Below are 117,836 nucleotides of genomic sequence, written 5' to 3' on the forward strand. Positions count from 1 at the left end.
CAAGGCAGTGGGCGCGATCTGCAGGAGAACAATTATGGTGCAGGATGCATCCCCAGGGCTGGCTGGGCTCTCATTCTGAGTTTGGTGCCATTTGTGAGCTTTGTGCTGGAGCCAGGATGATGTTGGTGATGGAGCAGGGTGATGGAGCGGGGCTGGCAGCACCCTCGGCACATCGTTCCCTGCCCTGTCCTGGGGTCAGGTTGAACGTGAGAGCAGTGAATGGGAAGCAAATCTGCTTGGGGACAAGTTTGGGGGACACCCCGTCCCTCACTGTTACACTCTGCCCGAGGATGAGTGACGAACAGAGCCACAGGGTCACTTGTCTGCAGCAGTGGTTTTGATGGGCTCTCCAAGCTTCAGAAACAACAGAACCCCACAAGCCAAGCAGTCCCAGTTTGTTTAAAACAGCCACATCACCCTTTCTCAGCTGCCAATCTCCAACAAAGCTGTTTTTAATAACCTGATGATATTTAATTAATAAGGATGCTTATTCAATTTAAATCCCCCATGCGTTTGGAGCAGAGCTCTGGAGGAACAGGTGCCCTCCCTGCACACGTGGGTCTGCCTCGTCCCCCGGGCCCTGGCACGGGGTTGGCACGGCAGGCGCTGGCCTCGTGTGCAATAAACACAAAACAACACAACAAAAAAGGTGTTTTTTGGTTTTTACAGCATAACCTGAGCAGGGAAGAGCAGAGAACACGCTGCCAAGGGATCTAGGCGAAGGTTTGGTACGAGCCTCAAGCCATCTTCCAGCTCAGGAAAGAGACAGAGAATAATGCTAACTTAACCCTAATTTAACCCTAATTTAACCCTAATTTAACCCTAATTTAACCCTAATTTAACCCTAATTTAACCCTAATTTAACCAGGCTGCTCAAGGTTGTGCTTGGCGGGCTCTTGGTACCACCAAGCATCGCTCCCCAGCCACCAGACCAGCAGCATCCTCAGCTCCCAGTGCTACCAAGAGCATCTGTCCCTGCAAATATTCACCGTGTAACAGTGCCCAGCCCTTCTCTTCACTCATTTCACTGGTCATGTTCTGCTGAGCGAGACCTGTAGCAGCACCAGGAAATTCTCTGGATTTGTGCAACGTCAGTGACTGGAACCCCATCAACTTTCTATTGCCATGCAAGGAGGAATAAACACCAGCACCTCCTTAGCAATGCTCTTGTTTTCATTCCCTAGCGAGGATGCTGCTGATTACGAGGAGATATTTTTGCAGAACAAAAACCACTCTGACGAGTCACCCTATATTTTTCTAACAAGTCATTTCCAGTTTCGCTCGATGGAAAAACATTTAGCAGGAACCGCTCCAGGCAGCGGCTTCACGATTTCCATTTCCTCTCGCAGGAGCCCTGGCCTTCCAAAAAGCAGCAGAAACAGAGATATCTGCACATCCCACGGGCAGCTTTGCCGCACGCTGGGTCTAAGTTTTCATGGGATTTTAAACACATCCCATTTGATGTTTTCCACCGAGCGGGTGTTACAAAAGCAGAGGAGGATGCGCAGAGGAAATCAGTGGCTGATTTTGGGAAAGTGACAGCCGCGATTTTTACGCTTCTGTGTTATTTTATAGGAGTAGCGAGGGGCGAGAGAGAAATAAATAATGATAGGAATGATAATAAGATAATAATGAAGATAAATAAGTAATGCAAAAAGCACCCAAACAACACCGCGCCTGCCTGCTCTTCACCTGAGGGGCCCTGGGGAGCCCATTGGGAGTTCAGTAGCCAGCAGAGAGAATCCCATGGCATCCAGGTAATGGCCGAGAGCATCCCACCACATCCCAGTAACGGCCGACAGCATCCCACCGCATCCCAGTAACGGCCGAGAGCATCCCACCGCATCCCAGTAACGGCCGAGAGCATCCCACCGCATCCCATCTGAGAGCATCTCTGCTAGCAGAGGCAGGAGCAGGAGCCAGCCCTCCAAATCCACCCCCAAGGCAAGCGTGACCCCCAAGAGCCTTCGTTTAGGGTGAACACTAATTAAAGGGAAGCCCCAAACACCCACAGCACAAAGTGCCACCCCAGCTTGGGTTTGTTTCTCTTACAAGCCGGCCAGGCTTCTAGCTCAGATCACAGACTCATCACTAATGAGTTTTTTAGGCTTATGTTCCAAGAAACAGGGAATATAGAACTTTTTTGAAGCAACCACGTACATTTCCAGGAGCAGCCCCAAGAGGAATCCATCAGCTCCCACAACACAAACTGCAGCAGGTACCAGACAAGACCACGTCAGTGTAAGTGGCACGAAAGGAAATCACGAGAAATTGAGTGGGAAAAGCACCTAAAACCCCCAGTAATCACTCAGCCTTGGGAGCAAAGAGCATGTGGGTGTGTGCAAAACTGCCTCTCAAAGTGCGTGGCAGCAATTAACCCATAAAGTGTTAATCAGTCACCCCGTGCTCTCCTATGGGCTCCATCTCCGGTTTCAGAATGGCAGCAGATAGCTCAGGAATGGGCTGGGGGCACAAAACAGCTTTTAAAACAATAACTTACCCACCCTTGCTCCCTCAGCAAGGGGGTTTGCAGCCCCACGGTCCTGCCTGTCCCCCCATTTTTCTGTCAATAGCCTCTCGCCTCTGGCATCCTCATTTCCATTTCCCCACCTATTCTCTCTCCCTCTCTCGCTTTCTATTTGTGGTTCTTTTCCCACCAGCCATTTCCTTCAGTGCCTCTGTGATCCCTTTCCCCTTTCTGTTCCTGCTCCTTTCGACCTCCCTTCCTCCTCACAGGGACCCAAATCTCACCGTTCTGAAGCCATTCCCTCCATCCCCCTCCTCCTGCTCCTCGCTCCCCCAGCGCTGGCTGCACCTCTTCTCTTTCACCCACCAAGATTTCCCCATCCCAGTGATGCCGAGAGACTTTCCTCTGCAAGGAATCACAGACGGCACCTTCCCCTCCAGCACCCAATGAGCCCTGGGCTGTTTCCAGTCCAGACCCATGTTCTCTCCCTCCTAACCCCTTCCTTCATCTGGGATCAGGGCGCAGGTACAGAAGAGACCCCAGATTTAAGGAAGGGCATGTCTGTACCTCAGACATTAGCTGAGCCAACCTTGCTACTCCACATCTGCTTGGGCAGGGGAAAACAGAATTATATATGTGTATATATATAACTATTCCATTCCCATGCCCAGGCAGCAGCAGAGGAACCCAGCAGAGGGTCCCTCCAGAAGCCATCACGGCACGGAGATACGAAGATAGCACCACGGCCCTGGGACACTGCGCCGCGGATAACAGAAGCGAAAACGGGAGGAACTTCCCCACCGTGGGCTGGGGTGGACAAAAAGAGAAGTTCACGCTCCCAGCTGCTCCGTGACCTGGTGACACCGCAGGCCAACGGGTCCATGCCATCCCCGTGCACCTCAGCAGGTCACCTCCACCAACCTGAACCCGTGCCCTGCCACCAGCCCACCTGCGGCAGGTCCAGGCACCCGGCGTGACAATGATTTCCTCTTCAGAACGCAGCTTGGAGAGGGATTGCAGATTCCTTCTGGATGAGGTTGGGCAAAGGCTCTTGTGCTGGTTGGAGGTACGAGGATTGCACAAGGTCCAACAGACAAAACAAAACCCCAGCGTGTATCGATGCAGGAGAATGTGTTCCTTGTGGACGGAAAAAGCAAAAACGCAGAAGATGATTTATAATAGTCTAATTGCTCTTGAAACAACTTGTACCTTGCCAGTTGGAGAAAAGGAGCCCGAAGGAAATGCAGGAAAGAACAATCCTTAGGTCAACCTGACATTTGTTGCCCAGTCTATGGGAAAATATTCTCATAAAAACAGACCTTGTAGCCATAAGAGAAAAAACAACAAGCGAGAGGATGTTTCTGGTTGCTGTGATGTTAGCGTGGCGATGACAGCGGGGGCTGCCGGCGATGGAGAAACCCCAGCGGCACCAGGGGTGCTCCAACTTCTGTAACCCAGTTCCTGGTTCTCACTGCTGGGCAAGAACCTTCAATTTCCACATAAATAAAACAATCCCAACCCCCAAGTTGTGTGTGCTACGAGGGGTTTGGATCTCAGGAAGCAAAAAGCCTCCCGGTGCGCGATGCTGTGTCAAAGCTGTGACTCAGAGCTGGTTCGCAGTCGCCCATCGCGTGAGGTCGGGGCTGAATTCCCCTCCGGCTGAAGGAAACCCTGGGCCAGACCGTGACCACCTGCCGTGACACCACCGGCAAAACATCCTCCTGGCCCCGTCTGGCTCTGCCTTTCCCGACAAAGTTGAGAGGAAAGAGGTTTTTCCAGGGCTAAGAAAAGAACGGCCTTAGCGAGCCACCAGAGAGCTGCAGAAGTCCTGCGGCAGCCCCTGAAGAACCATCCAGCATTGGTTCTTGCAGCCAAGAAGGGTCTGAGTGCTTCGCTTGGTGGTCTTACCCATCACCAAGACCACATCTAACCCCCACTCCAGTTCTGGGTCTTGTATAAACAGAGTGCAACGAATGGACACCAGAAGCCAGGGCACATAATCCTGGATCTAAGGGGATTTTTTGACCACACGAGGACATCGTGGGTGGTGGAGCAGGTTGCCCAGGAAGCCGAGCAGCCTCCACCCTTGTGGGTTTGCAAGAGCAAGTTCAACAAAGCCCTGAACCACCTGGTCTGACCTTGGAGCTGACCCTGCTTGGAGCAGGAGGTTGGTCTACACACCACGTGAAGGACACGTCCTGAGGAACCTTCCCACCACCACCACGGTCCTTCAAACCACTTCCCCAAACCAAACCCGTCCCGCCGAGCTGCCCAAGGGCTGCCGAGGCCAGAGGGCTGCAGAGCCGCCCCATAAGGGAGCACCTCCTGCGCCAACATTATCGTTCTTCGAGGAAATCTAGAAGCTCGACAGCCCCGAGCATCCCTTGTAAGAGATCCAGGCCAAAGCGTTCCATGGCAAAACCCTCAGCACCGCATGCCATGCTCAGCACCACTGGGGACAGGGAGGGTGTCACCCCGGCCCTCACTGTCACCCCAGCCTGCCCCGAACCGCTGCCTCCAGGAGCGAGGCCCCAGCAGGGTCCCCACATACACCTATTAATTAGTCAGTAATTAAGTCTTACAGCTGTTTTCCCACGGGTCTGGATACGGCAGCCCAGAAGGTCCCTCTTGTCACATGCGATTGTCACCGCCACCCCCTCTGCACTCATCGGCTTCCCATCCCGAGGCGGCTGTGCCCAAAGAACGTGTCATCGCCTGCCATTGCGGTAACGACACAGCCAGATCTTTATCGCAAATACTTGTTTTTCATCTTGTTTCATCCTACAACTCTTGACAAGCGACACCACCAAACCCCACTATTTATTCACACTACGGCGCAGCCTGGCACTGTGTCCCCAACCAGCACAAATCCTGCCCCAAAAACCTCCTGGTAACACAGGCAAAAGCCAAGTTCAACAACAACCAGCACGGGGGAGGTGGGAGGGGTGCGAAATTTGGCGGGAGGTGTTTAAACAGCCCAGCTGTGATGGAGAGCAAGGGTTTCATTTCACTTGTATTTACGTATAATTTAATATACACAAACTGCAGCCGCCCCAGCACACGGGATCGCTCCCATAGCGAGGCCGCATCGCTCTCTGCTCTCGGGCAGCTCAGAGCCGGGCTCAATCACAGCCTGTTCTCAGAGTTCTCTGCCGAGACGCCCCGTGAGCAACCGGTGCTGCGATGATGCACGTGGGCGGCAATTAACAGCCAGCCAGTGACCGGGGCACGCGCTGTTCCTGCCGGGCTCTGCGCAACACCCACCTGGCCCCATCGCTCCTGCTGGAAGCCACGAGTGATGCGCCACCAGCCCCAGGAGGACACCGGGGGGTTATTGGTGGTCGCCTTAGAATCATGAAACAGTTCGGGTGCGAAAGGAGCTTCCCAGCCCCCCCAGTGCTACCCCTGCCATGACAGGGACATCTTCACCAGCTCAGGTTGCTCAGAGCCCCGTCCAGCCTGGCCTGGGATGTCTCCAGGGATGGTTCATCCGCCACCTCTCCGGCCAACCTGGGCCAGGCTCTCACCACCCTCAGGCCAACAATTTCACAGCGCGACCTCTGCTGCCGTGGACCAGCCGTACTGAATTTTGGGCAGCGCATCCCTGTGACCGGCTCCCAACACGGGCTACAGGGCCAGACCCACACGGGCACCAGCGGGGAAACTGGGTCCTGCTTCCCCGCACAGCCCCACATGGCTCCACACACTGAGGAGCTGCTGGTTCGATAAGCCTTTGTGCAATGGTTTATACATCGGGAAGAGGTTGGCATAGAAACAACATAAATATTTTCAGTACGTTGTGCTGCAGGAGCGGGTTCTCACCCATCCCCGTGCTGCTCCAGCGCATTGGAGAGGAACGGCTGGAAAGGGGAAGGTCAGGAAAACCATCCCAGGAGCACCGGTGTGCGTGGGGCTGTGGGAGAACCCATCGGCTGGAGCAGAAACCAGCTGTGTGGAGAAGGCCCCAGAAGAACAAATCCGCATTTCAACATCTGCGGGAAATATACACCCAATATACACCGGCTGGAGAAGGGTGTGAAGGCTCCATCCCACGACAGCCGCGTTTCCCCACGCACAGCCCCACCTCCCGCACGGATCCTGCTCACCCAGGTCTCACACCGCCCAGAAGCCTTTGATGGGAAAACTACTGACCGTGAAAGCCACACCACCAGCCCTTATTTCAAATCTCTGTCTCTTAGGTACATCTTAAATCTCAGTTCTGAGGAGCACACGGGCACTCGCAGCAGCAGGGCCACCGAGCTGCCGCGTTACCTATCGCAGGGGAGCCCGACTGGCATCGCAAAGAAGGGAAGACAAGCCCAAAGCTTTAGCAGCTTTTCAAAGGAGACAACTTCAGCTTTACTTCATCACCAACCACAACTGTTCATCCACAAACCACCTTACCTTTCCGAAGTCATCTTCTGGGGATACAATCTGCAGCCAGGACCAGCTCCTCGGTGTCACACGTCCCCATTAGCAGCTCCCACCACACCAACATCTCCCCCTCCAAGAGGAACCCCATCAAATTTGAGCTCTCCCCTGCACTGCCGAGGGCCTGGGGGAAGACTGGGATTAAGTGGAACCAGCTGCTTCCACCTTCCCCTCCTCTCACCTGCCTGCTCGTTTGACCCACTGCAGGTGACCAGGAGTAATCCAGTGGGGCAGAAACAAGCCATTCTCTCCCATGGCAAAACACACGTTTATCGGGCCGCAGAGGGACCGTGGATACAGAGCAGGTTATGCCAGGAGCGCCGCTCTGGGCTCAGCTGAAGGTTTTGCTGCGGAGCAGACACAACGAGCCTGAAGGTCCCAGCCCAGGGACCCCAGGGCCAGGCTCTCGCCACCCTCAGGGCAACAATTTCTTCCTCATGTCCAGCTTGAATCTCCCTCCTTTAGTTCAAACCATCACTGCTTGTCCTGTTGTAATGTGCTCCTCTAAGAAGTCTGTCCCCATCTTCTTTACCGGCCCCTTTTAGGTACAGAAAGCTGCAATAAGATCTCCCCGGAGCTTCTGGTGTCTTCGGTGGGATGAGCAGCTGAGCCCGGTGGCTGCTGAGTGTGTGGTGGGGGCTCTGCCGGGACTCGGCGCTTCAGAGGACTCGGGGGGCACGGGCTGAGCCGAGAACACCAGCTGCTGGCATCGAGCTCGTTGTGGTTTCCTTAACCCCCCCTGAATTCGCACTCGTGGCTCTGAAACTGTTGCTGATCCCACTTCAGAGAAAACCCCTGGTGCGACAATTCCAGCTGTTCCATGAGATGCTGCGGTGCAGCGGGTGGAACCATCCAGACCTCCAGCAGTGCCAGCTCTGGGTGTGCCGTACACCCGTGACGTCACCACTGGGGTTGTGACGTCACTGCTGGGCTCGTGACATCACTGCTAGGGTCATGGCATCACCCCAACAGGAGTGTCGGCTCCACAGTTCTGCCCCACGCGCTGTCCCTCATCCCCGCTCTGAGATACAAGTCTGGAAAATACAAACATACCCCAATTAAATGGGGATGATGTGCTGACAATTATTTTAACGGATCAACCATTTAAAAATTCATTTAGTATTTAGTTCAGCCTCATTAAGTGCCAGCAACATGAATTTTCATCCTGGACCAAACCGAAAACCTCATCACAACGAGGCTTTGGTTGGGGTTTCTTTCCTGAGAAATCCGTTCCCCAGAGTGACCCCCTTCACCGGGGGTGTCCCACAGTGACAGGGACGGTGACACAGACCTGATGGCTCCGGGAAGGTGGCAAAAGGGACCAACTGCTTGCCCCGTCACTGCGGGGGGGCCACCCGGCCTCAGACCGCCCCGGACCGTGTCCCGTCCCAACCTCGTCCTGGTTTACTTAAGGCTGGTTTTAGTACATGTATTTATTTGTGTTGGCCTGTTTGATCATCCAAAGTATGAGCATGATGTCAATTTTAATTTCTTTCTGAAATACAGTAATTAAAAATAGCGCTGGGGAGAATCTCTTATTTGATACATTTGGGGTGAAAACTGTCTGGTTCTGCTTATCTAGAAGTGCCCATCCACGAGCTTCGGAGATCAGGGCGTAGGCGCCGTTGGAGCCACTCAACACGCACAGGGCACAACTGAAATTAGACTCACACACCTTACTTTTAACCATGAATATTTACTAACATAAATAAACAGTGTTTTATAACAAAAGGCACAGATTTGCAACTATAAACAATGGAAAAGTATTTACAATTTGCACATACATAATCAAACAGCAAGTGCACAATTGGTCACTTCAGATCTTCTAGATTTTGAGATTTGCCTCCTTCTGAGCAAGAAATTTAATCAGTTCTGCAATGTCTTTTTCCACAAAAACCGCTACCCATGCCAGAGCAGAGAGTTCATTCAGATGAACAATTCAGCAGCGCAAGTGCTCAAATGGAGACGGTGTTGCTAACTTCTTCGTACTGGATAATAAAATAAGGGTAGCTCTGATCGTCATTAAAAATGACAAAAATCTGCGGCTCAAAGTAATTGTCCACGCAGGAGTCGTAGAGGTCGCTGGTGATGCTGCCGGGGTTGACGGGCGGGGGTCTCCTCATGGTGTGGTTGCCCACGGTGTAGCGGCCCGTGAGCACCTTGGCCAGGAACATGTAATGAACGCCCTTGGGCGACCGCTTGGAGAAGTTATGGGAGTAACTCGCTTTCCGGGCGAAATAGCTGCCCTGCCCGAACATGGTGGCGTGCTTCCCGCACACGCGCGGGTCGAAGTTGTGCTTGCAGATCCCGTCCACCACGTCCTGGGAGGTGCCGTGGAACAAATGCCGCTCGTTCATGATCCTGTCGAGCCCCGACATTTTTTTGGACATGTATTCCTTTTTCCTGGAAGAGAAAACGGAAGGTGGAGATGAGCGGTCGCTGCATGGGAAAAGCCGCTGTCACTACGGCTCCTAAAGCGTGGGTAGCGCCCTGGGGAACAGCAGAGCTGCGAGAGATCGGCAAACATTCCTGTGCAGAGAGCAGAGAGGGTCTGCCGCTTCCACATGAAGCTTTTGTGTGAAATAAGCGTGTTTTAAAGCACCCCAGCTGATAGTGCCCGCTTATCTCTGCCTTTCACCTGCATGCTCCAGGAAATCTCCCTCAGGGCGCAAACAAGGGCTGTGCGGAAATTCCATCCAGCAGGAACGTCCACCCCTCCACTTGCCCTGAGATTCAGCTTTTCCCGAGAAGGGGGAACCCCCAAATCTCATTTTACACCAGCGACCAAGCGGTGAGGGGATGGGAACTGTCAGACATGGTGTCTTTGGTTACACTGGACCGGCTGACACAGATTTTGTGTCTGCGAGGGCGCTCGGCTCCTGGGTCAGCGCGGTCAGGGAACCACGGCACTCGGTGGTGGTTGTCTTCAATATTGAGATTATTTGATGAAAACAACCCCCACTAATTGGGCTTGCAAGTGAACAGAAAGATTTTCCAACTAGATACCCTCGAAGCTTCTGTGAAGATACATTTCACAGAAGTTATCAGCAGAGAGTACATTAAACCTCGTACACACGCAATTTCAGGGCAAGATATTTTTCAGATAAAGTTGCTCAACCGAAGAAGCTCCTTTTCTTCAGAAAATCCAGAGTTTTATGTATTCTACTTAATGACCAAGTTATATTCGGCAGCACAAATTATATACTCTAAGGTATTTTTCCACTGCTGTAAAATAATGGTGTTTGCATTATCTTACCTTTTATATTTCTCCCAAAGAAACTGATTCTGCACTCGCAGAATCTTCAGAATTTTGTATTTGGTCTCGGGCACAGTCTTGTGAAACAGGTTATAAATGGTTCTATAGCTTTTATCCTCCTTCAGAACAGGCACTTGGATGAAGTCCTGAGCCGGATCCATCCCGATCCAGGTTTCGGGGTAGAAGTTGGGTGAAGTGACGGCTGTTGGGGACAAGACGTGCGAGGACGCGGCTCCGGCCGGCGGGGAGGACACGGGGGGATTCCCACCTAAGGTCCTGCGGGCAGGAGAAGAAGGCTGGGCTTAAAATTCACCAACACGAGAGCTTCGAATCACGCTTATTTCATCACTGGTTCTTAAGCAATCGCTGCTCCTCAGTGCTGGAACAATTCACGTCGCCGGTGCGTGTTTGAAACAACCACGCCAGCTATTTCTGCTGCTTTAATAACTCCTGTGTCCACCCAAACGAGGAACAAGAGCTTGGCTTTCAGGGATGCTGTTCCACGGATGGAAATCTGGGGGTTAAAAGCCTACTGTCCTCATTCTGCACACACTGGGGAGATAAACTCCAGACAGGCAGAACGCCACCAAACACAACTATTCTGTGCATTAGCTATAAATCATTAGTGATTTTAACATACAGAATAAGATAACGCGGCAACATTCACCTTAATCCCTTTAAACAAATAGAAAGCTGTACTGTCTTGTACAGGATGAATAATGATGACCCCAACTAACAGCATTTTATAGGCAAACCCTGCGTGCTGGGCTGTGAGCGCTGCCCAGTGTGGTGCTGGGGGGGCCTCTCCGGGTTTCAGCTGCAGGGCCCACATGGAAATTTGCATTTGCTGCTGATTTGCGTGCTGCGGGATGGACCTGCGCCCCACAGCACCAAAACCAGGCACCGGTACGACCCAGCTGAGCGCTGGTACGATGGAGATGATGTTGGTGCTGCAGAGAAAAGCGGCTGAGGAGCAGGGACAGTCACCTGCTGTTCAAAGCTAGAGGGAGACCTCACTTTATTTGCATGGATTTGACTCAACCCATAATTCTTCCCACTGTTTAGTAGTTTAACAGAAGCCCAGAAGATGGATTTTCTAAGTATTACTATTAAAACATCAGTGTCCATCATTACAGTGTGCATTTAATTAAAGTCAACGGGTAAAACAATATTCCTGTAGAACTTAATTCACTCGCGCTTGGGCTGAAGAGCAAGCCCAGATCAGCAATAAGTTATGGATTAATGAGGAAGACACCAAGCACAATAAACCCTGCAATGCCCTGGTGTACTTTGCTCGCTGCTTCTGGCTGGTGTAAATTATTTGTAAGCCATTAAAGTGTCTACACTTTTCAACCCCTACCACCCACTTCCCACGGTTTCTATTCGAGAATTCTTTGCAATGTTATAACTGAGTTAAGCAGGTGGGAAATAAATCTCAGGTAGTGTTGTGTGATAAGTGGAAGGGAATACTGACTTCTTAAGGATAGCTCCTGTAGGTATTTAAAATATTATTCACTCTCTGCTAAGAACTGGTGGATTTTTAAGTGAGTATTACAAGGTCTTTAGGTAAAGAAAGTACAAGTGAGTTTTAGTGCAGAACAGTAGCAGTGTCTGAGTTCAGTTTCTAGACGTGGCAGCTGGCACGAGGAGTTATGGTCTCGCTAAAATTAGCGGAAATTGCATCACGTTAGTGTATCTCAAAATTATAGACTTATACTACTGTAGAAAAACAGTCACTGGTAGCAAAACACCCGGAGAATATCTCAAATATCTCTATTTTTCATTAAGGCGAGGATCAGAATGACCACAACCAGAAGGTGCGTGCTTGGTCTTTGCCCTCGCGCCCTCCCAGCGTCTCCCTAATGAAGTTTGGGTTTTCTTCCTGTCAAACCCTATCTAAAAACGTTTCTAACAACCACGTCCTGTGAGGCTCTCCCCATGTCCCTGGTCACCTCGCAATCAGCTGCGGTAATGACCCCGCAAGCTAACGAGGTTCCAGGCCGCCGCGCTGCCGGGCAGACCAACAGCTTTGCTAACGGGACAAGATGTTCCTAACGACCCAGCTCCGACAAAAACGTTCCCAGCTGTGCTGGTGAGATGACAAAACCGGTGTTTTTATGAGCTGTAATCAAAACCGACAGCGATGCAACACCTTCTGCGCTCTGCCTTGGACGGACGAGCCTGCTCACCCCCGGATGAGGCGACAAGAGCAGCGCAAGTGGTGCTTTAGCTGTGCTTGGAAATGAGAAAATGGTTCTGAATGCTCATTTTGATGGGACCGAGAGCTGGTGGCCTGGCGATCGCTCCAGCCCGTGGGACACCCAACGCTGGGCAACACTTGGGCAAACTCTGAAGAACATCCGCGCTTCTGATGGTCTGCAACGCACGAGGCACATCACAACCTTGAAGTAACACACGGAACCTCGCAGGAAGTTCCTCAGATAATATTTACCTTGAAAAACGACGAAGCTGCCAATATGGCCAAGATATGTTCTTATTTCTTTTGATTTTTCTACCCAGTGATGCCTATTTCCTTGCCACACCTTCAGGAATACGACTCTCCTGGACGTAACACCACCACGAACAAAGGCGAATGCCCATTTTGGTGGGATACGTACTGTAAAAACGGCATCAGCACCACGCAGGAGCGCAGCAGGGGCCTCCTCTTGATCTCTCGTCTGAAACACGCGTTTTGCTGAAAGCCATCTTTGATGTTCAGGATATACTGGTTGTGCCAGGTAACAAACCGCACCTCCTTCAGCCCCCGGCAGCTGGCTTCTTCTATCAATCTCACAACAGGCTGGTGCGAGGAAATTAAAACATACACGTGAGAAATTACATGCTTACAAATGAATACTTTTTGCCAGAGACCTCAATTAATCCCTCTCTCTACTCCCCTCAATTAATCCCTCTCTCTACTCCCTTCCCCTCCTATCTGCCTCCTGCTCTGAGACACAAGTGCATTTAGACCACTGGAAAACATTCCCTTACCTGTTTGAAATCCAACCAGGCGGATTTCACAACTTTCCTACGTAATTAGTGCTGGTGTCAATGCATTTTTACACATCGGGCGTTATTCCTGATATCTAACCTAAAACTCCCTTGGCACAAATCACGTCTTGTCTCTGCTGAATGTGAAAAGCAGCAGTTTGCTGTAGCGCAATCTTTCACGTACTAATATATTCTCAATATTTATATTAATTTCGACACTAGAGAACTCAGTTCTTTTAAGTTCTCCTCGTAGGTCAAATATCCTAAACTTCTTGCTCTTTGTGGTGCTTTCTTGCAGACTCTCATCAGTTCTTTTCATTTGCAAAGCCCCAAACTGTGTGCAGTGCTGCCCTGAGCCCCCTACCACGCTTATAAAGGCAGCGTGATACATGAAAGAGATGAATGTGATCTCATTTGCACCGGTGGGGGCATTTCTGGTACTGCCAAAATTGTAAGACATGGACGAGGCTTTATTCAAGATATATTCCTTGGTCAGCCTCTGCGTCTCCAACGTTTTTGGGCATAATTCAAGGCGCAGTCCAGCAGAGCAGAGTTCTCCTTCATTATGGTCCTCAACAGCAGCTCTAAGTAACCTTCCTGAATGTTTGCAACAGTCTAAAGGCGTGTATATAGTTCATGGTATATACTGTACAGGGAGCTGGGAGGTAAACGTACCTCGGAATATTCTCGCCAGCCAAAGTGGTCCCTGCAGAAGTATTTCCAGACCGTGTAGTGGCTGGAGCTGGAGCTGGGGCAGGATGGCGTGGACAGGCGCCGCATTTGGTCAAACTCAACGGTCTCGTATAACTTCATGGCATTCAGATCCACCCAGAACTCATGTCCCCTGCAACCAAGAAGAGAAACACGGAATTATCATATTTTGTAATCAGTTCTAGAAAGATGACTCGGAGAAAACAAGAGCTGGTGTGGACCTCCTCGGAGACACCCTCGGTATGGCCGTGCTCGTGTCACACAACACGGGCACCATGGGGACGTCCCATGAGCTTCAAGTGGGGCCAGCACAGAGAGGAGTGCGTTGAGCAGGACACTGAAGAGCTGCGAGGGCAAAACATCTCTTTATTAAAAGTTTCTGTGGAACGGTGGATGTTTTCCACCATTCTGCAGACAGTGGTGGGAAAGCAGAGTCTTCAGCACAGAAAGCACAAAACTCAAACCCATCTGACTTCCCGGTCCGGTGGTATTTATTCAGTATGCATGAGTGGTACCAAGATCAATATCCATATCCTTGACATTTCCAGCATGCTAAGTAAATCCAGCACACAACCGCATTTGGTGAAGCAGCCACGTCCTATTCCAAAGGTTGTTCTTGAGGAAGTTGGTGCTTCAGGGAAGAGGAGAAGACGTAAATGGCTCCAGATGAGGAGCAGCTGCTGCCAGCGCACCGGGGAGCTGGAGCATCCTTCATCAGGTGCCGCAGACAGAACGAGGACGATGTGAAAGCAAACGCGACCCCGCGGTTCGGAGGAATATTGGCTCTTACGGAGTAGCTCTATTGGTGCTCCACAAATCAGCGCTAATACACAGCTTCGCACAAACTTACCGGAGGTTTCAAATTGGCCCAGCAACAAGAGGGGGCTACAAATTAAGAACTGAAGTGTGCGCCTTAGCTAAAGGAGAAAATAAAAGTGCGTTTCCCCTACGTTTTACAAAGTGCCCGCGGAACAGCTCGGCAAACAGTTTCTAACGCTGCTTCATTAGTCAGTGTTAGGAGAGACACCAAATTAAAGAACATTCCCAAGGAAAGCAGAGAGTTCTAAAGCGCTGCTGATCGTTAGACTGGTTCATTAGCAATCAAGAGCTTAAGAAATGCACAGAAACTGAAAGCAATGCCAGTCATATTCATTCCCCACAAAAGGCATTTTTTAGAACTGGGATTAACATATTTCCAAAATAATGCTGTTTACATAATTAGCTTGCTACTTTTATAATCTCTTTGCAAGTTGTCAGCTTACTGCTCATTAGCAGCCACCGAGCTCTGGCAACTGGAAACGCCGCTTTGAGACCATATCAAATATTTCCTTTGAATTCCTAACAGCAAACATAAATCAAGCTGATATTTGCAATCTACGGTTGATTTGTAAAACTTTGGCACATTATACCACGGGCATCAAAGTTCTTTGTGTTTATCCTCATCAATTAATTGCGTTTTGGTCTGCGCAGCGTTAAGCACAGGTTGACGTTTTAATCGCTTTTCTGATAGAGACAAAAGGATGGGTACATTTAATTGTTTTCAATAAGCTTTCATACGGACTTAAAGATACAGAATAATCCCAAAGGAAAAGCAGCACCGACCAAGATAAACGCTCGGTACCCAGGGACTGAAATGAATTGTAGGGCTTAAAAAAAATACAGGCAGTTTCTGGAGTGAAAAAACGAAGAGCAGATCACCCCACCTTCCTGGTATGTACTCACTTTGTTCCATAACAACGAGCTACAGCCTGCTCCATTGGAAAACAATGTGTGAAACCATGAGGAAATCATCCCTCTGAAATGCCAAGCTGCGCTATTATTTATGGTATTTGCAGGCAGCACCGCAAGCATGAGGTTTGGAGGAAATTCCTTCAGGAATAGATTTTAATGCTGCTCTAGGGACGTTTGCTTTTTCTTATGAAAACGCTGTCATTGGTGAGAAAAGTGACTTTAGCAATTGGTGGTGTTGATATTATCGTTCATATTTGGAGTGAGGAGCTGGACTCGCTGTTTGGGGTTACGCTGCACCTACAAATCCAAGCCCAAAATCAAGACCCCCAGATATTGGTGCTGCACATTATATGAAACAAATACACCAAACCCAAGGTCTTTTCCAATACAAAACCTCACAATTCGAGCATTCACTCTCACGTTGATCTCTCTTCAAGTCAAACCCATGACACAGTTCTCCCTGCTCCCAAGATCAGACACCAAGAAAGTGCAAAGAAATGGAAAGCCTGTTCTTTAGAAGGAATTTATTGTCTTTTAAAGGTGGTAAAAATGCTGAGGATTATTTCATTTCATTAGAACTCTGTATGTTGCATGTGCTATCGTGAAAACCGGTAATGAAAACAATATTTGCAGCAGTTCTGTGCCAACGCAGCGCAAAGCAAAGAGAATTGAAAACGATGCACCAGCAAGCTGAACTCTTTGAGAAAAAGCAACCACATATTGGTTAATACCCTAAAAAGTTAAAGGTGTGTAGGATGAACTCCTAAAAGCCCAGGTTGATGGTGTGTATGCAGAAAAGGGTATTTGTGTGCAGACGGGCTCCATCTCCCCGTCTCCTAAGCCTCCGCTGAAGATTCGTAAGGCTAACGACAACTTCCACTGAAAACAGCTTCTCCGAAAGCTCAACATTTTTCTGCGAAACCTGCACGGAACGTGCCAAATTCTTCCTCAGTGCTGAAAAACACCCTGCTGTTTGGAATTTGTTCCATTTTTCAGCTGTTTCTGCCTCTTCTTTATCAGATTCCCCCCCCTGGAAGCGGGGACGGGATGGTCATTGCTCTTCGCTGACACCAACAGTTCCCCATGGCAAGAACCCGGGCAGCGAGCCCCGAACAGCTGATTCCAGCCCTTCCAACCTTCCTCTGGAAGCCTCTGTCCAAGACACGAATGCTCTTGTGTCCCATTCCCGAACAGAACCGCTCGCTCCCAGCGCAAAGGTCCCGGCGGCCCTGGGTGACCCCCCCCAAACTCCAATCCTGCTACACCAGGGGTGCTTTTCAAACGGTGTTTCCATTTCTCCCCTTGGTAAAGTGGTCAGGATGCTACTTCCCATTAATTTTAATGGAAAAAATAAGTGACAAAATATATAAACACCCTGAAATCCACAAGTTTTATTTTTCCCGAATACTTTAGCTAAAAACTTCTAAACTCCACACATCCTTTTTACCTAAGGATAAATGATGCAGAATAACACTGCATTATTGTGTACAGCTGAAAAGTGTAGAGAAACACATCGAAAAAGCCACACTATGTCCCCAAAAGCCTACCTGATTATAGCATTGGGAATAAAGAAAGATACTCTTTTACCAAAAAACCTTGATTCATATAAAATCTATATTACTCCCATGCTCCTTTACCCTCTTTAACAGTGCATTTCTCTATTCTGAAACATTAACTTTTGCAAATTGCATTTACAGGCTTTTAAGCTCTGAAATACTAAAATATATTCAGTAAAGTTGTTTAATAACAGCTTTTCGGTTCAAGCACTTCCTCTGTATATTAAAAAGTCTGTTACCAGCTTAAATAATGCAAAGCCATGACACAAAATGACTTATGATTCCAGGCAGTGATGCAGTGATCGCATTCCTGGCTGTGGCTCTGAAGAGCAGGGATGAAAGCAAATGGGACACCTGCACCTCCCAGCTGCCCCAGGCCTAAATATAGGTGAAAACACCCAAATTTAGGGTTCAAGAGCAGGAAGAATGCAAGATGCTGAAGGTTATGCATGGCAGGTCCTTTGGCGTAACACCGCTTTATCTTGTGATCGTGGGATAGCGCTTTTCCACCTCTGAGGTACAGCGTACACCAGCTAAAGGAAAGGGCATCCTCCATCATGTAGAGATGATGGATAACGTATAGAACCAGCAAGACAACCGTCCCACCACCCCCTCGGCACCGTCCCCAAGCGACAACGGGGCCCGTTGCTCTTCGTACCCCCCTTGGGCGGTTTGTGTTACGGAAAAGGAGAGTTCTGCAGCCAACGTGATTAAAAAGCAAACAAATCCCGTGGTGTCGCTCATTGAAGCGTCTATCTGCAGCCACCCATCTGGAGAAGAGTGGGAAGGAGCTGGCGAAGGCTCCGGTTTGTCAGATGTTTGGGAAAGCAGGGAATAGATAAACGACCTTGGTGCGGGAAGCACTGCCCCCAGTGCCTGTGCATGGCGCACGGCCCCCAGCGCCCCCTGAACAGCAACCGTGTCCCCGTTCGCTACGGAAACATCGATCAAACCCTCTGCAAACACCACAAAACTTCGCCTCGTCTGGTTTCTGAGGCACAGAATTATTATCGCCGTTTTTCCCCAGAAAAACCGGACGATAAAGCAGAGTCCAAAGTCCCACGGATGAGCTGCGACAGAGGTGGGAACAGAGATTTCTCGAGAACTTCTGGTCACTGACTAACCAAATAAAGCTCTCTGTTTATAAAATAAAGCGGTTCAGCGGAATTATTCGCACTGAAAGAATAAACATCTTGAACTCTCTTAAGAATCCGGCACACAACCCCAAATTTGGTGCTGTGCAGTTCAAAATACATTTCCACAAGCGCCCGCAATAGCACAACCGGGTTCCCCAAATAAGTTACATTTTCTTTGCACCCTAAGTATAAAAAATAACACAAAGATATAATCTCTCAGTACACTGAACTAGATGGGTACCCCTAGTAGCAAGTTACAATATTGAAGTGGTTTTTTAGATGAATGCAGCCTGCTAAAATCAGGATATTTGGGCTCGCTCTTCCTTGCATTCTCCCAAAGAACTTCAGTCCACAGTGTGAATTTCCTGTGCTGTCCATCCAGTAAGACAAATGTTCTCTAGGTGTTATGTACAAATAGATGACGAGGAGAAATGTTTTGCAAGTGCTGTGAAAACACACGTGGTTTCGAAGCCCAAGTTCAGCTCTGTGTCATGAGTCTTACCGCAAACAGGGCTCCGAAAAGAAAGAAACGCGGCAATCAGCAGAGGTGTGGGCAGGAAATGGAACCCGGTTCCCATCAGAACAGCTGTGCTGCAGAGCACGACTGAGAATTCAACGCCACTTAGGTGATGAAACTGTTGATTCTCTCGCTCTGACTAAACCAGTTCCTCCCTGCAACAGCAACAACCTGAAAGCCACCCAGGGGAACTTAAAAGGTCCAAACAGGCATGAAAAGCTTTTGTACTCGGGGCTGAAAGATCAGTCCAATTGAGCTCGGCAACTGCAGATGTCACTCAGGCTTTGGCGCTTCCTGCTGACCCAAAATCAACAACATTTCATCCCTTGCAGGGATCAAGTGTTTAAACTCCACCATACGAAACTGAACTTCAAGTCCATCCCCTTGGTAGGATCTGTGTTTTTAAGCAGAGGTACTGGCAGTTTGCCATCGGAACATCAGAGCTTAGACAACAGCAGCCAAAATTTGCTCCCACTAAAACCAGTATGGATTCCACGGGAAGTACCGGTAAGCAAGGGCCCAGGTGATGCTTGTGAAGGGACATTCTCCACAATACAGCAATAAAAATGCAGCCGAATCCTCGTTATCGCCCTAAGGACCGGGAAAGGAAAACAGGAACCTTGCAGCGAAGCAACACTTTGCATCAGGGCACGAACAAAACGAGCTGGCAAATCAACCCCACAGCCTCGATCTTATCGGGACCTCATGGTTCTCACGCTGGCGAGAGGGGCAGCAGGTGACAGGGCAGGAAATCAGTTTCATACTTTGCTTAATCTGCTCCCTCGTCGTGTCACGCTGCTTCTCTGCTGTGACCGCAAGCCATGCAGGAGGTGTACGGTGAGAAACGAGAACGATACTACACAAAGAGCTGCCGCTACACTTGGAAGGCTCCACCGCCACAGAGAAAGAAAAAATAATAAGAATAAAAATCAATATAGTAGTTGCCTTCCTGCTTTTCCTATATTTATTTTTTCTTCAGTTGGAAAGGCAGCTTTTCCTGCCTTTACAATTGGTGACTGGAGGTGCTCGAAAAGCAATTTTCTGTGATTTTCACAGCGAAAGGGGCCAGCCTGACTCCATGTTTGTCCATCCGTACAACTGCTGGGATGCTGGTCCAGAGATACACACGAACGTCTGGCCCCAGACCTTTTCTGGGAGGAAAAGAAAACCATTTAAAAAGTCCTGCAATCGCTGTCCCCACCGCGCTCCCAGCTGCGGGTCGGGGCGTTGGGGCAGGGCTGTGTTTGTCCTGCTCTTCCCTAAAACCCCGTTGGCCACTTGGGACAGGAGGTACCGGCTTCAAATGGTCCTTTGGTGCGAATTCCTGCTAAGTTCTAAACACCCACATCAACGAGGATGACAGATGCACCCAAACCTTCCAAGGATGCTGCGTGCAGCAGAGGATGAAGACGGACGTCCTTGGCTGAGGCAGATCGCTGCTTTCAAAGGTCTCCACGCCACACGTGGACACGTTTTGCGGAGAGTTTTGTTTCTTAGTTTTGATCATCATATCGGTAGGTGATCCAGAGACAGCATAAGCACAGCCCTGAGTTGCAACAGAGTTGACACAGGATGGGGTTTTCACGTTTGCTTTCACAAAGCTGCAATAAGAACATTTCTAAAGCACTGAGATGGAGCCTGAAGTTTCTTTAAAAATGTCCTGCAGACACACCTGCTCCTTTTTTTAGAATTCTATCCAATCTCAGGACTACAAATACCTCTGAGACCAACGATAATGAAGCTGCACCAATCCCATCCGTGCTCTCCAGCAGGCACAAGGCTCACACTCACTAGTGACCACCACTCCTGGACCTTCCAGCTGCCAAACGTTCCATCCAACGCTTCACGTCGCACCCTCCACGTGCAGCTCCCCAGCAAATGACTCCTTTGTACATCCGACTACAAGCACCAGATTTTGCACTGATTACTCAGCTCAAATCCCCACTGATCTCAACAAATACGTGCGCCAGCTAGGAAGGAACCTCACGACCGCTGCTCTTGCTAAGCAAACAGTTGTAGCGGACTCTTTGTGTTCCCCATCCCTCCCGAGCGGGCAGGCAGGCAATGTCCCGCCGCCGTGCCTGCGGATTACCTGGGAGCAGCTCTTCCGAGCAATCTGCTTCCCCGGTTACCAACCTTTGTTTCAGAAAGGACTGTTTTATTACCCGAAGCACACCGGGAACAGACTGACCTCGACCTGAAGCCAGGTGACAGCTGTTTCCAAAACTGTCATCTGTTTATTGACGCGAAACAAGAAAAGGGATAGAGGAGTGATTGCCGATTCCTGCGGCAGCTCAGCGGGACACTCGTAACTTCCCTACATTTGTATAGCTAGGAGCCAATTAGTTTTATTTCATATGTAAATGATACTATAAAGTGGAGCAAATAGGAATTCATTGAGGCGCGCTGTTATAAAGCACAAGGCAAACACTTCTAAAATCACTTCACATGCTTTTTATTTAGAGTCTCCGTCTTGCATTCCTTCCAGCAAGGAATTAAAAGAAGTTCAAAACCATTCAGCTGTGTATAGTCAAGAAACGCCACCCACAAAACCGCCAGGCACAGTGAATTTGGGCTGTTTTCTCATCTCCGGTGTTATCAATAACACGCGAGTGATCTCGCAGGCTGCGGCAGCTGTGCAGATCTGAAAGATAACTCCCCAAATTTAACTATTGAGTTGGTCAGACGACCTGCGCAAGTCCCTGAACGACTGAAATGCTTCCACTGTGCTCTAGACGGTTTTAAAAACACATGAGCATAATCCAACAGCATCAGAGAAATGAGTTATTCCATGAACACAAGGGCAAAGGAAAACTAGTTTCCTGTGCATTTATTTTTGTCCTTACTGTTCCTTCCCAGTTGTCTCCATGTGCCCATTGATGACCCATTGGGGAACACACAATATTTACTCTGAATTGATCCAAGAAGCCCGCATGGGCACTGAGTAATCAGCCCGGTGCTCCCAGGCAGAACACGTACCAGAGATCCACCTGCTCCTCCCTGACCGCAGCCATCGCTTCTGCCCTTTCTCTTCCAGCCACAAGGAGCCATTTCAGAACACTCAGAGAACTTAGAGAAGAAAAATTACATCAAAGGAGCCATGAGAACCTGTTGTTTCATGTGAGTTGTGATACGCCGGGGTGCGCGCGGTTGAACGGAGGCACAACACACAGCGATGTCTCTTTGCCAAGAGGAAGGGTGGAATTTTCAGCCAAAAGAGCGGGGGGAAACCGATGGGTCAGGAACTTCAGAGCTGCTTTAAACGAATCCTCCTGTCATCACGAATGACGTTGCTCGTTTTGAAAAGCGTGATGGGACAGGTGTATGCGCGGGGAAAAGCTGCTTGGTTGTGCAGCCAAGTATTTCCCCTTACTGAGGAGCAGCTGAAAATATCCCGGCGGGTGCTGCGGAGCGGGAGAGCGGCTCCGGGACGTGTTCGCTCCCATCCTCGGCCGCACGCTGGAACTTCTCCAGGGCCTCTCCTCACATGGAACACAGCGCTTCCAAGTATTTAACCTGCTCAAGCCCAGATTCCCTCATCTGCTTAGAACGCTTGGTATTTGGCTTTAAATGCTCGACAGATTTAAGAAAGCAAAAATATAAACCTTTTATGATAAAGTTTTATATTCAGTCTGAGGCCAAACTGCCACAAGTACCTGAGGTAGTCGGATTACAAAGTAACTAAACAAAGTTTACCTCCTGCTTTAAAATCATATTCCTTTAGGTGAAAGGCAACGACTTAATGTATATTTTACATTACTCATCTAAATAACATTAAGATCGATTTATATAAATAGCTACTTGAAGAACGTAATATTTTAATTTAGAGCTTAATCTCTAATAATAGTCCAACACCTTCTTGAACAGCCCAACTTTCTTGGAGCAGCAACGATGGCAATATTATGCATGCAGACGGTAATCGCTACTTAATATGCCATATAAACCGCGTTTAAAACAAAGGAGAGTAAACAACTACCACCCACTGGTTGTCAGGCCGGCTTCTGCGTGGCCTTTCTTGGCCGTGCAAAGTGCTGAGCAGACATTTCCTTGGTGTGTGCAATCTGTATAGATAGGCCTGTAAAGCCAGTCTGACCACAAGAGATTAATAGCTTTAGCCAAATAATGCGGTAACCATGTGAACCAGGAGCTGTTCCAGCATGTTTGCGAGCCTCTCGGCAAGGTTGGACACGCCGCTATCTGCATCTTGTTGCCAGGAGACACAACATCGCCCAGGAACAGAAGGGAAGGCAGGTTGCAGTGACCACCAGCCAACCCCACAGAGTCCCAGCGAGTCCCCAGGGAAAGGCTCAGCAGGTCCTTCTCACACCACAGGTTGTGTTAAGAAGAAACTGCTGGCAACACATAGTAAAACATCTACCCTCCACTTCAAAAATCTAACTTAAACCCACGGAAAGGCTAAGTTTAAAGGCGTATGAGATTCAGAGTTTGGAACCAGAAGCTCTAGTCTTCAAAAAAGTTTCTCTCCCAGGTTCTCCCTGATACTCTTCCACAAACATGGTGCTCCGGATGGGGCTCTGAGCAACCTGGTCTGGGTGAAGATGTCCCTGCCCATGGCAGGGCTGGATGGGATGACCTTTGAAAGCACCTTCAACCCAAACTATTCCATGATTCCAAGGGGTGAAATACACACAAGAGTTACAGAATTTGCCAGTTTGTCAATCCACAGGAAGGGTATATCATAAATTTACAACAGCCATCCAGCCTTGCGTTGGGGTACGACCTTGTAGCGCTGACTGAACCAAAGACCTTCCTAATGCCTTGTACGAGACGGAAGAGTACAGGCCATAAAACTAGGAGCTCAAAACAGAATTCAGTTAGAAAATACTGCTGTGTAGAGTAATTTTAGTCTTGGTAGGCTACTTTTAGCTGAAGAAAACTCGCAGACACACATCGTGCAGCCAGTTCAATGGGATAAAGCGCCCTTTGCATCCAAAGGACCTGCCTGTGCTTGGACAGCGGTTTCACACCAATGGCAGCACCGGGAGCTCCCGGCTCTGCCTTCACCCCCCATAACACGGCGTCACGGCCCCAGCAACACCCCCAGCAGCTCCTGCAGCTCCTTCCCGCCGACACAAACCACACAGAGCAGAAAACCCACCAGACTGGAAAGCTGCACACTCAGGGCCGCGGCGGACACGCTATTCACCATCTGACGGGCTGGAGTTGACTAAGCAGTTACAGAGCATTGTTGCTTTTAAAATTAATCATTCTTAGCTCCACGGTTTAGATCATGTGTGTCGCGATGGGCTCTGTGACTCAGGCTTCAAAAGGAAGACTCTTCACTTGTTTGCACAGCACTCAAAAAGTACTTGCATGGGCTTCTCGTCTACATTTGCTGCTTTGTTTTCAGAAATCATTTAGAATACTTGGAAAAAAATTGAAGTTTCTCTGCTGTAAAACACCGCAAATTTTATCTGCTATACAGTTAAAAATTTTTTTTAAATAAACAAACTGGTATATTACATTTTTTCAAGACAATTCTAAAAAAAAATATGATTATTCCCTCTTACATATAATTCTCATTTCCTACTTCACTTTCATTTTCAGCGTGGGTTATCTATATTTCAGTATTGTACTCAGTAAAAAGGCCGAATGTGTAAGGCTGATGGAGCCTGAGTTTTAGTGCCTAATCCAACATCCAGCGAGGTAAAGCCTCACCTTGACTTTAACCACTACACTGGGTCTCTGCTGCCTCATAAGAAATCTCAGCACAGTAAGTGGAAATTAAAAGATGAAGGAAGGAGGGATATATATCCTTTCTTCAGGAGGTGGAAGGAAGAAGAGGCAGTGAGAACAAATCCCAAGGACTCAGATGGCAAAGGCGGTTGGAGGTTTTTACTGCGCAAGTGTCACTTTGAACTGACTGGGACTGGAATGAGTGGGACCAGGCCCACAGACTATGGCCGGGGAGATAAGATATGAGACATCCGCATCGTATGCTTCCTCCAGAAAGGAAAGAAGAAAAAGAGCAGTCTACACCCTGTGCTCGTAAGAACACGGACTGTATAGACCTGGTGAACCTGTCAACAGCAGCACTCCCACCCCTGCTCAAAATGGAACCTGCATTATAGAAGTTGAGGGTTTGTTTTAGCTCTGGGGGTGCAGGATCAGGGCTAAACTGGTAACATAACCAGGGAAACCTGAAAGCTGGTTTTTAATTTCAGAAAACAAGTAAACACTGCTATGTATAGAGGAAACAATAACTTCTAATAAATGGTTTAACATTCTCAGATGACAACTTAAACAGATGATCGGCATTTCTGAACATATTGATCAGGTTGTTCATGGTGCATCAGCTGAATCATCACCATGTATTATAAACTATATGAGATTTCCAGTCAAAGGACTTAAGAGAGCACCTGTTAGAGTTCAGTTGCTTAGAATGTAATGATGAAAACCGTGTGTGGAGAGGCTCCAATCAATCTGTCTGCACAGCAACAGAGCAACTGCTCTATCATTCCTGTTTCAGTCGCTGCAAAGGCTCATTCACGCTGCCACTTTTTCAAATCCAGAGAAAGGACTAATTAGGAACAAGTACACGTTACACAACAGCCTCTGTCAACTCTCGGCTTCTACAGAACTGAAGTTGTCTTATTTCACGTGCTCCAAGTCCTTCAGCTTCAATGAATACTTTGCAGGTGCTAAACAGCAGTTGAAATAGGCATGGAAGAACTTTCTGTTGTGGCAAACTTGTTAGGTGTTATTCTGGTAACATCATCAGAGAGGTTTATAAAACACTTGTATACAAAACATGGGGAAAAACAAACACACATTCTGCTCCAGTTCTGCACCGCTGCTTGGTTAAGCACCCTTGCTAGTAAAGGAAGAAAACTCAGATACCTACCGATACTTCACTTTGATCCTGTCGTTGTCAGGGTTGCAGTAGAGTCTCTCCAGATGCTCCTGGGCATCATTGGTGACACTTTGCCAACTCTGGGTTGCTGTCCTCCTCACCTGCCAATGGTACGGCAGGACGGTGTGATGTTTGGGACAATCGCTGCCATAAACACAAGTGCCCTGGAGAAAATCCACACAGATCTCGATCCCGTCTTCCTGATGGGTGTGATATTGCAGCTGGTTCAAGAGTTCAAATACCAGATCCAGAGAAGCTTCTTCACTTTTATCCTGGAATATTCCAGCACTGAACTTATTGCTTGGGTTCAAATTGTATTGCATTGGACAGCTATTCTCTTGGAATAAGCCAGATGTGTAACTTTCCAGAATCTTGTCTGGGAACAAAGGACAGGCCGCACCATCGCCAGCAGCGGGGTGCAAAGGGTGATCCTGGAATGATTCATTCCCGTGCTCAGCAGCGGGTCCAGGTGCAGCTTCTGGTGGGAAGCCCTGCTCTCCGGACTGGCCATCCTGCTCCGGGTGCCCAGAAGGAGGATGAGCTGCTGGCAACTGACTCTGCACATCTGGAGCTGCTGGCATCAGCACAGTCACGTTATTTTCTGGTTGGGGGCAAGAAGTACCAAGGTCCAGCGTCTTTTTCACAGCAGGTTCACATAAATCACTATGACCAGCACCTTGGCCTCGGGGCACAAAGACCCGATCCAAGGTCCCAGCTCCCAGCAAACTGGTAAAGATTGGTTGCAAAGCCCGCAGAGTTTGCGTGTCCAGTCTCTTCTGCACTTGCTGCTTCTTCTTGAAGCAAGGCTTCACTGGTGGGATCTTTTCCGACACTCTTATCTGAGGAGGAAAGTCCTCTGGAGGAGGGCGCTTCACCGCCGGGCAGCGAGCCTGCTGCACCACGCACGCTGGCTTCAGCTCCGTGTCCATCGCACACAGACTTTGCTCTCTCCAAATCACTTTCAAATGTCCCAGAGCCTCACAAGAACCAATCTAGGGCAGAAAGGAAAACAAGACAGTTAATCTCTCTAATTGCTCATGGTTGACACGAACAAGATCACCCCTGGAGAGGATTTTGAGCCAGCGACAGCAAACTCCTCCCCTCTCTGTGACTGTGGGTAGCTCCTAGGCACGTAAAGCATGAAACCAGCTAAACTCAGGCTAATTAATCCCAAACACGCACTCATCGTCTTCTCACACATGAAATCTCAGACACTCAGGCACGCACACACGGTCCCCAGAGGGGGGGCAGGAAAGGGGGATGGTCTGACGCGCTCCTCCTTGTCATGATGTTTAATAATAAACAGCGCTCGAGTTCATTATAGCCCACAAAAGTGAACATTGCATTGTTCATTTTTACGCCTCCCTCACACACGAACCTGAGAACAGAAGCATTAGCAGATGTACAGCCCTGAACCTTCCCACCACGCTTTAAACATTTATGCCTCGTTTCTTCTTCCACCAGATAAATGGGCAGATATGCACATTCCCATCCTATTCCCATATATACCTCAGACATACACATTCCCATTCCACTCGTATGTATCTCAGATGTACATATTCCCATCCTATTCATATGTATCTCGGATGAACACATTCCCATCCTACTCCCATATATCTCAGATGTACACATTCCCCTATATCTCAGACCCACACATTCCCGTCCTATTCCCCTATATCTCAGACCCACACATTCCCGTCCTATTCCCCTATATCTCAGACCCACACATTCCCGTCCTATTCCCCTACATCTCAGACCCACACATTTCCATCCTATTCCCCTACATCTCAGACCCACACATTCCCCTATATCTCAGATGTACACATTGCCATCCTATTCCCATATACCTCAGACGTACACATTCCCATCCTATTCCCATATATCTCAGACTCACACATTCCCCTATATCTCAGATGTACACATTCCCATCTTATTCCCATATATCTCAGAGGTACAAATTCCCATATACCTCAGACGTCCACATTCCCATCCTATTCCCGTGTATCTCAGACGCACACATCCCCATCCTATTCCCCTATATCTTCCCTCATACACCCTCCCACCCAGCAGCATGGTCGGGGAACTGCTGCCTTCACCTATAGGAATGGCAAACTCCCCCCTGACTCGCACGGGGCCAGGATTTAACCCCGGGTGCTCCAGGCGCGGGAGCGCGGCGCTGCCAGCCCATGGGGCCGGTGCGCTCCGTGCCCGACACTCCCCGGGCGCAGGGCCCGTCTCCGTGCCCACGCCGTGACTCACAGCGCTCCCCGGCACACACCGAGCTCAGCTGCCTCCTGCCAGCCTCGCCAACAACTCCAACCGGGCAGCCGAGGAAACAAAGGGGTGGTTACTCAGGAACAGGTGAAAATAAATAACATGTCTCATATGGGACCAGGAAGCAAGCTCTACACCTTTTAATCAGCAATCTTGTAATGTTTGATTACGTTTAATTAAACCCTCTTCCATCTCCTCGCACGTAGCCTCAAAGCTCAGAGTGGAGCACTTTAAGGATTATTTCCTGGACAAATGCATTCCAAGCAAGGTAACTTCTCACTGCAAAACCAAATCCCAGAAAACATCACATTCAGCAGTAATTTCTTACCACCGATGTTTTTCTCCGGAAAATTTCTCACCTACTCTTCCTTATTGTGGAACATTCACTTATAAAGCTATTGAATTACCCTGGGAAACAGCACGTCAGTATTGCCAGGAAACAGAAAAAAGTTGTACTTCTCCAGTTTCCCACTTTTTGATTAAATTTAAAGCAACCAGTATATTTGTTTGCCAGTTAAACTCCAAAATTGCTGGTATCTCTCTTATTCTCCCACAGACTCATCAGGTAATTCTCCTTCTAAACCATCAAGGGTACTTTAAACCTTCAAGTAACTTCGAAGGTTTAAGAACCCTCAACTCCCAAAGGAACCAGACGCTTCACTTCACGGTGCCCAGGTTTATATTCAAGAGGATCTCAAGGGGCTCAAGGGGCCCCGCTGTGCCAAGGTGCTAAATAAGTGACTTCTGGTCGTTTTTCAGCCATATCTCTAATGCTATTTTGATTTTGCTATTGCTCCCTTGATTAAGTTTTGCTGCTCTTTTTAAAGAACTGTTATCGTATGGAGTTGAATCCCCCGCCAACTCTCAACATAGAAAGCAGTGGGAATGAGGAAAATCATAATTTGTTGACATTTCTATTTCAGCATTTTACCGTCCCAAAACAGTCGCTATTATTCAGAAAGAACATGAACAATCAGCAAGAGCAATGCTATCTTTGCACAATCTGTTTAAACAGAGGAAGATCTCCGGGTGGGAGACTGAGTACACACCAACCGCACCTCCTTTTCCTATGCTGAAGAAAGAAAATCTAGTGGTCCTAAAATACTAATAACACATAAAAACTACAACTAAATACCAAATCTAACAGCAAGAGCGAGCAGACCCTGCCGGACACACCGCCTCCAACTTTCGGCAGCTTCTCCGCGCTGAAACCTACCGGCTGTGCTCCTTGGAGTGAAATTCCAGCTTTTGACCCAATTCCAGGGCACCTCCAAAACACGATCGGTTTGGTGGCGGGGTGGGGAGGTAATAAATAAGCTGACCGCTGCAGCCGAGCGCTCGCACGCCGGTATTTCCACCTTAAAAATGCCGAACCGCCCGTGGCGCTGGAGTTGGCTCCGGCTTCCCAGGAGCCGGCGGGGGGACACGGTGCCCGGAGCGGCAGCCGCTCTCACCGCCCCGCGGTGGCTGCCACGCCGCCCCGCAGCTCCTCACATCTTCTCCTCCTCCTCCTCCTCGCTGTTTTAAATATCGCTTCCCCGGAGCGCTGGGCCGGCGGCTGCGAGGCCCGGGGAGGAGCTGCGGAGCTGCGGGGCGGCTGCTCCCGCCCCCGGGCCCGGAACCCGGCCCGGCCGCTCCGCCCCTTCACCCCCCCGCCCCGAGGGGCCCGGGCGGACAGACAAAGGCGGGCAGGCCGGAGCGTGCCCGCTGCTGGTGGGGACAGCGTCGTGTCGCACGTCCCCGCGTTCCACCCGCACCGGGGACAGCGGAGGAAGCGCAAAGCGCGGGGACTCGCTCACCCTCAACAGCAAAGGGTGAAGAACTCCCTCTGCGTTTGGTTCAGCACGCGTTCGGTTTCACCTCCCTAGAGCTCACCAAGAAGGATTTCCTGAGGCAAAAATAACCAGAAATGGGGCACGGCGAGCGCGTGTGCGGCTGCACGCAACGGACCCGCTCCCGAGAACGCGGCGCTTGTCAGCCCGCGCTGCGCTGGAGTCACGCACCGGTTGCAATGCACAGTCCTGGCTCCGGCCAACGATAGCACGCCCAGCTTCCAAACGCGGCTCAACTTCTCAGCCCGAGTTACTCAAAGAACACTAATTAATGAGTAAGAAGCAAACCAGAAGCCCATCCTGGAACAGAGTCACCGTGACTCATTTTCGGTACCTACCGGGTGTGAGCTCAGCTCCCTTCTTGCACGGGGCCTGTGCTGCTTTAGTTACCGCCTGTGACACGCCAGGAAAAAGAAAGCATGAAGTACAGCACATATACAGAATTACAGGAAGCTGCTATTTATTTATAGGTGGGATTCGTTACGGGCACAGTGAACCGTGCCGTGTTTTGGCAGCACGCTGTGCGTGTGACAGCGCGGTGGGTTTGTGCCGCAGCTGGGGCAGCAGCCGGGATGCTTCCCCGGTGAATCACACGCGCGTGGTGCCGGAGGAACTTTCCGTAGGACACGTCCGCTCATTCACACGGACTCCACGCCACCAGAAATAAGCGCATCTGCATCACTAACCTGGCCAGATAAAATAACTTCTGAAGAGGTGAATGACTTCAGAAGCTGGGATTTATGTTGATGGAACACCTATTATCCGCGGTGCTGTGTTCTTTTTAAATAAAGCCACTCTCTCATTCCTTACGCTCAGTGATTTTACGAAATTACGTATGCAGAAATTACAGGCATCTGGAAAGAAACTGTCATTTTCAGATGTCATAAGCTTCACAGCGCGCTTTGAAAATGCTGCACAGCTGTGTTTATAATGCAGGGAGAATGTGCCATTTCCACAAACAAATTACAAAAATTGCGCTTCGTGCAGTTGGAGCTGACTTCTTATAGAATGACACAATAGGGGCTGAGGAAAGCAAGCATCCGTATCTACAGCAGCGGAAAACAAATTATCGTCTCTAAATTAATTGAACTCCTGAGCGTCTGAAACATCAGACAGGCAGAGCCTTGCCCTCTGTCTGGACGTGCAAAACCAGAGCCTTACCAAGCACGGTGACTGGCGATGCGTCACCTCATTTAGAGACGGATCTGTACACACTCGCATTTATCTTCTATTGCCAGAAGAGAAATTATCTGTTTGTAACAGCTTATTTCATGCCGGAGATATAAATAAGCAGCACATATGGCTGAGCTGCACAGCACGGTGCGCAGAGCTCCCGCTGCAGTGGGAGTGCGGGGATGGATCTGAGGGAAGACGGAGGCCCAGAATAACCATCTTTCTCAAAAGAAATGTATAATTAAAGGAAATACATCACAGCACACCAGCAGATCATACACCCACGAGGAGGCTACCCCACACAAATATATCAAGAAACTATGACCACCATCTACGTATGATCTCATTTTTAAATACACATTTACGTCTTAAGCAAGAGAAAGAAAGCTTTAATTATTGCTCTGAGACAGTAAAATGCATCGGAGTGAATGCAGTAATTTACAATTCTGACTTGCAAATAATGGAATAATCAGTATGCACACTTCACTTATTTACTGATGAGAGGGAAATGTCTTTGATTTAAATGTTCACGCTAAAAAAAAGGTTCCCAGAGCCCAACACAATTTTTTCCAGTAACAGAAACAAGACCTTTGCAATACCTGCACAATGAACACTATTAACTCCTTCAAACACACCCGACAGGAAGGTTAACTGGCCTGATGTCGGACATGAAGTGAAGCCAGTAGATCTTGAAGGGGGCTGGAAGGATGCTGGGGACCAGGTGGCACCTCAAGGTGTGTGGCACCTGTCTCACAGCCTCCTGCTCTCTACATTTTCAGTGAGAAGGCAGAGAAGCAGTCACTGCCACAAGCTCTTACTTTAGCTCCATGTATTTCTGCCCGATAATCCAGCAGAAAACCGAGCAGTTAGACTCCACATTCTGTCTCCACAGTGAGCTTAAGAGTGGAATACACCACCGTTTGGAAATCAGGCAATGGTCAGAAGGCCCTGATATAACCCAGTTCATAGAGAGTCCCAGAAATCAAAGTCTGATCTTTTTGACAGTTGCAGTTCTCGTGTTCCCAGGATGCCCTGACCTTGCAAACTGCCTCTTCACGACCTTCGTTAGGCTGCTCTAATGCAGCACTCCCTTTCAGGTACACGTTGTGGAAGAAATAACTGTCAATGTACTTTTCAAGGGAAAGTGAAAGTTCCTGAAGGAAAGTTAAAGCAGAGGGTGACAGTGATGCTGTTACAGATGTGCCCAGTGCAGTAACACGGGGGGAAAAGCTCTGGTTCTTGTCAGGTAAAGGTAAAACTGAGCTGTGTTAAGAGATCTTCTGCCATCAGAAACTCTTGGTAAGCAGTGGGTGTGGGGAAGCCCCCTCCTTAAAGGTTATAAATCCCTGCAGATGCACTTGTGGGAACATTATGAGTTGACATTTTGGGGAGCAAAACCAATGCAGTATATAGACCAACATGCCTCAAAACCTTTTTCCGCGGATTCTTTGTAACCAGGAAAAGAAGTTAATGAAGTTAAAAATACTTCTCTGTGTTCAGGATATCTTTCCAAACTGCATTATCTAGCTCTGTCAACCATCCAAAACTGCTAACACGTTTACATTTTCGTTTTCTCAATTATGGAGCAGGTGAACATCGAAACTACTGAAAAGAATAGCAGGATGTTATGTGGCATTATGTGGCACACAACTTAATACCTCTGGCAGCCTTTCCAGATAGAGTGACTCAAGGTCATTGTGCAAACCCATCAGTACGGCAAGACTACTTTTCATTGATAGTACGACAATTCATTTCATTGATAGAACAATCATCACAAAACCACTGCGATCATTGCGAGATCTTGCTACTCAACACACAAGTTGCATGACTGAAACTCATGCTTATAGGAACTTAATGGGTTGGAAGGTAATTTATTTTGAGATTAGGTACAATCCTGTTCTTCAGTGGTCTTCGCTGACTTCAAGGTGTCAAAAAAACTCCTCTAGTGAGGAATCTCAGTGCCACTGTCCCCCCTGTATTTTAGACATACAGAGTATAAGCAATTATCTACGTGGCTTTACACAGCAGGCCAAAAGGAGATTGAAGTTGACTTCATTGGTACCAGAGTTACCTTCAAGAACTCCTTTGTCATTTCTCCAATTTAATCACAACACAACATTTGACATTTTTTTTAATTGCTTTACAGAACTGGATTTTCCGCTATGTAAAAGTAAAGAAATCAGTACCTACGATTACTATATAACATACTTACATCCACAGTTCCAGGCTTTTTTTCCTTAATATTATTATGGAATTGTATTTTCTTCATCTTGTTTGCTGTAACAATTAAGCAAAAGTACAAAATGAGACACAGCCAAAGTTAAGCAACAAATCAGTGGCAACTGGCAGAGGACACAGGTCCCCTGACTCACACAACAGCACCTGACAAGGTGGATCAGCCATTCAGCACTTCAAAGTGAAAGAGAAAATACAAATGTATATGCCTCTTTCTTTGCTACTTAGCAGCAGATTGGAATGCTGAAAGTAATAAAAAAGAAAGGAAAGTTGTTACTCTTAAGCTACTGAATCATTATTTGCAGTAGGAAACAAAGTCATACCACCTTTATTTTAGTAAAAATACTAAACTTCTGACTTTGATTTAGCAGTGGAAAAAACAATCAAACAATGTTTTCCAGTACTGAACAAGATGTATATATTTATTATGGAAAGAAACATGAAACTCAGGAATCCATCCATGTAGCTAATTTTTACTGTAACCCTCTAAAATTAAGCAAATATACGGTTCTTTTCCATACCAAAACTTCCTGACAAATGCTAATGACCTTCAAATAGCGTTTCAAGCCCTTGTTCTGACATGGACATGTGCCAGCAAGGCAGGTAAGCACCAAGGGAAGAGAAATGTCAACGCTGCAGCGACTTTTAAAAAGTGAACAGATGGGAAAAGAGCACCTCTGATCCGTTCACCCTGTTAGCAAGACATGCTAACTCTTCCACAGCTATTAGATTCTTGCAACAGTCCATTTTTCATGATATATGTCAACCTAGTCTATATAGATTTCTTTCTTCTCCCTTACAAGTTGCATAATTGAACATTTATAATTTTTATTTTATGTGCATATTTATATCCTCCATCTTAATACCAATACTGCTAATTTTAATTGGCTTTTCTTTAGAAGTGAAGAGGTAAGTGTGTGTGTGTGATAGTGAGCTAACGCAAGCCAGTTTTCACTGGTGAAAAGGAAGAGAGGGGAGGGCAGCAAATGTTCACTCACCACCTGTGTTCCTGTAGCCTTTGCTGGGGTGACACCTTGCAGACCGCACCTCACTCACCTGCTTACACATGATGACCTAGAACTGCTGTAAATGGAAGAAGGTGGCTGGTCTATAGTCTTCAAAATAAAACTCTTCTTGCTAGTTAAATGACATATTCGCTGTGTGGTGGTGATTTTTTAGTAAAACCCCATATTCGAAAGGGAAGTATAAGAACTAGAGCAGTTCCAATTCATCAATATTAGTAAATGAAACTTTTTGACTCCAGACCCAACTTTTAAATTTTCAGCTGTCAGTAACAAAAAATTGTCATTTCCTTGGTCTCAAATTCACCTTCTTTTAATATCTTGTACTAGTAATTAAAAGCTTTAAAAGCACACTATTCTGTCTTCTTGTTTAATAGACCTGATGTTTGGTGAAAACAGCATTTCTTAGGAAAAAAATAACCATGTATTACACATACGAGTATCACCACACTTCTAGCTCTTTTGCTGACTATCAGATAATCTTATCTCTGCAAGTGATTTATGATTCACGGATTTGGACGTGATTCAAAACAGGCCCCTTTCCTGGCAAATCTGTTCGAGTTAATCATTTCTGCAGAGATCTCTCACTGTCCCAAGACTGCAGTCTTAGAGGAATGGACCTAGAACTTTGGCCCTACGTGTGCAGCAGAACACTTTTAATGCTTTTAGCATAGCAGTACAGTAACATTATATGACTTAAGCTGAAGCTTTACTAAGAGTTTCTGACATATGTTATGAAACAAGAAATAAAAGTGGTATCGGTCATACTCAAGTCAGCAGTCTCTCAAGAAGTCATCTTTCTGGGTGGAGTTCTCTTCTGCAGTTGTACTATCGTTGTTCCAGTTTGAGAGGAAAATTGACGACACTTCAAAACTAAAACAAAAATTAATGTATATATATATATATCTATATCCTTAAGCCTGACTCTTAAAATGCAGTAGCGAGAATTTGCAGATCACCAGGTGTAGATTAGGAACAGAGAACATATTTCGATAAACTAAAAAACCCCAAATGTCTAACTAGGATGCTGTGAGTGGAGTCTGCAGACAGCCCTTAGTGTAACAGGCTTCTGCAAACTGCGCCTCTTCTTCAAAATTTAACCTTTTGACTTGCTTACCTGCAAAATATCATGTATCTGCTTATTCATGTACCTGTCCCAGACTGGAGAGACCTCAGGGACATTAAATTGATTAAAGCCTCAGGAACATTACACTGATTAAAGCATCCATCCAATTCTGAAGTTGATTTAGATACATGAGTTAATACATAAAATGATAGAAAATATGCCCACAATGGGGACAGGCTCGTTCGGTTTACATGGCATTTTGCTGAACTGGTGCACCCTCTCGTGGATGTCTCTTAAATCAGTACAAGCCACGTGGATTTAGCGAAGGCCAAGGCAACACCTGCCATGCGTCTGTAACTAATATGAGCAATTCAAACTCATTAATATAACACCATGTCACTTTTGAGATTTTTTTGAAGGTTAACTCTAAAGTGCTGGTGACTCTGGAACACATGGATCCCATGAGAAAGTAAATAGTAACATGTGGACGGCAGTGCTGTGGTTTTGGTCCTTTAGGCTGACTCCTGTTTAAACTAAACAGAATGGGAATGTTCCTTTATAAGGCAGCGTTGGTCAACTAAAATTTAAACAGCTCTAAAATTAACAGCTAGTGCTACCTAAGACATGGGTAGTTTACTATCTACATGCAAATTATGTCCATTCTTCAACCAAAAATTCCAACAAATTATAAAGGGACCCCTGGGAGGTAACAGTACCGTGGTATTTGACATCTGAAATAAACAGCTGCTCACTACAGCAAACCTTAATTACAGTTTCTGTTACCCAGTAAACCACTATTCTACAAAGACCTGCAACACCTTTGAAAAACTGAAGGTGTGAATGAAGATCTCTGTAGATGTCCCTTGCAAAGGTCAATCCTTACAACATAAAAGGCAGAGGCATTATAAATTTGACATCTCTTTCTTCCAAGCTCTACATGACTCAAACAGCAAGAGGAAAACAGCAACTGATTCACATCTTAAATTAAACATAAATTACTAGAAGAAGTTAACACTAAATTCAACAAAACATTTCTTCTAGCATGCAGGAGATGAAGAACAAAAATTTGAAGCTTGGGAAATACTGCTCACGTTCAAATCCTCAAATTTAATTGTGCCTCGTGGAAATGGCAATAATAATGGCAATTATTCACAAATGTATCACATGCATCTAAGGGGGACACAAAGTTCCAGATCAGTTGTAGCAACACTGGAAAGTTCTAACCCTCACTAATGATACAAAACCATCTGGACGAAAGCGGGATGAGTCCTTCATTTAGGCTAATCCATACGTAAGGAACCAACCAGAAGAGACGCAGACGCTGCCTCAGAAATCCCGCATGTCTTCCACTGGTCCTGCAGGGCACAGTGTGTCTGTGTTGACTCCCAAAGCCTCCCCGCTGTCGATATTGTGAGCAGCTGGATGGATACAGTCTGCAGAACACATAAATAAAACCAGAGCGTTAGATAATATCCTGCAGAAAACGGCAAACCGATTGCTACGTTCAGCAGATGTTCTTTGTATGAAATAGCCTGAAGTCACTATGAATAGGAGATGCTTTACATTTTAGTGTGAGAATATGCATTTGAAAGATTATTTCTTTATGGAAGAGTTATTTTGTGGGAGTACACTAGAGATGCTTTATTTCTAGAACTCAGCAATCTGCGTGTTGCTGAAGTCAGCGTTACAGAAGGGCAGATGATGCTGCCTTGCTGTATTCATTCTGTTCAAGAAGATTTTTTTTCCTTTTATCTTTTCTAAGGCTTTTTAAATAAAGGGAAAAACCTAACTTGGAAGAATTCCCTTTAACACATAGCTGTAGGTTGAGTCTAGCCATGACTGGCTAGCTAGAAAACACAACGCTAATTCTGTTTTCTATGGATGGATTCATCTCCAATCCATACCACCATGGCACGAAGTCAATGAACCTGAATCAATTCAGTGCAGAGCCAGCTCAAATCTGCGCCACGCTCAACATGACCGCAGGCATGCAGCTCTAACACCCTGCCGCCAAGAGCAGCTCCGCGCAGCTGTGCCACAGGAGTTCTGAACTATTTTCTCATAATATGGGCTTTACATCGAGACAGATCCTGCGAGAGCGCTCTGTCCAGCTGGGAAGCGATGCCCTTCTCCATGCTTGCACTGCTGCACCCAGCCTGACTCTCAGAGAATCCTCCGTATCAGTATTAATCAGATTTCTTATCTCCAGCCTTCTCATTAACTATACCTGAGCTCAACCATTACCTGAAGTTCTACCGCTGGCTGGAGAGAACTCCTGTGTACTTCATTTTGTACCGACCATTACACCCAAATGGGTATTACCACGATGAGTTCGAACATTTGTCATGTTCAAGGCCAGTTTGTGGTACGTATGATTACAAATAACCGTTCAGAAGATGAAGCAGTCAGAAATAACCCCTTTTCTTCACTCATCCAAACATTCTTCACATGATACTTGAGTTTCTAGTTCATCCTTATGTTAGAGGTTTGCCTTTTAGAAGCCATCACCACAGCTGGCCAGCTCTTCTGCCTTCAAACTAGAGGCTGAAATTTTCCTAAGGCCAAGATCCACAAGACTTTTGCCCAACTCAAGGCTGCAGGAATGGGAAACCCTGAGATAACTCACAGGTGGGAAGTGACACCAACCGCCATGAGATCCTCCCTGCACTGCGAACGGCTGGAGCAGCAGAGGGTGGGTGGGTGCCAGGATGACATATTTCAGATCCAGAAACCCCATCTGGCTGACCCCCTCCCACTACCAGGGACTCAGACCTGAACTGGACCAGTATAACCCCAGTGCCGATCACCCCATACAGCCCTGCTGTGGGGACTACAGGTGAACTGCTTATAAGATCCCAGACTTACTTTCACCCTCTATTTCTCCACCACATCACAAAAATCCAGTGTGACCTGTCCAAAAGCTCACGGTACCTCGGTGAGAGGCAGCACATCCCTCAAGAGTCCTGAGCAGGAGAACATTACAGTTCCCCAGTGGCCTCCACACAACAAATGGCTCAATCCTCAGATCCTACCAGGCTGCAGAGCACACATGTGCAGCGTCAGTCTGCACAAACCTCCACTGGACCCAAACCAGGGGATTTTGTACTTGATCAGAATAAAAAGATATGCAAAAGGATGAAATAAACCACCATAATTTTGCATTTCTCGCTTTCAGAGGCTTTTATTTGGATTATCTGCGGGATGTGCCTGCAGATCTCAAAGCCACACAGGAACCACACCTGTTGAGAAACAGATGCCCCAACTGCTACACATTATGTTCATTCTTAATTGTAGAGTTTAGTTATTTTGCAAATATAGCATTTGATATTGCTTTTTAGAAGTGTGGTCCGTTCCATGCTCTATCTGGGATAAATGCTGCACAAACCAGTCCCCTGAGATACTATTTACAGACATGATTTCATGCATTTGGTCTACACGCAGAAGAAGCTACCAACCACAACTTTAAAAATGCTAAAGGAGGAAACCAGAGCAGATGAGACCATTTCCAGACACGAAAAATGGGTCACATATGCTACCCTGAGCTCCCTTCAGATACAGTGACACAGAAATCCAGCAATTTCCAGCTTTTAGAAATGAAAGGTGAGCATAGCAATCCAATCTTTCAATGCAGTGTTGTCACAATGTAATGTCAGAATGTGAATGAGAACTGATAAATAATAGTCAGATTATGCCTCCAATTTTAAACCTCAGACATCACAGAACGTTTCAAAAAAAGCACAGTGCACAGAAGAACTCGAAAGCTTCTCACCCGCCCTGTTCGCACAAAGACAGCAGAAGCTGCTCAGCTGATGAGCGTCATGCATGTTTATTCAAAGGTTCTTTTTCTTTTATTTCAACAATCCCAAATCAGCTGATCCAGCACTCAGAACACTAATCCCTCACTGCATGACATATTTCAATACCTCCAAGTAAACAGGGGGATTTCAGAGTAATAGAAAAGTTCAATTTTGAACAAAGAGGGGTTTTTCCATCTTAACTGTAATGAAGCTTTTGCTCTGCTGTAATTTAATTCTTGGATATAGTTTAGTCCACTGACTCTGGATCAAATGCCATTGAGAAAGTTTGTTTGAATTTAGATGTGAATATGAAAACCGAGCAGTCTTCAAAATGATGGAATTTATTTCTCAACTAGTAAGTTTTGGGGAGGATGGGAAGGGTGTAAGAGGAAACACAGAAAGAAATCTGTTCAGATTTCTTCTAGCCAGAATGAGGAAATACACAATTTCCCTCAAGAATTGCAACAGACAGCTGCAAGTCAAGTCTCAGCCACAAACGCTAGGCTGTACTGACACTACTAGGAAATGTTCTCAGTTTCAGTGAATTACTCAAGTTAGAAAAACAGAGAGAGGCCTTCCACATGTGGAGTGAAATGGCTCAGCTAGAACTGAACAATTAAATAAGGGCAAAAGGAAGTGATACCCCCAGAGGGCCTGGCAGTGCAATGGTTACCGAAATCAAATAATAGATATTGTCTCTGTGCTTAACAAAACCTCTTTTAGAGAAGGAAACAAAACCAGAATGGTTGGTAAGTCAGCAGCAAAATTAATGGCTGAAGGTCAGCCAAGTTTATGCTGTAGCTTTGGACGTACATTCACAATGTAGTAGCATATGGAAAATACAAAGGTATTTTCATACAAGTGGGATAATTCCTCTGGCTGTGATAGAATTTAAAGTAAAATCCATATAGTACTAGCACACAGATAATGAACCAAACAAGATGGAAGAGACTGCACAGATACTTCAACTCCACAGTGAAATATCCAGTCCAGCTTAACCACTGACACAAGGCTGAAGCCACAATACCCTTTTAGACTAACCACAAAAGAGGAAAACATACACACCCCCAATGATAACAGAATATACACCAGCGGGACTATTGAGAAAACATGCACAAGTGGCTGGGGACAACATCAAAGAGACGAGGCTCTTCTTTTCTGAAATGCAGCCAGACTCACTGCTCTCTTATTTTCTATAACCATCTGAAATAAACTACTTTAAAATATCAGATATCTCTTAAATGTACCTCTGAAGATTTACTCTGACAAACTAATGTTATAAAAGCAAAGAACAGAGAGGGTGTATCAAAGTCCATGCTGAGAACATTTGTTTTTTTATAGAAGTATTTGGGGTGTGCACTGTAATTCCACACAGCACACAATGTTCTACATCACTTTTATGGACAAATATTGTACAACAACACAGGGATCAGATATAATCACCGCTGGGGTGACTTGTGTTTTAATCACAAATATTATTTTCTGTGGGACTCAGAGAAGATTCTTGCCAGTCGATGTTTCTTCTTGATACAACTGTTACTGCTGGAACATGGTAGGTATGGCTACCCTGAAAAAGACACATTTCTGCCTGAGGGTTTTTAAGAATTCTTCTGTTAAGATGTCAGCTACCACGGTAACTAATGACACAGAAATTCACTTAGTGTGAGAAATACAGGGATGTCCTAGTGTTAACCCTAGATGACAGCAAAAATGGTCCTATTTAGTCTGTTCACGCACAATGTATTAACCTCAGGGGAGTTTTTTCCACAGATTTTGCAAGCTAAAACCCAGTTATTGAGAGCCTTTGAACTAGATTAGGAGGACTGTATAAACCAGCAAGATGTAAAAGTTTGTTATCTCTTCAGCAGAGCTGTGCCAAGAAAGGACTGCAGCCCAAAGCAATATGGAATTTTCAATAGGGTTGAAAAGTTTTACCCACAGCAATAATCTGTGTGTTCCCGAGGGTTTGGGTTGGCATCACTGGACAAGTGTCACCAGAGTCTGTTGGAAAAGCCACTGTACATGAAGAAACATAGCAAATGTAGTTTGAAAGAGCTGCTACACAAGACTCTGTAACATATTAATTTGATGGAATGTATAAATAAAAAGGAGAGAGAGAAAAACAGATGTTCAGATGACCAATGACCAATAATAACCAAGATGTTCAAGGCTGTTGGCTACATAAATACAGCCACATAATCTCTGGAATCCACCCCATAATTGCCCAACTCCTCCCACCCCACACACAGTCCAGATATCACATCCTAAATATTCCTGCACAGACCTGCTGGAGGCAGACATGAGAAAAGGAACCATTACCTGCTCAGAACAACTCCCTGTTGCTGTTTTGCTGTTTGCTACAGGAGTTACAAACACTCATTGCTCTTCAGTCCTAGGGCAGCGGTTTCTGGTGCTGTTACGGTGACAAGAGCTCTGTGGTTCTGTTCTGGACCCACCCGAGGTTGCTCCCGCCCTCTGTTGTCTTCCAGGAATTTCCCCTTTGGCACATTAAGGATTCTTTTAGGATTTTGACACCTAAAGGAAGAGATGGCACAAATTAACCCACTGAAAAACCCCTCCTAATAACTTAGGGACTCATTAGGGTTTGGTTTTCTTCTAAGATAGTCACATTAATGAAAACCATTCTTAGATCTTGGAACGTTAAGATTCAGATTAGCACAGAAGATGACAAATAAAACTTTGCTAAATATCAGGCTTATTTACTGTTAATCACCTGCCTTGCAGATTCTATCTATCTTCCAATCCAACACAAATGTGGTACTTCACACAGACAAGGGGCAACAATAAAATCGACCAAACAAATCCTGCTGGGAAATGTCACTGCCCTTATGTAAAATTTTAAGCTTGGTCCAGCTTAGACATTTGGAGAAAAAGTGAAAAGAGAAAAACTGCTTCTGTGTTGTAGAAGGAAATGTGTTAAGAAAACGTACTTTGTAAGTTACAGATAACTGCATTAATATTTCTATTAACAGAAGAACTTCTGCTTTTGGGTCACGGGCCCATTGTTCCTCTGATTTTAAAGCCTCATGTTCTCAACGGCTCCTGAATGAGGATTCTGACAGGATTCAGTCAGCACAATGCAGATTTAAGCACTTAAACAGAAACTTGAATTGTTTTGACAGAAACCGGTGGCCCAATTCACTTTTGGGGAAGCAACGTTGACATACTTAAAGTGAAGATGAAGCTCTGGTGACAGTTTTGTTGTAAGCAATGTTCTGCTTAAAGCTACAGTTTGCCAGTGCCAGGATTTTTAAAAAAGCAAAGTGCTCATTTGTTTTTTTCAAGGAAATCTTTTGTCATCTCACCACCTAAAACAATGTCATACTTCATCTAAACGCAGAGACAGATGGCCACCAGGCAGATTTTGTTCCAAAATGAAAAGCGTCCTTCCCATGTAAACCCAAACCAAGAACAAAAAGTAAGATTTAATTACATTCCACCACAAAATTATCCGGATGAGCAGAAGAAAAAAAATCTGTGCAAGAACAAAGTCAATCATTATATCTGAATCTTAGTGTTAAACTTAACCTTTCCCATGATTTCCAACTCCTTTATACAACTCCAACCACGTTCTTTAAAAAGGAAATTCTTGTGACTGGTAACATTGATCAAGTAGCGACACTATCTATCACACATTTAGTTTTAACGTTTTATAAACATAAACCAAAACTGATCTCTGCTCCTGGGGACACACTGCAGAATGCAAACAGCATTTGCCATCAGCCAGAAACCACTGAAGTTGTTTGAGAACAGGTTAATATAACCCAGAGACGCAGGGCACATGGAACAGAGACATTACAAGGAAGAGGCTTCATGTAACAGATACTCATAAAAAAGAAATGAATCAGCAAAAGTCAGGCAATTTTGCAAATCCAGAGAAATACAGGCGTGCAGCTTGAGGTGCTTAAAGATCCTGAAATAACAGCCCACTACAACATCTTTGGTGATCTCAATAATTTCCACAGACAAAATTACTTCATTAAAAGAGTCAGTTTCCTTACTATTTTTAAACAATTTTCAATTTTGTTTTGGTTTGTGGCTTTTTGTGCATTTGTTTTGTTGTTTGTTTTTGGGTTTTTCTTGTTTTGTTTTGTTTGTTTGTTTGTGGTTTTTGTGTGTTTTTGTTTGGGGTTTTGTTTGCTCTGTTTTTTTTTTTGTTTTGTTTTGTTGGGTTTTTTTTTCCCAATATAAGACAGCCACAGAAATATTTAGAGAGAGAGGAAATACAGCTCAAATAATATTATAATCTGATTAGGTGTGGGAGCCATCACCAACTGCCCAGCAGCATTAGAAACATCTACAAAGGACAATACCAAAGGTAATATCTAAGCAGAGAAAAGCTGTAGATGCCAGTAAACTGCAGCACCAGGGAGACAGACACCACCAGCTGATCACAAATCCCATCACTGGGGAGGTGACCACAGCATCGCTTCTGAGCGCGGGCACAATGAGGAGCCTGACAGCGTTCAAGAAGAGACTGGACAACGTCCTCAGACACACGGTGTGAACTGTGGGGTTGTCCTGTGCAGGGACAGGAGCTGGACTCAATGATCCTGGTGGGTCCCTTGCAGCTCAGGACATTCTATGATTCTGACAGTGCCCAGAGCTCCTGTGCTTCATCACACAGGCTGATGTGCTGGTTAAAGCAGCCAGGAATCCCGCTGCAGCCGTATTGTCAAGACAAGGAAGGACTCGTTAGCAAACCTGTAGATAATATAACCCTCCCCATATGACCCTGCTGGCATGCTGTGTTCAGTGCACCTTGAATCGTGAAAATCCACCCTCGCTTTGGTCTCAGAAATTTATGACAAGGTCAGAAGGCAGACTTCTGCTGCACTTAAGTGTTTTATAGATCTCTATCATAATGAATTACAATTTTTAAGCATATAACGTCATCTCCAGCTAGCGTTTCCTCATTGCATGTGCCTCATTCTCTTTTCTCACAAGCAAAGAATTTTAGTAACTAGGGGTAAATAAGTGGGAAGAACAACTTTGATTAAATTTTAAAGAGATACACACTTCGTTAAGTAAAATTTCCTCAAAAAATGTTACAAATATTAATTAAAAAAGCGCTGTCCTAAGAGCCACGCAGCCCTACGGTCACCCCAGGACATGGGGCAATGTCCGTGGAGGGGGTAACATCGGGGACCTCTCTGCACTTTCAAGCACAACACTACGGTTAATGCCCCGAATTCCTGTGCTACCGCCCCAAACTGTAGATGGACCATTAAAAAAACCTGCGTGACAGGGTAAAAGACACTGGACCAGGCTGCCCAGGGGGGTTGTGGAGCCTCCTTCTCTGCAGGCATTCAAACCCGCCTGGACACCTTCCTGTGGAACCTCAGCCGGGTGTTCCTGCTCCATGGGGGGATTGCACTGGATGAGCTTTCCAGGGCCCTTCCTACCCCTGACATTCTGTGACCCACTTTGGCTTCACAAGCCTGGCGGGGGGGAGGTGTTTAAGGAACATTTCTGAAAGCGAAAACAACACAGAAATGCTTCAAAAAAGCGTAATTAGACTTGAACGGTTTTTAAAAAGCATAAAATAAAGACACGGCAGCAATTACGCGGATTCTGTGGGAGGTGGAGTTCGGAGGGGAAACAGGCCGATTCCTCGCGGTGCTTCGCCCCTTCCCCCGTCAAACCGGGTCCCCCGGGTACTCACTTGCCTCAAGCACCGGCTCCCGCAGCCGGCGGGCTCCCCCAGGGCGGGGAGCGGGCGGGCTCCGCATCGGGGCAGGCGAAGAACCGGCAAAACCAAACCTGCGACCGAGGCGGCGGACGAACCGCCATAACGGCGGGAAGCGCTGAGGGAGGCGGTGCCCCGGAAGTGACGCGGCCGGAAGTGCCGGTCGTCGCGCTGGCGGTGCCGTGTCCCGCTTCCCGCTATGGCTCCCAAGGGCGGCCCCGGCGGGCGGCAGCAGTCGGAGGAGGATCTGCTGCTGCAGGATTTCAGCCGCAACCTCTCCGCCAAGTCCTCCGCGCTCTTCTTCGGCAACGCCTTCATCGTCTCTGCCATCCCCATCTGTGAGCGGCGGGGGGGCCTGGCGGGGCGGGGGAGGTGACGGGGCCTGAGGGGACGGCGGGGCCTGGGGGGGACAGCAGGCCCTGGGGGGGAGGTGGCAGGTCCTCAGGGGACATCAGGCCCTGAGGGGAGGTGACAGGTGCTGAGAGGGGACATCAGGCCCTGGGGACAACGTCAAGCCCCAGGGGCAGCAGGGCCCCCCCAGCCCGCCCCTGGCTCCGGGCCCTCGGCGGGTGCCCGGGCCGGCCTTGCCCCAGGCCTGGCCGGCTTTGAGCCGGGATTATTTAGGCTCTGTCTGCGTTAGATCCAGCTTTGAGGCCGGTCCCACTCAGAAGAGCGTTCTGTAAAGATGACGTGTCAGCTCCGGCTCCTCATGACGTGGCTCATGAAGCCCCTTTCAGCCAAAAGCAAAGCCGATCTCTCCATTCAAAAATACTTTTCAATGCAGTTTGGAGACTCCCCCCCTCAAGCGATTTTGCAGGAACTGGTCTGGCAGTGCTGAATTCACAGAATCACAAAATGTCAGGGATTGGAAGGGACCTTGAAAGATCATCCAGTCCAATCCCCCTGAATTCCAGAGCTAGTGGTCTGTGTAGGACTCCTGTGGGGGTGTTTGGAGAGGGAAACCACTCAAAATGTCCTTTTTTCTGTATTTTAAGGGCTTTATTGGCGGATATGGCACATGGATCTTGTTCAGTCTGCAGTCCTGTACAGCGTAATGACCCTCATCAGTACCTATCTGGTGGCTTTTGCCTATAAGAACGTCAAGTTTGTTCTGAAACACAAGTAAGTTGGTTGGCTGTTTGGTGTAGAATTTACTATTAAGTAATTTAACAAAACCAGCATTTACAACATTTTTTTTAATGAATAAAAACGTCTGAAATGTTACTCCAAAACATGTTTTACACAGAAGCATCTCTCTTGTAATTGCAGACTAGAGTAGCCTTGTCAGCTCAGAGGAAGATGAAATTGCAAAACTACCTTTGTTCTCAGCGGGTATTGCCACAAATTATATTTGACCAGTACTTTTAGTAATTAGATTATTACTTATTGCCCTTTCAACTTGGCAGATCTGTTCAGTGAAGTGTTTTTCTTCACTGTAAACTTGGCTTCCTATAATCCCAGGGTTTTTTCTGATCATTTCTCAACTTCAGTGGTGTTTCTTACAGAGTGGCCCAGAAAAGAGAAGACGCTGTTTCCAAAGAAGTTACGCGCAAGCTGTCTGAGGCGGACAATAGGAAGATGTCTCGCAAGGAGAAGGATGAAAGGTAATTCCCTATTTCTCTCTGTTTTTGCAGTACTGCCTGCTACCTTTGCAGCTCTAGGTAGGATATTTGGGACTGTTGCTTGGCCATTGTTTTTTCAGTGTTCTGATAAGTGGAAGCTGTACTGCCAGCTCTTTGTTCACCTGTAAAACCTTTTGGAAGCGAGTGATCAGTGAAAGTTCACAAACATTGAAACCTGGGTCAATTAGGTCCTATAAGGCAGCGTCTCAGTCCTTGAGCTGCAAAGCAAAACAACTTATTGGATAGCCCAGCATATGCGTTCATGTAAATGTGCCTGAAATAACGTCTCTGCTTGTTCCTAGAATCCTGTGGAAGAAAAATGAAGTTGCAGATTATGAAGCAACAACTTTTTCCATCTTCTACAACAACACTCTCTTTCTGGTCTTGGTCATCATCGCTTCGTTTTTTGTGCTGAAGAACTTCAACCCCACCGTGTATCCTTCATTGCACACTTCAAACAACCAGAGTCCTGCTTGTCATTAGCAGCGACGTTTGCGTGTGGGTTGTGAGATGCCTGTTGATACGTGCAGCTCACTGGAGCACCTCAGCTTAGAAACGCTGCAACATAGTAGAGAATACAAAGAAAATCTCCCAATCATGTGAAAGTTTTGAGGATATAGCTTGGGCAATATACAGAAGCTCTTATGGCTTTGCCACCTCAGCTGTACCTGTGGAATGAGGTGGCAGCTCGTGTTCTTACAGAAACATCAGAGTTAGTTGCCAGGTGCTCTTATGTTACAGGATTGTTTAATGTCAATAGGTCCACAGGTAAAATTTTATGTTTCTTAAGTAAGTATGTACTGCCAATCAAGGCCACATATGTTAATTAAAGATCTGTGATATTTAACAGTATTTTTAACTAGTTTTAAGAAAACAGGCTAAGCTTTATGGGTGTCTTAGTTTTGAAGCTAAGTACCTTTCAGCATCCTGCTAACACCTGACTGTAACCTGGATTTCGGGTTGCGATGCAATGTGAAGACTCCTACAGATAAAGACCGTTTCAATCCCTTGTTTTTCATAAATCTTCTGCTAAATATTCTGTACAAAAGAAAGGGAATTTTTACAAATATGTATCCTTAACCTTTTCCCTGCAGAAACTACATTCTTTCTATAAGCGCCTCATCCGGACTGATCGCTCTGCTCTCCACAGGATCCAAGTAGACAAAATACCCCACAGCAGTTGATTTCTGTGAGAGGGTTCGGTTGCCGTACAACAGTTTAAGGGTGGAACAGAAATACGTTTTTTATAGTGGCATTGATTGAGGGTGGGGGGGAGGGTTTGAATCCAAAATAATTGAATTATGTTTACTTTGGGTGTCTTTACATGGTATTATTCAATAACTTAATCAATTTTTTTACTTAGCAATGAAAGGAAAGGGGGTGGGTCAGTGGTACCACAGTCAAACAATCCCCCTGGCAGGGACGGCCGGACCACTGCACAAGCAGCTCTGCCCAAGGCCTGCAGCAGAACTCCCCCGTAAATTTGGTGACTGAGCCAAACTTACCGACCGTAAAAAGTGACAAACCACCATTTATCGTTGTAACTTGACAAGTTTTAATAAAAAGGAGCCTCTTTTGTCATTTAATTCCTTGTCTTTCCTTTTTTTTTAATGGGTATTTTTGTGTGGAAGTTCGTCAACTTGTCTACTTCGAGAAGGGAGGAGTCTTCTCCAAGTCAGCATCTGTATTGTTCTTACTGGAAATATTCATTTTTCATAACTTGGGAGTTAAGACGAAACCCAGAGCTCCTAGAAAAAATGCTTTTAAAATGGTTTGAATATACTGGGGTGGGGGTTGTTTTGTTCCCTTTCACCTCTGAAGTCGGATTAAATACTAAACCTGGCAGTTTGCCTGGCACAGCTTAACAAAAACGCTTTAACTGGCTTTTTATACTGGGTTTATCAACCAATCCTTCTCCCTTTTTCTGGTGCTATCAATAAAACAGGTGCATTAATGCTGAACTCTGCTGCTGTTAATGGAATTCTGTTGCAGAAGTTACAGATATTGCCCTTACAGACCTGGAAGCCTAAACAGGGAAGAAAGTGAAAGCTTATGATCAGATTTAATTTAACAAGTACTTTGCTAATCTTTACTTCGATAAGATTCGTATTTATATAAAACAAAGTAAAATGAAGATTCTGAAGGGCAGGAGACAGCATGAAAACCCCAGGGGGTTTGGTGCCCTTTGCGGCTGCCATTGAAATCTGTGGTCAGTCATTTAACACTTCCCATTAACTTGTTTTCTCTGAAAATATATTAATTTTTCCTTATTCCTTCTGCCTGCCTATTCGCTACTGAAAGGAGACTTTCCTGTCTTGCATCATTTGACTTTCCTCTCCCTGTCATTCATTACAGAGGGTATAATTAGTAGGTATTTGAGTCTAAGTCTTTAGCACAGGTAAACCAAACGTCTACGGAACTGCTGTAAAGGGTCAGAATCAAACAGGAGGCCGAGCTGGTGGCTCTGCAAGCAACAGGATTTGAACATCGTTGTTTTGCTGCTCCCTGGTAAATTCAGGCCTGTGAATTTGAGGTTAATCCTCATTTTACCTGTCAGCGTCAGTTGGGATCAGCGGCTTTTGGAAACCCGTAGGTGTATTTTCCAAGAAATCGGCTGTCCAGAGAAATGTGATGTGAAGCAGCACGCGCTTCTTCCATTACTGGCAGTTCACTGAGTATTTTTATTACCAGTTTTTCATCTTACCTTGGGATTTTGGCATCGACAGTTGCTGGGAAACGCAGCAGAATTTTTCTGGTGCTGGAATTTGCAGCATTGACAGCCTGAAACAAAAGCCAGTGGGCGGGTTCTTTTCTCTGTTTTCTCCATGTCTTTTCTGCAGAAAAGCACTGGGGGGTGGTTGTTTTTTCCTAAGTTTCATTTTATTTTTGCTTGCTTTTGAGGTTGGTTTTTTCCTTTACAATCCTCCCTACAAACTGCACCTGGGTTCTTCAATATAACACTGAAGCTCAGCCTAAAGTTAAGCTGCTGCTTGGCATCCACTTGCCTTCAGTATTTGGCAAGCTGACTTCTAAGCTTTTGCTCTAAGGGGCAATGCCATCACGCTTTCAATTAGAAAAAAAAAGGGTGGGGAATTAATATATTTGTAATAGGCTGCTGGATCCCCATGTATCTGAGAAAGGGAAGAGAGAACATTAAATTGTACCTCCAGAGGTGAGAAAAGGAGCTGGTCTGCCACTGGGAAAATAACTAAACTGTTAAAATAATAAAGCTATTAACTGTATAATGGTCAAAGCCTTTGTGCTGCCCGTGAAGCAGATTTTAAATTACTTAAATGGTTAATTTTCACAGCTAATAGTGCAACGCTGGGGGACGTGGCTCAGAGAAGCGCGGTGGGATTTCAGTGAGCTCGCAGGAGAACGTTCACATTGTGTTCATCGCAGACCAAAGTGTGCTGTGTGACCCACGTCTGCCCGAGGATTCCAGCTCCCGCAAGTACAAACCCCAGCCCTTCGCCCCAAGGTCATTGTCACTCACCCGACTCAGGCACAGCTGCACATTAGTCTTTCCCTGTGAAAAAATACATAATCCACCTTCAACACAAACCGTTGTTGTTTCAAAACCAGTCTTGCTATTAGTAACGGGTCTCTTAAGTATTAAATGAGATGCACAAAATGCTTTTATTGTGTCCAAGCAGAAGTCAAGGTCAGACTGCGTTTCTGGATATACATTCATTTACACAGACCAGAGCTGGTTGGGTTAAATACAGAAGACAACTCGCTATGGGTATCTGCTCTGTGGCGCTGCAGATAGCCCGGAGTGCCGGGATACACGGGTCCCACAAATACCGCACACGGCCGTGCCCAACGCACGCGATGCCACGCGAGTTAGAAATCGTTACCGAAATCGTGGGTGCGCTTTACAAAGCAAACTCATGGTAAACATGACATGAATATATGGATGCTGACTACAAACTCCCATAGAGGGATGAAATCCTCACAACAAAAAAAACCCTACCTGTTTAAAATATGTCTTAAAAATACTACAGATTTACCTATGCCTGATTCCAGAACAAGTTAACGCAAATTTGACCTTCCACCAAGGTACGTACCTGATTTTTTTCTGGTATTTGTCAGCAGCTATGTATTACATGTAAGTGTCTATATCCTTAAAAGCTTATTAATATTGAACTTTGCAATAGCCATGTGTACAAGCACGCAGAAGTAGAGGCAGATTTCTATAGGTGCAAAACCCGGTGGTTTATCATGGCTTTCTCGGTTTAAGGTTTACGTAGAATTAGTATTTTGCAAACAGCCGTTGTTTTAATCAACCTGACATGCGTTTGGGTTTTCTAAGGGTGCTCGTCTGGCTTGTACTCAGAAAGAGGAGCACTACACAGCTGAAATAATTGTACAGCGAGGAGCTGAGCTATCTAATTTCTAACTAATTCTCTGCCTTCAATCCTTTATTGACCTACCAACAAAATCTAAAGCGTAGTTTCAGCATAAAAAAAGAAAACAGAAGATTTGAGCTTGCCCCTTCTATCTGTTAACCTGAAGAAACTTTGTAGCTGAGATTTCCCAAATGTGGTTTTATTAAAACCTTAAGTTGTATCTGGCTTTTCTTCATTGAAAAAATAGATCTGTACATCCTTCTTTAATTACCAAGTACCTGAAGGTTATAAATTTTTTCTCTTTTTTTGCTTTACAAGTGTTTTTCACAGCACAAGCATGAGGTGCTAAGAGTAAAGTAAAAATTAATGACTCCAGTCGAAGGTAAGAAAATACAAGAGTATTCTTGCTTAGAAGAGAGAGAGAGAGATCAACTGTGCTTTTCAATTTCACTGCAGAGTGGTAGCGACAGCGCACGTCCCGGGGCCGGTGACGGGCACGGAGCAGCGAGCCCCCCATGGCCAGGACCCCAGCGTGCTCAGCCTCGCGGTCCACGGGGCTCATGCAGCACATTATGACCTGTAGTCCTTCTTGCTGTAGGGCTTGTTTCCCAGAATATTATCTATCTCATTTACAACGTGGGATGTCATCTTTGGAAGGACCTGGGGGTAGAAGAAAACTTGGTGGTTAAGCAAGCTTCCCTTCAAGGTTTTTTCAAATTTCAATCTAGATTTTTATCAGATAACGTTTCCTCTGGGTTTTGATGTGACAGATGTTCAAACATTAATTTAATATCTTCCTCCCTTAGAGGAAACGCTACTGCAGCATCTTTACCCAACGAGAGAACCACAGAGGTGCTCCTGAATGTTACGCACGCAATATTGCTCAGCTGCAGGGGAATGCGAGCTGGTGGAAGAGCAGAAGAAGCTCTTGTGAAAAGGAACAGAGAATAATTAAAGTGGATGCAAGTGACACGTGAATATATCCCAACATGTCCTGGCATCGTGTCCTTTGCTTTTCCAGCTGTGTTAAACCCGCTGCCACCACCCTCTTGTTGCTGGGTACCGCTAGAGCCACCACGAGTGGTGGTGATGCACCATAGGTTTGCCTAATTAGTGTGCATAACAAGAAATGGAAGATGTCTGAAAGAAAACACAAAGTTTTAGGAGTCTCTGAAGAGAAGGGAGGTGCCAGTGTCAAGGTGGGCTGGTGTCACCGCGCGCGCTGGGCAGGAGCTGCCCCCACCACCTCCTGCACTTGCCTGAATGGCTCCCAGGTTCTCGATCAGCTGCTCGGGGTTGGAGGATCCCAGAAGGACGGAGCTCACCCCCTCGTTCCTCAGACACCAGGCTGGGAACAAAGTCACAAGAGGGTCAGGAATGTGGGTGTCACCACACGGCATTACCCCGGGTCCTATTGTCTGTCAGGGCTTCCAGCTCTGTTTGAAAATTAACGACATTATTTGTCTCAACTTTCACTTTACTCCCCCAGCACTACCAGGAGGAAGATGCACTGGTCAGATAAACTGCATAGCAGATTTTCCAGCTTCTCACCCTACCCAGGTCGCTGGCCCAGCACTTGTCTGAATTGTGGGGTTTGGTTTGTCCCCATCACAAACCACAGGGATTCACTTCTTGGCTATTTCAACCAGTGATCATTTTTGCAACAGATAGGTCGGGTATTTTTCAACCTGGGCTCTCAGCAGCACAAAGAATTATTAAACAAACAAACAAACAACCCCAAACAAACAACAAACAAACACAAAACCCATCTCTTTTTAAATAGTAGCATTCTCTTGTGTCCATCACCCAATTCATGGCTTCCGCTGGGGAGGGAGCCCTGATGATCGCCCAAGATACACCAGCCCTCCTGTCAGTCCAAGCCTGATGATGGCAATGATCTTAAGTGATTTTTAACATCACTGCTCAAATAAATGCAAACCCCACTTCATTTTTGTGTGAATATAACGGAGCAGGGGTTACCTCAAAAGCAACACATGGCATTTTCATGTCCTACAGTGAGTTTCAGAGTAGAGTAGACTAGAATATTTCAGTTTGAAGGGACCTGTGACAATCTTCTAGGCCAACTGCCTGACCATTTTAGGGCTGACCAAAAGTTAAAGCATCTTTTGTGTTGTTCTTTCGCTGTGTTCCCTGGCACACGTTCGCCCTCTCCTCATCAGGAGCTGCACCACCTGCCCTCAGTCTTTCCATGTTTCTGGCATTTTGTTTCGTAACCCCTGATAGCAAATAATCATTGTAGTGTTTTAAACAATAAATAGATCCATAGATACTGCAAAGACACAGCCACCCTTTGTCCTATTTGAAGGCAACACATCTTTTTCTGAGTCACCATTTACCTGCCCGTCGCTGACACTTCAATGACGGGATCACCAAGAGCACCTGTACAAGATTTCACCTGCGCTTGTCTCAGCAACACCCACCCTGTTTGGTGTTGCCCTTCGCATCACGAGGACGTGAGCGAGGTGGGGTGTTGGTGACAGCAGCAAAAGGGCAGTGACACCTGTCCCCATGGTCACCTACCCACGGCCAGCTGGGGCAGCGTGCAGCCCAGGCGCTCGGCGATGGGCGACAGGTCCTTCAGCTTCCCCTGCTGCTTCCTCCCCTCCTCGCTGATGATCTTCTCCTTCAGCCACTGGTAGCACTGGCATTAAATTAAATAGAAAATGTAAGGCAATTATAAACAGCTCGTAAAGTCTCACCCAACCCAGGAGGTAACTGAGGGTGGGTAACACGATGCTTTGAGACCCAAAGCAACCACGACAGAACCAGGATTTCTCCTGGGAGAGTCCACATCTGCATCTCTCTGGCTTCACTCAACTGGTGGGCCCAGCTGGAACCTCTTCATTTTATCTTTGAACCACTGGATCCCATCAGAGTGGAAAAAAAGTGAATTATTAGCCAACTGAAGAAGATTTTGACACAGAGCCCCCAAAAAACTGTGAGAGAACATCTGATCTGGTTCAAGATTCATCATTCAAGATTTTTAAAATAATTAAATGAGGCTGAGATTTCAGATCTCCCAGCTCCAGATTTGAAACTTCATTCTACTTCACTCTCATCAATTATTTTGGATCCATCTCTGCAATACAATACTAGCTTCTTAGATAGCTTTTACCAGATCATCATTTATTTTATTTTGGTAAAAACAAAAACCAAACCACAAATGTAACGGAGTACCACATTTGAAAACGCTGCCCTTTGTAAGCTAGTCAGCATAAACGGTGTTTTTCTTCTAATAAGCATCAAGCTGAGCAAAAGCCAGCGAAGGGACATCCATTGCTCTGCTGGCACATTGCAGCATTGGCTTTTGCCCACGAGCTGATACAGAACCTCAAATATAATTTTGGTGGGGTTTTTTTTCCCCAAATCCATGACATTGTAATGCTGTGTGGTTCTTCAAAGCATTAAATCAGAGAATCATAGAATTGTTTTGGTTGGAAAAGGCCTTTAAAGGTCATGGAGTGCAACCGTTCCCCCAACCCCACGTCCTGAGAACCTCCTGTCCGTCTGTCCAACCCTCCAGGGCTGGTGACTCCAGCACTGCCCTGGGCAGCCTGTTCCAATGCCCCACAGCCCTTTGGGGCAGAAATTGTTCCTAAATCCAATGTACAAGTCTGTTTTACCCACATCAGAGCTTTTGAAGTCACAACAGCTCTATTGATCACCCGGGAGATCAAATGCAACAGAAACCCCAGGCTTGTGCCTTCTCGTTGACAATGTCCGGGCAAGAATAGGGTGACAATTCCACCCTCCTGCCAACCCCCTGGCCTGGTTGCCATTGTGTGCTGCCCCACAACCAGCTCACCACGCTGGGGAACCTCCAACATCTTTATAACCCAGATTCTCCCACACGGTTGCCAGAGAAACCGTGCTGATCTCCCAACACAGCAGCACCCAACCCATCCTTCTCATGAGAGATCTCTCCTCCTTTTGTCATTTTCCTGCTCTCACAAAAGCAGCACATCGGCTTTTCTTGAACACGCAACCAAAAACATACCTTGAGCGCAGCCCTTGAGGTTTCGGGGACCCCGTTGCCGTATTTCCCTGAGATGATCCCACAGGCCAGCGGGGACCACGTCATCGCTCCCACCCCTGCCGAGAAAGAGATTTTAGGAATTTGGGAGAAAGTATTGTACCAAAAACAGGGCTTCCGTGTATAGAAATGAAAGCAAAACAACTGCAGTTTGTGTTGCTGTTAGTAGAGACGTTCAGTTGGTCTCCGCCGGGAAGATGCTCCCGATGCCCTTAAGGGCATCGGGAGCATCTTCCCGGCGGACACCAACTGCATTTTTCATCCCAAACCAGCCCGCTCTGTGTTTCTACTGATAGAATAGCCCCCAGCAACCTCAGTCTTACCTATTTTATGATACAATTCCGGCAGCTGAACCTCCACTTTCTCTCTTTGGAAAAGATGGTATTCGGCTTGCTCGCAGACGGGCGGTATCATGTTGAACTGCCTGGCTACGGAGTAGGCTTCCTGGAGATGATAAATCAAGCACCCAAACCCATTAGATCAGCCTGGAACTGGAGTTACCAAGTGTCAATGCTTCCCCAAAAAAAGAACCAAAACCAACAAGCCAACTTTACCATGATCTCCATGGCGCTCCAGCGCGACGTTCCCCAGTACATGGCCATGCCTTGATTTATTACATGTGTCATCGCTCGGACAATTTCTAAAGAAGGGAGGAAAAAACAAGTATGAGACGTGCACAGTGGCCAATGTTTTAGCATCAAACCCTCCCAAAGCCACCCCTAAATGCCAAATACGTTGACAAACCCAAGCAGCTTTGCATTAACCACCAGTTTTGCCGTGGTCTCTTGCTCCAGCATGGGTGAAAATGCATTGACAGTGGGAATGTAAAGACATCCATCCTGCAGTTTAAAACCTGCTTTTAACAGCTACCACCGCCTCATGAGAATATCTCTTTTAAAATCCAACACCAGAGGGCAGCACAGTTGAAAAATAAACTAAAAGATAGATTTATTTTAAAATTCGTTTACTAAAAGCATACGTTTGATCCTGCTGCTTTTCACAAGGAATATTAGGATGCAACATGCAGAGCAGCTCCTTGTAACGTGAGTCCCACAGTCCTCAGCTTCCTTTGGGAAGGTGAAGCCCATGAGGCTCCACGTGCCGGGATGGGATCTCTGATTCCCACCCATCAGGCCCCTGCTGAGCAGCGCTCAGTTCGCAAGAGAAAGAAATCCTATGTCCCTCGTGGTTGCTCAGAGGGTTACAGAGCCTGGTAGGACACCTTGCTAATGCTAGAAAGAAAATAGAATACGAAAATAGAAAAAGAAAAGAAATTCCATTGGGAGGAACTGGCGCTTGGCAGCTACACCGGGAATTTCGGACCCAACCGTGGTTGGATGCAGCGCAGGGGGTGAAGCCCCCTGTTCATCACATCCCTTGGTGACTCTGTTGTCACCTGGACAGTGACTCTGGCATCACTGTCTTGAGATCCAGAGACTTTTACATCATTGGGATTCTCATCATCTTTATGGAGAAAAGAAAAAACAAAGCATCTTGGCCAAGGGGAGATGGCAGTGTCAATGTCGTTGTTGTTGTGAGGTGGCTCCTGCCGGCAGCGACGAGCAGCTGAAGGTGACGAAGTCTCCGTTTATCACCTCGATACACGGGACACTGTCCCTGTTGCTCCAGGCTCCTGCCTCCCCACCAAAAAGGGACATTTCCTCTGGAGGGAAACAGTGGTTGGAGGAGATTTTTCCCCAGATATTGTGTTCTACTTTTTTTTCCCTTCTTCTTTGTTTTGGCCATTTCTCCAACTTCAACTCCTTTCAAGAAAAGCTGTTCCTGTTTAGCTCCGCAGGGCATGGGGATGAAGGTCTGTGAGGGGCACACGCCTGGACCACTCCATCGGCCACACGGGTCATAGGGTCATTTAGGCTGGAAAAGACCTTTAAGGCCACTGAGTCCAATCATAAATGGATGGTACACATGGCATCACTTAAGAACAGGACATTTTTTAATAAATTTAAATAAATGTTTTACAACCCAGTAAACAGCTTCCAGCAGCATAGTAATAATTTTGAAGCAGTTTAAAGTTCTCTGATAGGAACCTTGTCACCTTTTCTCCCTGTGCGCCAGGGCTGTGTGCGCGTGGTCCCTGGCACAATGACAAGGGAGGTGTCACCAGGGGACCCCAGGACCCTCCTTCTCCACAACCAGAGCTGGAAAAGTCACTCAATAGGAATAAAAGCATCTGCTAACACAGTTGGGGGAATCAGATCTGCAGCCGGATTAATGAGGCACAAAACTTGTTGAAATTCAGGCAGGAAGCACAGATCCTCCTGTCACCCACGTCCCCATGTCCCCGTGGCAGGGGACCACACGGTGGCAGAGCCAGGACAGGATCATTTGTGGATGTGGGACCCCAGCAAGGATGATCCCTGATCAGGAACGAGGAGGGACACGGCTGTCTTGGCCAGGGTGGTGCAAAGAGCTTTGTGTGGGGTGCTCATCTCCAGCCGTTCCCTGAAGCTCATATGGTGTTGCTTTTCTCATGAAAAGCTTTGTTAATTTGCTCTGAGACTTTAGAGAAAGGTAAATGCGTTTCAGATTTTCAGATTAAGCGAGCGCTGCCTGCTGCTTCGGGGACCAGAGTCACCTGCAATAAAGAAATCCATAATAAGTGCTCATCTTCTTTTATTAGTTCTCCGCTATCCATGTCTGCCGAGGCAGCCTGAGCTGGGACGGGAGCAGCTGGGGAGCGGGAACTGATTCACTCTGGCTGGGAGGGACCAGGGCAGTGTTTCTAAATATGGATCCATCGCCTGCTGATCACAGAATCATTTTGGTTGGAAGAGACCCTCAAGCTCACCAAGTCCAACTGTTCCCCCACCATCACTGCCTCGTGTCCCTGAGAACCTCATGTCCGTCTGTCCAGCCCTCCAGGGATGGTGACTCCAGCACTGCCCTGGGCAGCCTGTTCCAATGCCCCACAGCCCTTTGGGCGAGAAATTGTTCCTAATATCCAGTCTAAACCTCCCCTGGCGCAACTCGTGCCTGTGATGCCCACAGACACGCACATCACAGCAGACAGGACTCCGAGCAAGAGTAGAGCAACCTCAACCGCTTGTTTTCTTCAGAAGAAAACTAAATGAACATTCAACATTTATCCTTTGGTTTATTTGGCTGTACCTTAGCACATACAACCGCTTTATCTCCTCAAGCAACACCCTCGGTGTTGGCGTGAGAAGCACAAGCAGGGGACGTTTTAAGGTCCCCTCCAGGGGCTGCAGCACTTTGCTGGCGGGAGAAGCGCGGGGACACGAGGGGACGTGGCGGGATCGTGTGTCTCGGAGGCAGCGCAGCGCTCGCCGTGTGCCAGATCGAGCGCGCAGAACCGACAGATGGCCCAACAGATGCTCGAGGATGGAAGCGGCTTAGTAGGTGAACCATAAAAAAAGCACGAAGTACGCCCAAAGAATCAACACCGCACCATTCATAATAAAAACGTCCCTTTTTTCACCCTGCTCAAACATCTCAACGAGTGCCACAGTTGATATCTCATGGCCGAGCTCCAGCAGTATCTGCAGCATCTTAAAAGCTGTAAAAGCCCGAGATGAGCTGCGCCGCGCGGGAAATCTATCCAGCACCGCCTCGTTAGGTGACAACTGACGGAGCAGAGAGATCGTTCCTCCCTCCAAGACACGCGTCATGTTCCTCGACCTCAGCAGCTCCTACAAAATCTCCCCCGGTCCTAAAATCCCAACCAAGCTCCCTGGACCCACGGTCACTGGCGCAGCTTTGCCGGGACGGTGACGCTGCCGTCCCCCCGGGGTCGTGCTGGGTCGTTAGGAAAAGAGGTGTCACGAGGGCTGAAAGTCAAACCAGGAGCTTCGGAGGGGCCTGTCAAGCTCCAGGTTTGTTTGATTTCCGTGTCCCTGACAGCTCCTGCAGCCGACAAGTCTTCCTGCTTGCTATTTTTTATTTAGCTGTGAAGCTAATCTGTTGCCACAGTGTGAACGGGTGCGTTAACTCCCCTGGGAGAAGAGAAGGAACTGGAGCTGGTGCCCATTAAATAGGGCACTAACCCCAAAATATATTGCTGGAGGGTCCTGGATAACTGGGTTACACAGCCACGCTACCAAACCCGCATTTACGGGTATCAGTAATTACGAGATGTAATTAAAGTGCACAGAGAGTCACAGATCTTGCAGGTTCTTAAAGTTGCTCCCTGAATTATTTAACAAGAACCTGTTCCCCTCCAGGACCGAGGGGCAGCTGCTCCCTGCGCGGGGGGGGACCCCACCGTGTGCTGGGGGGGGACCCCACCGTGTGCTGGGGGATCACATCCTCGCGTGTCCCCTTGGCCGAGCCCACCAGGGACTCGGCTCACGCTGCTCATCACGCGTTTGGGGCAGCGAACCTTAAAGTTGGTCAATTATTTCTTGTTTCTGACCGTGCATTGGGTCTCAGCCCTGGTTTTAGCACCAGGAGAAATGTGCTATGCGGGTAGCCCAGGGGATGGGGACAAGGACAGGGACAGCAGTGCTGGCAGGCTCCGCCATCTAGAGCTGACCACATCGGGCTGGGGATATGCAGGTTTCACCTGATGCAAAGAGAGCTGCCTTAAACACAAACACACATTCACTTTATCTGAAGGAATTGGGAAAAGGAAATAAAAACCCAAACAACGCTAAAGCCACCACTGGCACATAAAAGAAAGTTCAATTTCCTTCCCAAGAGATACAAATTCATTCCATTGAAGTGTAAATATATAGGGCTCCAGGGTATCGCAGATGAGATATTTCATATATAAGCTGAATATTTAATTAAAAAAAAAATCATTTTTCATTTCCTATCATCGTAAGTCTATACCTGTAAGCCAGGATCAGCCGCGTTCAAATCTTTAATTCAAGCTTGCACTAACCTTCCATGGGGGTGTTATTGTCGGGCCGGTTTGCGAAGACCACGTCCACGTACTCCAGCTGCAGCCGCTGCAGGGACGCCTTGAGCCCTGGGACAGCAAAGAGACCAGGACGCACGGTCAGAGCAGGCAGAGCCCGCGGCTACAGAACCGCGCTCGGAATAATTGAGCTCATTATATTTATATACATATCTACTATACATACACACAACCGCAGAGAAGGATACCGCAGAACGTTGCCCCACATCGAGGCAGCGATGCTAAGAAAGCAGCAGTTTGGCTGCATGCAGGGTTCCTCCCCTTCCACCAGAATGGTTTTTAATTTACTTTTTTAATGAAGATGAGATTCGGATGGGAACCAACACCGGTCACCAAGCGTGCCCGCGGCAGCTGCCAGGGTCCCACTTCAGGCTCCGCTGCTGTTCGGAGTTAATTTAATCTCGATTATATCATCACCTCGGTGCTGTCCCACCCAAAAAAGCCCTGTATCGGGGAACCTTCCCAAAACATCAGCCTGGAGAGGAGCCTGAGGGTGTTATAGGGAACAGATAAAGCGCCAAGGAGGGTTTTAGCCCCTCTGCAGGGTACACAAGCTATGCAGAAAGAGCTTTGCAGCTGCAGTGCAGGACTGGCCAGGCTGCAGCAGCTTCTCCAGGACAATCTGATGGGAAATGGCATCAAAAGCCTACAGATATATATATATATATATATCTATATGTGTGTGCGTGAGAGAGAAAGAAGAGGACTTCTAACGCTTATTTTCTCTGAATCTTCCCAGGAACAAAATGTTTTTATGAATGTTCATGAAGAATGAGCCAAAATAGAGCAGTCTGAAAATGTTCTCCGAATTCTGGGATGAAAAACATGGCCATTTTTGCCAAATGTATTTATAGAAAATAGCTAACAGTGACCTTAACGTTATTTGCTATGTGTTCTGTGAAGTTATTTCAACTGCTGCCAGTATTTTTCTATCGTTTCATGCAGTAGCTGCACAATAAGCAGCACGTGGATGGGTTGGGGCTGCAAGGGATGTGGCTGCAGCTTCCCCAGCACCTCTGGGTCCGGTATCACCAGCAGCGGGGATGTCACTTCCTAGGGGTTATTCCAATGGAAGCGCAATAAAATGCTGTTAAATAACTAACAAACTTTCTCCAGCATTACCTTAATATAGAAGGCATAGAATCATAGAATAGCTTGGGTTGGAAGGGACCTTCAAAGGTCATCTGGTCCCACACCCCTGCAGGGACATCTTCAACTTGCAAATACTAAATAATGAACCTTTGTGGGACAATCCCAGAGCTATGAGCTGGTTATTATGAGGTAAACCCAACCGTGCTCCAGTGATGCTCGTTGTCATGGAGAAATAAGGCCTTTGAGATGGAAAATGAGCAGATTTGCACCCGGGGAGGAGGCTGTCCTGCTCGCCCCGCTTGCTGCCGCCCACGTTCATCCCACCTCACCCCCTTGGGACAGTATTAGCCAGGATGTGATATCCCAGGCCAGGAGTGGATAACATCAAGATAGTAATAATATCTTCCATATAATCTATGTTTTAATATATACAGAATAAATCTTGGTTGTTGCAAGTTGTGGCAAATGGGTCTGGTGATAAAAGATGCAAAAGACCAAATTTTTGCAGACAGATGCTCCCTTCTGCTAAGCAAAGATCAAAGGTTACCTCCTGCCTAGTCAGCAGTGTGGATCACGAACCCCTATGCTATCCAACCACCAACACCACAGCACACCGGTCCCATAGATGGGACAAGGGGTGATGGTTATAAACTAAAGGAGATTCAGGCTGGACATGAGGAAGGAATTGTTGCCCCTGAGGGTGGTGAGAGCCTGGCCCAGGTTGGCCAGAGAGGTGGTGGATGAACCATCCCTGGAGACATCCCAGGCCGGGCTGGACGGGGCTCTGAGCAACCTGAGCTGGTGAAGATGTCCCTGTCATGGCACTGGGGGAGCTGGAAAGGTCCCTTCAACCCAAACCATTCCTATGCTTCTATGATTCCATGACATAGATGAGCCCAAATTGCTCTTTTCTAACCTGTCTTGGCAGCTTAACCAACCACCACTGTAAGTAATTAGGGTTTATGTCATAAATCAAAGAGGAGCCTAATTAACTGAGGGCACACAGTGCAGTACAGAGAATCCCTTTTTGCTGCTGCAGCCCACATGGGGTGCTGGGTTCAGAAGGGTGCTGGTTTTAGAAGGGGGCTACTCTCCTGCGGACTCAGCCCTGGGTTCCCTGGCTGGCTTCAGCATCGCTAGACACCCCCAACAACTCCCTTCCACACCTTTACACTGCTTTTCTCCAAACTCCGGATTTATGTAGAAGGCAGACCCTGGTCCCTGTGCTGCTGGCTACTCTTCTGGATCTGCGACCTGCTTGTGACCTGGCAGCCCCAGAGTCCTCCTGGGGGGTTTGGGGTCTGCTCCAGCCCAGGCTGGTACCCCTCACTGGGACAAGGTCACAGCTGACACTGCTGGTCCTTAATATGACAGTAACGTGTCTTTGTGTGGGTGCTGCTCTATTTGTGTCCTGCGCATGAAATCCTGTGGAAGTCCTAATTATGCCCATGGTCACTGTGCATGGGGTCTGACCCCAACAGCCCTCCAGATAGAGCCAGATCAGGTGAAACACTCATTGTGTAGAAAAATGTATGTGCTCTTGTTCTCTCTCTACAATAACACAGCCAGGAGAATTTAAAAAGCAATGAGAAGGAAGGTGAGGAGCGCGTTAGACCCAGCAGAGACCTGGGTGAATAAATCCTGACAGATGAGTAAGGTTGTGCATAAGGCAAGGGCATCACTCAGAGGGATGCAGGGCTGGAGACAAAGAGCCAGCCGAGGGAACATACCCTAAAATCCATCACCTGAGAAGCAGCAGCACTGAGAGCCGAGCACAACCCCCTCCGGCAGAGCGGCTGATGGACCTGGCTCCCCTCCAGCCGCTATTTCTGCCGCCTGACATCATGTTCTGCATCCTCATCCCTCCCTGCTCCACCGAGGGAGCCCCACGGCCACCTCTGCTGAGTGTGGCCACACGCTGCCACCAACTGTCCTCCGGGAAAGAACCACCGGTGTATACGTACCCCCCGTACATATCAGCAGAGCAGCTCAAGACCAGTCGAGCCTTCCCACCGTGGGACAACAGCCCATCCCGCCAGGGCAGCAGGGATCAGGTCCATTCTCAAGGACAACAGTGCAAAAAGCTGCTGGGATCCCCCCACAAGGCAGTGGGCGCTGTTACCCTGATTGCTGCGGGGAAGGGATAAATCTGCAAGGGATGCACACACAGCTGGCCAAGGCTCTTGCTTATTAGAGCAAAAATAACCAAAATATTATTGCAGCACAGAGGTGTAGCGGAGAAGGCTTTTTGTGCACAATGAGTCTGCTCGCACTTTTTGAGGAAAAACACAGAACAATCCTTTGGTGCATTTTAGACACGGCCAGACCACCCCACCCCAACATATACCTTCAATGATGTGCTTTCTTGAAAGCCCTCGTTCTGTTTCAGCCCTGCAAAGGAAAAAACAGGCACATAGCTGTCAGAGGTTTCAAGCACTAACGATTGGAGAGCAATAACTTTGTATTCTGGCCTCAACATCCCCAAAATGAAGTTAGAGCTCATACAACAGGGAGACCCTGCAGCGCTTGGGTTCCCAGTCTCAAGGACAACAGCATCTGGGCTGAGCAACACCGCTGTTCGCATGGTGCCAGCCTTGATTTGGCTATTGCCTGACCCATCCCCACCGTTTACATATAAACTAGACCCAGAGACAACTTACAGCTTCATCATTTCTCTTTCTGACTGTTTGATTTTGTCTGGGTCTCCAACACACCCATTGGACCCAGAGCCTGCTGTGCACAACCAGGCACAACAGACCCACCTCACCAAAATGTGGGGCAGGGTCTTAGTTACACCCCAGCTCTCCCAGGGGAGCAGAGGGCTGTGTTGCACCTCAGCTTCAATACACCATTAAATAACTCCAGTGAAACGGGGGGGGAAAATAATTATCATCATTTGCATGCCATTTCTGATGAAAATGTCCCAGAGGCCAGCTTGCAGCCACCTTCATGGTTTGTTTGGGTTCCTCCTCAGACATTCCAGTAGATTTGAGAAAAATCCACATTGACACTTTGCTCTGAGGCCAAAACCCACCCCTCGGTGGAAATGAGCTGAAGGAAAGCACAGGGGCCAGAAAGCAAAGCTGGTTCCCCAGCCGGGGAAAGGGAGCAGCACCCAGCAAACCCCATCACCAGGACACTTACTTGCCACCCCAGTACAGTTTTGTTGTTATGACCAGACTGGACCTCCTGCAAATGGAACAGAAAAATCATTGTAGTTAAAAAAAACAAAGAAAGGATAAGTTGAGTAAGCAAGCGGGGTGCTGCCCGTGGGAAGCGGCAGCTCTGGCTCCCGCAGCCGTGTTGGGTTCTGCAGCCCAGGCTGTCCATACATCCCTACAACCCTTTTTACAGCGGATCTGGAGGCCAATTCTCCCACACTCAGGTCTGCCAACCGTAGGCTCCTATCTGGAAACTGAAGCTAATTCCAGTGAAGTGACCAAATAAGATGTATATTTTTAATTACGGAGTAAGCAGTCTCCAGAGCCCTCTACCAAGGGCTCCAGTGCTGTTCCCTCCTGGTACCCAAGACGAGTGCTTCTCGTTATCATCCAGTATTCCTGGAGTTATTAAAACCCCTAGAGTGATACAGTCACTGAATTAAACTACAAATTCCAACATGGTATTAAATTAAAGATTTATCATTTGCAAACTACCTTGCTGCATAACTGTATGTGTACAACACAATTTTTCCAGTTTTTGCAAGACAATTTTTTTTTCTTCCAGTTTCCAGAATATTCCTTACTGAATAATCATGCCCCTAACACAGGGGATACTGATTTTGGTGAAAGCGCTGCTAGGACCCACTCTTCAGTTGAAAGCTGGATATAGCACACATGGGAGGTCTTTAAAGATTATGTAAATGCTCTTAAAACTCCACAACATATGCTAATGTGCATCACTTAAATCAGGTATCATCTCCTGCCAGGCTACCCAAGATGAAGGCCCATCACAGCTTTGCATTGTTAATGCTCGGTCTCACGCACACAGATAAGGACACCGACACGCAAATCATCTCCCTCAAAGCACCGTGCACGGGGAAGATGATGAGTCTGCTCCGGAGCGGCGCTGACTGCTGTGCATGGCAATGACGGCCTCACACAGGAGCCGGGGCAGCACCACAGGCTGGTGTGTGCTCCCCAAATAAAGAGGAGAGCGTTTTTATTTGGCCCGTGAAAGGTCTGGCTGCTCCGTGCGTGGCCCTCGCACCCACCAGCTCCCGCTCCAGCATCCCCCAGTGTGACAAACCAGGAGGATTCTCATTTCCCCGGGGTGCCGCTGGTTTGGGGGGCAGTACCGTACCTCCAGCCCTTCTTCTTCAGGATGTTTCCCAGGATCACCTCAGCCCTGCCAAAGAGAGAGAGCCCGTGTGAGGGGACAGGATGGTGCTGGGTGTCAGGTTTGCCATTGCAGCTGCCATTTGCGCCAGCTCCCCTGGGTGACACCAGCCTGCAGCACCGTTCTCAGCTCTGCCCTCCCTTCCAAGGGTGACAGTGACCCAGCACCAGCTGGGACAGGGTGGCCAGACAGCCCAGTCCCAGGGGACGGTGCCCTCCATCCACACGAAGCATCTTGTCCACCCATCACACTGCAAACAGTCCTGACCCCCTGCCCTATGTCTGCTTGAGCATGCTCTGGGGCGGCAGAGTCACTTTGTCCCCACAGCAGGGATACGATGTCCCAGTTCACCTTCTACACTAAATACAAAGCTGTATAACTCAGCCAAAGTCAAACACATTATGGATGGATATATTTTCCCCAGTCCAGCAGTGACACTAAGAGCATTAGCTCAGCTGCAGCAGAGCGGTTCCCGTGCCGGGAGCTGTCACTGCCACAGCCCATCCATCACCACTAAGATACACAACGACTTTTCATTTATTCAGGACATTTTTCTCCCTGTGCCAATGGCAAGTGGCACAAGTGACGCATTTCAGGCTTCCACTGGGTGAACGGGGGGTTGTTTTAATTTTTTAAATTATTTTGTATTAAGAGTGCTCCAAACCCAAAGGTTTTTCTGTGCCGCCTCAGGGAGAAGGGAAATTCCCCAGCACCACCAGAGCCCCATCCATAGCAGCGACACACGGATGACGGCGCAGGCAAGGGGACCCCAGCACTCACTTGCCGGCCGCGTACACCTCGGCTGTGTCGAAGAGGTTGACGCCGCTCTCGTAGGCAATTGTCATCAGCTGCTCAGCCACCTTGGGGAAGCAAGGACAGACACATGAGGGGTGACAGTCCCCATCCCCAGCAGCTCATCCTGCACAGGCAAAAGCTCCTGAAGATGCAGCAAAGGGGCTTCAGAGGGGCTGAGCATCCCCTGCCCGGGGGTGAGGACCCTTTGCCAGCACTGGCCCGAGAAGCACCAAGACACAGATTTACATCAGCTTCCCCTTGACTCATCCTGGCAGGGATTAATCTCATAGGAAAGTCCTGGGTTTTCTAATAGGAAAGCAGCCAAGAATTTAATAGGGTTATAGAAGATACTCTGCAAATCTGTGGAATTTAATACAGAAAGGATATACCCATGGTAAGAGTTTAATTTTCTTTTTGCTACCTGCCAGGCTGTCCTGCAGCTCTCCAGTGTATTTCACAGGGCATTTAAACAGCTGAAGGTCGTTTCGTGTGATCCCCACCAGGAGTCCCTGGGGGACTCTGCACCCAGAGGGATGTGCAGCCTGGTCGGGGGACAGGTACCCAGGGGGGACAGGTACACGAGGCGGACAGATACCCAGGGGGGACAGGTACCCGGGGGGGACAGGTACCCGGGGGGGACAGGTGTCCACAGCCACCGCACTCGGGTGGGACGTGTTTCAGTCCGTTTTTTCCATCCCTGAACACTTTGCACTGATTGATTCTAAACAAGGAGGGCAAGAGAGCCAAGGAGCAAATTTTGAACTGAAACGGGTCGTGTCTCGCCTCACCCTGCAGCGCCAAGAAATGGGAATGAACACAGTGATCCGCCATCAGCAGAAGAAATACCAAAGATCAAGTGACTTGAAAAGGAAAAATCCCTTGAGTTCAGACTCCTGGGCTGTTTTTCTTCCTGCAAAAGTTATTTTGGGGTTTCTGTCGTGTACTAGGGGGAGGATGCTCTCCTTTAGACAACCAGCATCCCTACTTGGGATGGGGGGAAACCCACATGCTGCCCAACACTCCAGAGGATCATTAACTGAGATTAAGAGCCATCCAGTACGGACAAGAGCGCGTAGGAAACCCAAGCTCACCTTCATTTGTTCAGGCAGCTCCTTGCAAGCCGAGCCCCTGCCTGTATTTATGACTGTTGCCAATTACATGCACAACGCAAAACTAATTACCAATTTCTGCACCAGGAACGGTGCCACTGCCAATGGTGAGGATGGAAAAGAAGATGGCGTTAAGGGATAAATGGGTTTCTGTTGAAGCTGATCTCTGGAAATGCCAGATTCATTAAGGTTTTTTGGAGCTGCAATGCCAACTTTTTTCTGCTTTGTGTACTATCTCGCTGCCATTTCCTCATACAGAAAACGGCTCCTCTGATTTCGGTAGCCATGGTTTCATTTAAAAATATCTCATATTGGTTCTTACTTTGTGCGTTATACTTGCACCAAGCACTACTTACCTCATCTGAGATTTGGCCTCCAAAAGTCACCCATGTCCCTAGAAAGAACACAATCATCTGTTACTACAAAAGGTTTTCGCCAACAAAAATTCACTCCACCAAAATCCAGGCTCCTTGAGATAAAATGGGTTTAAAATGGAGTTAATTGGCTCAGATGTTGCTGCGTCCCCCCTGGGGGGGACATGGGGCTGGGACGGGTGTGCAGACCTGGGAATTGGCCCAGGGAAGCACTAGTAATATTCCGTGCTGCCAAAATATACAGTTCTATTTAAACATGAAGCTCTTTGCAAAACTGAGTTTGTTTCCCAAACTTCAATTTGTTAAATAGGAAAAAATTTGTGATGCTGCCAAAACACATCATTTAGGGAATGGAACTCTTGCTAAGCTCCTGCTTCGGCATTTAGCATCATACCAGTCAAAGTATGAGAACAAAAATCAGGAGTATTTCCATTGACACACAGTATTTAAAACCCCTTCAAAGTGACTTTTCCCCTGGAACTTTTACATTAAGCAACGTCCACCACCGGCACATCCGATGAGCAGCACACCATGAGCTGGCCTAAGTAGTAGAGGCAGTTTAGACTCAGTTGCAGACTCTGGTCTATTATTCGGAGAAATTTGGAGCGTTATTGCTTTATGACCACTGCTTGAAAAGGAAAAAAACCATAATATCCTGTGGTGGGAATAATGTGTGGATTTAACTGGGTATTCCCAATCTATACATATAGATCACTGTGGCAGAAGTTGCTCCTGCCTGACTTATCTGACCTTGCAGAACACCCTGGAAAGCGATGCTGTGACACAGCAGAGGAGGCTGTGACAACGCCGGCGCCTTCACCTCGTCACGACGTCGCTTTGATCTCCAGCACAACGTTCCCCACGCTTCTCAAGACCTACGTGCCAGCTACATACAACATTACTCGTTACTCGTTTAATGGGTGTCCATAGGGACACAGAGGGATTCAGCCCCAAGTCGGAAAATTGGATGCAATTTGGTCAAGATGGAGGGAAGATCCTGTACCAGGGATCTGGGCTCTGATGCTGCTAAAGGGAAAAAGCGCCTGGTGCAATAGATACATGAGTGCTCCCACTTCTTCATTAAAAATGTATCGGCAGCTCGTTGCTCACAGCGAGGGTGGGAGATGAACCTGGAGCAGGAGTCAGAAAGGGAAGAACGTTCCCGCTGCTAAAACTCCAGATGCTTTGATCAGTCCCTGCGTAAAAACACAACAAGAGGAGTCGGCTCCGTCAGGAGAATCTCGCTCCCTTTCCCTCAAATAAAGGTTAATCAGAGCTTTTTTATACATCAGGTTTCTTTGAGTATAAATAAAGTTATTTTTGAAGATGAGTGTTCACTGCGTGTTGATACTGAAACTCTCCATCTCCTGCAGAATAGCCCGAGCTCTCGAAAGCCAAGTTTTCGCTGATCAGAAATGTGTACCACGGCTAATGCTTCCCGAATAAAAAAAGAGCAAAGAACACATATTTCTCACTCATTTTGTATCTCTATGAGGGCAATAACCCAGCAACAGCAGCCCCCACCAGTCCCGGACCACCCCCCAGCACCGTGCTGGTTACAGACCCCGGGGAAGGGACTTATCCTGGCAGGAAAACACTCTGGTCCTGCACAATAAAGATTAACATGAAAATAAGTTTCAGTTTATCATTAAGTTTCTTTCTGCATATTAAAAAAATCCAAACGAAGCTCCATTTCCATGCTAAATCTTCAGAAGTGTTATTTTTACAGGCATACATTAAAATGCGTTTCTATTGAAAACATCCAGAGGCTATTTATCCCCAAGTGATTTTTTTGGCTTAAGAATGCACACAGGTCCCTCAATCTCTTTAAATACAAGCAGTAACTGTGTGCACTATTGGGTATACTTGCCCTGGATCTGCTTCTGCTCCCAGACCCCAACAGGGGGACCCGAGGGACCTGGGACCCCCAAACAACAAGGGACACAGTGCTGGGGGATCCTTGGGGTGGTCTGGCTGAGGTTTTTTTGTTTGAAGGGCTTTTTCCCACCCCTTTATCATGTGGCCCCCACACCCAAAGCAGCCAGGGCTGCAGCACAGCACCCACTGCTCAACTTCGCTTCAAAAACCAAACACAAAGACACACACACAAAACCACTCCAGCAAGCGCAAGGCACAGTTGGCATTTCAGACAACCGAGGATGATTCACAACCTCAGCCAGCAGGAGTATTTTGGAAGAAAAATACACTAGAGAAATAAATGTATATATTTTTAAACCATTACTTTTTCCCTTACCAAGCCACCATCTCTCTCTGGTCTATCCCAATTAGCTGTTCATAAATGCATCCCCACGGCAGCGGCAAACAGACCTCCTGCCCCTCTTGCTGTGCCCTCACACTGGGAAGCAGTTTCCCAGCTGGAAATCCTCACCTTCCCCAGAGGGATTTCTATATTAAACCCAGATTTGGCTCCATTTCCACCCCACCCAGCCCAGAGCCTGGCAAGGTGTGATTATCGCTGCGTTCTTTGCCATTTGCAAAATCCACCGCTCAATAACGTCACTGCCGGCAGATGTGTCACCTCTGCAGGATAAAAGAGAAGAACTCCTGGGTGAAAGCCAAAGCTTCGCCTCCTGCCAAGCCACTTTTCACCCTGGTTTGCTCCTGGCGAGGATGATGCCACGTGGAGACCCGGCACATGGGGCTGGAGCCTCCGCCACCGGCCCAGCAAACCTTCAGGGTTGGGTTGCTCTGATGTGCTGGGTTTACAAAAGCTTTTCCCCCAAAGCAAAGTGGCTGAGAAGCAATGGCAGAAAACATCTATTTTTGTACCCGATTGCCAGCACGGGGTATCCCACCAGTGCAGGTTGAGATTGGAAATTAGGAATAATTTGAGTTGAAGGGACCTTCAGAGCTCATCCAGTGCCACCCCTGCCATGAGCAGGGACATCTTCACCAGCTCAGGTTGCTCAGAGCCCCATCCAGCCTGGCTTAAGATATTTCCCAACCTTTTGGAAGGTCTGTTCTCAGGTTTTGTCCATGGAATTGGATTTTGGGACGGCTGTTTTCACCCTGCTGCTCATTTCCTGGGAGCGGGGGTTAATCACCTTGTTGCAGGCTGTCTCAACGCTTCGTAAAATTAAATAAAATTAAATTTAAAAAAACACCACACCACAGGCAGCCTCTACAGGCAGAATTTGCTCTGATTTAACTACAAGAAAAACATGCTGTTATTTTTTCCCACTGCATCGCAGTCGTATTTCAGAACCAGCAACACAGAAACAGCCTCATGCCAGCCCATGTCTATTCAGGGTTAGACTGGGAAGGTCATTCACTTTAAGCCTTGCCTGGAGCTGGGTTTAGCTCTGGGATGCCGCAGGACCCAGGTCCGGCAGCAGTTGGAGCAGAGGGAGGTTCAGCAGCCCAGGAGCAACGCTCAGCCACCGGCACAACCCTTCCCCAATATCTCTATTTGTGATTTGTGAAACACACTGCTAATGCATCCACCCTCACGTGCGGGCTCCACACTGCAAGCAGCACCCACCAAATGAAGTAATTAGAGTGTGAGCTGGGAGAAGCAGGGCTTAATGAAAGTGTGCATATTGCCTTAGCACCGCCAGCCTCTGATCTCTGTCCTGCTGTGCGTCTGCGTCCACTTTTTCATGCTAGAGGATGAAACACACTCCCACCTCGCCGAGATTTTGGAAGATTGCTGAGCCTTCAGAAACTTTAGTAAACCTTAAATTAGATTTTCATCCTGCAGAGAGTTTAGGGAAATGCATTCATCTTTTAAGGAACCGAGAAGGAGAAGCTATTTAGCAAAGCCAGAGGAGCCAGCGCTCAAAGCAGAGACCTGATGGATCTGCGGCAGGAGGATGAGGAGAAACACCTGCACATCAAGAGAAGGTGGCAACTGAATTCCAGGCTTTCCAGTGCTCCTCTCCCCAATTCCTGCACACCCCGAGGGCTGTGGGGCCCATCACTTCTGGTACATGCAGAGATACCCAGTTCTGAATTGATGCCCAGCAGCTCTGCCCCAGCCCTCACTCCATCCTCAGCCCCCGCTTCTCCCCTGCAGCTGCGCTCACAAAGCCTCAGTATATTTAGATGCTGCTGCAGTTCCACATGCTTGAAATTAAAGAAAAGCACTGCAAAATGTTTTGGGTTTTGTTTTTTTTTTTCCCTGCTGCTGCTTCCTTCTCATCGCTTTTCTCCACCACCACAACATTAGCTCTTGGTGAACTCCAAGGATGATAAATAAAAGCTCTGCCAGAGAAGACAACTCCTTTCAAAGCCTGGATCTATTTTAACCAGAAGAGCTCTTCTTGGCAGAATAGGCCTTATTTATATGACTTGTGATACAGGGTGACTTTCACATTTCACTCTATTTTAAAATCAAATCTCAAAGCGTGTTGGAAAAATACAAACTAACCCTGGGGCACCTGCCTCGTGAGCACAACCGGCAGCGAGCGGGGAGCTGGAGGGGTCCCCAGCGCAGCCAGAGTCTGGGTTTATTTAACACACACATATATATATATGCATATATATGTATACACACACACACAATTTTAAGCATTCTTCATATAAGCAGTTCAACTGCCATCAGAGAAATTACTCGCATGAGTAAAGCCATCAGGAGCGGCTCGTTCAATCGCACACGCTCTGCCTGGCAGCATCGCACCGATGTCTGCAGGAGCTGCAGCATCGGCGCAGGACCTGTATAGATGTGCCGCAGTGCTTATAGATGCTCTTTCGGATAAAATATTGATAAGATAAAATATTGATAAGATGCTCTTTAGTTTTTGAATCTGTATGGAACAGGAATAACAAAGTACACGTACTGGACAAGATAAAATTCCGCCCGTAGCCCAGGCAGATTGTGTCCCCTGAGGCTGGAGCTCTGACAGTTCAGGCTCTTGGGGACATTCACAGACATCACAGACATGGTCTCTGTGGACTCTCCCTCGTGGGGATCAGGTTGTTTTAGAAGAATTCGTATGAAATAAATCCTCATACAGTTCCACTCGAGCGCTATGGCTGGAAAGCATCACCCCACGCCATGGCCAAGCGCCCTGGTTAATGCAGAGAGCTGATGTGAGTTCACAACAGGGCTTCTGCTGGGAGCCATCTCCGCAGGACCGTGCTCTGCGAAATACGCCTTTTTTTACAGAAATAAAAGAGCACCCACGACCATTACTCACCCAGCCCAAGGCACGAGACTCTCAGTCCGGATTTCCCAAGGTTTCTAGAAAGAAAAGAAAACATTGTTAAGCCCTCAAGGGACATAACTCAATGGGAAACCAGCAACCAGAGAAGGCAAGACCCTGTTTTTGTGCAAATCACCCCGTTTTCTGCTGGAACGGGGCAGACTGCCCTCGGCAGGGATGCAGCTCACGGTTTGGAGAAGTCAGGATGCTCCGTGCCCCTCCTTGGCCTCACCGGGCTGTGGGACAAGCCCTGATGGGGCTGGGAATAAACCCAGGTACACTCAGGTGGAACACACACCTGATGTGATTTGGGGTCCCGTGAAGAACTTCCTTTGCTTGTCAACATGGATCAGTGTTCATTGTAGCAACACCAATTAATGTATTCACCTTATTCAGCTTTATATTTGGTTTATTGACCCTCGCATTTGTCAGAACATTCACCTCCATCACAGCAGAGCCCCAGTCTGGTCCCTGCTGGGACTCCCGAGCTCCTGGATTCCCCACAAACAAAACACCCTGGATTTCCCCCAAAACACCCCAGATGTCCCCCAAACAAAACACCCCAGATCTCCCAGCCCAAGGGGAGGAAGCACCTTGATCCCTCACCCCAGCTGCTCTTCAGCATCACAGCAATAAAGTCATCGCCCTTCTCCCACATCCCCAGCCAGCAGGCAAGATGATCAGCCCCAAGGCCATGAAATGTTCCATACATTAAACCCATCACTGCAGTGCAAAACATCCTTTTAATTACACCCTCCTGCTTTAACCTTTCTGGATCGCTGCAATGTTTTTGCCAGATCAAGGTCTAATTTGGGGACCATTTATTGATCTTTTAGTGAGAACAATCACTGCACTTTTTGCTATTCCCAATGAATTATTTAAAGTCAAATTTAAAAGTCCCTCTCACCCATAGTGAAAGGGTTTGGACAGAACACCCGGCATCAGCGCAGGTCATGCCTGCTCTTTCAGCTCTTTCTCTTTTCACACGCTCCATTTTGTGGCCATTTTGAGTATTTGCTCATATGGTCCAATTTCCCGCATGGATGAGCAATCAGAGGCATCTTCGGATACCGGGGGCACAGCCAGTGCTCGGGGCAGGTACCACCCCCCAGGGCAGGTACCACCCCCACCCAGGGCATCCTCTGCACTACCCAAAATTCACCTTCACTGATGGGAATTTAAAATTTTGGGGAAATTTGTCCTCTAGTAGCCGTTTGAAATGCCGCAGCTGCACTTGCAGCACCATCAGCCCCTGAGATCACAGCACGGTTGGGGCAGGAACTGACCTGATTTTCTCTTCTTTTTGAGTTAAAGCACAGCCGGATCCCTGTGTAACAAACCTCATCCATGCACAGAACAGCACAAATGACGCCCAGCTCCCCCTGCTCACCAGCGCAAAGCAGAACCCTCAGCAAGTTAAAAGGCAAACACCCGCATGCTCCAGAACTGCAACAATTCTACCAGGAAAGAGAAGCCCGGCCTCACAAAATTGCCATTTTCACATCACTTCTGCAGACATCCCACCCACTGCATAATGCTCGCCGGAGAACTCAAGTGCTGATCTGCATTTCCAAACAGTTTACATTTATTTTGTAGAAGAGTTCGTGGGTTTTTTTAAGTCCTGTTTCTCACTGAGCCTTTCAAAGTCTGGCTCTGCACAGGCACAGCTTGGCCATGGAGCTGCATCGCTCTCTCTGCAGACATAAATATACAGAGATACACACACTCTTTTTATATACATATATATGCGTATACATCCCTTTTATTTATATATATGCATATGTAGATGCATGCACAGTGTGAGTGAGACCCTCTGGTGTCTGCATGCAGTTACAGGGTACACCAGTCCCCCAGCAGCAGGGTCAATCTGTCTGTCCTGTCCTCCTTTCCCACAGCTCCTCTGCCCCCCTGGTGCCACAAAGCCACATCAGGGCTCGTCCCTCTGGGGATTTGGGGGGTAAAGCACCCCCACACAGCCAGGATTCCCTCCAGAGAGCAATAACCAGCGCTTTGCAGACTCTGCTCCACTGCGGAATACGGACAGAAATGTTTGAATGTCCAAAGCAGCCTTTGCCATTTACTTCAGTGCACATGTGACCTGGGTACTTGGAAAAATTGATGTCTATAGTCAAGAGCCAACACTGAAAATGCCAAGTCGTGGTGGTACAAGATCCTTCTTGCAAAACGAGCTGCTCAATCCAGCCCGGAGAGCATCGCCGGGTCACAGCCCCGGCTGCCCCATCACTTCCAACCCTCCATGAGCACCTCACTCAACTCTAATTAACTCATTGCTAATTAACAGGTGGGCAGCGTGAAAGCAAACCTGTCGCACCAACACACAGAACCACAAAACCAGCTGAAAACTCGACCCGCGTGGGCTCATTCATCCCAGCGTGGACCCCATGCTGCTAAAATGCACAAAGCTCCAGGTTTGGTTATTGCTCCTAGGGCAGAGGGGTCATTTGTATGGAAGAGCAAGAGTTCTTCAGAGCTGGTTCTCCTCTTCCCCAAAACAAATAATAAAAACAATAATAAACACCCCCCCCCAAGCAAATATATATACACATTAACATCAGTTTTACAACTTCCAGTTGTATGCACAGAAGTATTATATGCACAGAAGTATTGTATGCACACACAAACACACATGCCCAGAAGCCACAAAACTGCCAAGTAAAAAAAAATGTCAATGTTCAGTTTCTAAGTAACTGGGTAGTAAAAGCTCTTTGTGCTTCCGCTGCACTAATTCCATACCCAAGACAATTAACCAGCTCAGTCCCCAGCAAACCACTGGGACCATCCCAGATAGTGACTGGGATGGCAAGGGAAGCAAACCCTGGCTCTGATGCTGGTGTTATTCAACCACTCTTTTGAGAGAAAACAAACAGCTTTTCAAGTGGGGAGTCGGTGACCCTGAGGGATGAAGTAGCCATTCAAAAGGACATTGCAGGAACCTCCCCTCCCTCAGGATCACTTTGCCTAACCTAGAAGCAGATGATGGCAAATCAGCCTTCATACGCTTTTTCCCCTCTCTCATCAGCACAGATATCTCGCTTCTCTCACTGATGCTCAGCTTCCCTTGCCCTTTGCAGCACTGGAGCAATTGCACCGCTCCCCACAAATCACTGCCCGGCTCCCATGGCACGAGCTGTGCAAACCTGGCCGAAAGCACCCAGGTCACTAAAACCTTCAATAAAGAACATTTATCGCCACACTCAACACTTTAAGAGCCTATAGGGCATTAATTTATTTTGTGAAGGGGCCACACCACACTGTTTCTGCTCTTTCTAGCACTAAGAATGATGCATTTTAAATTTAATTACTTTTTTCTTTTCCAGTTCCCTTCTCCATGGAGCAGGTACTGCCCTGTCCCAGTGCCCAAACAGGGCAGGGGACAGCAAGGGGACAACCCCAAAGAGCCCAGTCTTATATGCTGGTTTAAGATCGCTGTTCTTCCCTGGTGTAAACCAAAGGTGACGTTTTCCCAGCTCGCACAGCCGGGAGTTTGAGCGAACACAACCCTCCCGCAGCACCGGCAGCTTCGCCAGATTGCGCTGGGCTAACGAGCGCGGGAGATGGATGTCTGATTCATTGAAAACACAGCTTGCAACTCCGGGGTGTTGTTAAAAATACACTAAGGTACCAAAACAGCGCGTGGGGAGGGACGACATTTCCCTTGACTAGGCTTTTCCGAGCAGAGAATGCATTCATTCCCGAGGAGACACAGGTTCTCGGCTGGGTTTGATGGGCAACGATGGAGGGGGAACCACTGCAAGATGCCGCCATCCACGGCAGCATCCCCATCCCGGCAGCTGCTGCTAAACACCATCCAACACCAAACAACTGCTCACCGTGTGCAAATGGACATTCCCGGGAGGAAAAAGGCTGAAAGGAGGCGTTAGCCAAATCCCACCAGGCCAGAGGCCCACAGTTGGCTGGGAACGGCACCTTCCCGGTGGTACGGAGCCATTGGAGCACTGGGACCCAAAAGGGCAGCAAGGCTGCAGGGCTGGTTTCCAACCCCTCTGCCACTTGGCAGATCCTCACCACAAAAATGAAGTTCTCACTTCCGTGTTGCCAGCGGAGAGTTGCACACACCCTGCACCTGCTCCTGCAGGCTCCTCCATCATCCTCACGCTCAGAGCTGCAGTCCCAGCATTGCAAGGATTTCACCTGGGAAGAACTTGGGTTTTTACCCGGTGGTCTGGCAGGCAGGTCCCCAGCTGAGCTGGTGTCATAGAATCAAGGAATCATTTCAGTTGGAAGAGACCCTCAAGATCATCGAGTCCAACCATTATCCCACCCCATCACTGCCCCATGTCCCTGAGAACCTCATTTCTGTCTGTCCAACCCTCCAGGGATGGTGACTCCAGCACTGCCCTGGGCAGCCTGTTCCAATGCCCAACAGCCCTTTGGGGAAGAAATGTTTCCTAATACCCAACCTAAACCTCCCCTGGCCCAAGTGACCCCAGGATTCAAGGTGCATCATCTGCACAGAGACCCAGAGAATCCCTGCTTGGCTGTTCGCGCCTCTTCCCAGCCGGCAAAGCCTGGAGCCGCTGCCTGGGCTGTGCTTATCGGGGCCCTGTGCTCGAGGGCATGAAACGCTCTCAGATTTGCTTCAGCGACCAATTCCCATTCCCATCTCCCTCGCTTCCAGCAGACACGCCACCCTTTATGCAGCTCCAGCCCCGGCTGGGGACCACGCGCAGCTCCCTGCGTCCCACCACAGCTGCTCATTTGTAAAAGGGGAGAGAAAACACAACCAAAACCCAACACACAGTTTTTAAGCATGGGGAAAATTATACTTAGAAAAGATGATTTGATTCTGGACCCAGCTGCAACGCTGAGTAAGTCCGAATTAATTATTTTGCTAGAAACAAGCAGGTAAGTGAGCTGGGGATGACACCAGTCAGGGCAGGGATGTGGAGAGCAGCCTGGATCCAGCCCCAGGACACGCTCAGGGCTGCAAAAGCCTTCGGTTCCCCAAAACTGGGGAGAAAACAAAGAAAAGAAAGAAAGAAAAAAGGCATTTTGCTTGTTAGTCACTCAGCTGTGAGCAAACCCAAGGAAAATGCTCAACAGAGAGCAATGTGTCTGTTTTGACCAAGGGGTAAGAGCCGCTGACCTTATGTTTGAGGAGCCAGGGTTCATCATCCGCGAGAAAGGCCAAGGTGGCAACTTTTGACTTGCAAAGCTCTTTGGTTCAGCATCAACAAGTCAAGAAGTGACACAAAGGGAAAAGAGAGGAATAACGCATTCCACAGAAATACAGAAGGGTGATGAGGGCAACAAGAGGCACCTGGGATAAAGCCCAATACAAAAATGCAGGGAAAAAAGCAAACAGCTTTTCAAGAGTGTCAGGAAAAAAGGAGCGTGAAATGCATTCCCAGGGGATTTTTTCCTTATAATGTGTCCATATAGAAAGATTAGATTGCGTCCGAAATGTGAATTTTGGTTAACAAGACAATAACCCAAGATTTACAGTTGAGATGAATTAGCAGTGAGAATAAATTGACTGCGCAGCAACTTTAAACCCATTTAACTCCTTCTCGGGAAAGATATTTGATGGGATTACCATCCTACAGCATTGCTGGCTACCTGCAAGCCCGAAATAGCCCCTGTGCTGATGGAGAAGACTTACAAGCCACTTGGAAAGTTTTCACCTGTTTGTAAGTTTTTCCATTAAAAGCCTTATTGGAGCTACCATGCAACCTCCCTAACCACCCCACAGCAGTGGTGCCCCAGGAGCACTAAAGATTACCTAAAAATTCATTCTTTGTCAACAAACCTGCATATAACAGCATTATACAAGTGTTAACTGTGTGGAATAGCTCTATAAAAACAAACTCAGAACTTGTGAGAGGCTGGGGTGTCGCAAGCTCCCCGGAGCTTGCAGAGATGGGCACACGGGGGCTCAGGCTGGGCATGAAAAGGGGCACAAAGGACAAAGCCACAATGGCCCAGTGGTGCGGGTTGGTTTGTTTTCCTGTTTCCACACACAGCAGCCAGGCTCATCTCACTGAGGAATAATAAATTGCACAATAATAAATCGCACAATAAATTCCACCAGTGTGTCTGGGCCCCCCCATCCCTAGGAGGACATGATGGCAGCTGAGATCTCAGCACAGCTGGTGCCATGTGGGGAGCAACCACACACTGTCCCCGGAGGCCACCCTGGGGACACCAGCAGCACAGCCAAGATCCTGCCCAGCATTAACCAACATTGCCCAATATTAACCAGTATTGCCCACCCCAACCCAGCAGCGGCCCTGGGGCACTCCCGGTGTCCCGTTGCTCTGCCAGCCGCTGCCTCCAGACACACTGCACTGTTTCCTTCTATTCAGAAGTTTCCGCAGGATCTCAAAGCTCTTCATCCCTCGATTCCACTCCACTGCACCCCTGCAAAAGCCTTTGCACTGGAACAGCTATTTGCAAGCCTCTTCCAGATCTCCTCTGCTTAAGCCAGCTTTTTAAGCAAGGCTAAACCATTTCTTGCTGAAAAAACAGTATTTCCCTACAACGCTGCTGTCCCAATTAACTCACAGGGTACATGAGAGTGGCCAATTAAAGTCCCATGGTCATTAAGGGCTCATCTTGCCAAGCTGAGGAAAACCTTTTCAAGTGAAATTGCACACAGACCTTGCCTTAAACCAGTGGTGCCCGGTCCAGCCCCCGCTTAAACTTCATTAACATGGTACGGCAGTGAGGATTATGAAAGACCTGAAAAACTCCCCCATCTTCATTTTACCTCTTGTGCTCACTCAGTGCCTCCTTAATGGCTTTTATGGTAACTTGTAGATTAATTATTTTCTTGGAAGGGTAAGTGCTGACAGTGCAGTCAGAGCTGAACGAGACCCAAAGGAATATATGATTTCTATATGGGGGTCCCAGGGAGCCATGAGAAGCGAGAGGAAAGCTGGGGAGCAGAGGGGCCATGGGGAGGACAAGGATTGGCTCTAGCAGGCGTCCAGAGGGAAGATTTAGTAACAAAAACCCACCACAGGGACATTTTTATGACTATCCATGGATGAGACAACACATAACAGCACTCATGATGCCCCCAGACCTCACACCCCCCCCTCCCCAGCAAGGTGTGGGGGTCTTGGCCAAGGGGAAGGTCCCTGTTTCGTAGCCAAGCACTGTGGTGTCCCCTGGGATGAGCAGCAGCTGAACCCACCCTGAGCCAGGCTTTGCACACCCAGGCAGCTACAGGACAGGGTTTCAATTAAGCACCTAACTCAGCTCCTGCACCCAAAGCCCCATGTTTGGGTGGGTGCTGGGTGCCTCCTGGAGGTGTTGGGGTAGAGGAGCCCCCAAACCCGTGCACAGTGACACCCACATCCTCCCACACCCCCTATTCCCAGCAGCAGAGAGTCACCATGGGCCAGGGCCACATCTGCCACCAGCACCATGCGGGCAGTGGTGTGGCACATCGGCACCTGGCTGGGTCTGGGGGATCTGCAGGGCTGACAGTCTCCTAATTAAAATAAAAGGGGAGAAAACACATCTACAGAGCAGCCCACACCATATGGCAGGAGTGGCATTTTTCTCTTGTGGCACGGGGCAGAAAGAGATCCCAATTATTAACTTTTAATTTATTCTAGCACAGGGAGCATCAGTGAGCGAGTCAATCAATGGCAGCAAACACCACAGCACCAGAGGTAGCCACAGCCAGCAGTGGCCACCAAGCCTGGTCCCCATGCCCAAGCACCACCAGCTTTCCCCATCCCTCCAGAGCTACAGCCAGGAAAGCAGGGGGCCAAAACCACACAGAACCAGCACCCAGCCCTGCTGCAGAACAAACCCCTTTCCCCTCACACATCAACAAGCAGCAGGGAAGAATAATTCCCTTCTTTAAGACAACCTCCACTGTTACCCTCCCAGCCCCACTGCAGCATCACCTGGTACCAGCTGCTTCCCATCACAGCCAGAAGAGCAGCAGCTTGAGCCCCCCTAAACCCCCAGAGGGGCTGAGCCAGCACCCCCTGCCCCCAGTAGGGATTTATGGGCTGAGCCACCTGCGCTGCTTCAGCAACTCGTTAACCTGCAAGCAGGTCCTCCTGTTGTTGAGGGACAAAGCAATTATGGTTATCCAGGTGGGAGATTTGCTTCGCTGTCCTCCTTGGTCGTTTGGAGGGTGGGCAGTTTGGGATCCCAGCTCTGGGTTCTGACAGTTCCCCCCACCCTGCACCCAGCCAGCCTGGAAAAGTCTCCACAGCAGTCTCATGTTTGGTGGCGGCTAAAAACAACGAGTTTAAGGTTTTAAAGCAGTAAGTGATGGTTGGGCTGCTTGAAAGACGAGGCTGCTGAGCAGCTTTGCTTCAGTCTGGGGTGTGCTGAGCAAACCCTGCTTTGAGCTTATCACCTTCCACTGCTCCCATCTGCACAACGGCACCAGGATGACCATCCTATCTGCCTGTCTGTCCACCCATCTGTCTGCCTGTCTATCCATCTATCTGTCTATCTATCTATCAGGAATGAGACAGAGAAAGAGAGAGAGGTTTTTCTACAGAAAAACATAAGTTTTAAATAAAATCTCTGCAATAACACACACAATGACTAAAACATTTTCAACTCCACACCCACAGAAGAATCATCAGACTTAGAAGCTCTCAACAGAAATCAGATAATGCTGTTTTTCGCTTGTTCCAACCGTGGTTTCATTGCTCTGTGTTGGTGGGTTTGCCCACAGAAGCCAACCTCTACCAGAAATACTCCAACCGAGGGGATGGTTCCCACGCGGGTCGCTCCTCCTGAAGCAGCCCCGTTGGTGGGTGACCCCCCAGAACCCTGTTTCACAAGCCCCTGGGGGCCGCCAGGTTGAGAGACGGTGGATGGGGGCACCTTGAGCACAGCACAACCCTCCTCGCACCCCACGGGTGCATGGTGAGCCCCACGGTGCTGATACAGCCCCCCGCCCACCCCATTAAGCAAACCTGGGGGAACCATGATGAGATTTTCCTGCATTTAAACTGCAGACAGTTTATCTTATTGCTACAAAAATGTAAAAGAATAAAAAGTCACTGTTCCTGAAGCTGGCGGTGGGAAAACAACGTTGCTTAGAAACATCTCCATTAGTGCTCCAGAACCGTTCCTTTTGCACTGAGAAAAGAATAAAATATGTAATTTGTTCCTTGAAAACAAAGGGGCTGTTTCCAGCAACAACAAAAGCCCCGATGGAGGGAGAGGGCCCCTCCGATCGCCCTCTCCCGCGGCAGCACCGCGATGTCCTTCGCCTGCACCCTGCAGAGTGGGGAACAACAGCAGCATCTCGCCCTGTTCAGCAGGGCCTGCAGTGACAGGACAAGGGGTGATGGTTTAAACTAAAAGAGGGAGATTCAGGCTGGCCATGAGGAAGGAATTGTTGGCCCTGAGGGTGGTGAGAGCCTGGCCCAGGTTCCCAGAGAGGTGGTGGATGAACCATCCCTGGAGACATCCCAGGCCAGGCTGGACGGGGCTCTGAGCAACCTGAGCTGGTGAAGATGTCCCTGCCCATGGCACTGGGGGAGCTGGGAAGATCCCTTCAACCCAAACCATTCTGTGATTCTATGGTTCCATGATTTGCTACGATTCATCGGGCTCCAACAGCCCCCAGAGTGCTGCTGAGCACCAAGGGTGAGGCACCATGGAGGTGTTAATTCTCTTCTTTAATTAACTCCAGTGGTTTCCTGCTTTTAAGGCTGGATTTCATTTTGCTTCAAAAAGACCTTCAGATTTTCCACAAGCAGCAGTTGCCCCTCAGCCAGCTCCGGCGGCAGGAGGTTGTCTCTAAGTGGTGTGGGTGGGAAGAGAGCAAAATAATGGTTTCTGTCTCCCATTTTGCAAACAAAACACTTCACAACACGCACAGCAGCTTCCACTAAATTACCGCCTGTATTAGCAGTAATTGCAGTGATGCAGAATCACAGCTTGCCGCTGTTTTAGGTATTTTAAACCCATGTGCATGTGCAGAGATGGAAGCAGGGAGGTGCGTGTGCCGCAGGGCCACCTGCACATCCCGGGCAAGCGTGGGGTACGGGCAGCTGCAAATCACTGCACTGCACTCCGTGTGGGGTGATGCTATGGAAACGGGCACGGTGCTTCTCGGGATGCTCAGAGCAAGACACGGAGCAAAGGCTCCGTGCAGGGACAAGGGGCAAGGACGGGTCCACGTGGTAAAGCTGCAGCAAAGACAGAGCTACCCCTGTCTTTGATCAAGTACTGATGGTTATTCATTCCTAATTTCAGGAAATCTTTAGTTCTATTTTCAGATTGTAAGAAGCACAGATGAACATGCAAAGCTGTAGAAGAGGCTGGACTAGTGCGGACGGCCCAACAGATACTTGAGCAAGCTGAAAACACACATCTATTTCCTTGGTTGAGCACATACGTATTTAAACGCTCTTTAACATTCATTCTTATGCTTGCAGTGTTTGACTGTGCTTCTATTTGCTGCTTTGCAAACTGCTTTGTAGTCTCTTCTACCTAAGATGTTATAAAAATAAAATAGGATTTGATTTGAATCAGGCGTCTGCAGCAGTGTGGTGAAGATGCACCAGGAGGAACGCTGCTTCTCAAAGTTATTTCAGAGGGAAGTGGACGGATTACACGGTCCCAGGTGCCCTTCTGAGCATCTTCCTTCCCAGCCGGGTTTCTGCAGCGCCGTGGCAGGTGGTGGCTGCACTGTGGTCCCCAATGCAGTAAAACGGGGTTTGGGGGAGTTGGTGACAGTCCCCACTACTGCAGCACCGATGCTGTTAATATGAAATAGGAAACCAAACCAAACCAAACCAAACCAACAAACAAACCCATAACTAGCAGAATAGATGCAGAGGCAAGACAGGACAGGATTGATCAGCTGAAAACTAACATGGAAAGGGCTGTCAGGCATTGGAACAGGCTGCCCAGGGCAGTGCTGGAGTCACCATCCCTGGAGGGTTGGACAGACGGACATGAGGTTCTCAGGGATGTGGGTCAATGCCAGGGGTGGGTTAAGGGTTGGGTTCCATGATCCTGAGGGTCTCTTCCAGCCTAAACGATTCCGTGATTCTGTGCACAGCAGCAGAGCCAGGAGGTGAGTCCGGCTCATGGAAACTCCGTCTCAGCAGTGGGCGGACAGCCGGTTCAGGCACGGCTGGCGTGAGGGGACAAGCAGGTGCCTAAATGACATCTGGCCCCTGTTCCTTGGCTCTCCTCACACTTCCCAACTCATCCCTCACCACCATGGCGCACTGGGTGTGTAGGTGGTCACTTCGGCTGAAATTCCCCAGGATTTTTTATTCTTTGGCTGCATCCTCAGAGAATTTGCCGATGACACATCAAACTGTAGAGAAGGCAGAATAGATGGGTTCTGGCAGCTGAGCCGGCATGCTCAGCCTCCCGCACACGATCCGCGCTGTGGATGAGGCTCCCGCACGCGATGCTCCTGCTCCCTCCCTCCCGCCCCAGCTCCCGGCCACTTGCCTCCCCGGGATGCAGCCGGTCCCCAGGGACACCCGCTGCCCAGGTGGCCTCTTACACCAGGAACAGTTGTGAAGAGTTGGCAGCTGCACTTGTCTGTTCCCAGCACTGCCCGGCGGGGATGCCGGAGCGGGGGCAGCGCTGGCACTGGCATTCCCAGGGGAATAACTCTGCCGGGGGGGGCCCCGATTCCAGCAACCGCATCCTGGAATGATGCGCAGCCCACGGCTCTGCCTCCCCCACCGCGGTTCGTCAGCCGTGGGACCCAAGGACGCAAGAGAGGAAAGGGAAAAACATTTGTCATTCTGCAGCGATGCTGTTGAAGTGCAGGATTTCAAATGTCTGAGGGAATTACATTATCCTTGTAAAAAAAATAAATATATATATATATACATATATAGATATATACATCTTGCAGTTCCTAAAGGATGTGAATGAATCAAGTTATTTCCAGAAATAAGAGAGGAGCAGGGAGCTCTGTATCAAACCCATGCCTGGTTAATCCACCCGTCACCCTTCAGTGGCACCAGACCCAGCAAGCCTGGAACACGCACCTATTCCTCTTCCAACGCCAGGCCAAGTCCACTTCATTCGTGCAGGAAATTAGTAAGCAAATCGGGTCTATGTGCCGGGTGTTGACTGTGCTGCCACTAGTTGACACATCCCATAGGTTCGTAAATAACAGATGCCATTTTCTCTCATTTCATTACCACTTCAGACTGAAGGAGGCAAAATACAAAATTTAAAACCCCGTCACTAGTTTTTCCTTCCCCATCCATTGACCCACCTTGGAAAGTATTAGTCACTAAGCTGAAGTGATTGAACGAGCTGAAACTGGAAAAGACGGATTTTCTTCATAAACAGGAGAGGCTGATTCTGACCAAACCACAAAACTACCGGAGGGGGAAGAATCTGAGCAGCCGTAAGAAAACCTGCAGCCGGGAGCACGCGGCGGGTCGGGCTGGGAACAGGAGCGCTCGCTTCCGAGGGCAATTCATTCTCAATTAAGTATTTAGGTAACAGCTATTTGCACGAGCTGTTCAAAAAACAAGCAGGAAGAGCACTCTGAAAAAACGACTGATTTTTTGTTTTAATTGCTGTGTGGGGCTTTTACCCTTTCAGAGAGCAAGGGCATTTCGGACAGATTTTAAGTACTCCTGAGGCTGGTGGCGGCTTTTCCAATGAGCTTCCTGCTGCTCCTGTTCCTCAAGTCCTGTCTCCCACGGATGATTTCTGCTTGTTCTGTGAGCAGAACTTTGCCAGAAAGCAGCTCCCCAGCCTCTTGTGCGCGGTGGCACAGAGCCCTGACCCACACCCGGCCACCCCCGGGGTGGCATCTTGGACACCAAGCACTGCTCCCCACTCCCGCCTGCCTGCCAGGACATTTTATAGTGCTAAAACAAGGTGTGATATTTTTGGATACCCTGAGGAGCAAGTCTCAGTTTGCTGAAGGGACGATGCTGCACCTCTTGCCGGGGATGCCGCGGTGGCAGCGACGCGCTGGGGACCAGTGGGAAGCATCGGTGCAGTGTGTGTCCCCCGGCCACCCCGAGTGACCCCGCACACACAGACAGGGCACAACCTGCTCCAAAAGGCCACGATGTCTCCTGCACACCCAGGGCCACCACGTTGTCACAGGGGCCGCTGTATTCCTGCTCCCTCTCTTCCCGCCTGGGCACATAGTGAGGGCAGCAGCAGAGGATGCGCATAGAGAGCAGCTTCTGATCAACTGAAATGGGTTTGCTGAGGAATAAACACCTTCAATCCCCTCCTAGCTGCTCCTGCGGAGTGATGGGAAACATCAGAAACATCCCCTGGACCACCCCGATAAACAGAACACGGCATCCCAACCCCTCTGTGCATTAGCAAGATCCATCCACACCAGCCCCTGACTTCACGTCAGGTTTTTACCTCCCACCAAGCACCAGCAGACTTGAGTTTGTCGAATATTTTCCAGCTGCTGAGAAGTGGGGAAGTTTTGCTGGAGCAGGAGGTGCAAAGGGGAGATGTGCACTGACCTGTACCGGGAATGCGTCACCCCAGCTTTATCCCCCGGCCTCACTCCAAGCCTCATGCAGAGCGTTCTCCTTCCCTTACTGAGAATTAACTTCTTAACGAACATGTTCTACAGATGGCAGTTTACAACATTAATCTAAAATAAAACTAAGCGTGCTCAAAATTCAAATTGGATTTTGCCAAAGCAGCCATGCAAAAATAATACGTTTTAAATATCTTAAACCGTGCGCTCCACAAGTAATTAAATTAGCGGTGTTCCTGCATTACATCTTTTCTTCCGTCCATTTAAGCATTAATGTTGTTGTGCGGATTTTAAATGAAAACCTCATGCCTGGGGACAGCACAGCGAGCAACCAGGGCTCAGTGACTTCTCCTTTCAGCCAGGTTCTTCTTTCCTGCAGTTGGCTGCATGTTTTTCGGAGTCTATTGCTGCCCTGCAATAACCGGTGATAGGGGTTGTGCAGGTCATCGCCAGAACACCATTGCATTATTTAAAAGCTTCCTTAAAATATCATCACTTTGCTTCTGCTTAACAAACGCAAGATGAAAAGCACGCCCTTTAAAACACCATTTGCCCTTGACTTCAATCTTGTTCACCTTTGCTCATCGCCCTCTCTCAGGACTTAAAATGTGGAGGTGGGAGCTGATGGCAAACCAAGCCCTGGCTTGTTGCCGTGCCATGGAAATGTTAGAAGTATTGTTATGAAGAATGTTAGAACGCTTGGAAATGAGACTAAAAACCCACTTTTCAGTTAACTAATGTTGAGTTAATGTTTAGTTAACTATTCTTGGCCTGGCTGGGTCTCCAGGGGAGAAGGAGAAGCCCCAAGCAGAAGAAATCACCGCATCCTGGGATGCAGCAGCGGGCATCCCTCCCCCGGCAGCAAAGCCAGACCCTGAGAGACCCTTGCAGTCTGCTTTAAACGGTAAAGGAACTTTGCTCCATCTGAAACCTGGAAGGGGAGATATTATACACTTTTAGTGCTTACACTCAGCCCGGACATCTGCAAAATCTTCATTTACTGAAGGCACAAAAGCCGGGGAGTGAATGTATCTTTGAGTACCTCCAGGCACTACCATATCATCAGACGGTAAGTGAATGGGAATTCAAATCTAAAACTCGCTTTGCCTTAACATTGCAATGTTAAACGTGGCTTTTGCATCAGTGCAATAAGATGAGAACAATCCGGCTCCCAGTGAACCCACGACCTCGCTGAGCAGCTACAAACGGAAAGAGCCATTAGGAACCCAGAGCAGCACAAAGCGGCACAGATTTTGTTTACTCAGCTGGTTCCTTTTCCTCCCCCTTTGAGTTATTCCTGCCTTCTCCGTAGCCATTATAAGCTACAGTCCTGGGGGAAAATGCATTGTGAGTTCAGTGTAAATCCATTCTGTTCACTGGATTGATCTTAATTCACAGCAATAAAATGAAGATCAGACAATGAGCCATAAAAATCAACTTGATGCGGAGAGCTAGTGAAATAATACGTACTTTTAAATAAAAATAATTGTGCCATTTGCATGTGAGTGCTTAAAACTACTCATAATTGCAGCAAGACTTCAATAAACCACAGATTCCTAAATACATGAGGGAGTTATTATGGTTAATGCTTGTAGTACAGTGCAAGGGAAAAGAAGATACAACTCCTGACACACTGCTAAGAAATACCTGCTTTCGCTTACACCCCTCGAAAAGCAGAAGAGCTTTACCTTCTATTTCCAAACTAATTTTCCAGCCTGTGTGCATTTCCAAGCTGGTCAGGTTGGACGTTTGCTATTGACCCCCGTAAGCCCACCCTTATTTCAGGTGCACAGCCAGGAGTGGTGCACAGCATCTGCACACAAATTTTGCTTTGGAACGCAATTCTGGCGTTAATAATACCACGCTTCAACATCAGAAATTTGCACTTTAATAAAAGCGTTGCAATTTCTTTTCTTCCAGCCCACGGGTCACCTAGGGTATGTTCAAAGGAGTGGAAGAAAGCGCCAGTGATCACGGAGGCGCAAGTCATTTTCCTGATGGTAATGACACATCTCAGACATGGCCCTGGGTCTTTGCAGGGCTCGGTGTCCCCCAGCAGAGGTTCCTTCCCATGGGCAAGTGCTCAGCAGCCACACAGGGCACCTGCAGGGTGACCTCAGGAGCAGAATTGCTCTTCTGCCCACCGTGATGGCCCTGGGAGGGAAGATGCTCCAGAGCATCATTGCTCCCCTCTGGGCTGGGACCTGCTGCCCACAGCACTGGAAAGGTTTGAGTTAGAATAGAATGAGTCATAGAATCATGGAATCACTTAGGTTGGAAGAGACCCTCAGGATCATGGAGTCCAACCCTTAACCCACCCCTGGCAGTGCCCCATGTCCCTGAGAACCTCATGTCCGTCTGTCCAGCCCTCCAGGGATGGTGACTCCAGCACTGCCCTGGGCAGCCTGTTCCAATGCCCCACAGCCTTTTGGGGAAGAAATTGTTCCCCAGATCCAACCTCAACCTCCCCTGGCGCAACTTGAGGCCGTTCCCTCTCATTTTATCGCTTGTTACTTGGGAGAAGTTAAGCATGGGGTTGAGATTTGTATACTTGTTACACACCTTCATTATCTTTGCCAGCGGATACTTATTTAGGTAGAAAAGTGGGATGAGGAATTCTTGGTGCAGTAGTATTTTTATGGTGCCTTTTAATGTCTGCAGTTGGTGTGCAAAGCCAACAGAGCGCTGCTCTGACCCCGGCAAAGTCAAACACGCAGTTACCTTTTTGGGAGGGAGAAGAGAGTCATCCCACCAGCTCCGCCGGAGAAACACCCCCACCAATGCTGTGCAATGCATCAGCAGCGCTTTATTCACGCTCTTTGACAATAATCCACAATTTCAGGCACACAGTGAAGAAAAATGCCATCGAAGTGCTGATGAATGTGTAGCCCGCAGGATGCAATGACCTCAGCTGGAGGGTGGCCAGGGCACGGCCTCGGTGCCACCAGGGACACTTGAAGGTCCCTCAGCCTGGCCAGCAGCACCGGCAACGAGCCAAAAAAATCCCAAACAAGAGAAGGATCGGCCAGGCCCCCCTGCACCGGGACTGCTGTAAGTGCACGAACCCACAGGTCCCAGCCGTGCCCCCTGCTCTGGGAGAGGGGACAGACAGGCAGCAGCTCTGCGTGTCCTGCCAACTCGGTCACCTCTGTGCACACTGAGCACCCCCTGTGTCTGAGCACCCCTGTGCACACTGAGCACCCCCTGCGTCTGAGCACCCCTGTGCACACTGAGCACCCCTGTGCACACTGAGCACCTCTGTGCACACTGAGCACCCCCTGTGTCTGAGCACCCCCTGTGCACACTGAGCACCCCTGTGCACACTGAGCACCCCCTGTGTCTGAGCACCCCCTGTGCACACTGAGCACCCCCTGTGCACACTGAGTACCCCCTGTGTCTGAGCATCCCCTGTGCACACTGAGCACCCCTGTGCACACTGAGCACCCCCTGTGTCTGAGCACCCCCTGTGCACACTGAGCACCCCTGTGCACACTGAGCACCCCCTGTGTCTGAGCACCCCCTGTGCACACTGAGCACCCCTGTGCACACTGAGCACCCCCTGTGTCTGAGCACCCCCTGTGCACACTGAGCACCCCTGTGCACACTGAGCACCCCCTGTGTCTGAGCACCCCCTGTGCACACTGAGTACCCCCTGCGTCTGAGCACCCCCTGTGCACACTGAGCACCCCTGTGCACACTGAGCACCCCCTGTGTCTGAGCATCCCCTGTGCACACTGAGCACCCCTGTGCACACTGAGCACCCCCTGTGTCTGAGCACCGTGGCACCTCTCGGCTGGCCAGGAAAGGTCTCAGGTTGCTAAAGCTGCTCCAGACTTTGCAAAATACAAAGCATAGCACACAACCCTTGCACATCCAATACGCAGTGGCTGTGAGGAGCGTTATCTCCCGCACAGCGCCTGCAGCAGCGGGGCAGGTCCCCACAAAGACCTGACCCAGAAGGGACAAGGTTTCCCAGCACCGGCTTTAATTATGGCTTTAATTACCTCCTGACAGCTCTGCCCCTGTCAGTAATGCCCGACAAGGCACGCGAGAAGGATGGGGACAGACTCTTTAGCAGGGTCTGTAGCAACAGGACAAGGGGTGATGGTTTTAAACTAAAGGAGGGAGATTCAGGCTGGACACAAGGAAGGAATTGTTGCCCTGAGGGTGGTGAGAGCCTGGCCCAGGTTGGCCAGAGAGGTGGTGGATGAACCATCCCTGGAGACATCCCAGGCCAGGCTGGACGGGGCTCTGAGCAACCTGAGCTGCTGAAGATGTCCCTGTCATGGCAGGGGGGACTGGGGGAGCTGGGAAGGTCCCTTCATCCCAAACTGTTCTGTGACTCTATGATTCTATGATCCCACATTGGGCAGGAGGGATGGGTGTCCCCTCCGAAGGATGATGCACATCCCCTCCACACCTTGCCCCAGGGCTCTGCACTGGCCACATTTTGAGCTCAGACTATTAACTCCTCTGGATTGCCTCTGCAGATAAAACTCTTTTGTTTAGGTTCGAACTGGAGTTAATGGTCAAAGCTGCCACCATCAATTATTTACAAACACAAATAGATAGTTGAGCTTTGTAAATTGGGTCCCTGGTGCCCGTGTGTGGGCAGAGCTCTCACAAAAGGCTATTTTTGAATTGCTGACAGCCCTGAATCGGCAGCGCAGCAGCTGGAGCTGGAGCTGAGCTCCCTGTCACGTCCTGGGCATGGACCGGGCTGGAGGGAGCTGGGATGCTCTGGGCCTGGCTTTGCCCTGTATATTACATGATGGCAAAGCTGCCAGGATCATAGAATCATAGAATCATAGAATCATAGACTCATAGACTCATAGAATCATAGAACAGCATGAGCGCAGCACGGCTGGTACAAGTCTCAGCTGGAGAAGTTGTTCTCTGTGGTAGCCATGGCACGTCCTGAACAGCTTCACACACCAGGAACAGGGCTGGATTCCCTTTACCGACAGCTTGAATTGGGCTGATGACAAATACATTTGTAAAATAGCAAATTAGGGGGGGAGAAGAAGGCTGTGACGTTCTGGTGGTCCAAAGCAGGTGCAGCGCCAGCCTGCCAGCCCTCCTCCCATTCCCCGCACCAGAGGGATGCAAAAATCCCTCCTTTGTTCCCAGCAGCAGCGCGGCAGATTGCGATTCCCCGAGCCAAGAGCTGCAACTACAGCGTTTGCAAGGGGAGGCTTGAAGTCATCCCAAATATTCTCCCCGAGCACCTGGGCAGGCTGTGGAGTACTAAAGCGGATGAAAGGGAGCAGCCCCTCTCCCCGCTCCGTCAGCGGCAGCTGATGCTGTCCCCAGCAGTGACAGCAGAGGTGGCGTCGGGGGAGGTCCCATCTGGCTGATGCCACGACCGGCAAGGAGTCAGCGAAACGAGGTTGGGCAAACGCAAAGCTGAGGTTTTGCTCAGACGAACACCGCGGGAGCGCACCTGAGCCCTAATATTTGCAGATGTTCCCCGATGAACGTATTTATTCCTCTAAACTTTGTCTTTTATATCCCAGTTGGGGCTCTGGGCTGGAAAGGGCCACAATCACGTTGTTTGGTGAAAAGCCCCCGAGCTGGGTCCTCTCCCACCCCCACCCCATCACAGCCGTAGTCACTGTCGCTCTTTTTCATATAAGCACAGTGGCATCGGGAGCACCAGAAAAGGCAGAGCCAGGGTCAGAGGCGTCCCAGGAGCAACGTGGGAGCTGCGGGACAGCTCTGGGGGGGTCACAGCATCCCTTGGGGGCCACGGCATCCCTTGGGGGCAACGGGGGAGCAGCTGTTGGCATTTTCAGTGTAAAACAAGGGGCAGTTTGGCTAGTGTGTCATTTTAAGCGGCACACGCTGTACAGCTCAGCATTGGGGATGTCATTCAAGCAGAAAATGAATTGGGAAGGACTTCAGCTCCAAAGGTGAGGGACCTGAGGACTTTACAGGATTATTGGGAAATGCCTTTGGCTTCTCCAGGCGCTGGATTTTCCTCCGACTGAGGGGCCAGGCCCAGGGATGAGCATGAATACCGGCTCCATCGCCCTTGGTGGGTGTCTGCCCTCACTAAAGGTTATCCCAATTCAGCAGCATCGCGCCTGAGCCTGGAGCTTTGCTCAGCTCTTCCTCCAAATTTCCCTTCACTTCTGCTCTTGGAGGAGAAATCAGCCCGAGATATGGAGAGATTTGGGAGCAGAAACAGGGATTAGTCATAAAGATAAAACATCAGCCTTGTCACAGATGAGATGCTATTCTGATGTAATTCCACGGGCCCCGGGCGGCCGGGGGGGCTGTGCTGAACACCCCAGGGAATCCAGCCCTCAGTAATGAAACCTTATCTAGAAATAAGCCTGAGAGGATTTACAAAGGCCCAACTTCGGAGGCTGCAGGAGCGTTTGTGGCATGTGGGCAGCGCAGAATCGTAATTACCCGGCGTGTCGGTGCACTGATAGCGCTGGGACCCCGTGGGAAATCAGCAGAGATAACTGCTGACAATTAGCACACGGTGTCCGTAAGCCTAATGAGCAGAAGCCACGGAGATCATGTCTCTGATTGACCTGATCAAAGACGCATCTCCCACAGACATGCACACGGGGGAAACTGAGGCAGGGAGGAGCAATGGCTTGGGGAGGGCTGCGGGAGGGGAGCGGGATCACAGGGAGACCCGTCTGGCATCGCTCCACCAGCCCCTGCTTCGCCAGAATCGTATTAAAGGATGAGTTATAGTGATTTTGAGAGTTGGGCAGGACCTCCAAATACTGTTCTCACCATCCCAGGAGCCCCCCAGGGCACTGAGCCTGCTTGGGAGGCCCCCAGCACCCCGTGGGCTGGGACCTCACTCCAGGAGATATTAATCACATTAATGAGCATTTCGGGCAACACCGCACCAGGGAGCAAGTGGTGGGAGCACCCAACACTCCTGCTAAAAGTTGGTCGTGGCCCAACGACGGGAAGAAGCAGCTGGGTTTGTGCTCCAGCGAAGGGCCGTGCTATTGATCAGCCCTTCCGACAACTCACAGTAAATTAGATCTGAGCACCCAATTCACTCTGCTTCCATGCGCCCCATCTATGCGGTTCCTGGAGGGTTCGTATTGCAGTTTTCAGAACTACGGAATTGCCTGAGCCATGCACGCTTGAATTTCACGTCACTGCGCTCACACCAGCCGGGCTTTGCATCGCTCCCAAGGACCACAAAAATCAGTGTGAGTGCAAAACTGCCCCCCCGTCCCACACTGCTCCCCCATCCGCAGGGATGTCGGGTGCTATTCCATGGCCTGGGAACAAGCAGGGCTGAAGTTTCCCAGAGCCCTGAGCCCCCCAGCACTGTCCCCACACCCTGCCCATGGGGACACCCCACACCGGCTCAGCACAGGGGTGCTTGGGGCAGGGAGGGGGTGCAGAATACCCCCAGGTTCTGCCCTTCTCCCGTCCCCAGAATGTCACCCCTGAGCTGCCAAAAGGGACATCCTGAACGGGCAAATCCAACAGCCAAAGTCACAGAAATCCTCGTCTTTTTCAGCTGAGGTGTGACAGAGCAGCTCATCAGCTGCCCACACCGAGCACTTCAGCTGGTAGTCACAGCCATTCATTGTTTTTCCTGCTGGAATACAGATCTGTGAGGTGCATGAGGCATTTTGTAAGAGTGCCCATGAATTACCTTTTTACGGCATTTCCCTCAAAACTGGCTGTGATCTCATCTCCGCTAAGTGAACCAGGTGAAAAGTCAGTACGCGGTCACCGTGGTGAAATGGTACCCAAGGCAGATGCTGCTTTTCGCTCCATACAACATGCGGTAAATGAACTTTTCCCGGCCAGCTTCAAACACGCTTTGCTAATTGATTTTTCTTCTCGTTAGTACCAATGTAAGTTATACTGAGCACTTCACAGAAACCATCTTAACACCACAGTCGTAAATTCACAGTGTTGTATATAATCTGCCCAGGCAAGTGGGGCTTTCTTATAAAGTCACAAATACATCTGCCTGCAAAAACACGAGCACCCAAATGCTATTCAGCTATGCACAAGTTTAAAAATCTATTAATAACCCGAGTAGAGAGCCCCTCTGCAAAGTCAGCTGCATCCAGACAGGCAATTCTTTAGCAGCAAAGTACAGAGCTATTACACTGCACGGGAACAAAGACCGACACTGTGACCATACCTATATTTCATGCCCGTTTGCTTGGCGGTGGATTCTTTCAATGAGATGTGGTGCTGAGGGGTGAACGTTCCCAAACTGCGAGCGATAATCGCCACCGTCCGGAATTTGGCCCGGGCTGCATTCACTACATTGGGGGTAGTGGTGTTCTGCTTGCTGATGAGCCTGTCTTCACCATTGCGACTCTTCAAGTTGTGCTCTGTGCAGGCGATGGACACTTGCATCGCGCCCTCGGTGCCGCCTCAGTCACCGTCCAGGTCGCAGCCGGAGCCCCCGGCCACCCCGGTTCGGTCCCAATTGCTGCCAACCTTGACCTCACAGAAGCAGCCGAAGCAGCAGGGGGGTCTCCTGGGTCTCGGCTGCGATGCCAGCAGGAGAGAAGCCCCGAACTTGAAAGAAGCAGCACAAGAGCAGGTTTCAGCTCACTCTCAGCTCTCCCCTTCTGATATTTGCTGCTGCTCAGACAAAAGCATCCATCCGCCCAGGTGCTTTCAGTAAAAATGAAGCTGTTCCTTCATGCCGAGCCGCCAGCAGCAGCTGCCACTCTCTCCCGCTGCAGGTTTGCTCCTGGTCGTGGGTTTAAATCACTGCAGACATGCTGCAAGCGCTGGCCCCAGCCGCTGGACCACAAAGTGCTGAGCCGGCAGCCTGGCCAGCTGGAGAACCGTCCACTCGCCAGCCAGTCCCTACGGAGCAGCGATGGCCATCGGTTCTGCTCTGCCCGGCTGCGCCAGCCCCTACATGCCCCCCATGGCCGGGCTGGCAGCGGGGGCTCCGGGACCCCCAGCAGGACCCCGCGGGGACGGGGAACGGGGGAGTGGGGACCCGGCCTCCTTTGTGCTCACAGCGAACACAGGCGCTGCTGGCAGCTGCCGACTGTAAAAATAGCTGCTGCCGGCATCGCCGAGCAGGGAGAGGATCTCTTGTAGCGGGGAGCAATTCAATGGTAAAATGGGCTAATTATGGAAAGAAAAAAAAAAAAGAAGAAGGGGGAGGGGGGAGAAAAATCGCTCTGCTACAGCATTAACACATTAATCCTGTGTTTCTGGCAGGCGGAGCTGCCTGCAGAGCCAGGCTGGCAGCAGTGCCGGGGTTAATCCCTTCTCCCCCAGCATCGCCATCCGAATCCGCTGCAGCGCAAAACCTCTGAAGCAAAAACCGTCCCTGTCCCTGGTCCCTCACTGCGGCTGGGGCTGCAGCCAGAGCAGGAGCCCAGCTCCGCGCTGCGCCTCACCAGTGCTGTCACTGAGTGTCACCGTGTGTCACTGCTCCCAGGGGCAGCCCCGAGACACCGGGGCTGGGGGAGGGTGACACGGGGATGGGGGCGGTTTGGAGCCCTCCCAGGACTCCCTGCCCATCACTGTCCCCAGCAGAGCAGCCCTGGGCACTTCTGGGTGCAGACCCCCAGGGGAGGGCACCCATGGGGTGTGCGTGGGTGACAGTGATGAGCCAGGGGGTGGCCAAGGGCTGCAGTGACCCCCTGTCCCTTCCTGCAGGGGTGGGAAGTGATCCATGAGGTTCACCATGCCCCCGCTACATCTGCCCTCTGGCTCCCAGGAGTGCTGGGATGAAGGTGGGGGACCCCAGGGGTCCCCTTGCCCAATCCCTGCTCCTTGCCCAGGACCCCGTCCCTAGGGTGGGAGCAGCCCCAGGGCTGGAGAACCCCCAGCATCACCATGCAAAGGGGGAGCAGGAGCAGCGGCATGAAGAGGGAGATGCTGGCGTGGTGATAAAAGCTGTTCTGAACTCAGGATGACAAACCCCTGATCTCCTCCCGTGCGGGGGAGGCCCGGCGCAGTTTTCTCCCCCATCCGTGCCGGTGAGGGGTGTGCGAGCGGCTGCGTGGGCAGGCGGCAGCCAGCCAAGGCCACCCACCGCCCGGCGACCGGGAACGGCTCCTGACGAGCTCTTGGCAGCTCCTTTATCTAATTTATACAGCGCATTTCTTTGAGGATGGAAAGCATTATAGCGAAGGAAGTTATTTTCTGATATTTTTCCAAAAGATGATGAACAGTTCATCGTACGGCAGAGAAGCAAACCCGTGTCGGGGCAGACAGAGCCCTTGGTGCGAGGTCTGGAGGGAGGGAGGGCTGATCCATGGGGTGGAAGTCAGAAAGAACCAGCTGAACTGATCACTGCGAGGCTCCATGGCAGACACAACATACAGCTTCGAGAGTTTCAGACAGGGAATCTGTGAGTTACTATTACAGATCCCAAATAAATGCTGCTACATATTCAGAAAAGTGCATCATACAGGGGCACACGCCAGGGGGGTGATGACACCACGATGTCCCATGACAGGAGCTCATCCAGGACATCCCCTTGTCCCCATGGAGCTGGAGGATGCAGCTGGAGCGCTGGTGGCGGCACTCGGGGCTCTGCCTTGACAGCCCGGCAGACTAAGCTCGGCTTTCGGAGCCCAGCTTTGCCTTTCAGAGATCAAAGCAAGACTGACAAAACCGGGATTATTTTTGTGTCTGATGGACATACAGCATCCTCTTGTTAGGTACAGATATTTCAAGAAATAACATTTATTTTTACATCTTGCTGTACAGGTCTGAAGGGCCCCTGCTGCAGTCAGCAGCTGGCTCTGCCAGCTGAGCAGCGTCACTTGGTCCTGGGGACGTGCCCAGGCACCATCCCCCAGGTCCTGGTCGCTGTCCCTGCTGCCACTGCTGCCCACACCCTCGGGTGTGCACCCCAGGGAGGGATGTAAAGGGACAGTCTCGTTCCGCACCAGCACATCCCACAGAGCATATTAACGCAAGCCGCTTATCTTCAGGGGCGTTACAGACTCTGCCAGAGAAATATGTATTTAAACACAGGATTTAGTTCTTTTCCATGAACAAGATAATCACTTCTAGACTAAAACATTAGAATAACATAATTCTGCATCGTGAAAATCCCAAGCTTATAAAACCAGAGGTACATGACAGCCGCGGTGAGGATGGTTCTGGGGCGCGGTGGCAGCTTGGGCTGAGGATGAGCCCCCAGCCAGGCTCCTGGTGCCACCCCAGTGCCACCAAACCACTACAGACGCACCTCTTTGCCAAGACGTACGTGTGCATTTCACCTTGAGGAAGACGAGAAGGGCTCATTAAACAACTTGCTCAAAACGCTCCATCAAGCAAATCTGGTTTAACACAGATGCTCGTGACAACACTGGCCTTGCCTTTATTGTGACCCCACTTGTCCGCTGCCCCTGAAGCCACCACATCCATCCCAGGGTTCAAAATAAAGAGCCAAACGCAGACGGGTAGGATGCTCTAGGCAAGCGCAGAAGCCAGGAGATGGTTTGTGGCTCCTGCACAGGTACCTATTTCAATACCCTGACCAGGCTGTTTCTTTGCCCAGGACCTTGCAGGGGCGGGATGAGGAGCAGCACTGCAGCGAGCAGAATGGAAACCTCCACAAAGCAAAAATACTTTATTCAAACCATGTCTGGTCCCTTGGGAGGCCCCGTGGGAGCTGGGACCGTGCGGCTGAGCGGTGATGGACAACCGGTCCCCTGGGTCCCCGCGGGCAGGGGACAGCGCTGGGGACAGCGGCTCCGCGGGGCCGGGCAGCAGCTCAGCTCTGCTGAATCAGCAGGAAAAATACAGATCTGCGGCCCGAAACAGAAAAATAAACCCAAGTCCTTCAGTGCGGGGCAGATGAAACATTGCAAGCTGCTGCCGCCCCGGCCCTCTGGCACAGCTCATCCCGAACGCACCGGTCTCTTATTTGTTTTTCCTTTATATTTCACCTTCTGGTGAAGCAACTTTGAAACTTTCTGCCAAGCCTGGCTGGAGACCTTGCTTCCTGATGGCCGCGGTCAGGGGCCATTCACACCAATTACACTGCCAGGCCGCTCTACCCAAGCAGAGCGTTTCGCTGGACGAATATCAATTAGCGTCTTCTTCATTTCATCAAATTTAAGCTGATTGGCAGCTAACCCTGCATCTTTGGTAGCATCAATGTGTTGCGTATAAATTTTGGCAGGCTCTGTCAATCTTTTAATCGCCCTGTAGCTGCCTCTTCCCAGCAGCTTTCCCTCTGCACCCGCGGCCAGAGCAGCACCGGGCACAGCTGAGATGCTGCAGGACAGGAAAAGTCGCCGCTTTCAGGCTAGAGACACATTAAAAATAGCATTTCAGTGTCTGTGGTAGAGTTTTAATCACCCTGGATGTTTCGACTTTGCACCCAATGTAAGCGGATCAGCCAAACTTCAGAAAGCTGCACAGAAGCACCAAAAACCCATCTGGCCGTGACGGCAGAATCCGGCCCCAGGAGCGGGGTCTGGGGAAGGCAAAGCTCTGCCTTGGGGCTTTTCCACCTCAGAAATGCCCTCTTGATGCTACCCAACGGATCAGCCCTCGCAGCCTGTGCCCGGCTGCCTTTCCCAGCTCCATCACGGAGGCTTTGGGCAGCAGCCTCCAAGACTGGCCTTCATGAGAATGATCTTCATCTACTGTCACAAACCCTGGAGTTGCAGACTTCCACACGATAATTCTTCCGCAGCACAGCAGGACGCGCTCAGGGAAATTCTGTGTTATGTCCCAATAAAATTTTCATTGGGCCATAAAAGCTCTGGTTATAAATACAGCGACTCAGCCATTTCACTCAGCTCAACAGCTGTTTGAAAACAGCGCTCCTGCTGGGCTAATTACCGCTGATTGCAGCCATTCAGTTACTTCTCCCTGTCCCCATATGGACACTGGCGATGCTGCCACCCAGGAGCAGGGGGAGAAGAGCCCAGGAGTGAGCTGGTGTTAGGATGCATCTCCCTAAAGGACTTTGGGGGTATTAATTGCAATTAACAGCCAAGGTCTTGCTGCAGCAGGATGCTCAGTTGAGGAGTGGTCCCAGCTGACGCAGCAGCAACGAGCCCTGCCATGATTTGTAGCTCTTTCAGGGTGTATCTAAACCCACAAGGAACGTTTATTTTTGATAACAACACTTGCAGCTTGGCGAGGAAAGGCGCCGCAGGACAAACGCACCGCGCTTGTCGAGCAAACACTCATCACGTTTCCACTGGTTTCACATGAAAAACTTAATTTGCATCTGTAATCGCAGTTGAGGAACACTAATCAAAATTCCCATTATATGTTTTTTAGTTAAAAGGCGTCGTTCTGGCAGGTTTCCAGCCCGGCTGGCTGCAGTGCCCAGCCCAGGCTGCCTCTGATAGCACACGAGATCTGTTATTAATACCAGATCCACCCCGTACCCACCAGCCAGGCTCCAAGGGCTCCGACCTCCCAAAAGGGACCAGAATCGGGACCGTGACACTGCAGAGCATCACGAGCAAATGGCACCAGGCTGCTGGGAACATGTATAGCGTGCTCAGGCCCGGGATAAATACAACAGCATCGTCCCAGCCCTGTGCAAAACTGCCAACGCTGCCCAGCCTCTCCGCAGGGACAGTCCCCATGTTCGCATTATGGATTCTGCAGGATATGATGAAACGATAACCGAATCAAAACTGGCATGAAAAATACAGTAGCTTTGCTTAATTCTAATGAGAATGGAGGCAGCTGCCAGCAGGGTGACAGATGTGTGAGACGTTTTCCCTGCGGGCAGCGCTGCTGAGGTTCCTGCTCCGCTCCAGCACAGAGACCCTCAGCTACAGCCTTGCCCTGCAGAAGCGCTTTATTTTAAATAAACACCACCAAAGGAGAAAATTCACCTTTTCCAAACAATTTCCTGAACCCACTAAGTCTCAGAATTCTCCCCCTCTTTTTCTTTTGTTTCAATCCATACATCATACAGAGATCTGCTCATGAGGAATTGATGAACAAACTCCCATCTCGCTCCCAACCCACTGCCAAGAGCCAAAGCCCCCCTGGTACAGCCCTCGGGTACCGGGAGAGCCGCCCGCTACCAAAGAGCTTTGGGACGGTTGTAACCAGCGCTACACGATGTTAAATAAATTGTCGCCTAATGTAATGTGAAAGAATCAATACTGAAACCGAGCCCCAGAGCTCCCCGTGTCTTACAAGAAGGATGTGACCTACCAGGCACCCAATTCAGTTAATGAGTCACTTATCCCTGCAGATGGAAAACATCCCCGTCAGATTGCTGATGGCCCCATTAGCTGCCCTAACCCCCACTCCAAACCAGGTAATTTAATTTTCCCATGTTATCTATTCCATTTCTCAGCTGACTGAAAGCCAGCAGCTTACAAGACAGGCTTCAGTAACGACCATTATTTTAATGTACTCTAATACACTGAACAGGATTAAACATGATTAAAACACTTAGAGCTGTATGAAGCTCCATCGCACAGTACAAGAGGTTTTCTTCTTTGTGTTCCCCTCCAGGTGGGGCTGGAGCCCCTGGTGTATCCAGGTTATGGGGCAATGGAGCATCCCCAGCAGCAGCAGCGGGGCCTGGAGCCTGTGCCAGGCTCAGGGACACCACAGAGCACCTGGCCACGAGTTCCTCAACACTTTTCCCATTTCTGTTGTATTTCAGGGGTTTTTGAGGGAAGCGGAATCAGCCCCGCACATCCTCCCCTTGAGCAGCGGTTGGATAATTCTGTAAAACAGCTAAAAGGAAGGCGAAGAGCTAGAGAAATGCGCTGGAGCTGGTGGCTCGTGGCAAATGAGAGATTTTCCATCTTGCCATACGCACGGTCTATACTGTGCATACAGAAAATGCAGATCTTTTTCCAGGTGATTTGCATAACTCGCTCAATAAATGTATTCCAAATACAGCTCAGCCCAAGTTATGTTCTTCCAACTCATTGTGCTTATTGAATAGCAGATTTTAGGCAATTATGTATATTACTCCGTCATCCACACCCGTCAAATATCGCCCAAGCATCACTTGTAACAGCTTAAAACTCTAAATTAACTTATATGAAGAAATATGTTGCTAAGGACTCAGTCTGGGATGCTGAATAACACACAACTCCGTCCTGCCCTTTCCCAGGCCGCGCTATAGCAGATGGATGACTAATTATCATGCAATTACTTCTAATTCTTTGAGATGAGCTGGCAGAGGGTCAGAATAAAGACGAGCTACAGGAGACTCGTGGGCAAAACTTTCTTCCAGCAAATACCCCTTTGGCCAACGTCCCAGCTGCCCCGACCAGCACGGGGACCTGCGCTGCCACAGAAGCTGTCAGCAAGCTACATAAAACCCGAGGGTTTCCATCGGTCGTTAGTTGATGTTAACCAAGACTGAATAACACATAGCATGAAAACGTCACCTTCTCCTGAGATTCTCTCATTCGGCAGCGACATTTCTAATTATGAAAGCGAGTGGCACGGGATACAAATCCCATCAGCCACATTCAGCAACACTGGCACAAGATCTCACTCTCTGCATTGGAGGGAAAACTCTTCTCATTGACCGGCGCTCCCAAAATAATGGGAGGCATCTGCTGGAATTAGTCATGGGGGAGACTGATCACGTCACCCAGAACAATGTCATTTGCTGAAGCGCAGCAGATTACTAAGAAATGATCTTCAGCCCAATTAATTGTATCGTTGCCTTTTCCCGCTGCCGGGCTCCTCTTCAGGGAGCGTGATACAGCAAAACCGCTTGCGTCAGCACTTCCTCCGCCGCTGAGTTACTGTCACAGCCTACATCGCTACTTAAAAAAATACGTCATTTCAGGACTTGTGGAATGTGCTTTTTACCTGAGAAGGTGACTTGTTCCAACAGGAGGTCTGGCCAGAGCAGGGTTTGGTGCCGCCTGGTGCCTGCCCAGGGGTGCAGGCAGAAGCCAGGGACTGCGGGAACTCTGTACATCCCTAATTTTCCCTCCACTCCCTTCAGACTGAGGGGAAAACATTGCTGCTTCACTCCCCAGCCCTCTGCAAAGACTTTGTAGCTTTTATTTTTGCAGCTGAGTCCTGACGTACCTCAGAGAGGCACAATGTCCTTCTAGAAAACCAAGCACAAGGCACCGTGGAGCCTTCTGGTGCTCTCCAAGCCCTGCTGAGCCCAGGAGCCGCTCGCATCCCCGATCTCCCAGCGCATCCCAAAGGGTATCGAACAACCACTTTTGTGCTGGAATGGCGCCCATTTAATTAACAAAGCATTTGCAAGAGGATCGTTACATATTGCCAAACGCATAACCACTCATTAGATCCTCAGGGAAAAAAAGAATAATTACTCTTGCAATCTATGGGATGTCTGTTTCTCCAGCGACAAAACGTGCATTTCATCACCGCAGCTGGGATGGGACACTGAGGGCTGGTGGGGGAGCAGCTCCCTTGACAACCTCACCTGTTCGGACACACCAAGGACCCCCGAGTACTTCACAAACACCCCAGGAAGAAACAGCGACTGCGCTACTGGAATTATGGAGACACTGTGTTGTCTTCTGGAGTCTTCCTGGCACAGGGATGAAGCCAAGAAAATGCACACTGAAAACAAGCAAACAAAACGAGGCTTATCAGGCAGCAGCAGGTTTGCTGCCGAAAAAGCTGCCGTTCGGCTCAGCACCCCTGGGTAGCAGAGCCAGGGGCGTCCGCTGCCTGCATCCATCCCCAGGGCCCCTGCCTGATGGGGAGATGCAGAAATAGAAAGGTGGTCACCTCAGCGTGGGGAAAAACACAGAATAATAAAACCACATTTCAGGAGATTGCTTTGACTTGCTTAAAATGGAAAAAAAGCCCAACTTGTGATGCAAAGACTGGTGCAAAGCATTGCCCTGCTGAGCAGCCTGGGGAGATGCTGGTACGGCCCAACCCATCGGTACCCACAGCAGCAGCTGCTCCCAGAGGAGCTGCATCCCAAATTACCGCACTTACACCTGGTATTTCATAGCAGATAGCAGAGAAAGCACATCTAGAAGTACCGAGAGCAGAATCCCCAGGAGATCTCCTAAGGATCCCCTCCATCCACTGCCCAGACCTGGCCACTATTTCCTGATGCCAGAGGAATTCTGGAGAGGAGAAATCCACAATGTGATGATGAGAGGTCCCTGTGCCCGACAGCTCTGTGTTAGAATTAAGCTTGATTGGAATCACATCTCAGTTTTGCCTCCTCTCAGGCACTTTCCTCCTTGATTCTGTTAAATTCTTCCTGATATCCCTGGGTCTCAGAAGGGCACTTCTTATCCTAAATGTTTTGCCTTTGACATCTGCTGCACTGAACAAAGCACCTCATTTCCAGGAAAGTTTGCTCTTTATATTATCGCAGGCTGTCACACCTGCAAATTCTGAATGCAATGAAAACTCACTATCAATAACAATTAGGGTACAAATCAGGATTAATAACCAACAGAGAAAAATGACAGGAATTCTCTAACACAGACTGGGCCACAGACCTGCAGGGCTGGAAAGGGGCATTTTCTGCTCATACAGGGAAGACGGCAGTGGGAGGGATGGGGATGGGGCAGGAGGAGTCACTGCAGGGAGGGGAAAGATGTTGGAAGAGCAGCTGCCATCATGTTTCATTATTTACTTTGATTCAGCCAAGCAAAAGAGTTACTATTGCATCAGTATTGGCTTTGCACTGAAGACCAAAATCCACTTTTACTCCCTGAACAGTGGCCATCTGTGACAACTCACCACGGCGGGTGACACAGAGACCCGCTCCCAGCCCAGCGCTGAAGTTCAGCTCTTCAAAGCCTTGCCAGAGCCTGGTTTTATGATCATTTCCTAAAGGATGGAGCCTTGACACAAAGCACTGACCCGACAGCTGCCGGACGAGCTTTAGCTGAGATTTTCCTAAAGTCAAACCCTCCATTCCACCACTCAGCAGTTTGCATCAGTGCAACATACGGCGAGGTCCCAGCCTCAGCAGATCCCAAAGTCAGCCCAAAGACACCCAGATAAAACCTGTTTTAAGCAAGACCGGACCAAGTTTCACCCCAGGGCATGCACACAGACTGCAGATTTCAAACCCAGAAACAGCCCGAAGTTCCCAGACAGCCCCCCGGAGCGGCGCCGGCTGCGCTCTGCACCGCGGCGGGGAGCAGGGAGCCGGGAGCTGGAGCCGGGAGCTGGAGCCGGCGCGGCAGCCCCTGCCCACCGAGCTGCTCATTCATCCAGCGTCTGCCAGCGCCGCTCTCAGCTGCAGCTCGGCAGGAGCAGAAGGTGTGCGAAAAGCAGGAGCGAGCGTGCAAATTCCCGATGCACGCAGCTAAGGCTGAGCCGGGATTTACTGCTGGGGTGGGGAGCCGGGAGGGCAAACTTGCGTTGTCTTCCACCCACGGCATGGGGAGCGTCCTAGCGAGAGGTGTGAGCAACCCTGGCAGCGCCAGCAGGGGCTTCGCTGCTGTCATTGAGGACTTTATACTGCAAAAGGCAGCGTGTGTGCGCGTGTGTGCATGTGCACGTGTGTGTGGGTGCACACGCGTGTGCGGGGCCGGCAAGGGCGGCAGCCAGAGGCAGCAGGATGGGGATCCAGCGTCCTCCCCGCGGGTGAAGAGCTCCTCCTGCTGAAACCCAGCGGGGCCGTGGGCTCACGCTGCACGCCGGATTGTGTCCCCTTCCTCTGAAGGGGGAAAACAGGATTTCCTACTTCAAGGAGGAAATGTTGTGCTGCAAGCACCATACACGCGTGTATCACAGTATGTTTGGGATCGGAAGGGACCTCAAAAGATCATCTTGTCCGATCCCCCTGCTGGAGCAGGTGTAGATAACCTGTTCACATCCTTACCGACACACACCCCCTGTTTTCATCCCGTCCTCCCCCATTCACACGTGATATGGGCAAAAACAATACAGAAAGCAAGGAGCAAGTGGAAAATGAAATTATTTGGAAAAAGGATGGGAGTATCTGCTGTCACTAGAAAACAGGCTGCATAGTTGAACAGTCTGAAAAAGAAACAACCATTGATGAAAAATTACACTGGCTATTAAAAAGGACACAGCTGGATGCAGCTCTATATAGATCCATCTGCACAGGAAACAGAGAAAACATTAACGCTTTAAGCTATATCCCAATAAATATAATGCAACTGTGCTCCGAATTGAGCAGATTAGGACAGGATTACAGTGCAGGATTACAGGACTGCATCAAGCGCTCTCATATATTTTGCCATCTAAATATTAGATATTTCAAAGCTTCAGTGCATGAACAGAGCCTGACCAAGGGAGCCTGGCAAAGCTGGTGTGCAAAGGCATCATTCCCAAATTCCCCTCTCTGCAGGGGTACAAACACGACCCCCGAATGAGGGACAAGGGATGAAGGGTGTGATGTGCCTGCTCCCCCTGCACATCAACCCCTCCCCTATGGCTCAGACAGAGCCAGGAGCCGGTCCCGAGAAAAGATTATAAAGGAACTGAACAAACACGCAGTAATGCCTTTCCTGGTATATGGTCTCTGCTTTCTGCCATCTGCCACCTAAAAATCTGCTGTGCTAGTGGCTAAATCCACCACTTTGTATTTAATAGCCTTTCATGGCCTTGTCTGTGCACTGGTTTGACTGAAATGGAGTTAATTTTGCTCAAGCAGTTTGAAACTTTTCTTATCCGTAGCTAGCTTGCTCCTTGTTTGAGTTGAGTTTGAGAACAAGAAGACAGAAGCCCAGGGCAGTGTTAATGCTTTCAAGTGACTTCCCAGTGGTGTTGAGTTGGTATGACGAGAATGCAAGAATTTTCTGCTATCTACGTTGGTTTTGGGGAGCCCAAGGGCACTGTGGGCTCTCTGTCCGCAGGTGTGGGCAGCGGGGAAGGGGACACGGACGGGACAGACCTCGCTGGAAAGAGTCTTTACCATCAGCATCACGCTTTGGATGTAACGGGAGTCGGGTTTTCCGGCTTGTTCGACCATTCCAGTTCAGCTCTGTTCCAATTCAGTTCCATCTGGGAGTTCTGACCATTGGGTTTTTGCCATTTTGCGGTTGCTCTCTGGCCCTTTCTGCCTTTTTTGCCTTTTTTCGGCTGTTTTGGACCAGCCTGCTCTGTCTTCCCAAAACCAGCTGCTCAGCGTGGACAGAGTTTGTGAGGAACTGCATTGGATATCGCTCACTTCACATTTTGTTAGTATATTACTACTGTTATTTTATTAAACTGGTTTTAACTCAGTCCATGAGTTTCTCCCTTCCCTTTCAATTCTTTCACCAGTTCTCATTATTTTATGACCAAAACCCACCCCAGCATGCCCCCAAATCAGGCGCTTACCCCCTCCATTAGAATTTTAAGGGGTTTAAAGTGGTCTTTATTATTTTTGTTAGTTTTTTAAATTTTTATGCATTTTTTTAAGCTTTTTCAAGCGGCTCTCACGACTTGAATTGCAAGCTGGGCTTAAACCCTGAGAGCCTGGTGCCTAACAACGTTTTGAACATGCTCATACCCCCAGCATCCGAAACATCGCGTGAAAATGAGCTCCCCGGTTTCATTACAAGACGCATGGGAAATATTTCCTGTGTTTTAAACCTGTTGTCCAGAAACGTCATTCGCGTTCCCATGGGTACCTGCATTATGGGACACAGCGAGTTGTTTGCTACAGGCTGTTCCTGATTTTAAACACCGCTGCTGTAATCCCTGCCGATCACCTTTTTCCTGAGCTAAAAGCCTGTTTAATCACCGGGTTCAGAGGCAAGCCCATCACTCTGAGCCCTCTGCTTTCCCACAAACACAACAGTAGTTACTGTTACCCCTGTTACATTTTTCCAGCAGGGTGTTTGCCTTGGTGTCCACCGCGAGCTGACGTGACTCCAGGGTGAGGGGCACATTTCGGCAATAGCTCCTCTGCAGGAGTATTTTCTCTTTTTGCCCATGGTGGTGGTCACCACCAGTCCCAGGTCCTCACCAAAAACCTGTTGTTATCTCAGGATTTGACCCTGTTACCCATGTACCGTGATAGTCTCGGTGAAGTTACCAAACCGGAGGGCCTGCCCAGTAAATTGAGCATTTGATCGCTTATCGTACCCAGAACATGAATAATGCAGTTGAAGAACAAGGTTCGTTCTGGCGCTGCACACTGTGTATTTCACTCCCTTATTGTTTTTCCTGACACAGACTTGTATCAATGTGAGACACACACCAAATTAGACATACAAATCAGCCCTTTTACCATCAGTTTGTCCCTAGAGCGCTCTGATGTTCCCTCTTGCTGTATTTAGCCACAGCAAGTACATTCATTTTTCAGAATTAAGAGATCTTGGCTATCTGGTCACGGCGCTGTTTTTATCACAGCGGGAGCCGCCTTCTCCTCCCCACACATCAAACAAGACTCTGAGTGATTTGGGGACAAAGCAGCAGCTGAGGGTGGGTTGTGCCATCAGGTTGAGGATTTGTGGGTGCCCCCTCGTCACCCAGCTCCTTGCTCTGCCATGGGGACATGGAAAAAGGAAAAGGGGAAAAAGGAAAAAGGAAAAAAAAGGAAAAACCCCACCAAAGCGCATACGGAAGGAAGCTGCGCAATGAACACCCCGTTGGATAATAAGGCACCAAACTGGCTTTGCAAACAGCATTTCTGTTGTCGGCAGAAACAAACTAAGCTCATGCGCTGCTGGTTATTCAGTAATAGGCTAAACTGAGCTGTATTTGCTAAAGCAATGAAAGAAAAAAGAACTAAGCATCCTATCAACCAACCAGCCTATGCATATTTTAGTGAGAGTTTATTGTTGACAATTCATTACTTTCCACTATAATTAATAAAAAAGGAGGGTTGGGGGGTGTTTTGTGCTGTCTCTAGACCAGACCTACAGATCTCTGAAGAAATGTCTGGAAGGCAAAACAAGCCATGCTGGAAAAGACGACATTCGAGCTCAATCCGACTGCCAGAGCCCCTGTATTTCTAAAGCGAGAAGAGCAAAAATGCCCAGAAAGCAGCAAGTGATGGCTGCTGGAAACCCCTCTTGCTCCGCAGCAGAGCCCTCTGCACTCCGCACAGCCTCCCGTCCTCCTCCTCCCAGGGACGATGCGTGCGAAACGCAATATTTTATAGCTATGAAAAATGCACGCGCTTAAAATTAAGCATATGCTCGAATCCATCAGCTTCAAGAGAAGTTAAACGTATGATTTATTTTACCGTGACTAACGGCTCTGATGAATGAAGATGGTTTGATAAGCCGAGAAACAGGGAGGCGTGTGACGCTGTTTGCACGGAGCCTGCGGCACCGGGTAAACCAACACCAGCTACCCCAGGGCACGAGACCCTCCCAGAATATCTCATTAATTACATTTTGCTGTGACTCCCAAACTCAGTCTCCCGCAGGTTTGGGGCTCGGGTCTCCATCCCTCCCCAACCTCTTTGCAGGTTTTTTCCTGCGGGACGAGCACGTTTTCCATCGAGTTTTGGCCGATGCGCTTTGGACTCAGCATTAGCCAGGCCCAGCACCGGGGACGTGTCTGTACATCGGGATGCTGTGCAGGATAATCTCCTGGGGGGGAAACTTAAGACACCAGGTCATAAACTGCTTTATGGGAACACTGTGTGGCTACCACACCACTTGTGCTTCTCAGTGAGGGCACCTGAAGCGTTAAACCATGTCCGGAGCAGAGCAACACCACAGAAAGTGCGGAATTAACAGAGAAATAACACCGATAAATGGGAATTTTCCTGTGCGTATTAACACCAACCATTTCAAACAACTGCCACGTGGGATTAGGATCATCAGAAGGGGAGCAAAAGAATTTCTCACTAGAAGGGAGGCAAGTTTCCAGTTTAAAAATAATAATAAATAAATCGCAAAAAAACACCAGTTAATCAGAGAACCTGACTGGGGACAGCGTCGCTAACCCAGAGTGACACCAGGATCGCTCTCCCACAGCCCCACGCAGGGCATGGCTGCCCCGGGACGCTGTCCCATCGCCTTTGGATGTTCTCCTTTTCCCTCACTTGAACCCTCCCGGTTCTCCCTTTCCCTCACTTGAACCCTCCCGGTTCTCCCTTTCCCTCACTTGAACCCTCCCGGTTCTCCCTTTTCCTCACTTGAACCCTCCCGGTTCTCCCTTTCCCTCACTTGAACCCTCCCGGTTCTCCCTTTTCCTCACTTGAACCCTCCCGGTTCTCCCTTTTCCTCACTTGAACCCTCCCGGTTCTCCCTTTTCCTCACTTGAACCCTCCCGGTTCTCCCTTTTCCTCACTTGAACCCTCCCGGTTCTCCCTTTTCCTCACTTGAACCCTCCCGGTTCTCCCTTTTCCTCACTTGAACCCTCCCGGTTCTCCCTTTTCTTCACTTGAACCCTCCCGGTTCTCCCTTTTCCTCACTTGAACCCTCCGGTTCTCCCCTTACTGACAGCGGCTTTCAAGGCACCTTAACCCCAACTGCTCTGAGGATCCCCGGCCGGCGCTGGCACAGCAGAGCAGAGGTACAAAGCCCTTTGCCATTTCTTCTAACGCTGGCTCCAAAGCACTTTATTATTCACTCCGTCCTCCCTGGACAGTGTCTCCAAACAACAAATATCCCTGGCCAGCAGCTAAAGTCGTGACACAACCCTGCTGTTTCTATCAAAATAGCAAACCTGTCATCTTATTTCAATTTTAGCTCAGACCAGCCATGGGCAAGAGTCAACCTCCAGGGAAGGCAAACATTTTGAAGACATTTTCCCTTTATTAGAAGCATGGAGAATGTATCTGCTTTCCATAGGGGATGTCATCCTCTTCAGTTAACCTCGCCTGAAGCAAAACAAGATGACAACAGATAGACCAAGCCCATCAATGTCTTCTTCACCCATCGTCCCCCCGCCTACAGCCCCTTTGCCCGGGCTGTCCCCATTCCCAGCATGGACGAGACCCTCTCTCTTGGATGTTCTTTCTAACACACAAGCCACATATTAATAATCGTAATATTTCACAGCCTGAACCCAGCCAGGCTCTGGTTCTCAGGCTTTCAGTCCATTTGCTCCAGTTTTATGGCAGGGACAGACATTGCATCGAAGCACCAGCCACAGTTAAAAGCCTCTATTCTCCATGTTTTCTGTTTTGCTGCTCAGTCAGTTTAATGTGCGTAAATAAATGAGTTTTCATTAAAACATCAGAAAGGGCAAATCCTTCCACCCAGATTTGAAAGAGTCAGTTCAGTAGAGTGACACAACTTAGAAGAGAAGGAAAAAACCTCAAAGTTTAAAGACTGGGCCACATGCATTAACCATCGCTCAAATCAGACAATATCTTCAGATTCTGCGAGCCTGCCCGCGGGTGTGCACGGACTCATGGACACAGACAGACCACGGTGCTGGATGGTTCCCCGGCCACGTTTCCCGTAGTTTTAGCTGTTTGCCACCGAACAGCCACCGATTTCCCAGCAAGGGCCGTGCAGAGGTACCTGTAGTGCATCCCGGTGCGGGCCGGGACGGTCTCCAGCAGCGACAGCCCGTGCAGGTGCAGGAACTTCTCCAGCTGCTTCAGCTCGGCGGCCGGGCTGGGCCTCCCCGAGAAGGGGGGACAGGCCCTGGGAGCCCCGCTTGGCTTCTTGCCCCTCAGTGACGCTTCGCTCGGCTTCTGCAGGCTCGGTTTCTGCAGGCTCGGCTTCTGCAGGCTGGGCTTGGGGGGCGGGATGTCGGCACAGGCCGGTTTGTACAAGTGCATGGTCCACCCTGTGGCGGGGGGTCCTCAGCAGCTCCCGGTGCCGCCGCCACCCTCCCACCGGTACCAGATGCCTTCGGATGGTTGTGTTGCCCAAGATGACCACAAGACTATGGAACAGTGTTTTTCTCCCAGACGTTCTTTATATTATTGCAATCGGCTCATTTTAATTGATGCCCGGGGTGGATTCTGGCCAAGATCAGCAATCTCGTTCATCTGCTGGAACCTACGATGGCCAAGTCCTCCAAAGGATGAGGACTGCCAGTGGGAATAGAACACCGACCCTGGTTCCCAGGTCTTATATTTAGATAATGAGAAATATTTGTTTGGGATTCAATCCAAGGCCAATAAACGTAAACCAAATATTCTCACAGGGTTTATTTCAGGGCTCGGGCATCTCTCATGCAAGTCGTTAAAACATTTTGCTTCCTCATAGCCCATTGTGAACTCTCACAGCTCAGGTTCCATGGGTGGAAACTTCCCCAGGATCTGCAGCCTCCTGGGGCTCCCACAGCTAACGAGGAAACGAAGGGTATGGAGCAGTCGGACACCAAGAAGAAGAAGAAATAACCACAAAACAGACAAGGAAAATAGTTGAGGAAGGAACAAGGTACAGGCATTGGAGCTGAGGCGGGGAACAAGCAGCAGCTTTCGGGAGGCTGAGTGTCCCTGCAGAAGCTCATGTGTGGATGGAGAAGACCCAACGAAGCCCCTGAGATGCCATCAGCCACTCCAAAACCTCCAGCTCCACAGAACCTGCTGCCTCTTGGCATGGAGCAACAGGCACGCATCTGAGCTCTTTGCCTAAAAATAAATGTACCGAACCCACAAGTGATTATTTCACCAGTAAATAGCAGACAAAAAGCCTCAGGTTCTCAGGGTTTTCACCCCTGAGGGGTGACGGGACACACAGCACAGGTTTCATGGCATCACCGAAGCCAGTGCCCCAGAGCATCCAGCGCCCTCCGGTCCAGATAACACCCAGAAGCTGGCTGAAAAAACACCTTTTCTGGCCAACGCCAGCCCACAGTGAACAAACCACGACCGTGATACACACCATGGGGCAGACTTCTGAGGCTCTTCCATTTGAAACACCCAACCCATTTTCTGACTGTCAGTTCAATCCCAAATACATTGGAAAAATAAGTTAAATAATCAAGTGATGGATGTATCATGAACTCAGCTAATCCCTAAATCTTTCAAAGCAGATAAACAAAGACTGATCCCAAACCCAGAACATATTTTAAAAGATTATAATTCAATGTCACAGAGGGGAGTTCAGCAGGGACATTTGGATTACTTGGTTATTTTTTCCCTGTGATTGTCGTGTCAGGGCCCTGAGGGCACTAATGGGCCCCCATGGCCCCCTCTCCCAGGCTGGAGGGTCCTGATCCCCCAGAACCCTCCCAGCCCTGTGGTACCCGAAGATGGGGACCCCCAACTTCTCCCATTACTCACTGTGTGTCTCCTACAACAAACGCTCTTTTGTTTCACCTCCTGTCAGATCCAGCCCCCTCCTCGTCTCTAACACAAGGTTAAACAGCAAAGAAGTATTTCCACAAACTCTTCCGAACTTTTTGGACAGAAGAGTTTCACTGGGTCGGAGTGTTAAGGGTTTCAACAGATCAGCATCATTACAAACTTAGTTCTCCCAAAAGTTATTCCCCAGCACTTTGTCTTTACAGCACCAAAACTGCTCAGTCTACAGACCCGACTGTGTCCCCTTCATCGGGCTTTTGTTCGACATCTCTGCACTTAATAACGACTTGCTCCATCTCTCATAGTTTTATCTTGTTCTCCTTTCAGTTACCTTGTTTCTAATTTTTACTCTAATGACATTTTAATTCATTCATAATCCCAGCACGTCTGCAAGATCCTGTTTTGTGCCAGGCGCTCCGGGCATCCCTGTTCTGTTCGGGAAGATCTCACCCGACTCCTCTGAAATCCCCCATTCCCGATGCTGTGCAAAACGAAGAAACCCCCTTGACAGCAGCCCTGTCCCTCGTGGTCAATGACACCACGTCCTCCCTCCACCGCTCCCCAAAACCACCCTGTCCCCACGCTGCTGCTGTTCCGGGCTGAGACAGCAACACCAGCAATTTGTATTTAGGTTCCCATTTCATTAAGGATCTTACTCAGTGCAGGAGATTAGAGAGTCGCACATCTAATTTCCACTAATTCCAAGATCCCCTTATATTTTTTATAAAGGAGTGAGATCAGATTCTGGAGGCTGAGACATTTAAGATGGATGGAATTAGGAATTCAGCAGCTGCGGGTTTGCCCTCCCAAGTGGGTTTTTCACTCTGGGGAGGGACAGGGGAGATAGGGACACGGGGAGAGAGATGGGGACACGGGGAGAGAGATGGGGACACGGGGAGAGAGATGGGGACAGCAGCACCCCACAAAACCTTTCCTGCTCTTTTCTCCTCTCACCCCCCCAGTCCCTGCACAACAGCAGCAACTTTCCACCTACACCCAAACCAAGTTACAGCCACTTGGACACAACAGCTCATGAGAAATAAGGCTGAACAACCATAGGCAGCTTGTGTTGAAGTTCTGGAAACTGAGAAACAAGTTCGCAGAATTTCCAGCTCTGTAAGGTACATCCACCGCAGTGCAGGAAAAAATACCTGAATTAACAGAAGAGTCAGACTCATAAAGCCACAAAATTTCATATTGTTATGATGATGATGATTAGTGGGGTGCAAACGGCTGCTGTGCCACGTACCTGTGGGGCATGCCGGTGGTGTAGGCGATGGTGAACTCGTGGGAGAGCTCGCAGAGCCGCAGGTACCAGTTGGTCTCCAGCTCCCGCAGCAGCGCCAGGCGCCGCGCTCGCTGCTGGGGCTGCCCGGCCCGGCCCCGCGGCTCCTTCCCACCCTCCGACGGGCATTTTGGGGCTCTGTCCCTGCTCCCCAGCGACAGCACCGACTGCTTCCGCAGCTTCAGGGCTTCCTCGGCGTTCTTGTTGCCCACGGTGCCCGTCCGTGCGGCCAGCATGTCGCGTCCCGCCTGGCGCCCGGGCAGCGCCCCCGGCACTAAGTCGCTGCCCTCAAATCGTTTAAACTGATTTTCAGTACGCACTTGCCTTCCTCTATAACCTCACGCCGGCCACAAAGCTGTAATTAGATATGTGTCTGAGGAGCTTAGCTGGAAAGAAGAGCTGCAACCGACTCATGGAAACATCTGCAGCAGGAGGAGGAGGAGGACGGGTCTTAAACAACAACCTACAAACACGTGCGAGGCAGCGCACCTAAAGTGGACTTGCACACAACAAGGTATTTAGATGGATAACAGCAGGGGGAAAAAAAGGCCCAGGTCACTAAAGCTGTAAGCACCGGAGGCTCCAGCCAGCGCAGGCGAAGCCACACGTGTGCTCCCATCAACGGCAAAGCCACGTGGGCTCATCCCAAACCGCAGCGTGGGTCGCGCTGGATGTGGCATCGGAGCCGGACGGTCCAACCCTCCTCCTTCTTCTCCTCCTCCTCCTCCCATGGGCAGAGCTCCAGTTCCCCAGGTCTCCCCGTCCTGCAAGACTCGTAGAAAGTCAGGGATTTGGTCACCCTGAAGATGAGAAGAAATCACGATTTTTCCCCGTTCATTTGCTTGCTGAGCAAACGGTGCTTGGAGAAAACGTTGGAAAGGAGTGGATATGAGAAATGAATTGATTTCCCTCTCTGGTTTAAAATGTAAGAGCTGATAGAGAGATGGCAGAGCTGTTCACTTCAGGAGCTCAGACGTACACCTGTTTGGAGAGAGAGGCTGGCACAGAGGAACAAAGCCCTCTGTAGACACACAGGATTTTGAAGGCTTTGCACGGAACAGAAGAGCAGTGCCCACCCGTGTCTGCGCTGGGGACGTGGGTGTCCCACGGGGACAGTGCTCATGCTGAGGGAGGTGAGAGCCTGGCCCGGGCTGCCCAGAGAGGGGTGGATGAGCCATCCCGGAGCCACCCCAGGGCTGTTCCACAGCATCGCTGCCGGTTCACCGCGTTTCGGGAAGAAAACAGGAAACCCAAACCAAAACACCCACCACGAAACCAAACATTGTTAGGTGCTCTTTAATGAAGCAGAACCGCTCCCTTCGGGAAGAAATCCTACCAAATTTACCTTCCACAGGAACTGGTGCTCTCCAGCCTGTTCAGCACTAAAGCGTTCTCCGGAAATTTTGCAAAACTCTAAAAAAATGACTCAAAATGTGAGTTGTTAAGGAATTCTGTGTCTGTTCTAAAATGCTGCCTCATTTGCCATTAAGCTTTCCAGCACTTCCCAAAAAGCAAAAGGTTTCCAGCAACTCCAGAAGCCTTTAAATCAACCCTTAGCAGCTGAAGATACATGTATTTATTTTACAGATATTTAAGTTTCAAGGCTTATAAGCTTCGTCAAGCTCTTTCACTTGGAAATTGGCTGACAAACCCAAAATAAAGCTCTTAACCAGTTGTATGAAAAGCATATTGTGCTTAGTCAGCCTTCCCTGTTTGTCATTTCCTTAACCACAGAAACACCCTATTGTTCCCTAAGACCTCACACAGTATCGCTCACCGTAAAAGTCAACTAAATTAAAAGCAGATGCTGACGATTTGTTCGTCTCTAAACGGAGCATTGTTGGCGGCGCCGCAGGCCATTGTGAGGGGAGATGTTCCCCTAATGTCTTATTCAGGCAGGTAACGCTATCGGATGTTGTCTCGGGGATGATTGTATGCTCTGGCAGGTAAGGAGAACCCGGCTCACCTTATAAAAAATGCAGAAAGATTGTTTTCCGGAAAGCAAAGCCAGCCCGCTGCCTTTAAATATTGAAACCGCGCTTCTGCACCTCTGTTGAAAATCAGGGCTTGCTCAGGGGCGGCTCTGGGGGCTGTGGCTCTGTCCCCCCAGCTCCAAACCGGACCCTACCTCTTATATTGCTTTTTCTAGCCAGCCACTGGTTAAAGTCATAAGCTGTTCCGGTTATAATTCTGGATTTCTAACTTATTTACGCACTGTATAAATGTATAGAAGCACATATAGGAGCTCTGCACTTAGTTTATTAAACTATAACCTACTATTAATACTCTCCCTCCAGGCTCTGAAAATGTCTATACCTCTTCTTAAAGCGTTTTCTGAATCGGGTTTCACCCCAGCTGCTGCCCCCGGACACACAGCAAGGGAACCATCTCGGTGCAGAAGGTCCCTTCCCAAGCGGTCGGGTCCCCCAATGCCCACCCCCCGCAGGTCCCCACGGTGTCCCCACGGTGTCCCCACCGCGTCCCTCAGCCCAGCCGCGCCGTGGGTTAATCCCTCCGCTGCCAGCGTAATGCCCTGCACTTATCTGTATTAAACACAATCCCGGGCTGTCTGGAGCTAAGAGGGAGGTTCTGGCAATAACAACAAGCGCAGAGGTACGGAACGGCCATTTAAAGAGAATCATTGTTCACGGTGCCGGTTTTAAAGCCAAACGTAACACCCGCCAGCCAGCACCCACCAGGCGCAGAACACGGGTTCAACACTTTGTCCTCTGAGCAGATTCTTCAGCTGTAAACAGAAGCATTTCTAACAGCCTCCCCAGTAGATGCGTTCTGCTCAGAGAAGCATTAGGTTCCCGCGATGAGCGACCACACTTCACAGTTTGCAGTTTTCCGTGGAGATGTGCATTTCATTTAAACCTGTCTGCTGCTCAACACGTGCCTCACACGGTCATGGAAATCAGGAAATCCTGCCCTGGTTTTCTTCACAAGTTGATTTTGCCTCACTCCAGACCGAAGTGATGCAGGATGCAAGTTCTGGTCCTGCAATCTACTACAATTCATTTTAAATTCATCCTCTTTTGCAATGATCTTAAAACCCACCCCAGCTTTTCAGATTCCAGCTCATCTCAAGCAGGTTCATTAGCAGCAGTTGATAACCTGGAAGGTCTTATTTTGAGGTATTTAAGCAGAAAAACGCCAGCCTTCCGCAGGTAGATTGAGTTGGAAAGTATCGGTAAGTGATATACGAGTAAACGTATAGATTTCGTCCCATAGGAGCACAGTAATTTTGAAATGCAGGATCCAATTAGCAGGAGTCTAAGCGACCGCCTCTAGCTGATGGCACTCCTGCTTCGCACCGGTTCTCCTTCGGTAATTGAAACCCCATCAGGGGAAGATTCGGTCATGTCCTTTTGGTTTTAAGTGGTTGACCCTCCGCCAGCTCTTGAACGTGGTGAGTGATGAACAGTGCGAGCAGGACGGCCTCAACTCCCTCCCGCAGCACGAAACCCAGCGCGGCGGGTCGGGTGTTCCCTTCGTCATGTGCTGGGAAAGGGCTGGGAAAGGGACCCGCATCCCGCCAGCCCCCGTGGGGTGGAGGAACAGCCCTCCCTCCGTTCATTCCTCCAAGCAGGTGTGACCTGGGAAACAAAGAACGGCTTCAAAATGATGTTTGAAAACTAAAGAATGCTCTGGATCTGCACCAGGTTTCATTGAGTGTTTAAAGCCAGCTCTGCGCGTTATCCTCCTCTGCTGGCAGCCCCCAAAATGTCCAAAAATCAGCAGCAGAGGGGCTGAGACCCTCACTGGCTGCCAGGAGCAGAGCACAAGAGCAATGTGAAACACTGCTCCCCCCAGCACGCCCCCCAGCCTTTGACCCATGGGGAGCATCGGACAGGCACCGCGCCACCCCAAAACACGGGGCGGGAGCCCGGACATGCTGATACAACAGGGGAAACAGGAAAACAGCTGCACCTTGGACAACCAAGAGTTAGATGTATCTATACACTTTGGGTTTTAAAGAGACATTTCAGCATCCAACACGCCAGCATCTGGTATAAATGTATTTCCACGTATCCAGCCCTCTCCCAGCTCTCAGCACAACCCCGAGTTTCGCTGCCCCGCTCTCACCCCAGCAGCAGAGCCTGACAGATGTTTATCCCGGGGAAGGAACATCTGGTTTCTCCATGTTTCCCAGACCTGACAGCAAATCTCCCCCAGCAAACAGGGGCACTGGAGCCGAGTTTCCACCCAGCATTTACTGCAGCCCTTGGGAAGCCCCAGCTGCTCCTGGAAGGGCCGAGGGCGGCTCGGAGAGCACAGGAGCCCCCGCAGCTTCCAGCCAGCCCTGCTGTGCAATTAAAACCCCCCAAGCGGAAGCGAGCTCTCTGCAGGCTTTGATCTTCTCAAATAATTTTTAGCTATAATCTCAGAGCCAAATACCAACCCTAACACAAAATGAAAAATTCCCGAGTATGTTAATCAACCTTTT

General features: G+C 48.9%; 3 protein-coding genes across 10 annotated transcripts; 1 reads left to right on the forward strand and 2 right to left on the reverse strand.

Moving 5' to 3' along the window:
• Positions 1-8,574: 8,574 nt before the first annotated feature.
• On the reverse strand, positions 8,575-44,928 carry TIPARP (TCDD inducible poly(ADP-ribose) polymerase). 6 transcript variants are annotated; one of them, XM_065844206.2, is made up of 11 exons: positions 44,756-44,928; positions 41,389-41,604; positions 36,577-36,705; positions 34,975-35,079; positions 34,183-34,264; positions 33,162-33,226; positions 25,662-26,662; positions 13,821-13,989; positions 12,773-12,954; positions 10,155-10,430; positions 8,575-9,301 (listed from the first exon to the last, which is right to left on the reverse strand). In XM_065844206.2, the coding sequence occupies exons 5-11, from the start codon at positions 34,250-34,252 to the stop codon at positions 8,854-8,856; spliced, it is 2,211 nt and encodes a 736-aa protein (XP_065700278.1). In that variant the 5' UTR covers positions 34,253-34,264; positions 34,975-35,079; positions 36,577-36,705; positions 41,389-41,604; positions 44,756-44,928; the 3' UTR covers positions 8,575-8,853. The 6 variants fall into 6 exon arrangements, with proteins under 6 accessions (XP_065700278.1, XP_065700276.1, XP_071668871.1 ...); XM_065844204.2 differs by having other exon boundaries at positions 34,183-34,267; XM_071812770.1 differs by having other exon boundaries at positions 34,183-36,705; positions 44,760-44,928.
• A 2-nt stretch (positions 44,929-44,930) lies between these two features.
• On the forward strand, positions 44,931-47,987 carry SSR3 (signal sequence receptor subunit 3). The gene is made up of 5 exons (XM_065844208.2): positions 44,931-45,117; positions 45,775-45,901; positions 46,285-46,383; positions 46,704-46,835; positions 47,496-47,987. The coding sequence occupies exons 1-5, from the start codon at positions 44,979-44,981 to the stop codon at positions 47,560-47,562; spliced, it is 564 nt and encodes a 187-aa protein (XP_065700280.1). The 5' UTR covers positions 44,931-44,978; the 3' UTR covers positions 47,563-47,987.
• Positions 47,988-50,021: 2,034 nt separating this feature from the next.
• On the reverse strand, positions 50,022-113,771 carry KCNAB1 (potassium voltage-gated channel subfamily A regulatory beta subunit 1). Of its 3 annotated transcripts, none has more exons than XM_071812783.1 (14): positions 113,351-113,771; positions 72,575-72,618; positions 67,398-67,435; positions 65,918-65,997; positions 65,102-65,146; positions 63,944-63,988; positions 63,147-63,190; positions 59,672-59,758; positions 55,362-55,447; positions 55,131-55,251; positions 54,772-54,866; positions 53,295-53,415; positions 52,013-52,101; positions 50,022-51,413 (listed from the first exon to the last, which is right to left on the reverse strand). In XM_071812783.1, exons 1-14 carry the CDS (start codon positions 113,620-113,622, stop codon positions 51,324-51,326), a joined length of 1,257 nt encoding a protein of 418 aa, XP_071668884.1. In that variant the 5' UTR covers positions 113,623-113,771; the 3' UTR covers positions 50,022-51,323. The 3 variants fall into 3 exon arrangements, with proteins under 3 accessions (XP_071668884.1, XP_065700963.1, XP_065700965.1); XM_065844891.2 differs by lacking the exon at positions 113,351-113,771 and adding an exon at positions 110,363-110,752; XM_065844893.2 differs by lacking the exon at positions 113,351-113,771 and adding an exon at positions 94,207-95,438.
• Between the last annotated feature and the right edge of the window lie 4,065 nt (positions 113,772-117,836).

The sequence above is a fragment of the Patagioenas fasciata genome, chromosome 9 (genome assembly GCF_037038585.1).
Source record: "Patagioenas fasciata isolate bPatFas1 chromosome 9, bPatFas1.hap1, whole genome shotgun sequence".
NCBI classification, from domain to species: Eukaryota; Metazoa; Chordata; class Aves; order Columbiformes; family Columbidae; genus Patagioenas; species Patagioenas fasciata.

Excerpts from the sequence above, each read along its gene's own strand:
- SSR3 (XM_065844208.2), top strand. The coding sequence starts at position 44,979 with ATGGCTCCCAAGGGCGGCCCCGGCGGGCGGCAGCAGTCGGAGGAGGAT. Across the intron at positions 45,118-45,774 it reads CGTCTCTGCCATCCCCATCT|GGCTTTATTGGCGGATATGG; the intron begins GTGAGCGGCGGG and ends CTGTATTTTAAG. Across the intron at positions 46,836-47,495 it reads AAGAACTTCAACCCCACCGT|AAACTACATTCTTTCTATAA; the intron begins GTATCCTTCATT and ends TTTTCCCTGCAG.
- TIPARP (XM_071812770.1), bottom strand. The coding sequence starts at position 34,252 with ATGTGTAAGCAGGTGAGTGAGGTGCGGTCTGCAAGGTGTCACCCCAGC. Across the intron at positions 33,227-34,182 it reads AGGCTACAGGAACACAGGTG|CAAACAAGATGAAGAAAATA; the intron begins GTGAGTGAACAT and ends TAATTGTTACAG. Across the intron at positions 26,663-33,161 it reads AAAAGCCTGGAACTGTGGAT|ATTGGTTCTTGTGAGGCTCT; the intron begins GTAAGTATGTTA and ends TTTCTGCCCTAG.
- KCNAB1 (XM_071812783.1), bottom strand. The coding sequence starts at position 113,622 with ATGCTGGCCGCACGGACGGGCACCGTGGGCAACAAGAACGCCGAGGAA. Across the intron at positions 63,989-65,101 it reads CTGAAGAAGAAGGGCTGGAG|GAGGTCCAGTCTGGTCATAA; the intron begins GTACGGTACTGC and ends TTCCATTTGCAG. Across the intron at positions 63,191-63,943 it reads AAACTGTACTGGGGTGGCAA|GGCTGAAACAGAACGAGGGC; the intron begins GTAAGTGTCCTG and ends TTTCCTTTGCAG.